This window comes from Ambystoma mexicanum, chromosome 4q (assembly GCF_040938575.1).
Source record: "Ambystoma mexicanum isolate Mex_15411 chromosome 4q, UKY_AmexF1_1, whole genome shotgun sequence".
Taxonomy (NCBI): domain Eukaryota; kingdom Metazoa; phylum Chordata; class Amphibia; order Caudata; family Ambystomatidae; genus Ambystoma; species Ambystoma mexicanum.
This window is the reverse complement of record NC_090928.1, coordinates 290,827,671-290,971,849: the sequence shown is the minus strand read 5'-3', so window position 1 is coordinate 290,971,849 and position 144,179 is coordinate 290,827,671.

Sequence of the window (144,179 nt, the reverse complement as noted above, 5' to 3'; positions counted from 1 at the left end):
TATATGAGCCGAGAAATGGACTAAACGTGCAACAACAAGGTGTCATGCGTGGGTAGGTAATAGATTACCATTAGTGATAGTGAAAGTTTTGCAATAGCGACTATAAAAGGTTCAATGCTCAGTATTGAAAGAAGTAAAGGCGTAGATGGATTAGGGGCGTCAATAATCCGTTTGCTACATTTCATTCGGAATAGCCTGATGGTGACCTAGGGACTAGTGGGTGCATGTGGGCCGTGCTAGGCACTCGAGATGTCTCACCTTACGTGAACTGTAGGGAATTTGTTGTGCAGTCCAGCATGTATATTACTGGATTTCTGGTACTGGTCAGAGTTTCTGCGAGTGTTCTGCCGATAGAGCGCCCACGGAGGGTGAGTCGCTCATTACTCTAACAGCTCGGTCAGCTCAGTCAGATGCCTTGGTGCAATGCCTTAGTGGAAGGCCGGCTTGCGCCTAACGTTGGCGCTTGATTGGTTAAGAAGGCAACCAATCCGGGTCCAGGGACTCTTCCCTGTACTGGAGGAAATAGATTCAGGACGAGGCGGCCATTTTAGCAAGTGCAAGCCTCGTGGTTTGCAAGGGGCAAATCAGCAAAAATGCTGTGATAAAGTTAAATGAAATATGTTGCCTTTGCAGACGTGCAGAATCGTCGAACCCTAATAAAATATAGGGCACGCAGAGTGGAAACGGACGATTCTCGTTGTTGATGTCAGGCAGCTGCAGTAACAGCTGATCCTCACGCTGTCATGCCTCGATGGTGCTGCGGGGAAGAGAGAGTCTTGTGAGCTGCTCCAGCAGCTCCTGGGCTATTCTGTTACCTAGAATAATAATCTGCTGGAAAGAGTGGTTTCAAGTGAAAGGTATCCTTGGAGTAGTAATGGAACGCTAATTTTTAACATTGATCTGATTGTATCTAATGATGTTTATTTTCAGAACAGTGCCTGTACTTTTGCCTCTGTCAGACAATATCCGCTCGAGAAGGTCCAATGAAATACCACAGGACTGTGAAATGTGAAAATATGTCAGGGGTAGAAGGACAGACTCGCTGAATAGTGGGTTGTATAGGAAGTTGACAGATGAAACATGTTTTGTATGTTTTCTGGGGGGGATTTCTATTGCTTTTTTGGATGGTATAGGGATGGGATGTGTGCTATATTTATGCTCACTTGGTTGGCATTGGTTGAACTTTTGCAAAAATTATGTAATTGTATTTAAACTTCCATTTTCTCTTTTGGCGCGTGGCCCTGAATTTGCAAGATATGTATAAACACATTGAAAAATTAATAGAATAAACACAGAAATATAGGAACACGTCAAGTGTTGCCTCACAACTGGCTGACTTCCATTGAGCCCACTCATTGAAGTATAGGTGTTTCGATGTTCAATTTTAATTTCAGTTTCCTGACATGTTCCACCTCAATGAACCGGGTGTCCTTCACTATATTTCGTATTGTTGTTGTATTCCCTGACAGATTGTGTTCCTCTGTTTACAGAAAGAAAACACAAATAAAGCTATTTATTATGTGTTGTCTCACTGAAGAAAGTGAAGTAATATTCGAGTAATAATGAGAGTTCAACTGCAATGTATGATGTGTTATAATGATGCTTCAAAATGAAGCAAGTGTCATGTGTAAAAACGAATAAAGTGGAATATAGAGAGTTTGGTGGGAATAGGGCATGTAGTTTCCTTGACTGAAGAGAACGTGGGGTATTGGCCTGAAAAGATAAATCCTTCAGTTCTCAATGGTCCCATCCTGTTTCCACCTTTTTGCCCATCTATAAGGGTATCTATAGCTGCGTTTGCCTTGAAGTAGAGCACTAACAGCATCCTCTTGGTGATGCTCCTTCTATTGGTTGACAAGCTCAACAATGCCATGTATTAACTATGGTCCCAAAAGCATGGTGAATGATGAGGAATATATGAAAATGTGCAAAAAATCGACAACTGTCCTTATCTTACATTTATGTACATGTTAATGTTTAGTGTTATCTTTTAACCATGTTAAACAAGGGCACACTTTATGCAAATCACCAAATTCTTGCTAGATGTCACTTTGTGTTGGTACGCCATTATTCATTCGAAGATTATGATTCCTGATGTCTAGTGTGTGTAAATGTGTATGTATATTAAAAGATAAGTATACCACTTTGCCTTTTAAAGCTTGTGTTTATTAATTTGCTGGTCTGTTTGGAAATTACATTTAGTTGGGTAGTTAATTTTGTGATATAAGTTTATATATTGTAATATTTTTTAAATGAGTTGTGGTTAATGCTACTTGCAATTGAACACATTTTTTTGCTATCCAAAAATGTGCAATAAAAATGCATTTTTACTTTGGCTTCATGTGAGATTTTCTTTTCAAGAAATGAATAAATTATAAGTCTAAGCCACATTTTATTCTTTTATTGTTTATGCTACTAGCCTTTTGTCTGCGTAAACACATTCGAGAGACTTTTTATAGTATGTGTTTCTGCAACACTCACATACATGTGAGGGCTATTGACACATTTCAACATTTTTTTTCTAATGTTGTATTCTGAAAAGGTTTGTTTATTGCAGTTCTGATGTGGTGTACTTTCCAATAGGTTAGCTTTATTCATGGCTTCGAAATGTTCTACTCTATATCATCAGTCTTGTATAACCTTTCAAATGTCTTTAGATTTTTGCAAACTTTCCGATTGCATACTTACTTTTAACTGTAAAATTATTTCTGTAATAGTTTAGCGATAAACATTTTCTAAACAAAGAGCCTCATAATGGGCTTGGTCGTATTCCGGCTGTAAATCCATGGGAACACTGCAAAATGGAATAACTGTTACCACTACTTGGTCCTGTGGGTTCCATGTAAATCCCAATTTTATGGGCTCCATTGGTGATGTTTGGCAGAATAACTGCCAGCAGAATATCAGAGTGTGCTCTATAAAGCGCTTTGGATTAAGGCGCTATATAAATAACACATCATTATCATTATCATTAATTCTGCTTATTTGTGGAAGAAAAACTGAAGATGTACCACCAGATTTATGGGAAAAGAGGTGGTAACAGAATGACCACAACCTTTTTCCCACACCGCCAACCTTATATTGACACCTTAAATGTGTATGTGGAGTGCCATGTGCTACTGAAATAAACTATTGCAGTGATTTCCAGAAGAACAAAAAGCATGATGTCCTTGTAAGCCTGTATACTGCCTCAAATAACAGGTGTCAAGTTTTTGTAAAATGTGTATTTTGCCACTGTTTTATTTCTGTTTGCAATGCTTATTTGCAAATTACTAAAGGGAATGAAAGTGTGATTGAAGTATTAAACAGGTTTGTGTACACGCCCAGTGTTTTGCAAGTTTTAATTTAACTTGTGGATTTGGATAAGTGCTTTCAGTTAGATGGTTTGGAACTTCGGGTAAATAATGGATTTGTTTTTTAATACATTTAATGCATTTAAAAGCATTAACTTGTTTAGTGAAAGCATACATCATATTATTGTTTACTTGTTAAGTTTTGTTTGCAAAGTAACTTTCTAAGAGGAAGTGTGTATCATATTTTCTTCAGTGTAGCAACAAACATTTATGACAGTAGTTTTGCACTTATGTAAAAACATTGGCAATTCCCTTTGAGCATAGACAAAGTATTTAATTGACTTCTTTTGAATTAAAAAAAGCTTTGTCAACAACATTTTGAATGTGTTTTTGGGCATGTATCTCTTTGTGACTGTGAATGTTACATTGTTTCATTAATCTGTTGACATTTGTTTCAGTTTTCTTGAAAACACGTTATTTGTTGTGGTTGTTTTTGGGAAGCTGTCTGTATTCCATTTTGGAATTGTAGCTTACTGCTATTCACCTGGTGTGTAAGTGTACAATACTATTATGCCATTTTTACAATGTGTAGGTTTTGTTGAACAATGCTAAAAATTCTCTTTTTTTTTTAACTTTCACATGTTATATTTTTAACTTGTTTACTTGTGGATTGTACATTTTCATTGTTATGTGTTGTATTCTTTGGTGTCTGTACATTTCTATTGTGGATTTCATTCTTAGTACTTTCATGCATTTTCTTGAGATTTCTGTGTTTTACTGATTCGGAAAACAATATTTTTGTCTTTGAATGAAAAATAAAAAGATCTGATTTAAAAAAAGACAATGTACTTTGTCATCATCATATAGCTTTATTTCGGTTAGCATTGAACCATAAAAGCAAGGGACATTATAAAAGAATCCAAATATCTTACACATGTTGATAAATACAGAAAAAAAGCACAGCGGCAAACAATTTTACAAGAAATGATCTCCATACATAATTCAACTAAACGGTCAATAATCAAAGATCTTTTAAAATCAAAATAATCAAAGATCTTTTTAGCCAGCTCGAGGTAAATCAGGTGTCCCGCCGGCATACTTATATTTTGCCGGTACAGAAACGTGCCGGTATATGGTAATACCGGAATGTTAATTCTGCACTGGCAAGGTTATAATAAGCCCTGATGTCTTTTGATGAGTTTCAAGAGTGGAGTAATGGAAGTGTTGTAAAGTAGTGGTGAGAAGGATGAGCCTTGTGGAACCCTACAGGTGAGGTTGTGAACCGAAGGGAGGTAGCCAAGTGTTTTTTGTTCTGGGCATTGTTCTGCAATGTCCAGATTTGGTTGCTGTTTATTATCTAGTAAGTGCTGCCACTCGTTCGACTTGTGTAGGAGTGGACAAACAGCACACAGGCTGGGTTCATATGGCAATGATGGCGCTGGTGGTGGTGCTTATGTTGTTCTGGATGCCATGTAATGATTGTATGTGCTTACTAATCAGTCATGGGTCCGCTTTATTGTTGCTTTCCAACAGGCAGCACAGCAATTCTTGTTCTTGTCTGGACTATGATGGAGTACAGTCTTTGTAATGATCCTCATTAATTTCATCATCATTAATGTCTGACCCAGTGAATGGAGGCAGTGGAGATAGAGACCTGGGATTTCCAGTCTCATCCTGAAGAAGTATTCTGTTGTTGTAACCCGATCCTCTTTAGATATGTTCTGCACACCAACCACTTTCTCCACTGTGATCATCAGGGGACCTGAAGGTGAAACCTCTGCTGTTCCGTGCTGGTCAATGGGCAGGCTCTTGCCGGGTCTCAGATCCAGCATCAAATGTCTCCCAGGATATTGGTCCCAGCCTGACTCAGCCCAAATGAGGCTTTACTGAGCCCCCAGCTTTGCCAATGGAGGGACTCGCTTGTTAACACATGGAATGAGGCGTCAATGTCCCTCAGCGAAGCTGGGGGCTTGATGATCTCGTTGGTGGATTCCAACCTAATTCTCCTCTGCGTGTCCCTATTCCCATGGTGGCAGAGGCACAATGTGCGAGAAAGGGTGTAGGGAGTTTGGGATTAGAGCAGAGCAATTCAGTAATAAAGAACCACTGCGACATCCGCCCATCGCCTTTTTCACATCTCTTGTATTGGAGGCTGCCATTGGTATTCAGGTGCTGTTCCCATGTTGCGTCCTCTCCCTGGGATCTCCCCATAACCTGGATGTGAAGTTCACTATCTACACTGGTTGAGTCATTGCACTTGCCTGTGTCTGCCTTTAATATTCCTTCAAATATCATCTGGAGCATGACTCTTCTTTTCATGGTGAAAACTGTCCAATCAGGAAGGAAGAAAGAAGCCGTGTGAGTTAAATTCCAGTGCAGACTCTTTCCATACGCCAATCTGATTTGTTCAAAGAATCTGTGCTTTGAGATGAAAATTCCCATGGAAGATTCCAGCATCACAATTCTTGTTGCCTTTTGCTGAATTGGAGCCTGGTATTTGCAGTCTCACAGTCAAGATGGAGGGGCATAATGGCACAATTGTACAACCTATTTCTATAAGGATTTATGTATTTCTGGGAGCACCTTACTATGGTTTGTGTACTTTTCAAGCTATTTTTAGAAAGTAGAATATTGTTAAAAGCCAAACAGGGGGGATAAGAAGGGGAGATGATGAGAGTGCAAGTGAGTCGTGAATATTTTCCTCGGATGTGGAAAGAGAGTTTGCAATCCTGGAGAGTGGAGTGGTTATTTTTCCCTGATTGTGGCCATGTGCTGCTTTTCAGGGCACAAGGAATGGATACATGTGGGAGGACAGTGACCCTTTTTTCAGAGGGTAGACGCAACGCCCCTGGGGTGTTTTTGAGGGCAGCAAGCTTGCTCAACTGTTTGGCTACCAGAATTTCATCCAGGTTGTCACATTCCCAGTGTTGACACTTACCCACCAGACCACATAAAATTGTCATCAAAACACGTCTCATATTTGGATTTTGTTTTCCAGGAAAAATTGCACTATATACTTTGCTGGGTTTAAAAGGTGAGCACCTTGTATACCTTGCCGGCGGAGTTATTGGAAATTCTCATCAATGGGGTTATTTTTCTGGTGATGGGTTCCCAAAGCGATTTTAAAGTGGAAATGATAACATATGTTGGGTACACCACTGCCATGGAAGTGATTTAAAGTTGAATTGATGTACAGAGCCCCATTCATGGATATATCTGTGCCCAAAATAGGGACTTTGCACGCTAAACCGTGCATGAAATCCCATTTGTCAATTCATGGAATCGACAGCGCAATACTTTTTTGGACTTTGCGGGGACTTCACCCAAGCTTGCCACCTCACTGCGAGAGGCTGAGGGCCTTGCACGAGACACCACACAAAGCATGGTGATGGCTTGCGCAGAGGGTATGAGAGTGGGCAGAACTCAGAAAATGAGGAAGACAAGGGACAATGTGGGAATTATGAGGGACAGTCAGCAGGCAGTCCATCGCATGCCCACTATTTCATGGAACGATACATATTTTATAAATGCCATATCTTATCATATCATTCATGGATCCAAGCGCAACCTCTCAGCTGGGAAATGGCCATGCAAAGCCCTCATACTATCTGCCACCCAAAGGCAGGCGTAGAGAGACTTATCACAGGAGTCACCAGATCGAGTGTTGGATTCATGGGTGCGCGTACGCAGTGTAGCGGGGTGCAGGGACGGTTTACGGGGGTTTGCACTGAGATTTTTCAAGTTTTACCTCAGTCACGATAAATCTAACAGATGTTGACGGGGTGCAGTAACAAGTATGTGGGACACTGCGCAGGCTCCCTGCGATGCAGGCCTGCTTGCGGGGTCCCCATGCACTGTTTGAACGGTGTATGTCATCCCACCAGGCGGAGTATGCACAGGTAGTAGTTCTGGCTGTTTTTACTTTGCGTGGGGGCGTGTTGGGGTTGTTCGTGACGTGAGTTGCATACACTGTTACTTTGCGCAAACAATTCCATTAATACGCTGAGCGTGCATAATAAATTCAGCGCACAGGCTCAGGCAAAGTAGTTCTTGGTGTAGAGAAGGAGCCAAAATCCTCCACCGGAGGTCCCACCCCTACTTTGCCTATCTGTTGGGAACCAGAACTAGTGAGAATGGTGACACCTGTAATGATGCCTAAACCATGAGCAGCCTTTGACACAAAGTATCCACTAAGGAAATCATTCTTTACGTATCCACAAAAAGCTGACCGTCTATTGGGAAGGATCCCTGAAGAGCATGTGAAGATGGATGAAAGAAGAGACTGGTGATGTCACATGAAGAAAGTTACACACCTCAGAAGAGATGACAAGAGAGAAGGTGGATAGACCATATAGAATCTGATGAAGAAGTTAAGAATTGAGTAAACGTTCATATGAAGAATGAAAATTGGACGTGTAAAGCACAGAAGAAAATGAAAACCATTTTATAATTGTACAGACGCAGTAAAAAGTAATCATAATGCTGGCTATACGTAGTGAATAGTGCAGGCGGCGCCACCAAGGTATATATATGCATAGGAATCTGGAAGTTTCACATCGTACTTTAGCAAAGTGAAAACCCTGTGAATAGAGGGATTTGAAGTGTGGCGCAGCAGAATAAACCTGGCTGGAGATGGAAGGAGAATCGAGAAGGTAGCCTGGCCCAGTGTCAAGGGTTGGGGCAGTCAAGAAACTGGTTATCTATCATGGAAAGATACAATGAACGAGAAGGTGAGAGCTGAGCTCCTATTAAGGTGTGGCAGAAGGACAATGAGTGCCATATTTTCTTTATTAAATGGTATTAAATTCTACGGAGGAGCTCAAAAAGTGGTCTCCAGTCACATGGTCAGATAAGAATAGACGTTGGGCAAGCTACACTGAGACCAGAAGATAAAGTCATGTTCACACTCCTTTTTATTCCCAGGAGCAGTGATACTTGCAAAACCAAGCTCAAAAGACTATTCGCATGGCGTACAGCTTGAGTGATGATAGATGATGGGCTAATTGGGTGGGGAGACATGGTCAAGCCCGACCCACTGGCACCTGGGGTACCAGCTTGCATCCTGCTAACGAGTGGAATATTCCAGAAGGGTACAAGCGTGTCTACCAATTATAAAGGGCCATGTACCAAACAGCCCTATAGTTTAGAGATCCAATGAGACGTTGTGTATTTGATGACGCTCACAATGAGACCAAATCACACCAAGCCCCATAGAAAGTATACCTAGATGTTCCCCGTTATCCAATCAAAGTGCCACATATGTTTTCTTAGTTTGCCACGTAGTGTGATGTCAATGATGACAAGTTTTTAGTATATAAGTGTTTTTTTTCTGAAATATTCTGAGATCTTACTGCCAGACATCTGATGATGTCTGTTGTACTCCCTGTTTTAGATAATTGTTATTAAAATAGACAAAGTATTTTCCAACTTCCTGAGTCAGTTTTATTATTGATGTTTCAGTAATTTCTCCATCCCCATCCACCCTGTTGAGTGTTACCTCATCTTAAAGAAGCTACGGGTTCACTTGGTAGCAGAAAAGGGATGGTTTGAAAGGCCCACTGATAAGTAAGTCTTTGGATAGTCAGAACATCAGACACCCTCCACCATCCAGCCAGATGATGGCAAAGCTTCCTGTGGAGAATGGCCGATATAGACAAATTGCAAGTAATGGAGATACAGGTGGCATGGGCCCCTCTTTGACAACATCCCTCCTGGATTACACAGGCGCTGAGCGGACAAAAGGTGACCGTGGCCGATTGGAGGAGGAGGCGATCCTGAGAGTACGGAGCCGAAAGGCGAATGGTGAGTAGATTAAGGAAACTGGCAAACTTTGAAAACAGGGTTGTGGTACCACATAAATAAGTAACGTTGGGTTGGTTGAAATTAGACAAAGAGCTTCTGGGGGAAAAATAAATGTTTTGGACGAGTAGCGCTCCATAAGAAGCCCAGAGTCATAATTCATGGAATTTTAGAAGGAGTTGTCTGAAAACCCACATGGGTAAACTAGGCGGTTTGATGTCCTTTCATCGCGGGATGTTTTTTCACTGTGTTTTTCCCGCAAATTTTATTTCTGAAAAAAACATAAATATTTTAGAAAATGGGGGGGCTTGGGCCCCCCCAAAAAATTATAATACATTTGGTGGGTTTTTCTGAGAAAAAAATCGTGGTAAAAAACCCAGCGAAAAAACATCCCACGATGAAATGACATAGAACCAACTAGGCTGCTCACAGACAGATCTGTGAGAGGAGACAATTCAGACTCCTATTTTATGTATTACGAAAGTGCCTAAGAATTACAAAGATAGGTTGTGTTATGAAAAATGTTAATATTTATCCTAGTTCATTGTCAACGCCGACCATAGGGTAGATTGAGATAATTGAGAAGTAGGAGCGGCAATTGTTGGTGCACACTCATATTTGTTATTTTTCTGAAAACTTATTTTGTGTAAAATCACTGGTAAGTATAGACAGTCAATTTAGGCTTGTCATAATGGGAGAAGTTACGCCACTGATGCACATGTGCAAAACTACCGAAACATATGCTCAAGATCAAACAGTACAGTGCAGAATGGGTAAAAGGCAGAGCAGAAAAGATGTTCATGCCGTGGTCACAAGGGAGATAACTAGCAAAAGCAGTGTTACAACACATGACCACATACTTGCACACAGCGTTTACGGGAAATAAATTGGAGAAAAGGTTAGCTATTTTAGAGCTCTGGAAAAGGTACTACGAGGAGTGGGAAGATCCGCTCCATGAGGAATGGATGCTTAACCAGAGCAGGTAGGAAGGTGTTGAGCTTTTTACTCCCCTTACTCTGCCAGAAGTAAATGGCGATAGTACAGAAGATGCAGGACTGTATCCGTTAAAGGAACTGAAGGCGGCAACAGGGTATAGTAATCTTATATATTAACCGCCCGCTTATGGTAGTGCTGATAGTCAAGAAGAAACTAAAAGAAAGGAAGAAATCTTTAAGGTCTTGCAGGAAAAGGAAGAGAAAAGTGAACGATCGAACCTAAAGTCAGATAAAGAACGGGAGATTAAAAGATGGAAAGGAGAAAAGGACAAAGATGGCGAGATCACGCTTGCGCGCAGAACAAATGGATGGGTGGAGAGATATTGCTTAAGTTTGATGGGAACATTATCGAAGAAATAAGGCAAGGGGAAGACCAAGATGAGCAAAATAAGAAAGACAGAGAACGAGAAAGGAGACTGAAAGAGGATGAGAACTAGAGAAAGAATAGACAAAGACGAGAGCAAATGTATCAGGAGGAACAACAAAGAAAGGAAGAAAGGGCAGAAGAGCAACGAAAGTTCGACAACAGGCAGAGAGCAGTTGAAGAACAAGGCAGACTAGAAAAGAAGAGAGAAGAGGAAGAAGCTCAGACATTACGGGATAAAAGAATACAAAGACGAAAAGAAGAGGAAGTGTATAGAGAATACGAACAAAGGGAAGAAAAAAAGACAAGAAGAAGAAAGGGTTAGATGGGAAGCAAAGAAACAAAGGGAATTAGATGAAGAAATGGCATGAAAAGGGGACAAAGGGAACGCAACATGACTATTTAAAGGGGGTTATTGGAACCACGACCAGCGATATCATGGGCGACATAGAGGAGTTTCTCCCGTTTCAAGGAGCGATGCCAGGACCATCTAGGGTAAACCTAGATGAGAATTTTGAGATAGGAAGCATCAGAGATAGGATCGATAAAGCTTATCAAGAAATGAGTGCAAAAGGTGAATCGGGAAGCAGGGGAAAAGAAGATCAATCTTTAATTGACCGGTCACAAGGCAAAGACGCAAGCCCTTTTAGTCTCGCGCATAGAGCCTTATCTTTGGACAGGCTGACTTTGAACACAGATAAAAAGAATGATAGTCACACTAGTTGGGGAGTAGATATGTCAGACGAAGACAGAGAAACCTTCCGTGGGAAGGAGGGAGAAAGTACGTGTGGTCCTGAAGGATGCATGCTGTCAGACAAGGAAGTGAGATGGTCTGATCTGGAACAACCTAAGGAGAGGATGCCAGATCCCATAGCATATCCCGAGCACCCTAAAGGACGATCATATAGTGATAAAGGTGAATCGCCACCATATTTGAGCAAGTTAAGTTCATTGCCAGGTAATGATGAGGATAATGATGTATTATTTATATAGTGCCTTAATCCCAAGCACTTTACAGAGCATATATTTACATACAATATCACCCAACTGAAACTGGTACTCGTTTATCGACCTCGGAAGGATGAAAGGCTGAGTTGGCCTTGCCGGGATTCAAAACTGCGACCTGCAGATCACGCTCAGATCGCAGCAGCAAGCGCTCAACCCGCTGAGCTATCTTACCAGCCAGGTAGAAGGCGATGCAGAACCATTGTCCCTGCTATGGATAGGCAGACAATGGGAGCTGATTGCGAATTTGGGTTCACACAGTTGCCGTTATTAGAGAAGGGAGGATCCAGGCCACAGTATATCCCATGGCCACAGATGGATAAGGATAATTTAAGATGTAAACTCCCTAATTTAACGGCGGATGTGGAAACATTGATTTATGAACTAGAAGAAATGACAGGACGAAACACCTTAGCCATAAGGGTCCCCTAGAAGCCATTCTTGGGGAAAGGACAGATGACATTTGGACACGAGCAGGCTACTCAAGTGTCATGGCGCAGAATGCTACTCATGATGGAGCGTCATTTAAAAATTGTCAAGCAGACGTGTGGAGAGCTCTTAGGGTACAGTGTCCCGACACATCAGATATGGGTGCAATTATGGCATGTAAGATGCAAGAAGGCGAAGATACACCTGCTTACATTAAAAATATTCAGGAACAGTGGACTTTGTAAACTCGCGAGCCGTGGGGAAAATCAGTGGCAGTATTTTACCACATTTTATGTCAGCGACTACCAGAGCAAGTACAGAGACAGCTCAAGAAATTAGTGAGAATGGAGGTAAGGGCTTGGCCGGAGATACCGTTGACCATAGTGCACCACTGTCGACTACTGGAAGAGAAAAATAAGAAGAAGGAAGAGGCTAGGAAGCTAGAGTTAGTTCAAAGGAAATTGTCGAAATACGCCATAGAGGGTGCGTTATTGACAAGCGAAGAAGGGCTGGGAATGCAGCAATAAGCAATGGGTGCATCACGGGCAAATAATCAACGCCAGATGGACCAAGGAGGAAATGGGTTAATGCTGAGATGCCGAGGGATGGGCTCAGAGGGAAAGGTAATTTTCAAAATAATCAAGGTGGCTTTCCAAATATGCAGAATGGTAATCAGAATATGCAAGGTGGGTTTAATCAAGGAGGGTAAGTTAGAAGAGCACCTCCTATATGCTGGATATGTGGTATGATAGGACACGTTGCACGCACGTGTGGAAGCCAAAGGTTTGCACAGAATGGCTAATTTTCAAGATGGGGGACAGCTTATTCTCCTGCATATAGCCCACAGGCTAGGAATGGGTTTGCACAAGAGCAGATGTATGTATCAAGCACAAGCGCCGCAAATGCAGCAAGCACAACAGCCACAACAAGCACCATTGAATCCACTGCAAAGGCAGTCACAGCATGCACCCATGCAGATACAACAGAATGCAAACACAGGGCCGTTATTGAATCCTAGAATGGGGGGAGCTTCTGTGGTGGGAGGAAGTCCTTTCACAGGTACAAGGATGAGCATTTATCCACAATAGGACAGCTCACAGGGTGACTTGATGTGTTGAATACTATCAGTAACACCAGACCCCCAAGAGGAACCAAGGGTTGATGTGACGATAGGAGGCAAATCTTTTTTCTTTTTTAGTAGACACTGGGGCAACTCCCTCGTGTATACAGGAGGGAACATTTCCGTTATAGTGAAATGCCATGAATGTTCAGAGCTTCTCTGGTGCTACAAGTAGAGTTCCTTTAACTAATGAATTACCAGTCTCAATAGGAGAATGTGAAATGTGTGTTCAATTATTGTATTCACGGCAGACACAAGTTACAATTCTGGGGTGACATTTAATGACAAAGCTTAATATGACGATTTATTTCACTGATGATGGTATAGTGTGGTCTACTCCAGGGATACACTATTTAAACGTGGGCAAATTTATTATGGCATTTACAGGACACATGGCCGTACGAGGAAGGCCAATGGAACCTAAAGTCTTCCTTTATGGGATACTCATTTTGTTAACATGGCTACCCGGCTTAGTGGGAAAGACTATGAGAATACCTGATGAGTTTTTATTCAGGCCACAGGTACCTATGGATGAAGAGACGGGACAGATTATTCCCTTAGAACTAGTAGCAACCATAGTGTGAGGGGAATTGGCCATGCTCAAAGGATTTGACAAGGGCAGACCATGGAGAACAGTGATTGCCATTGGGGAAGGGTATAGACTGACTGATGTCACAGATGAGGATCTGTTTAAAGATGCGCCAGCAGACAATGAAGCAGTTTTTGAAATGAATAGCACATATTGGATAAGAATAGAGAAAAGAGAGGTCCCGCAGGAAATGGTGATCGGACAGAAGTGACCAGTATATTTTGACAAGGACTTAGAAAAGCGGCCAGCCTCGTTATGCACAACAGGCCCCTATGACATAGGCCTACTGAAGGGGGTCAGAAAAGTTAAGATTAAACTGAAGCCAGGAGCAATTTTACCTTGAGCAAGACAATATCCCATGTCTCGAGAGGTGGATGAGGGTATTTTTAAAACTATTTCTGCATTAATGGAACAGGGTATCTAGTGACATCAGAGTCACTGTGCAATATCACTGTGTACCCTGTGAAAAAAAGCAAAGGGAGGGTCATAGCATTTAATCCAGGACATGCAACCAATTAACCAGATTGTAGGGAGAGAATTTCCTATAGTTCAGAATCCTGCGCGGATACTATGTAGTATCCCAGTCGAGGCATGATATTTCACGATGATTGACTTGAAAAATGCCCTTTTCTCAATCCCGTTGCATAAAGACTCACAATATTTGACATAATTTACTTTTAACCAAACTAAGTTGAAAAGCACGTGTTTACCTCAAGGGTACTGTGAGTCTCCATCACAGTGTCCATCACATCACATCCATCACAGATTAATAGGGTCCTTCAGATGTACCTGGGCAATATTGATTTAAAAAGTGCTGTGCTGCAGTACATAGATGATATTTTGGTTTGTAGCATGACAGAAGATGAGTGCATGCAAGACTCAATTCAGTTAATGATCATCCAAGCAGATAAGGGATATAAAGTGGACAAAGAGATGTTACAGTATTGGCAAGAAGAGGTGCTAGACATAGGCCAGTTGATTTCACAGGAAGGAAACACGTTCACACAAAATTAAGCATCTGGGATAGGCAACTATGTTAGAGCATGGGTATTTGATTATAGTTCATGCACGAGACCACTTTTGCAGGCTCTAAAAAAGGCACAGGAAAACAAAGACAAAATAGAATCAACTGAGGAAATGGAGGAGGGGTTTGAAGAATTAAAGAAAGAAATGAGTACAGAACCAGTTTTAGGAATCCCCAATTATTCAGAGGAGTTCTACCTGTTTTCGCACATGAATTGGACAGTTATGACTGCAGTGCTTACACAGAGGACCACATTAGGTACAAACCTCTGGCATATTACAGTGGGATTTTAGATCCAGTTGTGAGAGGACACTTTCCTTACGAACAATTTCTGGCAGCAGACACGTTTGACATTGAGAAATCTATGAGCATTGTAATGGGGTGTTCCATGACATTATTGGTTGAGCATGCTTTGTGTGCCATTTTGGATAAACATAAGGGTACATTGACATCCCAGAGAGCATCTGCATATGAAGTTGTTATATGTAATCCTGCAATTAACATAGTCAGGTAAAGAATAGTGAACCGTTTCACATTCGTAGCTGAGCCAGAGGCAGAGGGTGAGCATGTGCATCATTGCGCAAGTTATGAAGAGTCGTATGACGACATATCGCATGTAAAAGAAAACACGCTGTAAGGAGAGGAGATTCTCTTTATTGATGGGTCATCAAAAATCAATCAAATTAAGGGAGAAAGACTGGGTCAGCTGTAGTGAGGCATACAGAACATGTGGTATTTGAAATTGTGGCAAGCATTAGGATGCCATCTCAATTTTCGGCACAGGAAGCAGAATTGTTGGCGTTTATTATTGCGCTTGAGAAATATGAAGGGGAGGAAGTGACGGTGTACAGTGACTCCACCTATGTGACATCAACTGTGCATGCAGGGCTAGCACGTTGGAAAAGGAGGGGCTACCTCAGAGCAGACGGCACTCCTGTGTAACACACAGCATTATTGGATAGATTTAATAAGGTACTACAGCTCACAGCAGCCATTGCAATAGGTAAATGTGCAGCACATACTAAGAGAGCTGATTTCATTTCAGAGGGAAACTAAGCCACAGACGAAGTAGCCAAAAGGTTTGCAGCTTCTCCAGACATCTCAAGCTTTGATACTCCTTACATAAGAAAGGGGGAAATGATGGCTGTGATAATGCAAGACAGTTTTAATCATTTGCCGAAAACACAGTTAATGGAACTTCAAGGCAGTGTACCGCAGGAAGTGCAAGAATTGTGGAAAAGGAGGGGTTGCTCCTTATCCCCTCCTGAAGCATTATGCCGCCAAGAAAGCACTGGGAAGCACGGATGGCGCTTGAACAGCTGCACTACCCTGCGCATATAACTAGGGAAAGCCTTGCAGCAGCTATTACGGAGGATTGGTTTGTAGTAAATCTGTTAGAACACGTTGCTTTTTATGTAGTAAATTGCATCATATGTCAAAGGTTTACTGCTGGGCACAGCTTGCGAACAATCAGGGGAGTAATCCCTCGACCAAATGGTCCTTTTCAGCATTTACATATTGATTATTTTGACATGCTGCAAGTATGTACTGGATACAGGTATATGATAGTGGTGTTATGTGCCTTTTTGAGATGGATTGAAGCAGGTCCATGTTCACACCCTGACGCCACTTGCGTTGCAAAGTTTTTAGTATGAGAAGCATTTCCAAGATGGCTAGTATGTGAGGTGCTAAGATCCGACAATGGCCCACATTTTGTTAATGAATAATTTGAATAGTTTAGCTTGTTATTGAAAATAAAACACAAGTTTTCTTCTGCTTATCACCCACAACCGTAATGGGATATGTGAGAGACTCAACGGTCTTCTCAAAGAGAGAATTGCTAAATACAAATTGTCACTGAAAAAGGGATGGCTCTATTGCCTGCCCATACCATTATATGCATTAAGGAATCAGGCAGGGTCAGACTACCACCTCACACCCCATGAACTAACAACAGAGAGGCAAATGAGAATGCCTCTGACTCCTACATCGAGGATTAGAAGTGATGCACAGAAGACAGCAGAAATGTAGGAAATTAATTACTTCCATATTTTACATGTATGACCGCTAGTATTTCTGTCAATTGAGATCAATTCAAGCTTTTGCAGTGTCGTTCTCAGGACACAGATGAAGACCATTCAGAAACCAGACCTGAAAAACTTTTATCAGTACCTAAACTTTGTGACAGAGATGCTGTGTTAGTATGAAACTTCACTAGGAAGTGGCACGAGATGGGTTTCAGTGGACCCTATATAACGGAAAATATCACTCCCTCAACTGTAAAAGTCCAAGAATGACGCGCATGGATTCACCTTGGTGACGTCAAGCCGTATGCTGGTGAGACCGGAACACCACCACCCGATTCGGAAGCAAGTCAACACAAATTAGTTCAGCATGTACAGACTCAATCGATGACGAGGAAGAAACTTCTGGTTGAATAAATGCACATGTGCATTTGGACTGTGGCTCCCATGGGACACTCCTTATAGATATTATAGCAGGAGTGTGAAAGCAATCGTTCCTGAGCCACAGGAATCTTTTGAAATGAACGTTAGAAAGTTGTGGATGTAACACGATTATGCCGGAATGCCAACATTTGGTTAAAATTTGGAAGAGGGAGCAGTTTCTCGACTCATTTCTTACTGAATTTCTCTTTAGACACCCAAATGGTCCAATCTGATGTCGACATTCACCGTCTCTTGCTTAATGCCTTTATTTTTATTCTTCGGGCATATCCTTCACTTGTGGGGAGAAGTACTGACATTCGTGTTGTCTTGCATAATCCTAAAAATTGGCCAATTATAAGAAGATTGCTCTCAGCTATTATTTGGCAAATTTTACAATTGCTGGAGCACTTAAGGAATTTGCCTGATTATAAAAGTTTTTTCCTTCCTTAAAAAAAAAGTACACAGGCATAATGTGGAGTTCTGAAAGTGATACAGTGGCAGAGAACGAGCAAGCTCAGCGACGTATGGGAAATCGTTGATGGTGGTGACTAATGTAATGGTACCTAATATATATTTGCACAGCATCTATTATTGTTTTCCTGGTTTTACTAATGCATGCTGCCTATCTTGCTGGTCCGAAGAAAGCAACAGTCCCCTTGATTCTTCCCACACCAGTGACCTATGCAGAGCTAGATGTTACATGAAGGCCAAGACCATATGTGATGATCCCTACACCAATGACACGTGCAAGGTCACCAATTTCTCTTACATGTGTCCCTATGAGTCCCCCTGTAGGAAGGATGATGTCTGATGTGCCTCATGAGCATTTTGTAAATATTATTTTGGATAGAAAGAGACCCAAGAGAAGTGCCAGAGAAGATGATTATGAGTTCAATAATTATCCTGACAGTACAGCACACTTGGGGAACAACATGTGGCATCAACACATGAAAGAAGTGGGAAAGATAACCTCTGATGTTTGTGCTCACCTACCCTATGCATCAGGGAATTCTAAGATAGTCATAGCTATAGAAATAGATGTCCAGACAGCTCATTGTCTGACACATCTTGCACTCTGCCATACGACAGGTTAATTCCAGGGTCAAACAGCATCCTTGGTATGGGTGACAGAATGGTCAGCACTAGAAGAAGATGACTGCATTCAAGATTTGAAATCAAGAGTAAGACCACACACCAGAGATCATGTGATAAGATACAAACAGCCTGGAATGAAAGGAGCAGGAATCAGATGGGAGATAAACAGAAAGCTTAATTGCCAAGGAAAGACTGAAAGAGAAATAAGAAGATGCAAGGAGAGAGGCCATATGGCTGGGAAGAAGGCCTAGGTGTATGCAGAGCAGTGGCAGTAACTGGACATCTTAAACCAGTTATTGATTGTGTGGAGAAGGGATGGAGACCTCTCTGGCTGAAGCTTGCCAAGCTGCTAACATGGGTTGAATATAGAGGAGGCCCAGTGCAGGTACTGCCTCTGGCAAGTGCAGAGCTATGCTTCAGAAACAATGGCACAAGAAAAGTTGGAGAAAACCAACAATGTGGATGAATCTTTGATGTGCCAGGAATGAAGGATAGGACAGTAGTGACAATGGACCACTAATGGGCTTGTGGATCCAGAGCTTACAGATCTTACTGTCAGACATCCGGTTTTACTCCCTGTTTTAGATAATTGTTATTAAAACAGACAAAGTCTGCCAACTTTCTGAGTCAGTTTTAATATTGATGTTTGAGTAATTTCTCCATCCCAATCCACCCTGTAGAGTCCTACCTTGTCTTTAAAGACCTACAGGTTCATCGGTGCACAGTCTTTGCAGGATCTCTGCACACTTTTCTATGAATTTGGCCCATAGTGTGGAGTTTGGAAAGAAGCAGCATGATAGAAATTGCAACATTTTTAAACTATATTTTAAAAATTCCCTTCGAGTGGAGCTCAACTGCCAGCTCTGCCCCCTCTGAACTCTGCCTCCTTGGAACTCTGCCTCTGCTCCAAGCTCCATCCCCACCTTAGCCTATGATCTCCCTTCAAATGTTTCCCATTTCCACCACTTCTAGTCCCTGTCTTGGGGGATGCTCATTGTTGTGGTGAAATACTTTAGATGCTGGTGCACGCACCTCTGAGTAACGTGGGAAGGGAGTGTGTTAAGAGGGATTTGATGATACCTTCAGTTGACCATGCGCAATTCTGGTGTCCATAGTTCTCATATCAAGTGCAGCTGCAGGAGTGAAAAGACCACAAGCTTCATGTCTTCGCCTTCTGGCCCCTTTGGGTGCTGACATGGTCAAAATTTGCCAGCATGTGTGTCACCCGCCACCACTTCAAATCTCTGCTGCTCCCATCCAGAAAAATCAGGAGAATGTGACACTCCCACAAAGTTGTATAGGTATTACCACCTCCTCTAACTCCTCATCCTTGGTTTTACCCAAAGGCATAGATCACTTCAAGAAACAGACACTGACCTGTGTGTCTCCCACTGCCACACTGATTCTTAGCTTCTCACTCCCAGAAAACGTAGGTGAGTGTGCCTCACCCAGAAGCTGCTATCAGGGCTTCCTTTCTCCTCCATGTCCCCAATCGAAGTGTCACTGATGGCACATTTTTCATCCACTCACTCCAACAGACGTAAACTGCCTGGAGTGGCACCCTCCTTTGCAAATATCTTGCGATGGCACTTGTGCTGTTCACCCACTGCATTTCAATGAAAGTGTCAAACAGCACTTTATAAGCTAACGCAACCCTGAAGCACACCTTCTGACTTGATCTCAGTCACTCACTACCCCTAGATACACTTCCTCCTACAACTGCTCCAAGTATCCCTAAAATTCCCTAAAAACTGTAAGCCTGTCCCGAGCAATAAACACCTGCATTTATGAAATCTGCCTGAGGCTGAATGGGAGCTCCAGCCACATGTACCCCTTTATATCTCCACACGTTTTTCAGGGGTTCGGTCTTGCGAATCAGCCAAAATTCGGGTGATTTGGGTTTGTTGCAGGAAAGTATGCCCAGACAAACATTTACAGACTATTTTATCTCCATGGTGTTGTACCCTACGTTGTAAATATCTAGTACCTTTATTGATAATCCTAAATTTTAAGCAGTCTAGGATATTATAGTTGTACTTAATGTGTGTGCAAGACTATGGGCTTCATTATAAGTTCTGTGGTGTGGTAATACCGTTACTACCATGCTAGCGCAACGCCAAACTACCAGCTTGTGGGTAGGGTGGGGGAAAAACCTCCAGCAAAAAGCTGGAGGTAATTTTGCCACCTTACCACCCAAAATCAGCCAATTCGGCATTATTACCACTTGCAGTAATATGGCCGAAAACCCCCATGGAGTCCTGTGGCTCCAATTATTGGGGACTAACACCTACCACCATTTGTAATCTGGATTTACCACTGAGATACCACCAAACCTATAATGAGGCCCTATGACGTGTGATGAAGCCTCGAGAAATATCGAATGGCTGCTTTTGATATTAGAGAGGCTAGAATGGTAAACTTGAATTCTATAAAAGGGAAACCGAGGTGGGCACCAACAATTTCTGAATTCAAAATTCAAGTCACTATTAATAGAGAATATATCTTAAATAATAAATTGGCATTCATGGAGCTGGTTGCTAAAATAATTAGGCAGCAGGATTTCAACAATAACCAATAGAAGTTCACAGAAACCTATAAACATGCCAAGCACTCTCTAATGCCCCCTGTTCATGGGGTAAGAAAAAGGTTTATATGCATATTTCTATATACTTTTGATAAAACCTATTCAATAATCCATTCTATTTGTTGTATCACAGCTCATCTATTTATTTGTTACAAAAGGCAGTGGATTATGCCCAAGTGTTTTCATAGATGATGCAGTTCGGATTAATATCCATCCTCAGGGCCAAACACTGATATATTAATCAAACACATTGGTACATTTGCAATATGCACACATCCCAACCAGATTGCACAGTAATAGCAAGGAAGACAAAACAACACAAACAAGAAAAGGAAAAAGAAGTGGCATCCATTAGATCTCTTATTCACATAGTGGGTGAGCAAAATATTCTATCTATTGGGGTTTCATGATAAAATAGGTTTACCTTAATACATGAAAACGTTCTGTGCACAACTGCAATACATAACATAAAAAAACATGTAACACCATCATGTACAATGTATGCTTTCCTATTAAGATAAAGGTGCATGTGCCAGTAAAAAGATGTACCTGAGCCTTCTTTAGAAACCTCATAGAGGTTGAAATACCGGGTTCAACTGAGAAAAGAAAAGAGAAAATGGGAGAAACCGCTTAGGAATTGCGTTCTATTTCTGCTCTTGAAAATGTTATATTCCCCAAAGGTGTTCTGCTCTTACCGGCATATGCACGTAGAATCCTTACTGGGATGCAGCGCCATGTGGCATGCATGGCTGCTGCCTTTGTCCATACTTGCCAACCCTACCGATTTGGACAGTAGGCTACTACTTTTTACACAGCCCTACCACCTACAGATTTTGTTATTACAACTTACCAATTTCCAGGCCTGGCTGCCTGGCCAGCCAGCCCTGTCCGTCGTGAGCAAGGAGAGCAGCATATGGGATTCATGAAGGTGGGCACACTAAATGGCCCATTATTCCCATTAATTTGATGAATGGATGGTGCGTGGCCAAAGATTACATTAAACAGACACTCTGCCCAGGGCCTGTGCACCGTGAGGTCCAGGCAAATGCCAAAGTGTCATAGCGTGACACCACACAAATGATCCTTGCCTCCCAGGGCTGCCTGCCTGAGCTCATTGTGCCATGCGAGCGGGGGCTCTGTCTCTCACTGCAGAATAGGAACTTCCCAGGGTCTGTGCCGTATACACACAGCTGCAAACGTATATTCTCTGAGGAAGGTAAATTCATTACTTTTTTAAATATTGAATGTGTCAAGGGCAGGACGGCATCAGGGCCTTTCAACCTTTTCATGTGAAAGGGACCATGAGCCTCAGAGAGGACCTCAGCAACTGCCTCACATTGCCAGTCAGCAGTTATAATACAGCAATATATTTCTCGCTATATTACTTTTGTTCTGGGGCCTCCCTTACAAGCAGCATTTGAAGTATGCTTTGCAGCTATCACGTCCCTTGGGGTATACAGACGTGTTATCAACTTGTTTGCTTTTAACACCGGTTCTTCCACAGCAGGCACTTGCTGACATAAAAGTATGTATAGCTATTTAGTGGGTATTTCCTGTTTCAGCTCCCTGTTAGTTGGTCGTCTCGTAACAATCAGCAACTGTAAACCTCCAGCTGTATTTCTTTGTCTCCCTTGTAATGTATGAACCTCACAGGTGCCTTTGACTGTTTTCCGCTATATGCAAGGGGGGGTCCACAATCACTATGTTGCACTTTCCTGTGATCTCTTCAAGGCCATATGTCACTTGAGCTCCTTTCCTGTGATGTCATAAGGTCAAATTTTGCATGACATTTCTTATGATGTCATAATTATGCTAATTACTATTTTTGAAACTTTAAGATTCGTACAGATTTTTGTTCACAGAATGTTACCATGTATGCCTTACCTGTCTTTGAACCGCTGCCAATGAGGGTGGCATGACATCATGCGTGTGTGCATGCAATGATGTGACATCCGGCCATGTCCCGTTTGTAAAAAATGTGAAAAACGGCAGCAGGATGCTATCACTACATCCTTTCATCTTGTTGAACATCCGTGTGCGATACTGTCTGCAGTGATGGAACAATTACTGGACCCAGAATGAGTACATTTTTACTAATAATTTATAAGTAATGTTTAAAGATGTCAACCATATATTAACTCTCACAGCTCTTACTACGGCTAACAAGAGTGACCAGGAGGTGAAAATAGCCATGATCCTGTATAGTAGCATATGCCAACCTATAGAACATAAGTCAACCCTTTCTACATACATAATTTTATCAGTTGATCCAAGATGGTCACAAAAATCCAGCAGGGCATCCAATGCCAGAGAGTCTGGAGTGCTGTGAATGCCTGGGACCACTATGGTCCGTGATTGGTCCACGTATGGTATGCCTGAATGTGAGCAGATATCCCATTGAGTCCTCTTCTTTTTGGCACAAAGGAGATTCTGGATAAGAGAAGCCCCCAAACAGCCATACCATGTCGATCTCTGGAGATCTCACTGAACGAAGGAAATAATCCAAGTATCCTGAAGCTAAGAAGCTGAGTCGAGGAACTGCTGGTGACCCGCTGGAAGGTTTGGCACCCTGGGCCTGCTGTCGTCCCGTGGGGCCCCTCTGCATCTGGTCATCCTAGAAGGTCTGCGAAGATGCTTCAACCCATTGGAATAGTGGGACCAACTATTCTCGGCACCTTCACAAAAACCTGCAAGTAAGCCTTCTCGGAAGTGTCCCTGGGCCACACAGTGGGATGACCAGCTTACGCAGGACCATTGATCTGTCTCTGCCTCCGTTTAGAGGAGGCCTTAGAAACTTAGTATACTGCTAGCTCTGTGTTCACGGCGCCCTCCTACCGAATTTCATACACTTGGTCACAGGTCTGAAGTGAGACGAGTGCGCCAGAACCGGAGCATACATGGTTACAATGTCGCCCAGCCGTGGTGACGATCTTTTCAGCTGCAATGCATTTGTGCCCCTCTTGCCCCTGAAGCCTACTGCAGTGAAACTGGCCTGAGCTATCCATCAGGAGCGGAGAAATTTCCACTGTGTCGTTTGGGAGTCATCACTGTATCTTCGTCGCTGAAAGCCGCAGAGCCGCAAAATTGCTGCACATGAACCTGCCACCAAAGTGGACTCGACTGCCGAAGTTTGGTCTGGATTGCACTGGTAGTCAACCCTAAACGGTGGCCCCTAGAGCCTCCATCCATTTTTATGCACAAGTCGCTCCTGGGGGCCCCTCTCCTTTCCACTGCTAATGTGAACTAGAGAACTATTCCCAACTCTTGGAATCGACTCTGCCCTCAAGTGGAGACCCTCCTCAAATAGTGGAAACCTATTCATCACCTCACCCACCTACCTGAGCTGCTAGACACACCTGAATAGACCATGTTTTGCCCATTGGAACTACCGTGTGCGCTTGCATTTCCTGTACATTTGAGCATTAGGCTCCTCCCTTCTTAGGGATCGCACTGCCTCTTAGTTAGGAGTGTGTTGGATGTAGAAGGGGCTAAAGACTATTTGCACTGCCTGTTTCCTTCCCCTTTAGGTTGTGGGCCCATTTTGTGCTTTAATCCTTTAGACCCCATGCGTCTTGTATACATGTATTTTGATAGTATTGTGTTGGTCTAAATTGTATTACTGTGATTTGATTGTGTGTTTGAAATGCAATGGCCTTGAAATACACATATATGTATTTTTAATATATCTACACCTGACTGGGAGTGATTTGTAAGTGTCCTTTGTTCTGTGTGCTCATTGAGATCTTTGAGTCACCCTCACCGCTCCTGAGACCTAGTCCTGACCACCGCCAAGCTACCTTGATTGGTCTGGCTAGTCCAGAAGGTTACCCTGTTCCAAGAAACTAGATTGGCCTCCTGAACCTCTGCCCACAGGTCAGAGTTAAGAAATCTATCTTAACAAATACCAGCTCCAATTGTGCACCCTTGATCCTCTGCTGTATCAGTGAATGGCCTCCGTATTTTGTTTGTGTGGCCTTGAAAGCCTGTGTTGGCCAATGCTTGGAGCTTAAATGTGAGTCCTGGCTGCCCAACAGTAAGGAACAAACAAAGAGCTGTTCCAATGTGATGTTCCTCTTTGGCAGGGACAACCCTTTCATGAACTGAAAAACCTGAGGGCGGCAGGTCCTCAGGTTTTTCAATTCATGAAAGTGTGCTAATGTCAGATATACAGTTTCTAAACACGCGCGGTGCGTTGGAAAACTGATCAGGGAATCCTGGCCTCTTAAAGTTTCATCATAAAACATTAAGAGGCCAGGATTCCTATTACTTTTGCAACGCATCGCACGTGTTTGGAAACTGTATATCTGACGTTGGCAGTGACAAATTCCCTTTGATAAATCTCCCCATGCCGCCCTGCACCTGGGATAGGGGGGGCCACGCCACTTGACTTACCTTACGGTAGCTGAGGTCTTAGGTGGAGGTCGAGTTGCAGTCGTACTCAGAGTCTGTCTCACTCTGTCTCCCTCGATACCACATGCTGTCCCAGAGTCACTGGAGCATGGGTCGCTGCCTGGCTTCTCCTTTGTTCTGGAAAAATGAAGGCTTAGGCTGCACAGCAGGGCACTGCGGAGGCAGGGCATTTGCAGTTTGTACCTCATCCTGGGCACGTTCATTATGCGCAGGCGCGGGGCACCGCAGCAGAAGTTGCAGACAGTCTACTTTTAACTTTAGCAAGCTGACATCGTATTTTACACGCTGCAGATACTTGCTTGGTGTTCCAGGGCCAGCTAAACCACCTGTCCCTTCAAAATGGCCGAATTCAGATGTTGGTAGTGGTGATCCCATTAAAAGCAAATTAGATCACATGTATTCTGGCGGTAATGAGGGATTACTAGTCCGCCCACCCCTTTCTAGATTATGAAAAAGCTTTGGCTTTTCATGAGGGTGAAGCTGATCCCAAGGAGGGTGCCGGTGGCACCCCTCAAATGAGGTTGATGTGAGAGGTGTGGTGCTTACATTTTGCACTTTGGGTAAACACATTTTGGAGCCTGCACATGTTAATCTTCCCCATTTCAATGTCTCTCATTTTACTGTTCTAAGCTAGTTGAAGGGCTCCGTTGGGCACATGTGACATGTGATTGACTCATCTTCTCTACTGGTCTTTATAGGGACCTGTGTCTAATAATGGCCTCCTGGGTGCATCGCCTATGTACAGGGGCTGCTTTCCACATAGGTTTATGCTTTATAAAAGAAGGTTATGTAGGCACACCCAACGTGTATCGGCCCCAGCCCTAACACAGTCTCGGAAGTACCAGCATCTATAATACTTCTGGAATATTATAAATCAGTTTTTCTTTTACTGCTCGCAGAAAGATACATGGACTCACAAAAGCGCACCCTGGCATTGACCGGCCGAGGGAGTGGGGGCATCCATGGCAGTGGCACCTGCAGATCTCCATGCAGAGGGAATGGAATGCCCGGGGAGGGGCAAGGGTGGCACCAGTGCAGTGGAATGGAGGTGGAGGGCGCACGGGTGCTGCTGTGGCACTGCATACAGCGGGGAGCGGTGGGTGAGGCACCTTGTGTGGCAGTGCATACATTGTGGCCAAGGGGTGAAGGGAGGAGGCAGGTTCGGCAATGGGGCATTGCCACATTAGGGTGAAAGGAGTCGGAGGGGTGTGTGTTCTGGCATTACATGCCCTTGATGGGGGAGAGAAAAGGTGTGTCTTCACAAAGTGCGTGTAGTGGGGGGTGCAGTGAAATAGATGGGCTGTGTTTCGACATGCATTCAAGTTTTAAAGGGAGCTAGGGTGTTTGTTTTCTGGGGGTGCTTTCCTTCGGCGTTGCATGCATTATGTTGGGGAGTGAGGGTGATCTAACAATGCATGCATTGGGGGAAAAAACGTTATATGGTGTGTTGCTGGCACTGCATGCATTGTGGAAAGAAAGGTGGGTTTTGTTGGGACACTGAATGCAGTGGTAGAAATATGGTGTGGTCTGCTACTGCATGTGAGCAAGGAAGATAGAGTGATTGTGAACGGGGGCAGCCAGCAATGCACCCCCTTTCCTCACCACAGCCCTTAACCCAGGACTACAGCGACAGACACCGGATGAAAAGGTGTGCTTTCTCTTGCACTGTTTGTACTGGGCAGCAGGGAGAAAACACGGCGTACACTGTCACTGCGGGCGAGGAGTGGGGGAGTTCTGGTCCTGGACCCAGTGAGGTGTTTTATGGCACCGCAGGACAGAGTCGGACTGGGATAAGAAATAGGCCCAGACACCCAAAAAAAGTGGCCCACTCTTCACCTCAAAAAAGTGTTCCAGCCCTCGCCTCACGACCCTTGACCTCTGATGACATCTCCAGAAGTGATGTGATTTGACCCCACCCCAAAGTCATATTCTGGGAAGCAATGAAACACGACCTTTCACCTCTTGAAACCCCTTAACAAAACAGGAAGTGGCATCAAATAGCATTGTTCTTAAGTACACTACGAAAAATATGGTTACGATTTACATGGTTGTGATATACATTTCATACAAGAACAGATCACCATATGTATTATTAATATCTGTGTGTATAGATCTATATTGTCAAATTACTGTGAATGCAAGCAGACGTCCAAGGCCAAATGATAATATGCTATATATAGCACTTACGCTTAAGCTCTTTTTATAGAACAAATATGCATACAATATCACCCAACCTGTGTTGGTACTCATTTACCGACCTAAGAAGGATGAAAGGCTGAGATGGCCTTAATGGGGTTCGAACCTGCAGATCACACATACATCTCAGTAGCGAGTGCTCAACCCACTGAGCTATCATATTGGCTATAGTAAAATGAGCAATTATTCTGTAGTGGATACCATTAAACTGGTAACTGAGATTTAACAATAATCGTTTTTTTCAAATGTTTTTATTTTTTTATTTTCTTTCTTCAAACATGCCCAGGCATGGCCAGAAACCGGCCCCCACTCCCCAGGGATGATTTTGGCCCAGCCACGGGCCGAGAGGCAAATCCAACCCTGCCGCAGGAATGAAACACACACACGTGGCATTGAGGTTAAGGCGATAGAGACACACATTCTGGGGGGGATAAAAAGCTATTATATCCCCCCACTTAAAATTGTGGAGGGGATTTGTTCCCCCATTCCCCTCATGTCCTACGCCCATGATATTGCCCTATGTTACATACCCGCAGTTTGTGCAGATAGGGAAACATACCTGTCCGTCGTGGTTTTCTGGCTTTTCTAGTTTTGGCTAGTTGGTCTCCCAAGTTAGTGCTTCTCTTGTATATAAACGTTGGTTGTTCCCGAAAAAGATGTTCTACTCTGGTATCGCATGTATGGATTTCACAATTTTTCTCTCTCTGAATGGAATACTTAGACACACAAACCAATGATGGTGGTTCCTTTTTAGCACGTGTCTCTTTGAGTAGATCAGTTTGTTTAACCATAGTGAGCCTGAATTCTATAACATCACAGATTTGTATATTTTCGGAAGCTGTTCCAAAATGGAGTATCCCATGGAGGGCTTCCAGAATATGTATTGCTGCGAGAGCAAGTCATTTGGACGGCCACAGATAGGGATGGCCAAGGTCCTGATTCTCTTTATGGTGTGGAATACCAAAGCTGTCCTTTAGAGTAAGCAGTGGTCGAATTGTTGGCAGGAGTGTTTGGGGGCATTGCTCCTCTGCAGCACTCATGAAGTTTTACCGTTCCTATACTTTTATTTTATGCTATCTTGAATGTGTTTATCACCTAATGCCATAGTTCAGGTTTTTAGTGTTTTTTAATGTTTATAGTTTTTAGTTTTTTTTTTTAAAAAAACATTCTGGAATGGATTCATTTTAAAATAAAAGTGTTAGAGTATGTTGAAACTTGTACTACGTGTGGTCCCTTAAACAGCACGTTTGTTTTGTGTTTGTTTTTTGCGTTCGCCTGTCTGGGGATTTGTACATGGGACCTGAGAGACAAGCTCCAATCTCATATCACAGTGAGCTATGTTAATAATAAAATGATAATTTAGCATTTATATAGCGCTACAAACCCTCAGGTATCCGAGCGCTGCTTATTATTACCCACGATGTGGGGTGCTCATTTATTGACCTCGGAAGGATGAAAGGCTGAGTTTGGCCCTGCCAGGATTCGAACCTGTGTCAGCTGGCTCTGCACAGATGTCAAAACGAGCGCTCTACTCTATGAACTGCTGGGATGCTGCTATTGTTTTCAGTGGCCTGCTTAAGACAAAACCCATTTCAAAGCCTCATCATATACCTACTCCAATAGTAATCTGAACTTTTCTTCTGCATTTAAGCAACTTAACGTGAAAATGCTGAAAGCACAGCTGTACGTGCCATGCAATTTAATGGGTAGCTGGCAGGGGTGGCTTTAATCTTTAGCATGCTCCTAAAAGTTGTGAATGGTGGGTGATTAGAAAGGGGGTGGTGTGTAAAGCTGCATGCTGTGGGGAACAACGAATAAAGGTAAGGGATCGTTCTAGATGCATTTTGCATTTTCTTTCACTGTGTTTCTTTCGGCCTTTACACAGTGTTGGGGGTGGAATGGAGGAAAGGTTGGACCCATGTTTGAGGTTTGTATTGCCCATTGGAGGAGGGTGTGCTGATGGGGTTTGTGGGGGTGTGGGGGTGTGGGGGTGGGAGCGGGTCATCAGGAAACATAGTTCCACTACATCTTTTCGTACACTGTGACCACTGAGAGTAATTGTTGCCACATCACAACTCTTCTGGTCCTTACCGAAAGTGGCCGTTCATTGAAACATACATCACTTTCAGTTTTGTTGTAATGGCGGTTTCCTTTAAAGCAGGAGTGTTGCTAGGACTGGAAAAGACCAGGGGGTAAGCTACTGTCGGGATTGGCGGGATTCGGGGCTAGCTATAGCCTTTTGATTGTAGTCCCTGAACTTCTATACAGGGCTATAACCAAAAGACCTGGGGCTATAGCTCCCTCAGCCCCTGCCCCTAGCAACGCCTCGGATTTAAAGCCTGAACACCGTCATGCCGACTGGCAGATTTTTTAATATGTTGTCCATATTCTTATGCAGTTGCGACTCATTTACGAGATCTTGCAAGAGATGTAGGCATTCCTCACCTCAGAGAGTGGGGGTGACATGCAGAGCAATGACGCATTACATGAAGCCTATGGGCCTGATTCACAGAGCGTTTTCCAATGGGTTTGCACCATTATGAAAGGCTTCTGCGAATCAGGTCCATGATGTCTCAACATTTTCAGAGGATGTTTTCACACCTAAAATCCTTAAATAGACCCATCAACACTGTCCACCTTCAAAAAACATCACAGAGCACGTCAGCACCATTTTCAGTATTTTTCTAATTTGGGGCAAAACATATCGATTTGGAGTACGAAATGAAAGCAATGTTGGCAAATTACAACACATTCACATTAAAATCGCAAAGTATGTTAGGAAACATTTCGCACCGTTTGAAGCATGACATCTTGCGCTGACTACAATGCAATTATCACAGTCGAGGTACAAACAAACTAATGCATTATTCAGGCACGTGAATGAATACAAAGACCATTTTAGGACAACATGCGATTTGGGCCCTGAAAGGGAGAAGCTAAAAAAAGGTCAAACACATGCATTTTTTAAGTGAGTCCAATAATATGTAAGAATGTAATTGAGTGATGTATTTTATTGAATTATTTGATCAAATTGTGGTGCTTGGTTAACAGTTTGATGTGAATTTAATTGGGATGCAAATGGAAAATGACCCGGATCTGGTGTAACTAATTTATAGACTTGAGGAATTACCCATATGAGAAATCAAATCGGAGGAGATAAAAATAGAGAAATGTGTATTCCACAAGGGACGCTTGGAAATGTAACAATGAAGGTTGCAGGAACAATAAAGTAAAACGTTGAATGTTATTTTAATGTCAATGAAATACAATTTCTCCCCTGTGTATTGAGATCAAGTGACAGGCTTATCTAACGATATAACGAAAATCGTACAAAGTCCCTCGCGCCGAAAACGATGTTGAATGCACCAGCGCGCAAATATTTGCTTGCCCGCTCTGCATATTCATGGAGTCGAGAGGCAAAGTAACCCGATGCGGAAAGAAATCCGAGTTGCCCCTGGAACGCCTACACAAGATGCACCACGCAAAGCAGATCCAGCCACACAGACCAACCCTGCCATCAAGGTGCGCACGGTCCCCCGTAACTACTAACTTCACCCCGACAAAATGTGTTACAAATCTCGTAACTGAAGTAGGCCTCCAGTAAATATGTGTGCGTAGGTACCCCCATAAATGTCGGTTGCACCCTGCTAATCTGCATACAAGCACCCCTAACTTCAATCGGCACCTCAACTGCATGCCAGCGCCCCTAAATCCTGTTTGTACCTTACTTCTGTACTTGTGCTAGCAAACAATGGCAAAAGAAGGAGAACGCAAAGAGTGTACCACAACCCGGCCAAAATATTCGGAATGGAAGGTGTAGAGGTGTATGGCATGTACAGATTTCCCCTTCATGTAATCCAGTACATGGGGATATAGAGGCTGAGTTAACACCACCTCACTATGCGCTCACATGATGTACCCCACATGTAAAGGTGTTAGTAGTCATTCACTTTTTTGGCATAGGGTCATTCCAGCACACCACATCAATCATAGGGGGCATGCCACAACCCACACAATCCCAGTGCCTGAATCAAGTGTTGCAGTGCATCATCACATGCCGCATTCGATCTGGTCAACCATCAGATCCTGTGCGAGCACCTCCATTCAGCTGCCAACTTCTCTTCCTCGGCTGCGGCTTGGATCAAATCTTTCCTGAGCAACAGATCCATGAGAGTCTTTGCCCCATCCGCAGCCGCGGACCCTTCCCCGATTCACTGTGGCGTTCCTCAGGGATCTTGTGTGTCACCTACACTCTATAACATTTTCACGAAACCACTCTTTGATGTGCTTGACTATCTGGGTGTCTCCTATACTAACTATGCGGACGACACCCAGATACTCATCCCCATCACTGGTGATTATCTAGGTGACACCAAGGCCCTTAACGACGTCTACTTGGTCATCCAAGCCTGGATGGCCCAACATCAGTTGTGCTTGAATGATGACAAGACGGAGCTCCTGATCTTGGGCACTGCACAACGCCTGAACAGACTAGAGCCGTCCTATCAGTCATTCAACATAGATGGTAATATCATTCGTGTCTCAAAAGATACCAAAACGTTAGGTTTCTTCCTTGATGCCACACTCTCATTAACCCGACAAACTAATGCTGTCAGATCTGCGTCTGCATACACATGCAAACTTATCGCAGCTTGCAGACCATTCCTCACTACGTCTAACAGCGTTACGCTAACGAGAACCCTTATTATGGCTAAAATTGATTACTGCAGTGCTCTTTATCTTGGCACCAGCCAAGAGAACCTGAACAGACTTCAAACGACACAAAACAACGCCATTCGTGCCGCTTTAAACATTCCCCGACACCACCACATCACAGAAACCAGAAGTAAGTTAAATTGGCTACCTGTCAAACAGAGAATTTCACTCAAAACACTCGCCCTTACGCACAAATGCCTAGCCAACAAAGCCCCGATCTACCTTGGTAGTCGACTGTCGCGCCACTCTACCTCCCGACCTCTAAGAACAGCCCAATCCCACTGTCTAGCGATCCCCAGATTTAAATTGCAAAAAGCAGGGGGCTCAAGTTTCCCCGTCTTAGCTTCCAAGTTATGGAACTCCCTCCCTGTTTCAATTAGAGCGGAAGACTCTTTCAATACCTTCAAAGCCAATACTAGATCTTGGCTTTTCAACCAGCTTTAAGGCCGGCTTCGCGTTTCTTCCTGACCTACCCTGACTTGCCGACCGCTACTATCACCTATCGGCACTGAAACTACTGTACATATGTATATAAGATCCTCTTGTAAATGTATATAATGATTCTTTGTTATACCTGAATATCGGATCCCATGTGTAAATGTTTATGATTCTCTGTTATACCTGCATATCTGTAACCTTTTACAAATTGCGCCCTGATGCCTCCGGGCCTGCTGGTTTGCGCGTTATAAATAAATAAATACAAATACAAATACATGCCTTAACAACCACAACAACATGCCCTGCATGGTGCAGACATGGCACACATTTGCCCAGTACACTTTTATGTCATTGCACATTTTCAGAGTCCCGGAAGCCATCGACTGCACACATGTCACACTACAACACCCCCACCCCATAAAAACAGCACATCTACAGAAACAAAAACAAATGCCATCCTATCAATGTACAAGTAATCTGCGCTGAAAATGGCACCATCATGCACGTGAATGCTAATTATCCGGGATGTACCCATAATTGCTACATCCTCTTCCATTCACCTCTGCATCCGGTATTTTCTTCTGGAACCTCTGTCCACATGTGGCTGCTTGGTGAGTATAACTCATACACATCTAACCACATACACAAACAAGCACATGTAAGCATGCATCACAGGATGGAAGCTAAAAGGTTTTGCACTGCTCCCTCTTTCTTCCCCTCACTCTGGCCATCTTCTGTGGACTCTCCCCCTTCTCCTTCATCCAAAGCCAGAAACCTTGGAGTTTACTTTTGACTCCTCCCTCTCCTTCCTCCCTCACATCCAGGACATTGCTAAGAAGTCCAACTTTCAACTCTTCCTTCTCAAAGGAATTCTCGTTTTTCTCACTTTTCCCCAGAAGCTCAATGTTACCAGAGCTATGGTTCTCTCTAGGCTTGACTACTATAATAGACTTCTCTTGAATCTACCGTCATCCTCACTACGACCCTTCCAGCTAATCCAGAATAGGGCAGCAAAATTTATCCTTGGCCTCAAGCCCAGGGACCAAATCTCTCCTGCCCTAAAAACTCTTCACTGGCTCTGGTTGCTGCATAGATTAAATTCAAATCCCTCTGCATCATCCACAAGGCTGTCTGGGGCCAGGGACCACGCTATCTGTAACTTGCTATTGCTAAATATTCTCCCGCTAGACCTCTATGTTCCTCTGGTACTAACTCTCTGTGTGTGAAGCATTTCGCTAAACAGAGGGCTGGAGGCCGATCTCTTGCTTCAGCTGGCTCCTTCTTGTGTGACAACCTCCCTCTTCCCCTTCGTCTTGAGCCGGACCTCCTCAAATTCCAGAAGCTCCTCAAGACTTTCCTTTTTGTTAGGGAGAATTCTACAGAATAGCTAATTCCCCTTACTGACTGAGTGCCTCAGCAGCTTTGCTGGATTTCTAGGATTTATTTTTTCACCTGGTAAGAGTGTGAGCCTTTTCTTTGCACTCTTACGTGTGTTTTTGCTGTGTGTGTTTAATATTTTTTGTGTTCATAGACTGTGGAGCCTCACCTACTCCACAGGCATCATCTTCTTACTGTGTGTTACACAGCACCTTCAGTGCAGTGACACAGGGTTGTCTTTCAGGCTTCCCAACTCAGACTCCATTTTCTGGGACTGACTACTGTCTCCCAGAACACATAAAGTAGCCATTAACTTTATTAGCCTCTGTAAAACCACAGACCCAGTACAAACCATCTTACATGGAGTACTGGAAAGGGTTAATACTTATCCCTTTTTGTCTGTTTCTCTTGGAGCATTGTTTTGCTCCCTTTTCATCAAGACTTGGCTGGTGGCAGCGGTAACTACCCTATTTTTTCTACCGCGGTTATCTTAAATAACCTTGGTATTGTTTTAGGCTATCTTGGTAGCCTCGAACTTAAAGCCGCTAGACCAGATATGTTTTATAAGGTTCCGGATGGATTTATTCGCAATTTCTTTTTGTAAAAGTCTTTCTCTTGTTTTACTCTGCGCGCCAAACCAGGTTTGATTCCTTTGTTCACTGTCTTTTCGTGGGCTTCAATGCAGAAGCCCTCCTTAGGCGCCTGTATGTCTGGGGGGGACAGGATGTGAGGGAGGGGTTTAGGACTCCCTGCACAGGTTCTCCTTGGATTGGCTGTGTGAATGGGGGAAAACTGCATAAAAAGCAGGTCTATGGGTCTGGAAAGGCAGAGTCGCCACTGGAACGATAGAACTGACGAGGAGCTGATGGAAGAGGACCCCTACCACGACTGAACTGCCCAGTGAAGCCCTGCTGCAGGTCCGAATCCTCAAACTTCAATGACAGAGAAGATCCTCCAGGAATCTTCTTCCCCTGAGCTGGTGGGAACAAACAGCAAGCCAGGACTCCCTCATCTGGTCGAATTTGCTGTACACAGCTACAGTGGGCCAGATAGCCAGGAAGGTCGGAACCTGCTTGGGTATTAAGGAGTGCACCTTTTATTTGTTGCTTTGCGCTGCTGCTGGTTTCTTCCCTGGGTAGTGCAGGACCCTCCAGTCTTCCTACTTCGTGTCAGTCCGACAGTCGCTTCAGGAACCGTGAGCCTGCAGGAACTACCAGGAACGTCCGCCTCAGCTACAGCTTCTTGTCCATTTAAAGGTACTGTGCAAATCCGGTTGTGTGTTTCGTTCAGCTGCGGTGAAGGTGTGTGAAACCTTTCGCCAACTCGAGGGCTTGTCCTTCTCTTCTCTTTAAACTACATTTTCTGCTGACCAACTACATCCAGAACTTAAGACTTAACCGCGAACTACCCTGAGCTGTGTGATCTTGAGCAAAAGACTTGTGTCCTATTGACTTTGGCCCTAAGCCTATTTGATTTGGTTCCATCACTGTAGTTCCTCTTTCTAGATCGCCCTGCTTACTTACCTGTTGGTGCTGCTCAATTTCTGCCTAACTTTGTTTTTCCCTCCCTTTTAGTGCCATTTTGCTCCAACTTCATTTTGTGAGCTTAACTTGTCTGGAAACTATTGGGAGTGGTGTGGTGTATTAGTAACGTGATTTTTCAACTGCTTTACTTTAGTGAAATGTTATACAACTGATGTGTAAATAAATGTATATTCTTTTACTCAGAAACCTTGAGTCAGTGTTTCTTTGAATCATAGTAATTGCTGTCCTTTGTGTAACTATTTGATACGGCTCACTTACTCTTGAGATAAGACTGGCTGCTCAGCCATCGCTACCACTTTTACTGTGTAGTACAGGCTTGTACCAAATGTGAATTTGTACTGTCACTTGTAGTCTTAATTGTGTGTGGTGTTCCCAAAGGGTACTGCATATATTTCTGCCTAACAATTTTCACTTCCTCCTTCCCTTCTTCCCTCCTCTGCTAACCTCACAGTCGCTGGGATTGGTGACCATGGCCCTTATGTGTCCTTAGGGGATCTGGCCTCCCACATCCAATTGCCTCAGCTTCTGCCTTCACACAGCACTTGCCTCGGCACCCAGTGGCCTACTCACCCATGGGCATGGACACTCCAGCACTTACCCCCACCCCCCCTTCCCCTCTTCTCTCTCTGCATTTGCACGTTCTGAATACTCACAAGGCCTAGCAGATTTGTCTTTTATCCTCAAACGTATATATTGTTTTTCAAGCCCATGTTCGCTCCCAGTTGCCACGTGGGCACTTTGAAACACAATTTACTTGTTGTATAAGCGCCTAATAAATGCACACTAAATAAATTAATACATTGATGGGGAAAGTGCATACCCACTCATCATTCCTGCTGACACCCTTCAGTAATCCATCATCCCCTGGGGAGAACAAATGCAATGCAGCATGCATTGCCACAAAAGCCATAGTTCAGCACACCTCTGCCTAGATCACTGTGGAGGTGGCTTGCTCTACACACCACCAGTGGTACATGTTTGGAAAGATTTCTCTTTACAGCAACTTCCCCCAATTTTTATGGACACCCAAACCTTTTGATTTGATATTTGAATTTGATATGTTCTTTTTGCAGTACCTTGAAGCCTTCAGCTTCACTACACTGGCTTTTGCTAATTTGCCTTGGGTAAACTGACATGTCCTTCAGGCAGTCAGCACTGGGAAACATTGTTTTCCTTAGTCTTGTTACTTTGTTGCCACTTTTGGTAACTTCTAATCACTTTTGTAAACTTTTTATCATTGTACAATGCATCGTACAATGCATTACAATGTGGTACACATTCTGTTTTGCCCAAGGCTAACTTTCAATGGATTTTTGGTAACTTTAAGCATGCCTATGGGAACAGCTGGTGGCAGCAGTAACTTGTTGCTATTTTTTGGTGTAATTCACTTTAGCCTTACTGTGTTTACCGCATTTGGCTACCTAATGTGACTAGTGTCCAAACATGGCCATACCACAAGGTTTTATGTTTGTCCCTTGGCCATTTTTCTTTATATGGACTTCCAGTGCCCCGGAATGCTGAGGTTTATCGCGGGCATCTGCAGGGCCATGTGTGTTTGCTGCCAGTAAGTGGTTTGGGAGTGTATGGTCCCATTCCACAAACTGTTTTCAGTGTATCTGAATGGTACTCATGAGCTCTGCCACCAGTGGTCATAATAGGACCACTGTTGCGGGGGGGGGGGTGTGTGTGTGTGTGCGTGTGTGTGTGTGCGTGTGTGTGTGTGTGTGTGTGTGTGTGTGTGTGTGTGTGCGTGCGTGCGTGCGTGCGTGCGTGTGTGTGTGTGTGTGTGTGTGTGTGTGTGTGTGTGTGTGTGTGTGTGTGTGTGTGTGTGTGTGTGTGTGTGTGTGTGTGTGTGTGTGTGTTGGCTAGATCTTAGATGTGCTAGTGGGATTTCCGGCTCTTATCTGGTGTTTGAATTGCATTGTGGCCTGGAACATTTGTGATAGATATTGTATACTACAAGACTCAAATTTCATGGTTCCAGCATCAAGGAGATCCGAGATTCGAGGTTAAATCGGACAGCGACCAGTGTTTCCCCCTGCATTGCAGTGCATTAGTGTCCGTCACCCAAAACAGCTTTCCTGCATCCAGTCCTGTGCTGAGAGGGGCCCATCATTGAGTACTTCTGCATTCTCCAACCTGAAGGCCTTTCACTAGCATTTGTTGCCGACCAGAGGAATGCTTGAACCTGCAACACCAGGGCACCAAGGGCCATAGCTGAAGGTGGGATAAATGACCTATGTCCTTCTTCTTGGGAGTCCTACAGAGTATTGGTGTGTGGGGGGTAAGTTGTAACAGCACTTACTTAAACTCCTATCTCGCCTTTAAAAGTTTGGTAACTTTTAGAAACTTTTGTAACAGTTTGGCTTTGCCAGTGTTTGCTTGCGGAAGCATTCTGAAAGTGGAGAACACTTTGATTACCTGGGATACCTTACTTTAATTTATTTTTTATGTGCACAAGTGACCCAGCGGCTTAAGGGCACATCAAAAACAAGTAGCAGGTGCAAAACATAATAGAACAGGCAACAAAAACAATACAATAGTCAGAACCAGTACAATAGGTGCCAGAGATATCACAATCTTCAAACAATATAACCAAAAGCATTATCTAAACAATAGGGTCTTCAGTTTCTTTCTAAACTTTGCAGTAGATGTTGTGCTCTCAGGTCAGGTGACAGCGTGTTGCATGCCTTTGGTGTGTCCAGAAACAAAAGCAACTTTAATGAACTGGGTCAGTTTACAGGCTGTTATTTCAAGCTGGTTGGTATTATTGGACCTAAGGGTTCTGACACATAGTTTAGGAAGCACTACTTCACTCAGGTACAAAGGGCTAGAGCTAATCAAGCATTTTTGGGTCATCAATAATAAGCAAAATGGTAGCCTAGCTTCTTTAGGCAACCAATGCAGACTATGTCTAGCATCAGAGACATGATCTCTCATTTAATGCCAGTGATAACTCTAACTACACTGTTGATTTGGCTATGCCCACCATTTTGCTACTGCAGCGATCCATTTTAGAATCCATGATGGCCCTACCCACCGTCCTCTACCCCTTGGAACTCTTCATTGGACCCCAAAATCTTTGTGATTACCTTCTTAAGTTAGTGTTGTTTATCTGTGGACCTGTAGTGCTGCATGCTAATACTTACCTTCCTTTGCAAAGGTTTATGTATTTTCCCTACTCCATTGATCGTACATATGTGTCTTTTATTTAGTATTGTGTGACAATATGACATGCTAGTAGTCATTTTTCATAGTGTTATATGGCCATAAATAAATAAGTATTTTTATAATTGTGTCTAAGTGTGTTCCTTGACTTTTCACTGTGCGTGTTCATTGAGGACCCCATACCAAGCTTACCCCTCCTGGGACTTAGCCGTGACCACCCGCCTTGCTATCTTTGACTGGTTTGGCTACAGCTCACAGAGTTGTCCCTGTCACTAAACTAGGTTGGCCTTCTATACATCTGTCCACCAGGCCAGATTATAGAAAATCAGTCCTAACAGTTTGCAGGATCACACTGTCATGTTGTGTATTGCACAACATTGCATCAATATTTGGACTATCTGTGGAAATACAGGAAGGTTTCTGACAAGTTCACGTGCTCTACCCATCCCCCTAGCAGGTCAAAAGTTATTGGGAGCACCACACACAACCATGTTGTCTGTACATTCTTTGCATGAACAACACCCTGTGTTGTGAACACACTCCAAAGCCCCCTCCATGGCAGGTTTTAATAGTGAGAGAGGGAAATAACTGTCTGCCTAAAATAAACACCCTGAGAAAGCCTGTCCAGGAGGTACAATGTATGTGCACAATGAGAGAAGGAACACATTGCAAAGCCTTTGGCTTCTGCATCTCACAAACATACCCAAAGAAACACATGGTTTCTATGCTACATAGTAGTCTCCATCGCTAATCATCCACAACATAGAGACCACATGTACTGCCGTCATCACATCATCCAACTTGGCAACAAAAACAGCAAGATCAACCTCCTTGCACACATCTAAGAAATACGCAAATATTAATAAACAATACACTGTAACCAACATTTGAAAGTACTTAGCCACCAGTTCACCATACCACACTCGCAATGTACTAGGATCAGATTTCTTATAACCACACATCACACTGACATAAGAGTTTATTGTTGAATGTGAGAAGGCTATAGCCCAGACAGACGTTGCAAAATGATATCATGTAAACCCCTATGAGTGGCATTGTTGTACACTCTTACTAGCACTTCCATGGAGCTCCATAAGTGCATGACCGATATTTGCAAACAGAACCAATGCAGACCAAATTCCATACCCACCTCCAAAAGTAAAAGAGTAGTGCTAAAGGAAAACAGAGAGACAGGGTACCCCCAAATAAATATCACATTGGCGGACATGCGGGTCCCCGCCATCAAAGTTATCACCAAAACCAGGCAGGGCCCAACTAGATGTATCAATTTCACATGTAAGGAAATCAAGGAGAGGCATCATCTATCCAGTCAGTGACCCACATCCTCGTGTGCAGCATGCTGGCTGGGGAGCCCAATCAAACCAGGTAGTGCCAAAGCTTGATCTTCCATTGCCACAACAATATGTGAGAGAGAGGTATGACAAACATTGCCAATGGCAACCATGTCCAAGTGCATATCCACCCTCAATGGCACCATGTCCTGGTGCATGTCCTTCCTCAATACATGCGTCTCCTAGCAGAGAATCCCAAAGGCATCTACCAACCAATGGCACATCTGAGTGATATTCCCAGACAACTCCTCCAGGATCTGTTCTTGTCTGCTGCTTGCATGTAGTAACTACTTCTCCCAGTCGGATTAGAAGCCAGCAAAGCGACCCCCATATATGTGTGGTCTATGCTGGCATGATGACGATGGTCTGCACTGTTGTAATGAGCCAACATTCTTTGGATTATTCTCTGTGCCTGATCTAGCGGGACCTCTCAACATGGAGATCTCCAGTGATGTTGGTACCAATGTTGCTGACCCTAATCCAACTCCTGCAGATGTTGACACACCAGAGCAGGGCAAATGTGTGCCTCGTCTCACATGTGGTTCACATGGCTCGTCCTCTGATGACTCTTCGTTTGTAAAGTTCACATAACACATATCATCAAACTCTCCCTTCAGGCACATAGGGTCCAATGCATCTTCAATGCATTTCAATAATTCAGCACTAAATGCATCCAAACTGGCTAATGGATCCCTATGCCCCTCCAGTATGACCTTCCCACAGAGTGCTTCACATGCCAGAAAAGCAACCAAACCTGCTACATGCAAAGCTTTGTCCATGCACATTTTATTCAAACAGTCAGACATGGCTGCCAGCATTGAGAATGGCTGCTATTACCATAGCACAATCATCACACAAAAATGCAAGCAATCATTACAAATCCCCTAACCAATCTTCGACTGTCTCTACCATGCAAACCCGGTTTCATGGGCGATAAGTGCTACGTTCAGTGGACATGTGGAAGTCAGGTCGAGATCCTGCCATGACACATCAAAATCACACATGCCAAGTACACTGCCAATAATCCCTCAGCCACTGCGTGTATGACTCCTCATTTCCACATTATCACTCTACATTGTTCCAGTCAAAAACCCATTTCATGCTCATACTTTAACTGACACGTAGCCTCCCATTTCCTTGCCCAAATTGTCAGCACGTTTACATATGCCATACTGTGCTCATCACCCAGAAGCAGAGGGTAGAAGGGTCACTCTACACAATCTACATCCCTTTCCCTAACAGCACTCCTCCCCCCAAACCCATGGCCCATTTTGACAAAAATAGTTGGAAGTACAGTGCTTGCTCTTTTGCCTGTAAGGCCCTCTCCCTCCAATTAGCACAGGCTTTCCCAGGTGACCGGAGCATGGTCTCAACACACCCATGTCAGACGCCCTGCTTTTCAGGATCCTTTCTTCACTAGGCCTCTCGTGTCCCCTGCCAACGTGTTCACAAATAGCAGGAGCAATGATTACCAGGCTGAGGCTGGGAGAAGAGCATGCACTTGTGCCCTTTTCCCCACTCTCCTGGGGATAACATGTTTAATATCAGGTAAGGAGTTTGGCACATGGCAGCATGTACAGGGCATTAATTGTCATACACCAACTGAATGTACAAAGGGCGGTACACATCCACACATATGAAAGTACACAGGTCATGGTTGTGCATGCATTGTAGTGGTTTGATACAAGGCAGTTCGAGGATTTGTCTTTCACCATACCCTCATACATGTGATTGTCCATTGTGGTAAAGCCCTGTGCCTGGGTCAGCCTTGAAATAGGTTCCATATATGCATACAAGGTCAACCCAGGTACTTCCCCTGAACCATGTCATTGCTTACCACGCCAAATTGGATATGAAGTCATGTGGAACTTACATCCTCTCTATCACCTTGTCCTTCATAGCTTATATGCAGAGGTCGAAGTGGGCGGGAACGGTCGGGAGAGGTGCTCCTATACTTTTTATTTTTAAGTTTCACTGTTCCTATACTTTTATTTTAAAAAGAAAACGTTCTGGATTTTTTTTTTACTTTTAAAATAAAAGTGTAGGAAGAAGTTGAAGCTTACACTTCATAGCATGTGGGTTTGGGGGTTTGGATTGTGTGTGGGAGGGGGCGCAGCGATGGTGTTTGTGAAGAGCGTGGGCAGGCCAGGAGGGAACATAGTTCCATTACTTCTTTTCATACACTTCAATGCTTATATGAATTAACTGGTGTCCCTGCCCATCCTCCTCTGCAACAGCTACAGGTATGTTGGGAGTCAAAGCTGTGCTTGGGCAGAATGTATTCCACTAGGCAGTTTGTGGTTGTCATTCACGGTATGCTCAGTGCATGATGATTGCAATTCCATTTCTGCAATCCCTGCCCTGGTGGGTGAGTACAAAACACCAGATGGCATTTGAAATGTGGTTTTGACCCCTTCCTCAGCCAGTGGCTGCATAGGCACTGGAGACATGCCACCTACATGGGCAGCATTAAAGTGTATCCCATATTAAGTCATTTGTAGCACCGCCACATGCCTTCCCCTGACACTTGTATTGTTCACAGTAACATGCAGAGTGAAAGGAAAGCTATGCAACACTGGCCCTGGGATGATGCCTTGTCTCATGTTTGCCAGAACCGATTAGGGCAGGTTCACGTGACATGAGGAATGTGGAGAGGAAGCAAACGACCCAGAGTAATGGCCTGCCCATTCTGGAATCACAGCCTTTAGAGGTGAAAGACCTCATGCAGTTGTGCACATCCCAGAACCACATATCCAGAAATGAAAACACTCAAAAGGCTCTCACAATTGGGTATGTAGCCCATAAATAAGCATGACAGTTTAGACACGCAAGTATGTGATATATATCAAGTAACAGAGAGTTTGTATGGAACAATTAAGCATTGCACACTTTACCCTTTCACACCAGAAGGCAGTGCCCATCCTTTGGCACGCAAACATGAAACAGGCCACCAGATCCATCTACCATGTATTACGCAGGACACTGTAGAATTGCTGAAATGGCAGGACACTGTAGAATTGCTGAAATGAAAGCAAATGGTCAACAACAAAGTCATCTAACCCAACCCTCAATCTTCTCCATACTTAAACCCACGCAAAATCACACAACCATCTCTCTCCCAGCAATCCGACACGCACTTTACCACACCGCACCAACAACACATAAAACTTCACCCACAGCACTCGAGGCCTTCATCCGGTCCGATACTAGCACCAAAGCCCAGCACTCGGTGTATACCGAGCTGAAGCTGCATACAGCACACCACTTCTCCCACTTTTCTTCTCCCCTCCTCCCGACTAACCCTACCCCACCCTTTCTGTTTACAGATCCGCCAGAGCGCCTGGGGACCAATTCCGTTTGCGACGGTGCGCTATACAAGTACCGCTAACATAACATAACATAACATCACACACTGGGTAATAATAAGCAGCGCTCAGATACCTGAGGTTTCTTAGCGCTTTATAAATGCTAAATTGTTATTATTATTATTATTAGTATTATCATTATTATTATTATTATTATTATTATTATTATTATTATTATTGTTATTATTATTATTATTATTATCATGCAGACATGTCAGTCAGTCAATCGGTTTATTCAAATTCTGAGATCCATCAAACAACACAGAAAAACAAATAGTGCATGAGATGATGACCAACTCCACTTCTGCGAAGCTTATTTTCCTTGGTGTTACATTCTCTTTTTGTATCTGTCCCTTCTCGCTCATGTTACTTCTTGCAGTCAAAGGGGCCTGCATGACCTCTGTGATTAAGCCAAACAGGCGTGATCCCTGAGTTCACCTCCTTTTCATATCTGAACAGTGTGTGAACAATGAACATGCATAGCACATGAAGCATGTCTTTTGGACTTATGTGCTAAGGATCTTTCCTCTGTCTGATGCTTTTTAGCATGCTCCTTGATGCCACTTATTTTTTCCCAGTCCTCTTAACTTTCCACATCTGTTGCTTCTGCCTGCCTTCTCTGCAAGACACCTCCTGCTGCCTGGTTGTCTGCATTTAGTGGCTGACCATTAGCACTGTCGGTTCCATGTGATAATGTCACTGGTGAAACGTTGGTAGGTGACTTTTTTTCCCATCCCTAAAATTCTTTATTCTAGGAGGGGTACAATTATATATTTTTACCTCCAATCCTAGAATATTTGGGAAAAAGTGTTTGATTTTCTGGAGGGTGCATTGTTAGAGAAATGTCAACACCTGGCGGTCATTTCCCCAGCAACATTATCACTGGATGCTGCACTGCCCTGGAGTGACAGTTTGACCACTGCAGCCTACTAGCTCCTGCTGGAGCACTCTAAACCAGTATACCATCTACTCCCCCAGCACACCTATCTGCCTCATCTGGTCAGCAACACCTCCATCTGACCATCAAAGTTCTTCAGTCGAGGAACACTCAGGACACACTGTCATCTCTACCAGTGTCACCCCTCCAATGGTTGGAACATCATCTAACCCCATCAAGATAGTGAGGCTGAGAGCTACCAACTTCTCTGACACTGGTCCCTCTTCAGCACTGAGAATCAGGTTTGGGCCAAATCATGAAGTAGGACCTGGTAGAGCATTTTGGCTTTAATCAAATGGGTGGCAGTCCTTACCGTGGACAATGTGAACAAACTTTGGGATGACATGAGGATCCAAAGCCAGAAGATGGTGAGGGCAGCCACTGTGGATGCACACAGACTCAAGGTCCATTCTCATGGCCGCCACTGCGTGTCCCCACTACAGGTCTGGATCCCAGAGAAGGTCAACCCAGCGCTTCATGCCTAGGTACTTGACCTGCAGGTCCAGATCCAAACTGCCATTAGGTAGACAAAGGGAACAAGATTATAAAATGTCAATATGCCTCAATGAGATGGCACGACTAGGGAAGGTAAGAGAGTACGGCAACCAACAACATGGATGTTCCAAACAAGTATGCGGTATGGTGCCTCATTGGCACATTACAACAAATGGAGGAGAAAAAAAGGCCTAGTGAGGTCACACAGGGATTACACACATCTGGCCAAGTGTTGTATGCAGTCTCTGCTAGCTGTTAGATGTACATGTGTATGTCATTATTAACATCTGTGTGCATGTCTTGTTCATCAGAGACGTTCACATGAGGCTGTGTACTGTTTACACAAGTGAAGGGTGCAAGGACATGTCGTCTCCTCATCTGCACAGAATGCATTGCTCTTGTGCTGCCTGATGGCTGCATGTGAGCTATGCAGGCCATGGGGGGAGGGTGGGGAATGTGACTGGATTGTTCATTAATCAACACATAGATACAATATAGTGTTGCCCATCTGTTGTTTGACATGCTTATGTCAGCAAAGCATTTAATTCTCCCTTGCTCTGGCCATGCATTTGCCTTAAGGTTGTTGTCGCAACTGTGCCACTGGCACACCAATTGGCACCCATTGTGGACTATTTGGGACTCATTCATCTCCATAATACTCCCCGGACAATACCTATTCATATGTTTGTATTTACTTTCCGTTTGCAAGACTTTGGAACTTTCGTATTTAATTTCACAAACTACAGGTCCCATAATGCACCTTGTGGCAGTTCCCATTCCTTAGCTAATCCTATGCAGCAGTCTTAGAAATTCAATCCTCAGAAGCCTTAGAGATCAGTGCAGCTTTCACTTCCCCAAGACCAGAGAGGGAGGAGGCCAATTACCTTCAGGTGTGCTGCTCCAGGTGCTGCTAATTAACCTACTTCAGCACAGGGCAGGTCAGTATTTAAGCAGCTGTCCACAGGAGCACAGGTCTCTTGCAATGAGCTCGCTTCCAGCCCTTTGTTGCGTTGATCGCTGGATCTCTGCTGTGTCCTGTTGTTTCCTGAACATGCTCCTGTTCCAGAGCACTGTGCTCCCTGCCTTGCAGCCCTACTACTCTGCCTTCATACCCCTGCCTTTTGCCCTGCCCCTCTGTGCTTCCTATACTGCAGCCCAGCTCCCCTGCTTGCAGTCCTATGTTCACAGTCTACAGCCCCTTGCTCTCTAACACTAATTACCTTGTTCCTACCTGCAGTTACTTGTTCTGAGCCCATTGCCGTGCTATCTCTCTTCAGTCCTGCCCTTGTTATCCCACTTCAGAGCTACAGTTTCCTTGTTATCTGTCCTCAGTTATGCCCTTGTTATCCCCCTTCAGACCTACTGTTTCCTTGTTATCTGTCTTCAGCTCTGCCCTTGTTGTCCCACTTCAGAGCTACAGTTTCCTTGTTATCAGTCTTTAGTCCTGCCCTTGTTATCCCACTCCAGAGTTACTGTTCCTTGTTATCAGTCTGCAGTCTCCTGTCTTCTTAGCCCTGTACTCAGATTCTAGTGTCCTTGCTGTTCCTCTTTCTTCAAGTTCTCTGTCTTGAACCTTGCTCACTTTGACTTCCTTTTTCCCCCTGGATATTTCTATTACATTTTTTCTCTTTACTTGTGCCTTGTGTATTTCCTTTGTTTAGAGTGTGGCTGCTGGGTTTCCAGCAGGCAATCTCTGCCCCTTTCCTTTGTCGTATTTCAATATTATACCTTTTGCCATTGTAAACAGTGTAATGGTTCCTGTTTCAGGGGGCAGTCATTGTTCAGTTCCTGCTGGACCCGTACAGGCATCCGTCTTGTGAGTACTGTTTCCTTGTTTGTGCCTTAGGTTCCAGACAAAGACACTCACTGCTGTTGCTCCTTTCCATGAGCATTCAGAGGCTCTGTACTAGTAACTAGTTTAGAAGGCTGGAGTTACCCTGGTTCTGTGGGCAACTCTTCCCCCATTCTGCGTACACCCCAAGAGGGAACCTAACATGTTGGTTTTACTTGCAGTCCCTGCCCCTTTCTGTTCACTTCCTCTGATGAATATCCTTTCTTGTCTGCAGGACTCCTTGTACTCCTGCTTCTTGTTTACTTTTCTCCCTTTGGCTTTGTGGGCTCGTCGCTACCCACAAGCCCCTCTGACAGAATGCAAGAACAACATTATTCTGCTTTCCCAGTAAGGGTGGGCACACTTAAGCCTAAGGAGTCTTTATACCTGAAAAATAACCCCACGCGTAAGACTACAGGTTCACGCACCTTTGCCAAGAAAACTGCTAGTCTTAGAGAGACATATATACAAGAGAATTAATTGTTGTGTGTTGCTTAGTGATCCAACAATGTTAGATTACAATGGCATATGCGATTACAACCCTTAGATACTATCTAAAGAGGAACTGCAAGATGAGAACCACGTTTTACAAACATTACTAGCACAGCCCATGGAAAATCCCCATAATATTTTAGTGCTGCCAACGCACACATCAATTCAGACCCTCATGCCAGTAATGTACTTACCTCTAAGAACCTGCATTCCACAGTGCCTCTCTCAGAGCACACTACTCCCCATTTGAATCTACTTGATGCTCTTTTTCCAGGCACTTCTTATACCTCAGATGACATGCCACAGGAATACATTAATGGGATCCTTGTTGCAAAAGCTATTTGCTCAAGATCAGCGTGGCTAGCTACACAACCTCCCCAGACTGCTAATAACACTCATTTAACAGGATAAGGCATTCAGTGTCCTGCGGTTAGTGCAGCGGTTCCTGTGTACAAAAGACCAATAAAGACTGTAGGTTTTCTTAATGCATCCCCAATAACTACTAACAACGATAACACAAAAGTCAGTCTTCCCATTTCAAAACCTTGCTCTTCTTCTACACCGGAGTCTGACATTGAAGGTCTGGAAAATATCAAAGGAACATACCAGTTACAGAAACAGCTATTGTGCCTTAAAAGACAAACTGAAGACCTCAATGATGAGTTTGTCTACTTGCATTATAAGAATCTAGCAAAGGGCCACAATTTACCAGACCATTTGGCACTATGCCAAACACCTGACATTCTGTCTTTAAATCAACATGATAAGGCCTGAAGTGGTAACACAGAAAAAGATACAGACCTATACAGAGCAGGTGGAAGACCTGAACTTGGCATATGTATACCAGCTAAAGCTTAGCGCAGCTCATTCACTTACCAGCCAAAGTAACTCAGACTGCTGTACAGCTAGTGAAAAATTCTTCACTTGTGCCTTGTGTATTTCCTTTGTTCAGAGATTGGCTGCTGGGCTTCCATCTTCTGAGTACTGTTTCCTTGTTGGTGCCTTAGGGTCCAGACACAGACTCTCACTGCTGTTGCTCCATTCCATGAGCATTCAGAGGGGGGCCCTGTAATAGTAACCAGCTTAGAAGGCTGGAGTTTCCCTGGTTCTTTTGGGAACTCTTCCCCCATTCTGCATGCACCCAAAGAGGGAACCTAACATGTTTGTTTTACTTGTAATCCCTGCTGCTCTCGGTTCACTGCCTCTGTTGCCTAACCTTTCTTGTCTGCAGGACTCCTGCTTCCTATGTACTTTTCTCCCTTTGGCTATGTGGGCTTATTTCTAATCGCAAGCCCCTCTGACAGTTGTAGGAGAATTACACATTTGCATGGTGTCTGGTGACATTTAGTGGATATGTGATGGAGGGTCCACAAAACCGGACTCTGGCAGTCACTCTTGGCAAAACATGTGTATTGCATCCAGTTCTTACAGACTCTATGAGATGCTCATTGAAGAATGGACAAAGATGAGTCTGGAATTTGGAGGTCAAGTATCCATGTGGCCATGTTCCCTTCTGATTACACTGTCTCTACAGTCATGCATGCAAGGCATTCATCTGTTCGCCAAATTTGTACACCTGTTTTTTCACTGATGTCTGCATGGCCACACGTCACAGTTGTCTATAAACACGTGTATAAACATTCTTACAGTGATGGTTTTCCTTGTCATTCTGTTAGGGTCCTTCTCCTAAGGAGGAGCTGCATGCTATGGACAAGGCTTTTAGATGGCAATCCTCCAAGGCCCACTCCAAAGGCCCCTGTTTGTTCCCTTTAATTCTCCCTTTTTACCACTGCTACTCTGGACACCAACTGGCTCACTCTTACTCGCTCGGCACCCTGCGAGATGCCACAATATGAGGATTTCTTTGGATCCAACACATAAGCCTAGCAGGGCTTTGACTTTAAATAAACCAGAGCACACCTTACCCGCACGTTGCTCGTGCCATCAGCTGTGTCCACCTCCTTCCAGGAACACATGGTGGGTGTATTGTGGGCGTGTGCTCCATGTTGCATCTTGTCTGTTATTTTTTGTTGCATGGGGCGTTGTGTGTGGTCTCTGCTTGTCGGCCTTCGGCCTACCTTCATGACCACCGCCGGCACCATTGATCTGTGGTCACTTGAGCGCTCTATGCTCACCGGGCTGGCGGCGTTATTGATTGGCCCATTCCAAATATACTTGAGCAATCATCAAGCCAGCAGGCTGCAAGCTGGCCCCTTCCTCCTAAGGCCCTCTCCAAAGGCCCCTGTCTGTTCCCTGTCCATTGCCTAGATGGTCATGGATGTAACACTGCATTAGCTGTGTCACCCTGCTATATTATTTGCCTATATCCCTGAATCTTGTATTTAGCTGTTCCCCCTCCTGCTCTATATTTGTGCCTGTTTGCCTGAATCTTGTATTTAGCTATCCCCCCTGCTGCATGTATGTGCCTGTATGCCTGAATCTTGTATTTAGCTGTCCCCCCAGCTGTATATATCTGCCTGTATGCCCAAACAAGGTATTTAGCTGCCCCCTGCTGTATGTTAGTGCCTGTGTGCCTGAATCTTGAATTTAGCTGTCACCCCCGTTTAGGGCATTCCAAAGTTGCAATGCCCCCTCTGCTTCAACAAACCCGCCCTGCCCGAAACCAGAGTCTGATTGACACTTTATGGAAATACCATCAACGCTTTGTTGCTTATGCTTTGGATTGACTTTTTGGACTCATGTTGGTTCACCCATCTTGAATCTTGTCACTCTCATGCTGGACTCTTGAATCATTTTGTAATCATGGTTGCCCTGAATCATGTTGTGCCCATCAACGTCTTTGAAACTTGGCATGCACATGCTGGTCTCTTGGAACATAAGGTGTTCAGTATTGACCTTTGCTTTTTGGCTGGTGCATTCCATCTGTTGTTTGCTCCTTAATCACTGTATTTCCCCGGCGTTGCTTCTTTTCACCTCACTCACTGTGTCACAGTCTTCTTCTCCCTGCCTGTACCTTCTCTCCTCTCCCCTCTCCCCTGATCATATTCAAAGCATTTGCACTATTTGAAATGTCACCAGGCCTAGTACGATAATTAACTACCCATTCTTAATGTCTCAAGGCCCTGTAAGAATGTTATTGTGTTTTCCCTTGCTGCCTCCCCTGCCTTGAAGCGCTTTGAAACAGATGTGTATTGGTGCTATACAAATAAACCATCAATATCAATGTAGAGCCCAGGCACTCTCCATGACATTTGGAGGGTCATGTACCTGGGGTTGTGGACTCCTCTTTGGAACGTCATTCTTGTGAACACCTCAGCAGTAGAGGGTCACAGACCCGGGTTTATCATCTTCAGGGCTGCGTATGTTCTTGGATCCCACCACCAAAACAAATCCCACTTCCCTGACAGAACTATCTAGGCCACAGTGATGCCACTGCTGGTGTGTGGATTGCATAGGACAAAAACAAACTCTCCATGATGCAGTCCTTGCCTGTCAACAGCAGGCTGCATCACATGACATAATGTTGTTCACTTATCTTCACCCACCTGGTGGCAGCACTGAGCCGGGCTGCCTTCTTTGGATAGACCCTCCTACACATCTTTGCCCCAGACTACCTTATGAGGGGGCTCCATATCTAACATCAGCTATGACTCCCACTTTGGGAGTGCCTTTGTCCCTGGAGGAGTCAGAGTTCCATACAGAGGCAGACAAGGTGGCATCCCACAATGGAATTGAGGTGGGGTGCAGGGCTCTGGCCCTGCCATAGTGTCAACTGGATTGCAGGCTGTGCTGGATGGCAGACAGATCAGGACTGTGTCATGATGGGTCTATCGCGCCATAGATGATCATCATTGCAGAGGGAGAACCAGCAGCTATGAAGGATTGCCAGGGAGCAATACTTCTACAATCAGAAAAGGTGTGAAATCTAGTTGGGTAGAAGAGCAAAGCAGATTCACCCCATCAGCAAGGAAAGGCAGGAAGTCAGGGAGACCCTGGTGATAGTTGTATGTGCAGAGATGTGTTGGCAGGAGGAGAGGCATGCAGCCCCGGCTGCAGCATGTGTTGCGGCTACTACATGGACACAGGCCGAGGAAGAGATAGACTATGCTTAGGCTTCCATCATGGAGGACTCTCTTTTGGCTGCCAAAGACATTGAGGCAAGAAGGAGGCAGGATTTAGAGAACCATCACATGGAGAGAGAAACCTGATTAAGGTAGGTCAAGCTGTGCTTATTTTGTTATTGCTAAGGGCTCTTTCATGTTTGGTTGTGCAGGTTTTGTTAATGTTTCCAGACATATGTAGATACCATTTCTCATATGATGTTCTATTTTGGATTACATGTTTAAATTGGCCATGCCAATTAAGGCTATTCTGTTCTTTCTACACCATGTGGTAAATGTGTTTGCATGCCGTGGAATGTGTCTGAGTGGGTTACTGGCCATGCATCAATGTGTTTAGGCCATCCTCTTTATGTTCCATGCTCTGTGGTAAGGTTGAATGCAATACTCTTTTGGTCAATCAGGTAATTGATATGGTCCTGCATGCCATGTGCTCATGGTTCATAGTACAGTGCAGGTGTGATCAAGGTAGCATGGTCAATGTACATAGATGGAGACTGAGTAGTGTTAGCAGGTGACATATTCAAAGCTATCCGTGCTGTGACTGGCAAAGACTATTTGTGCGAGGTGCACAGGTTTTTCTGTATTGTCCTATGACATCTTGAGGTGCTTTTGCTATGCACACAGCACAGTGATTGAAATCTCTATATATAAAAGTGAAAATGTGTTTGTTTGTTTATAGTGGGTTTTGTGACGAAGCATTGTTCCTCATACAATTCCACATCGTTTCACCAATCTGCATCAAATGTTGCATAGTTGCCTGTTAGAACCTGCTGGACATGACATTTGGACACCCCAACCCTTTTCCTGGATTTCTGCAAAAGTCAAAATTTGTTTGTGGGTTTGTGGCTTGGCGAAACGTTGTTCCGTATACAATTCTACACCGTTTCACCAAGCTACACCAAATTTTGCATAGTTACCTGTTAGGACTCTCTGGAAATTACTAGCTACATGACATTTGGACACCCCGTCCTTTTCCCCAGATTTCAGCACCTTCATGCATGAGACGGTTGCCTGAAATCTGCGAAACATCAATGTGATCGTTGATAGACCCGTCCCGACATGAGGAACAAAACTCGAGGTCCAGGCTGAATGCACGGTTTCCAAGCTATTTGCACCACAATGCACCAAAATGAACTGGATCATGCCAGCGTGAGGGGACAGGTGGGACCAGTGTGCAGCAGTTTACCAACTCTCGCCTCCCCCTAACATTTGCTCTGGGGTATGTCAGCCAGCCAGACGCACCCATTCTCACTGGTGCAAAGCACATCTAGCGATACATTAATCGGAACAGCGACCTACAGAATTAGTGTTATCTTGTCTGTCTACAGAACCCGTTTGGAGAACTGGTACTTCTGTAAGTGCTTGGTATGTTTATTGTTGCGGTGCCAGCATGGTTGCATGGCATGTGCATTTGGTCCAGCTGCTCTACACCCAGTGATTGCAACAGTCTGGACTCTGAGAAGCCCATAATCCTCCTCCACTCATTTGTTCTATGTGTTTTCTGTGAGGTGCAGGGGTTGATACCCTTCACATTTGCTGCTCACTGTCCATGAGACACATATCACATCATGTGCCCCATGCTCTGTTCGTAGCAATACAGACCTCTGTGTGGAGTAAGAACCCTGTGTCTCTGACCAATCCACTTCTGTCATAACACTTCCGTCATCTATGTTCAAGTGACAGGCGTACATGTCAAACAGGGCCGGGGTAGTAAAGGTTTTAGGGTTCACAGTACACATGACTCACATGGGCATTGTGGAAGAGGGCTATCATTGATTGTGCTATCATGCACATTTGAATGCACGGGAGCCTAGATTTTCTGCAACATATTGGTACCGATTGCATTTTGTTTGGGATAGCTCCACGTTTGTGATGTCATTGCTTTGTCCCAACCTGAGTGTGTGAATATTTGCTATACCTTGTGAGACAACCTTGACTTTGTCCTGTGCATTCAGTATTTAGCTCTTTGTTATGGTGCCCACTGATGTTCACGTCTAGCACTGATAGACCGCTTACATGTGGGAGATTCATGTATGCTCGGCAAACTCATAGGACTGTCATGGGGTTCTCTTTTGTGTGCTTACGTATATGTTTGGGCCACAATTGATCTATGGTGCAGTTATTGGATCTTCCCTACAAGTGTGTTTGCATCTTCATAAATAACGTTTTGCATGACTTTGAACTAATGTAAAGTTTTTGTTTATTACACATCAACGTTGGTGGCTGCACACCTGGGATGCAGGTCACAATCTTTGGTTCATGGCATACATCCTGTGGTCCAGCCACTCTGCGTTGTGATCTGTATTTCTGTCTTTCTATTAAGTTGCAATGACTCAGGTGTGATGACATGAGTTGAGGGTTGTGGGCTGAGTCACATGCATTGTTTAATTTGTGTGGTTGTCCTTGCATAAATGACGTACCTGTGCAGCTGTTGGTCTGCAGATCTTACACTCTGATAATCCATGTTGTGCTGGTTGGATGCACATGTTTTTGTTAGTGGTGCATTTGGGAAAACATGGTAGATGGCGTAGATGATATGTGGAGGAGTGCCTCGGGCAGTGCGGGCACGTCACATGTTTGGTCTGGATTGTCTTCCAAATTGTGGCATTTTTCATGGGATGTCTTTGTATGTAGTTTACAAAGCATTTGTAGTTATTCATGCAAATCCTCTTCTGTGTTGTTTTAGTTTTTTCTTGCTGGTGTGGCATTGACTCCCTCTTGTATATTCCCTGCTGGTCTGTGTCTGGGACACTGTTTGTGTTCATTCCTATCGGAATGTGTCTATGCTGGTTCTTTTCTGTGGCATTACTGTGTGATTTTGACAGGTGGTTTTTGACTTTCTTCCAGCACATTGGGAATGTTATGATGCTGTGTACGATGTGGATGTATGTTCAGTGTGTCAATGTTTCAGCAGGGTGCATGGATCGCATTTTCGTGTCTTCCCATCTTGGTGTGTGTTGTCCTGGCACAGCTTGTGTGCAGTGTTTGCCTAACATGAAGGCAGTTTATTCATGCAAATATGTTGTTTGGTGGGTGTTTGTGAAGGTAATGTGGGCAGTGACAAGTTTTGCATTTTTGTATGAATCATATTTATGTATTTGTTTATTTATCGATGATGGACATTGTTTCTGGAAGCAAGGGGGCACTTTCTAAGTTATAGGAGGATGTACATGTACATGGAAGGAGATAGCAAGGGATCAACATAAGGCAAAGGGTAACTAACAATGGGGGGTGCAGCCCATTAGGCATCAAGGGATCTACAAGCAACAAAGGGATGAAACTGAAAGTATGAAGTAACCCAAACTCAGGTTCTGTTGGGATTGGAGGATGTGTGGAAGTAGGTGTTGGGGAGGAGACATCCCTTAAAAAGTAGAGTCTTGAAGTCACTGCTGAGAGTTCGGGTGAGATTGCGAGCAGATGTTGAGCGGTAGAAGTCTGGTGACATAGGAAGAGAAGGGACCTCTTCTTCTTGTTTCCTTAATGGCCCTGCAGAGTGGAAGCCATCACATGTCCTGATGTTATATGTCAAATAGCTTGGGGACATGAGGGAGGCAGCCTTATAGATATGCAGGTGATAATTATTTTAGGTAGAAACAGAAGTGGTTCAGTGAGGGGTGATGATGTGGTATGATTTGCAAGGTCCTTCGAAGTCAAATGCTGCACCACGTTCATTTCAGGGGTGCCAGGGTTGTCACCAGAAGGCCTTCTAGGTAGACACTGGCACCATTCAGGTGAGAAAGGACCACGGTTAGAATAAGGAACTTCCCTGCATTGGCTGCCTCATGTTACCTGTTATCTCAAGAATCAGGAACCCCTGCCAACCAAGGAGGGAGGGTCGACTACCTTTCGGCTTTCATGATCAGGAAGGAGTTGTGAGATACTCATAGGGCTTGACAACAAAGAATTGCTCGCCTCCACTCTGTGCAGATTGGCTGAGGCATCATATTTATTTCTCCAGCTCAGGGAGCTGGCCGGCGAACCTGCCCCCTCTAAGGGCCCCGTTTATAAAGTACTAGATACCCGAGGGTTTTGTGCACTGTAACTAATGCAAAAATGAATTAAAAAAAGGGTCTGGTTGCAGCTCGTGTCTGGGACTGTCCATGCGCGGACTGTCTCTGGCCATACCTTTGCATAAGTATGTAAGGAGTCCTCACTGTGGCTTCGACCGCCTGTGTGAATACTGTTTCGGAGAGAGATTTTCCAAAAGTCCCGCTACGTTTCTGATAATATTATTCCCTATCTGCTTTGTATACAATACCATCACTGCACCAGCCATGCCGACACAAACCTGGTAGTTCGTGTTGCATGTGCTGGCTGCTCACCCCTTTTCTCGCAGCCTTATTGTTTGCTGCAATCCTCCCTGTCGTTTCTGCCTCTCAACACATAGAGCAGAGTGAGGCTTCACTGACCTGCGCCTGCCCAACTTCTCCATTTTCGCCGTCCCCGTTGATTGTTGCATTCCCTATCGGCTACCATATTTAATGGGACCCCCCAACAGTTGGTGAATGTAAGCCCCTTTATATACCTCTTTTCAAATCTTGCATTTGTGATCCCACAACAGACTACCATAGCTTGCTTACATGCTGACTACCCACTTATCTCACGTCAGCCTCGGGCGGCACCTTGCATTCCTACTTGCCTGCAACTTCTGACTTTGACATTTTCTTCAGCCCTGTGACACCTTTGCATTGTATCTTTCTGTAGCACCAGGCCTTGTCCTGCCTCTCGTTTTATCTGCCTGTAACTCTCAGACTTGTGCTGCCTCACATTTTGTCTGCCTGTAACATTTAGCCTTGTGCTGCCTTTGCATTTTTTCTGCCTGTAACTACTGATATTGACTTCATTCAGCCCCATGCTGCCTCTGTGTTGTATCATACTGCACCTCTTACCTACTTTGTCTCATTTTTTGTCTGCATAACTGATGTAGCCCCCTTACCATGAGGCAAGGCTTTTCCAGTCTGCATTCAATTAATTATACCTACTTTGTCCCATTTGCTTGTCTGCATGCCTGATGTTACCCCCCCCCCCCCGCCCTCGTGCCATTAGCCGAGGTTTAGCCAGGCTGCCTTCACTCGCGTATGAATTCCTACTTGTACCTGCATACTTGATCTAGCCCCCTGCACCATGAGGTGAGGTTTCACCAAATTGTGCACCCACTCCAATGTTGTTCCTGACTGGCACTTGCCCCCACAGCCCCCATCCCCTTGCACTTCTTGTTACTGCACTTGCATGATTCAAATGTCACAAGGCGTAGTAGGACCGTTTTTTGTTATTCTTCATCCCCCCCCCCAACCCCTCTTTAGTCGTGTTGCGCCTTGAAACACCATGTGCTGTATGGGCATATTATAAATACTGAATAAATAAAATAAAATGTGAAGTTAGCCTGGCAGCATTAATGTTCTGTGCAGCGTAAAACATGTGCAAAGCAGGGGAGGTCACAAATTATACGCTGACCCTACATTTTTTCTTGAGATTCTGAAACATCAATTAAGAGAGCTGCAGGAGAAGCGAGGACTTACTTTTCCACATACCTGTATTATTAATGTCCTCTGGCTAATCTTGACGCTTCTCAAATGAGAAAGAAAAGTATAATTAGAATCTAAGCTGTATTAAAAGGCCAATTTAGGTCACTTTAGTCTGAGTAAAACTTTTAATCATTTTGTTCTCTTACTGCAGACACGCTAAGTCTTCAAATGTGCAATAACAGAGATTATTCATCTCTTTTGTGTAGTTAATCCCTGTCTCCCGTGCATGATTTGAACGGTTTAAGAAAGGAGACATGCATTGATGTTGATGAAATAACAATCATTGATACTTACATTGCTAATTGAAGCTAGCAAACAGGAACAAATGTAAAGATTTCTCAAGGTGGTTAAGTGATGAATAGAGTTAGGAAACATATACAACAACACAAACACAATGCTGTACACCCAAATTAAGTTATTTAACTTTTAAATATGCCTTTGGACATTGTGGGTCCCTGTAAAAAAGAGTAATATAACACTATGTGCACCTACAGCTTTGAGGAGGATGTTGGTCACGTGACCAGGCCCTGCACTGAGTTACTCCACCCACCATCAGTTTTCAAACCTTCCAAGCAGCTACTTAAGGATTGCAGGCACACCACATTGAGGCGGCCTCTGGTCACGTAACCATGGCCTGCAACTCAGATGCTCCGCCCACCACAACTCTCTGCACCTTCCAGGCAGCTACTTAAGGATTCCAGGCAGACTGCGTTGAGGAGGCTTCTGGTCACGTGACCATGGCCTGCAACTCAGATGCTCCACCCACCACAACTCTCTGCACCTTCCAGGCAGCTACCTAAGGACTTCAGGCAGAAAGCATTGAGAAGGCTGCTGGCCACGTGACCAGGCCCTGCCACTCAGTTCCTACGTCTACCACCAATTTTTGCACCTTCCAGCAGCTACTTAAGGACTTCAGGCCAGCTCCAGGCAGACCGCATTGAGGAGTCTGCTGGTCACAAGACCTACGCCCCACCCGCCGCTTTGGCTTGCTCCTTCCTTGTTTCCTAACTCTTCGATCAAGGACATCCCTGATCTGGGTGTCCAAAGATTAGACAAAGAAAAGGGCAATTCTTGTTTGGATCTGTTCAGACCAGACGGACCTGGAACCCCTGCTCCTCTAACATCTGGTAAGCTCTCACAAATATATATTTCACATCTCTCTCCACACAGCGCATCCCTACCATCACCACTCCTCGCCAACCATGCAGCTCACCAGCAACATCATGGACATCACAATGTAGCAATCTCAATCGTGTCACCATATATCCCAGCAACACTCCTTCATCTACATCTAAAAGAAAACGGATGCTTGTCAATGTCCGTTCAGCAACCAACCATGCAGCAGACATCACCAACCCCATCACCACATGTGACTTGGATGCCATTTTCATTACCAATCCTAGATGTCCTGATCCCCAAAGGCTACAGAATTCTACAACAAAACCATCCAAATAAGATCAGCAAAGGCCTCACCATCATTCAGAAAGCATCATGGCCATGCACCCAAATGAACGTTGTGACTATTGGCTCTTTCAAAAACCTTTTCTGCCACTTCCCGCCTTCCCACGGCCAAAGATGGTCACTAAGCCTTTTTCAATGTATTCAATTTAGTGTCTATTTTTCACATGTCTCCCATATTGTGACTGTGCTCAATCTATCAAAAGTGTGTTCTTTATTCACCATTATTGTATGACTAGGCAGTTGCTCAACATTAGACATGAGGGGCACCTAAAGATAACCCAAGCCCAACAAATCCTTCATGGAAGACTTCACAGACTTAAGTCATCTCCATGTCTCCCACACATGCCTTCCTCAGTGACTTCATCATCCCTGGCAACCCAGCAACCAAGTAAACCAAGCAACCAAGTAAATGAAAGAAGATCTCCACTGCATACTCACCACTCTGAACAGAATGCAGTCATTATCTAAAAAAAAAGAAAAGAGTGAAATAATACAGAAAAAATAACACAAAATGAATATAGTGGGGTGGAGGTAAGGGGTTCTAAAATGCGGGGTTGGTTCGGTGGGGTCAAAAGCATGGGTAATGGAGGTTTTAGGCAGGCATACCCCCAATTAAAAAAGAAAATCGATATTTTATTTGTTTCTGTATTATTTCATTCACTATTTTTTGATTTGTTATAATCACATGTAACCCTCTGAGCCTCACACAGCACACAAAAGTCCCGACTCACAGGAAAGGTAATATCCTCAACCTCATCATCACAGCCCTCCTCACCCTCCATCACCACTCTCAATCCCACTCAACTGGTTAGACCATCTGGCAATCCTCTTAGACATCAATCATACCACTCCAGTCAAGCAAACACATCTGAAACCCTGCAAACAAGCCTTCAGATCATTGAAAAACTTCCCAGTGGATGCTCTCATGCAAGACATGGTCAAACTTCACTTCATAAGGGCTGATTTAGATCTTACAAACCAGGACTGTGACTCACTTCTTCTACAACTCAACACCACCCATGCCAACAACAGCCAATGCCGTGCCCCAGTGAAACAACATTACCAAAAAGCCTAAAGCTTACACACCCTGGTACACACAAGAACTACACACCTTGGTACACACAAGAACTAAACTTCAACAAACAAACCATCAGAAAACAAGAGAGGTTTTGAAAAAAATCATGCAGTGCATCCAGCCTCACCCTGCTCAAGGAACTCTAGGCTACATGCAGACGACTGATAATCACTGCCAAGGCCAACTACTACCAAAACACGATAGCGAAGGCCAACAAATGAAAGCAGAGCATTCTTCAAAGCCTTCAAGGACTGTATTAACCCTCTGCCTGACTCACCTATACTACACTCCATCGAGAAATCCACCTCCATAAACTCTGTCTTCATCAGTAAGATCAGCATGATCTGTCAACACATAGACACTAACGCTACAAATGACAGCACACTACACATCTCATGTTGCAAAACCACAAAGACCTGGGCAACTTTCTAAGCACACACATTAGAAGTCCTCACTGCCATTCATGCATCCCTAAAGGCCACATCATATGTGGATGACATCCTCCCTGCCTCCATACTCAAGACACTTTTGATTAAAGCACTGCTCCCTTACTTGCCAATCATCAACAGTTCCGTAACTCAAGGCACATTCCCCATGATCCTCAAGACTGGACAAATCCTCCCACTTCTGAAGAAACCAACCCTGACAACCTCATCAACTACCGCCCCAACACCCTTCTTCCCATCCTAGGTAAGACTCTTGAGATATCAGTAGCCATGCAACGCCTCCAACACAGCAAAAAACAGAAACTTCCTTCAGTCCTATCATTCTGGCTTCAGACTCAGATGCAGCACAGGAACAGCTATCATCAAGGTGATCGATGATGCCCTTAAAATCCTTGATAATGGCCATCCTTGCCTCATGGTTCTCCTTGACCTCTCAGCAGCATCTGTCACAGCAGTCCACAAGACACTCACTGACAATTACATCACTCCATGGTTCAAATCGTACCCTGCTAATTGCTTTCGACAAATGGATTCCTCCAGCTCACCAACTCTACTCATCTCCTGTCGAATGCCACAGGGATCCATCCTTTGCCCAGTGATCTTCAATCTGTAAATGGAACCGCTTGGAACCTTCCTTGCTCCACACAACATCCACATCCACCAATACGCATATGATGCACACCTTTACCTCAAGATATCCTCCATCAAAGACATACACAGGTTTAAAGCGTTCCTCTCATTGATCCAGGCATGGATGTCGAGTGCTTACCTGAAGCTCAACCCCTCCAAGACTAAATTCCTACTGTGGACCAACAACACTGAACTCCTGGAAATCCAGACCTGGTCCTCTGATATGCCCTTGGAGGGCTTCACATACCAGCTGGCCACCTGTGCCAAGTCCCTTGTGTTCACCATTGACATGCACCTCTCCTTCAAACAGCACAAAGCAAACAAGACACAAACAGCTTGGTACTAACTCTCCTTTGCTTCTACAGTTCAGTAAGGAGATCAAGACCCTCCCCTTCAATTAATGGTACCTCCCTAACACCTAGGAACACACACATTCCACTCCCCACCCCAACTGAGACTGGGAGAGCCTAAGGATTAGGGCAACTCATAGAGAAAGGACACAACAGGAATGGACAATTATTACATAATTTGACTCAAAATCAACAACCCACAAGTTTAAGTTTAGGTTTTTCACCTAAGTTGAATCTGGATAGGAGGGATCATTTGAAATTCCACCTGCCTTTCTTTTTAACTAGATTTGGAAAAATATGTTGGGTGACATTTCACATCTTATTTGAGTCTGGGTGGCAGGTTGCTGTGTAATCCATATACTGATATAATTCTGAAAATGCCCCCCTTTTACTCTACAATGTTTCACAAGTGAAGGTGAATACTCCAACAGAAAGTGGAAAAGACTTCAGTCAATTATTGTAATGCATATTCGTGGGGGGCCTAAGTGGCAGTGCCGCCTGTTCAAATCAACTGCTTATCCACAGCCCCTGATTGGAACCGCTGGATTATCACTCAATGCTTCTAATCAGCAGTTCAACAAATGACTCTACCTGGAACTGCTGCCTCGTGAAACCGCACAGTGGAGCATCAAGATCACCACTTTGAACCAATGCTGACCATCAACTCGAACTATGGGAATCGCACTCTCCACCCCTAGCCAGAGGTTACAAGCCCCAATCGAACTGGCACAACCCCAAACCGATCCTGGTTAGCGCTCCAACCTGCATCTCTTGAATGCCGCCTTTAAACTGCTCTGAGCACCATGTTCACCCCAGCTCAACACCAGCTCAATGCTTGGTTCAACATAACTAGCTGCACCCAAACGTGGGTCAAATCGCTAGCACAACAGCATGAAGCATGGTTCAAAGTTGTCGATCCGCCAAGAACTGCAAAAAAGTACTATTGACTGCTAACTGCCCTCATGGTCCATATTTGGGCTCTAAAGACTAGTTAGGTCACTTCTATCCCATTAGCACCTAAGAACATACCCTTTTAAAGAACATTGTGGTTTTCACTTGCCTTTCATGTCTGATTCATTTTTCAGAGTGTTGCATCTTGTTATATTTGTTTATTCTGTATTCTTTCTTCCGGGGTGTGTTGTGTGTAGTGTTTCTTTTAATTTTTGTATTATGGTGTGTTTGTTTGATTAAAGTATATATTTTTTATAAAACCTTGATCGGACATTCCTTCACTTTGGACTGTTTTACTTTGCTCTTTGGGTTGCTACTGAATCACATTCTCACGCCTATTGAGAGTATAGCCTTCCCTTGGCCCATGTTACTACAATAGGCAAAGGAGGTATAGCTCTTGAAGCTCTTAACTGTGCTTGTTTTACCGTTATGATTGTGTTGGCTTTTGGTTTGTAAAAGTGTGAGGGCTCAGTATGTGCTTTTGACTCTAGTCACCCTTGTACTCCTGCAGGACAGATGTCGAGAAAAAAAAACAAAATGTGCATATAATTGTTGGAAAGGACTGTTTTATTTGGCATTTTCATCGTGCTGCCATTTTTTGAGCTTTTTAATACCTGAAGCTGCTTGCTATTTTGAAAGCCAATTTTTTCCCACTATTGCCTGATTATTTGACTGTTTTTTGGCCCTTCCAAGATGGCCACCGTGGTTTTCTTTGTTGGGTAGGCAGGCTGTGCTGAACCACCTCTTCCTGTGCTGCACTCCCATTGGTTGCTGAGTGTTTTCTTCCATCCAATCAGGGACCGGCAGGCTTCAGCCGGCCCTCTCAGCAAAGGCCCACTTCAAGGCCCCTGTCTGCTCCCTGTCCGCTTCCGGAACGCTAATTGGGGTCGTTCCTGCACCTTAACCCCATTGATGCTGCCACCTCACTCCTCTAAGAAATCCAGACTGCCTTGACTTTGCCTCCTCCAGAACTATGGGTTAGTTCCCTCCTTATGGACTCACTCCTGCCGCCTTTGACTATCACTGTTCTTTCTGCTTGTTATCCAATGTTGTCATCCTGATGCACAGTGCTTCCTAAAACCCTTTGCTAACATCTGATTCCAAGATTGAAAAGTCAAATCTTGCTGTTATTGCTTTTTTATAAAAAGTCAAATCTTGCTGTATTTTCTTTGTTCTTAAAAGTCAAAATCTTGTTGTTTTTCCTTTGTGCTAAAAAGTCAGATCGTGCTGCCCTTTGTGAAATTCTCTGTATTATGCTTGTATACTGTTTCTTCTCTGTAACTTGCCAGCCCAGTGACCTCACCACTCTCTTTTGTCCCACACCTACCTGCCTTAGCCCCCGCAGTATCTCCATCCTCTCCTCACTTCCACCCCAATGGCGCTTTCTGTTTCTCCTATCTTTTTCAACTGCTTCTCCATTGACTAGCCTTCCCTTCTCACTAAGTCTGGTAGGAAAAAGTTCAAAAAGGATATCTTGGCCTCTAACCCTGGTCTTCCTATCGCTGGCACTTACTCCAATGCTTCTGCCAGACAGACCCTCACAGACATCCTCTTTGTCGTTCCTTCGCCAGATCTATGGACTCCTCATATGGTCTCTGTGCTCTGCCCTATCTCCTCCTCTCCCATTAATGGAGGCACTCGCTGGGAAGTTCTCATGGCTTCCTTCGACTCCTCTAAAGTCATCATTAATGTCTAACTAAATGGCACTGTCATTGTGCAAGGCCCTCAGGCCAATCTCCTCCTCTTTGATAGGTGCTTCCCTCGCCTCATCAATTTCCTCTCATCTCCTGCTGTCCCCTCCTCTCCCCCCTTGGCTACCTTGCCCTCTTCTCCTCCCCCTCTGCCCCTCCTAGGGCTCTTTTGCCTCCGCAGGCCGCACCTCTGATCTGTACCCCTCCCCGGAAGGTCTTTAAGACTGGCAACTTTCTTCATATTGACATTCTCAACTCTCGCTCTCGAGTCAAACACTCCTCTGAAATCTGCCACCTCCTTGAACTAGACCTTGATGTTCTTGGTCTTACTGAGACATGGTTCACAGCCAGCTCTGTCGCAAGCTTTGACACTCTCCTCCCTGATGGCTACAAAATCCTCTCAGCACCCAGATCCTCCAGGTCCGGTGGGGGGTGGGGGGTAGTCCTGATCTTTCCTGAGTGGATTCCTGCCTCTATCATTCCCTCTCAGACCTACTCCTCTTTTGAATGCCTTATCTATAGGCTTTCTCTCTCGCCTAACCATTCTCTTACTGTGGTTACCATCTAACGGCCTCCTTGTCAAATCACCTAATTTCTCTCTGAGTAGGCAGACCTATCCTCCTCCCTCCTGTCGTCTACCACTCAACTCCTCCTCCTCAGTGACATCAATATACATTTAGATTCTCCTTGCTCCTCCTCTGTACTCTTCCGTGACCTCTGCGACTCCCTCTCCCTGTCCATCCTCCCCTGTGGCCTGACTCACTCTGCACGGCACACACTCAATGTCTTGATCTCCTCTGACCTCCCCCTCTCCATCCCTCTGACCACTCCTCTCTCCTGGAGCTATAACCCCCTCCTCTCCTCTTATCTCTCCCTCTCTTCCCCCCAAGCCAAGCCTACCCCAACACTGCCACCTACCTTCTCGGACATCCGGCCCATGAAGCGTGTGTCAGTTGAGGCTTTTGCCACCACTTTCTCCCCCACCCTCCACCTTTGGCTATCTCACATCCTGACACAACCCTGTCTCTGCTCTACTCTTCAATTTCTGATACGCTTGATGCTCTTGCCCCTGTCATGAGGATCCGTTTGAAGTCCAAAGCCAAGTGCAATTCCTGGTTTAACTCTGACCTTGCTACACTTAAACGTAAGTGTAGGGCGGCTGAGAGGAAATGGAGGACTTCCTGTTCATCCTCTGACAAACTGGCCTTTTGCTTGCTACAAAGGCAATACCAACTTTCTGTCCTGACCAAGAAGAGAGTCCACATTCAAGCGCATGTCTCTGTGGCATCTAACAACTCGGCCGAACTCTTTAAAATCTGCAATGAGCTGGCCAACCCTGCTGCAGTCTCTACTCCTCCTGTTGCCTCCCAGGCTCTTTGCAATGCCCATGCCTCTCACTTCATTTAAAAAAAACCCAGGACATCCTGTCCACCCTCTCCACCCACACCTTCCTCTCCCCTCTCCATCTGTGCTTGCTGACCCTCCTTTAGCTACCCCCCACCATCCTTCTCGTCCTTTCCTCTTTTCTCCCCTGACGAGGTCGCTAGACAAGTCTGATCTATGAAAGCCTCATCAAAACAGGTTCATCCCTGTTCCTCTAAAACCATCAAGGACCATATTGACACCCTTGCTCCGGCCCTTGCTGATTTTTGCAACCACTCCTTTGCCTCGGGATCCTTCCCCTCCACTCTGAGGCACTCCTTTGTGCATCCGCTTTTCAAGAAACCCACAGCTGATCCTTCTTGTCCAGCTAACTATCGCCCAATTTCCATTACTCCCTTTCTGGGCAAACTCCTGGAAAAGTTGGCCACATCTCAGCTTAACCTTCATTCCAATTCTGTTGGCTGTCTCATGACCACCAGTCTGGCTTCAGAGCTGCCAGAAGCATGGAAACTGCTCTCCTGAACATCCGTGAAAATCTGCTCTCCAACCTTGACTCTAACATTCCCTCTGTCCTCATCCTCCTCGATCTCTCTTCTGCCTTCGACAAAGTCAACCATACCATCCTGCTCAACCGTCATTGTGCAAACCTGGGTATCACTGATCAGGCTCTGGCCTGGCTGACCTCTTTCCTCTCAGATCGACCCTCCCAGGTCCAACTTGGGTCCTTCCTGTCATCTATCTTCCTCTCTACCTGTTGTGTTCCCCAGGGGTCTAGCCTCTCGCCCTGGCTTTTCAACCAATACCTGGCAACTCTCGGCCACTGCATTACCACTTTCTGCTCAAATTTCCAGTGCTACACTGATGACACTCAACTCATTTTCAGGCTGCCCTCTGCCACCTCCTCTCCCTCTCTCATCTCTGATTGCCTAACTGCCATTCAAGATTGGTGTGCCGCCAATGATCTTTGTATGAATGCCAGCAAGATGGAGATCCTCCTCATCGGCACACCTTCGCCATCCTTTCCCCTCACTCTCTGGCCGGCCTCCCTTGGCCATCCTCCTACCCCCTCCTGCGAGGCTAAGAACCTCGTGGTCATCTTTGACTCCACCCTTTCCTTCTCTGCCCACATCTCTGAGGTCTCTAAAAAGTAAAATTTCCTACTGCACGTCCTCAGAGGTACTCTGCCTTTCCTCTCCTTACCCTAGAAGCTCATGGTATCCCAAGCTCTGGTTCTCTTTAGCTTGTACTATTGTAACAGCCTCTTTCTAAATCTGCCTGCCTCTACTCTCTGCCCTCTGCAACCAATCCAGAACAGGACTCCGAGACTTGTCCTTGGCCTCAAGCCCTGGGATTGTATCTCTCCAGCTCGTAAATCTCTCCATTGGCTCCCCGTGGATACAAGGATTAAATACAAAACCCTCTGCTTTGTCCACAAGGCTTTCTGGGGCCTGGGTCAAAATACCTTCAGCTATCCTTTCGCAAATACCTCCCCTCTCGAGCTCTTTGCTCCTCTATCTCCAAAACCCTCAGGGTCAGTCGTTTTTCAAAGAAACAAGCTGGGGGTAGATCTTCGTCTTCGGCTGGGGCCTCCCTCTGGAGCAGCCTCCCTTCCACTCTTAAACTTGAGGAGAACCATCTCCGGTTCCGGAAGCACCTCAAGACCTTCCTCTTTTCTTCTGCCTTCGCTCCCCCTCTCCCCTGCTGATCTGTTCTCTCTTGACACCGTGCACCTGGCCACCCTCTGTCCTCCGGGCTCAGGTACCTGCTCACTCTGCCACCCTCCCACACTACCTCTGGGCCATCCCTTGCACTGGGGTCTGTATCTGTACCCATACAGCCCCCCTTTTTCTTTCTGCACTTATATGACCTACCCTGTCTGCTGCCTTAAACCTAGCACTTCCAAATTGCTGGCTGCACTACCACTGTTTGTTGCCTTTATTATTTATTTATTGTTATTTATCTGTTTCTCCTCTGCTTCACACTTTCCACTTCTCCCCCCTTCCATGCATTTTCCCCTCCCCCTCTCCCATGCACTTGCATGGTCAATGTCACTGGGCCTAGTAAGATCGCTGTTTTGTTCTCCCCTGTTCCCCTCCCTTGCCTTGTTGCGCTCTGAAACACTTGTGTACGAGCGCGATAGAAATAAAATATCAATATCAATATCAATTCATCAACATCAACTTATGCAGAAATCCTCTCTTTTCCTACCCCCAGATTAACTTATACACTGTGGCCAGCTAGTTTACGACACAGTAACATGCATTGTTTGCCCTTTAAGTAAAGCAGCTCTCGGGACTATCAACACACCTTCTAGGAACATCATGATTTGCAAGCCTATCTCAATATTCCTGCAAAATTCATCTTCTGAAACCCCAAACCTCTTCATGAGATTGTACAGCCATTCAGGTTTGTATATGTTTTTAGCTAGGTCACTTTCCTTGTTTGCACATTAATTGTGCATTTTCCCCTGTGGTCTTTTTGGTCGAAGTCTTTTGTTGTGTTTGTTTTTAATGTGGTGTTCCTCATTAACCCCCATCCAACCCATCCCCCAACCCATCCCCCACCATCCCCCACCATCCCCCACCGTCCCCCACCACCTCACCGTGCCACCCACCAACCACCAATCCTCTGCCCCCAAACACACAACCTATATATAAAAAAGAAACTCATTCAAAACACTGTATAGACTGTTCACAAATCCACTATGAATGGGGCACCCAGTGTCACCTGCAGATTTCATGGCAGAGGACCAGGGTTCACCTACATTTGAAATGCTGCACTTGAGGGAGTCACAGGACTCTTTGAAGTTTAAAGACATGTGGCTGGATAGTCTTCTTGTGGCATTAGGCTGATGGGTCGGGGGGTCTTGTTATACTGCAATTAAGCTAATCCAGATAGATGTTCTAGATACCTAAAATGAAAACGCACCAGTAAAGAAATGTACATTGATTGATTGATTTCGTTTTTCTAACATGCCAAACCACCCATGAGCCTGAGAGCGCAAAAGCAACGTGGACACAACAAACAACAGAAACTAGAGGGAAGTCCGAGAGGAAAGGTTATGCCTGGTCAGTGGAGAGAGGGCTAGGGTACCCCTTGTGTATTTGTTAATAAGCAGCTTTATCAGGGTCAAGGATAAACAGGTGGGTCTTGACTCCCTTCTTGAACTCTGCAATAGACTGAACCTGCCTCAGGTGAGTCGGAGGTTTAATCCGGCCTGACTGCCTTTTTTGAGAGTACACTATTATGAAAAAAGTCATCAACAACTTTTTTTGGTGTGGGGTTCCCCCCAAGCCACTCCTACCTCACCTATTTTTAACTATTACAGACCCTCACAAATCCTTATCTGCTCTTTCTGACCCCCCAAAATGTAGATGACTTTTTTCGTAATTGTGTACTCGTAAAAAAGGCAGTCGTAAAAATGACTGTCGATGAAACAACGGTATACTGTTTCACAGGGAGCCAATGAAGTTCCGTCTGGCTGCCGTGACATGATCTCTACAAGATAGACCGAATACGGCTCCCGCTGCGTTGTTTTGTGTAACCTGCAACGAGCTCAGGTTATCAATTGCGGTGCCTGCCAGGAGGCTATTGCCACAGTCAAGACGCAAATTGATAAGTGCTGTCGCAAGGATTGCCCTATTCTGAAGGGAGATATAGGGGTGGATGTGGTTTAAAAGTTTGGAAATGTAGCTGCATTAGGCCTTGACTTGGGCAACATGCGGCTTCATGGAAAGTTCAGCATCCAGTGTAATGCCCAGGGTCTTTATAGACCTTGTGTCTTTGATTTGAATGTCAGCGATGGTGAAAGCATTATAGTTGGGGCTGAGTGTTTTCATTTTAATGGCGGATGCCATAACTAACAATTCAGTTTTATCGGCATTCAGGGCCAGTGAGTTTGTGGCCATACAAACCTCAATTGATTTATAAATGCAGTTAATATTGTCGGTATCCTTAACATAGTCTCCAGATAGTTTGATGATGACCTGGGTGTTATCCATTTAATTGGTGAATTGAACACCCAGGTCGTATGGGAGAGAGAGAGAATGGGGGTAATACATATGTTGAATAAGGTACGGGAGATGCATGAACCCTGCGGCACTCCACATGTGATTGGTACCAGTTGGGAACTGACATCATTCACAGCCACCTTTGCATAGCTAGGGCCAAAGAAGGACACAATCCACTGGGTAGCCAAGAGAGAGCACACTGCCTGCCTATGCAGTCTACTGGCCAGCAATGAGTGTTAACTCAGTTGAAATGCACTGGACAAATTGAGAAGCATCAGGATCGCTAGTTTGCCCACATCTACAATGCCCATCACATTTAACCTAAGGTCGAGGAGTGCTGTATCTGTCCCATGTTTGGCCCGAAGGTCTGACTGCTTAACATTGAAAAGGTGATTACTGTCCAAGTGTTCTTTGAATTTAGCATATGCTACTCGATTGAGAATCTTAAGAGCAAACGGCACGTTAGTGATTGGCCGGGAGATTTTAGGGTTGTGAGGGTCAGGGTGCTCTTCTTTATCAGGGGGGCAACCCAGGATCCTTAATCAGCTGGAGAACACTGGCATCTTTGAAGGGCAAGTTTACCAAGTGCACAACCCATGGTGCCAGTGTTTCAATGGAATCCTTGAAGAGTCTTGAGGTTCAGAGATCACCCATACACAAGGTAGGTTTCATTTTCCCCACAATTTCACAAATCTGAGCCTCCGAAGTGGGCTTAAAGTAAAAGAGCCTCTGGGAAGGATCTTCATTTTTTTTATGTGAGGATGCATCTGATGTCTTGACAACCATTATGTAAACCATTATTGTGTTGGTTATTTTGTGGGTCAGCAATTCCTGCCCAAAATTTTACTTTTAAATAATCAGTTGTTGAGTAGCCAAGCGCAGTGATGAATAACTACATTCCAAGTCCCAAGCACTTTTGGAATTGGTAGAGGAGCACACAACCAATTTTTAAGTTAGTCAAACACCACCATGACTAACCAACCTCCAGCAAAGTAACATTATGTCTGTGTTCCAGTCTGGGTTGCACTGCTTACTCCCTCCTGATCAAGTTCCCAATGAGAAACCACTAGCTGACCCACATAAGTAGAATTTAGAGATGGGCCCCAATTCAAGTTTTGGGTAGCTGCTGTGTACCTTTGCAGTAAACCTCAGTCTTATTTCCTTGAGGGAATGTCTAGTGGCCCTTACCAGTGGCATTTGGCTTGACCGACACTGCTAAGAGCAGGATGCCGTGTGGCTCTACCTGACATGCCTATTGATGACCAAGTCTTCCAGAGTCTAGGGGCCCTGATGAGTTTCAGTGCATTAAGCCACCTGTACTTGTTAGGTGTGACAAATTGGGTGGGCTGTGTGATCAGGGAATGGTGATGGGGGTTCGGGATGAGACCTATTTATGACCAAAGAAAGTATTAGAAATATGGAATTGATCATGCTCCTTCTGTTGCACATTACATCTTGACCGGAATTATGCTCCTGTATCAGAGTTAAATTATGGAACATAGGCTACTTGTCTGATGCTTGTGGTGGTGTAAGATACGAGTTTGAAGGAAGAAAGGAATTGTGGGCACGAGAATTGGAAGGACAGAATAAGGTCTTTGATGGATAGAGGGTGAGACGTGGGGGGCGGGATCACCATGAGAAGACACGCACATTCTGTGCTGTAAAGTAAAAGAAGTAAAGCCTTAATGGAAAGTTATGAAATTGAGTCTAAATTGTTCAGGTTTGTTTTGGCCATGCATACTCTTCCTGTCTGGGATGTGAACAAGCCATTGTGGAGTACCTGTATTGGACCGCTTTCCCAGTGCGGAGATGCCTGCTTGGTAACATACTTTCTGCCTCTCCCATTAACAGAGAAGAACACAGTTTATTTAATCCCTTTGAATAGGGAATTACTGTTTTGCCTGGATGCTCTCTGTTTTCCCGAGGAAGCCATGCTGGGGATAACATAATTTCTTCATTAATTATTTTATTTGATTTTCTGCATTTATTTCAGTGCACAAAGCCCTCCAGCAACTAGGCGTTAGTTACAGCAAGTGCATAGTGTGTATAGAGAAGTTCAAGAACAGATTGGTTTATAGAATTAAATGGTGTGCCTCACCCCATGTTAAGGGGGGCTACTTCAGGCATGCAGGTTAACATGGGAGACAAAATAAGTATGCTAAGAGCACATTCTGACAAAGCCACAGCTCATGGTATGTGGCGGCTACTTCAGGCATGCAGGTTAACTTCAGAGACAAAATGGTTAGAGGCACAATAAGATAACAGTACAGAGGTGGTAGTAAGTGGACTGGTGAGCCGCAGAGGGAAGGTGGTGCTCAGATAGGTGATAAGTGGATCCAACCAATGCCGGCCTTAGTGGCAGCAGCGCCCCGGGCGGAACTAGAACAACCCCCCTCCCCCCCCCCCCCCCCGCTGCTCCACTGGTCAATTGGGGGCAGGGGGAGCCACATGTTTCTTTTTGTGGTGGGAGAAGTGTTATTTTAAAATTAAATGTGCTCGCGGTGGGAGGCTGCTCATTTAACAACAATTTAAGATGATAATCGCCCCACACCTGCACCAGAGCAGGCTGGTAATTATCTCAATAGGGTGCAAGCACCCTATTGTTGTTAAATGCGCTCGCTCCTGCGAGTGCATTTAATTTCTAAATTGCACTTCTCCGACCACGCCAGCTAGGGGTAAGTAGCCCTTGAAAGGCTCCCAGAGCTGGTGTCCTAGGGTACTATTGACGCCCTAGAGGACTATGGGGCACCGGGCGGTCGCCCGACCTGCCCTACCCTAAGGCCGGCTCTGGATCCAACCAGATTCAAAGATACAAGCAGGCAGTCTGTTTAGTTGATCGCCGATAGAAAGGCAATTATAGTCTGATGGTCTGGACAAGTAGGATGCAGGCACGATAGGAGCAACGTAGGGATATACTTTGGTGAGTGCAGACCGCCTGTGCATGCAGACCAAAGCACGAACACCTAGGATAGGTGAGAAGCACAGTTTACAATATGGTACTCATTTTAACAAGGTGCACCAAGCAGCTGAGTGCTTCGAAGAGACAAGTAGGAAGGTTACTGATGAAAACCGTATGCGGTAGGTAATGCCCAACCGAGGCAATCACGGCAAGTGTTGTATAACATCAAAATCGGTGGGTCATAAATTTGAGTGGTCAATAATGTAACAAGCGGGAACAATGCTTACCTGCGTGCAATGTACGTCGATGCAGCCTGACCAACGGGACAGGTGTGACTAGTCAGAAAGGCAGTGGGACTGCGCCAAAGGTGAACCATGGAGAGAGCCTTTGCCCATATGTACGCCGTGGGTAGGCTTCGCCTGGTGGCTTGGGGTGGGCAGGGCAAAAGAGGTAGGCAGCCAATCAGGTCACGAAAAATATGGTACAACCAGCCAATGAAGCTGGGTACCTGTAGTCGATGTCTTAGGACTGGTGGTGCAGTCCACCGTCCTGAAGTGCAGCTGAGCTCCAATTTCTGAATCAGCTGTGGGGTCTGCCGGCTGCTGAGGGGATATAGAATATTAGAAAGAGCTGTTAAGTGTCCCTTTCTAGTAAAAGGCAACACAGGGGCATTAAGGACGGGTGGCTGCTAGTTAGGTAGATATTTTCTACTAGGGCATCATTGGGTCGTTGCAACTGCATGAAGGCTTATCTACCAGCTAGACAGAGTGGCATGGTTTGAGTATGCTTAATGTGGGACTTAGACCAGGTTAGTAATTCTGCGTCCTTGTGTGTTACATGAAGTCAGGGTCAGATTGGCCCATCTGCCACTGGGCCCGTGGCCGGGCTGAAATCAGGTGTAGTCCCTGGCAGCCGGTCTCTGCCCACACCTGAGCCCGTTTGAGAAAAAAAAAGAAAAACAAAAACCTGTAACGGGTTCATTCATCAAAACAAGGTAACACATGTTACCTTGCTGTGATGATTGATTTGCATGCATGATTGGTGCATCATAATTTATGCATGCATCATTCTCATGCCGCTGCAGCATGCGGCCAACTTTGCACCAGACATGCAGATGAATTTAACTGGTCTGCAGTTAAATCTCAGTTTCCAGTTTAATGGTATCCACTACAGAGTAATTGCTCATTTTACTAGCCGATATGATAGCTCAGTGGGTTGAGCGCTTGCTGCTGCAATGAGTGTTTAATCTGCAGGTTGCAGGTTCGAATCACAACAAAGCAATCGCAGCCTTTCATCATTCTGAGGTTGATAAATGAGTACCTACACAGGTTGGGTGATATTGTGTGCGCATTGGTTCTATAAAAAAGAGCTTAAATGTAAGTTCTGTACAATAACATATTATCCTTTGGCCTTGAACGTCTGCTTGCATTCACAATATTGATCTATACACACAGCTATTAATGATGCATATGGTGATCCATTCTTGTATGAAATGTATATCACATTAGTGAAATTATAACCATAATTTTCGTAGTGTACTTAGGACCAATGCTATTTGATGCCACTTCCTGTTTTGTCAAGGGTGAAAGGTTGTGTTTCATTGCTTCCCGGGATTTCACTTTCGAAGATGTCATCAGAAGTCAAGGGTCGTGAGGTGAAGGGTGGGCAACTTTTTTGAGGCGAGGGGTCGGCCACTTTTTCTTGGGTGTCCGGTCCTATTTCTGGTCCCAGTCTGACCCTGCAGGAAGTGCCTTACATTCAGAGTTATGATCTTCAAAGCGTGTTCACTGAGTTTCCGCGAATTGGAGAGCATTACGCAAGGTTTTAATTGGGCAGACGCTGTTGTAGAATGGTTTGATTGGAAAATATATATTCTCAAACCTTGAACCTCCATACTTAGATAATTGTAGCCATCATCTACACGTGCTCTAACACATCTTTGCACCATCGTTCTGCCCGTTTGTGCTGTTCTTTTTTCTCATTGTGGCACTTAATTGAACACGTGATCGGCATGGAAGAGCTTGCACATAGTTTTTCGGAGGCCATTTTGCTGACACGGGTTTCACTGTTTCTCAGGGCGTATTCTATTCAAGCATGAGCGTATAGGTGCACCTGTCTGATACGCGCAGAAACATGAGGCTGCAAGATGCCAATGCTCTACGATGGAAGTTGAATGAGGCCATGCTGATGTAATTATCTATGCTGTATTATTTCGACATTTCTTTTTTAATGATGCTCATTTCTCTGGAGAGAAGGTCTGCGCACAGCTCGTTAATACTAGCTCCAGGTTTCTGTTTTAGGACACCACAGTTCCGGGGACCGCCGGGCTGTCCAAAACGAGTGCCAGTCGTACAAAAGCACAGTTGTGAAAACAAAGCAAAGGGCCGTTGGCAAAGTCTTGCCCTGTGTCTATTTTATTAATGCGGCCCATGGAAGACATGCTGCGTGCATTAAGGTGCTCAGTCATTAATGCACCTGGCTTACTTTGTGCCCCAAAATAAAGAAAGAGGCCTCAAAGGGACAACTTTGTTCATCCCCTCATTGGCCAGGTGAACGGCAATCATGAAGCGCTAACACGCTAGACTGCAAAAACCCATTTTGTGAAACTGTTGCCTGTTATATTAATAATTGCTCTTTTAAAATGTGCTTGATACTGCCGCAAAACCAGGATTTGAATCTGTGTTGTTGCTATTGTTGCATTGCTTTCAAGACAAATGTGTCGCTCCTGAGCTATCCTACCGCCCTGCACCTCAACCTGCTGGCAGTTGCACACATAGGACGGCTTCCCCTTTGCCACTGGGTTTCCCCTGCCCTGAGCAGTTGTTAACCATGGTATATGATATGTTATTTATAATGCGCATGTACACAAGTGTTTCTAGGCGTGACAAGACAAGGGAGGGAAGATAGAGGGGGGCAAGACAAACGATCTCACTAGGCTTTGCGACATTCCGATCATGCAAGTGCAACAACGCAAAGTGCAGGGGGAAGCAAGAGGGGGAGTGCAAGGGAGAGGGAAGGGGGAAGTGCAATTTGGGCAGTATGCTCTGAGTAAGTGCAGCAAGGGCAGCGTGGCTCTGGATAAGTGCAAGGAGGTAGGGGACTGCAGAGGTTACAGTTGCAGCCCCTAAGTGTGTGGTAGGCCAGAAGGCAGTGCAGGGGAGGCTGATCATGGAGGAGCGTGGTACCCAGTGAGACTCTGATGGTGGCCAAGCAACCTGTCGGCACAGCAGACAGGTAGGTCAGCAGGGGAGGGAGAGAGAGAAAGCAGAGGAGAAAAGGAAGGCCTTCAGCTGCTCCAGTGGGAGGCACCTGCAGAGGAGAGAGATCTACCCCCCACTCTCTGCATTCAGAAGCGTCTGACACTCAGAGAGTTGGAGGTAGCTGAGCGAAGGGCTCGAGAAGGAAGATATTTTGGAAGAGAGAGTTGAATATAGTGCGGGCCCCGGCCCCAGAAAGCTTTGCGGGTGATGCATAGGGTCTTGAACTTGATCCTTGCAGCCACCGGGAGCAGTGGAGAGATTTCACAGCTGGAGAGTTACAGTCCCTGGGCTTGACACCAAGGATAAGTCTTTCAGTCCTGTTCTAGATTGGTTACAGAGGGCGGAGAGTAGAGGAAGGCAGATTGATAAAGAGGCTGTTGCAGTAGTCCAGCCTAGAGAGAACCAGGGCTCTGGAGACAGTGACTTTCTGGGGGGAAGTGAGAAAAGGAAGAATACCTCTGAGGAGGTGCAGCTGGTAGTCGGTCTTCGTGGTATGGTCTGTGATGTGAGGAGAGAAGGAGAGAGTGGAGTCGAAGATGACACCAAGGTTTTATACCTTACAGGAAGGAGAAGCAAGAGGGCTGAAGCAGGGCGGCCAGAGAGAGAGAGGGAAAGTGGGAGCAGGGGTGCCAATGAGCAGGATCTCCATTTTATTGGCATTAAGGCAGAGATCGTTGGAGGCACATCAATCCTGAATTGTGGATAGACAGTCAGGAATGAGTGAGAGAGGAGAGCTGGCTAAGGGGAGCCTGAAAGAGAGCTGATTGTCATCCGCAAAAGACTGAAAGTTAGAGGAGAAGGTGGGCCAAAGCGGCCAAGTAGACATTGAAGAGCCAGGGTCAGAGTATAGAGCCCTGGAGAACACCACATGTGGAGAGAGAGGTGGTTTAGAGAAAGTACCAAAGTTGGACCAGGGGCGGTCGGTCCAGGAGAAAGGAGGTCAACCACTCCAGGGCTTGATCCATGATGCACATGTTCCCACAGAGTCAATTGATCAGGATGGTGTGTTTGACTGTGTCAAAAGCAGAGGAAAGGTGAAGGAGGATGAGGATAAAAGGAAAGCTGGAGTCAAGATTAGAGAGCAGATATTCACAGGTATTCAGGAGAGCAGTTTCCGTGCCTCTGGCTGTTCTGAAGCCAGACTGATGGTCATGGAGACAACCAACAGATTCAGTGTGGAAAGTAAGCTGGGAGATGGCCAGCTTTTCCAGGAGTTTGCCTAAGAAAGGAGTGATAGAGATCGGGCGATAGTTTGCCGGACAGCTAGGATCAGCGGAAGACTTTTTAAGGAGGGGGTGCACAAGGGAGTGCTCAATGAGAGAGGGGAAAGGTCTGGTAGCGAATGAGTGATTGCAGAAATCGGCCAAGGCTGTAGCAAGGGTATCAATATGGTCATTGATGGTTGTTAGGAGCAAGGAGCACCTGTTTGGATGGCACTTTCATAGATCGAACTTGTCTAGAAAAATTGCCAGGTGTTGTGAGAGAGAATGAGGAGAAAGGAGGAGGAGCGGGAGAGGCGGTTAGAGCGAGGCTGAGGGAGGGAGAGGGAGAGGAAGAGGGGAGCAAGGAAAGGATGTCCTGAGTTTTAGAGATGAAGTGAAATGCCAGAATCACGCAGAGGGCCTGGCAGGGAACAGGAGAGGTGGAGAGTGTAGAAGGATTGGCCAGCTCCTTGCAGATTTTGAAGTGTTTGGCCATGATGTTAGAGGCTGCAGAGACGTGGGCTTAGATGTGACCTCTCTTCTTGAACAGGACAGAGAGTCTGTATTGCCTTTGGAGCAGGCAGCAGGCCAGTTTGTCTGATGATGCGCCCAAAGCCCTCCACTTCCTCTCAGCCACGCTGCAATTGTGTTTCAGGGCGGTGAGGCCGGAGTCATACCAAGAGTTGCACTTGAACTATTACGTAAAAAATTTTGGATAAGGTTGCATATTTACAAATTCAGAAATTCCTAGAATTATACCACCTTCTAGGAGCTCGCCAATCAGGTTTCCGTCCCCGACACGGAACAGAAACCGCCCTCAGTGACCTGAAAGCCAAAGTCGATGAGCTCAGAGATAAAGGGAAATCAGCCCTCCTCCTACTCCTCGATCTCTCTGCTGTATTTGACCTTGTGGACCATAAGGTCTTATGCAGCCCTATAGCCTCGGCTGCACACATCTCCAAGGAGGCTATAGTCTGGATTGAATAATTCATAAGTTATAAAACCATGAGGGTCTTCTCCCCTTCAGCTGCCGCAGACCCTATCCCTATTACCTGTGGAGTGCCCCAGGGCCCCTGTGTCTCTCCTACTCTGTATAACATTTTCACTAAGCCCCTTTTCGATGATCTTGGACATCTCGGTATCACCTACACGAACTATGCAGATGATACTCAGATTCTCCTCCCACTTTCTGGGAGTTACGGAAAGGATTTGGCATTGGCGAATAGAGTTTACCTCATCAACCAGGCATGGATGGCACCACACGGTCTATGCCTGAATGATGACAAAACAGAGTTAATTATCTTTGGCACCCCCAACAACCTTAAAAAACTAGGCTCTGATTATACTTCCTTCTTAATCGATGGTAACCTTATCAAAGTCGCCACTGAGGTAAAAACCTTAGGCTTTTACCTCGACTCAACTCTCACCTTCACCAAAATGCCATGGCCTCTGCCAACATCTTAGACTTGTAAACTCATTAGAACAGGCAAACCATTTCTCTCTAACAACAGTTGCATCATCCTGCCAGAGCCCTCACCCTGTCCACGCTGGAATTTTGCAACGCTCTCTACATTGGTGCCAACAAACATATCATTCTGAGAATACAAACCCTCTAAAATAACGCCCTCAGAGCAGCCCTCTGCATAGCCAGGAGAGAACATATATCTGAGGTCAGGCGACAAAACAACTGGCTCTCAACCAATGACAAAATCCAGTTGAAAACCGCCTCGCTCACTCACAAATCTCTGAACAATGCTGCACCTATTTATCTCTCTGAGAGATTCCACAGAAGAACCTCGTCTAGACCTTCTAGAATAATTAATACTAACTGCCTCATTATTCCCAGATTTAAACTATCTAAGGTTGGGGTCAGCAGTTTCCCTGTTAAAGCGGTCCAGCTTTGGAATTCCATGCCACCCCCACTCCGAGCTGATCAATCTTACCAGAACTTTAGACATAACTATATAAACTGGCTTAAGACATCTGATTACCAAGGCCTACCACCTTCATGACACTGTACATAGAATTTCTGTAGACCATAGAAACAGCTTTTCTGCTTGTTCCCATCTCTGCTTTATCCAACATGTGTATGCCACCTTTGTATGAACCTGCTCCACATCAGTTTGCTGTATTTATTCCTGTAACTCGAGTAGCGAACTTGCTTGTGTCCGACTTGCAAAATGCCATTTTATGCTCAAACCTTCTCCATATTTTGCTATGTGCATTTATGCCTGTAATTTAAGATTTGAACTTCATGTATGTCATGGGCCACAATAATAAACATAGTATTCCAGTGTTGGGAAGGGCTCAGGAACTAATGACAATCAGCATCAAGAAGATTCAAGCCACTTAAAACAAAATACTATTGTACAAAATGCTGTTGTGTCCTTTCTGCAGGAGAAACAGCTCACGGACCACATCTCCCAAGCACCCCCAGGCCAAGAACTACATGTTGAAGCCCACATCGGGCGGGGCACGCCCGCACATGCGCACGCGTTTAACAAGAGCACGGGGCTTGTGCTCAGGACAGCAACCAGAGAAAACGTGTTCTTCGGAGCTCCGAGCAAGGGGAAGCTCATGAGGGGCCACGCCCCATTCAACCTCCACCCGGGCCCCTCAAGCCTTTCAGATAAGTACCGCAGACTATCGGCAGCGTAAGCAGATCTGGTGGAAGGCGCGCAGCACTCTGCTGAACCATAGAGAGTCAGAGGATACCACCAGCAACTGCGGTCAGGGGCACACGCAGGGGGGCTCTGCCCAACTTCCTCATGTCCCCCCTCGTGCTCCAGCAAGCTAAGTGAAAGCCTTGAATTGAATATTAACGCCATAGTGCCTGCAATTCAAACTATGCGCAACTATAGAAAAACACGCAGCGCATAGTCGAGCATGTTTTAACCCACTAACAGCCATTCTTGATTACGCCACGAGTTGTTGCTACGCAGAAGCCTTTGGGGCAATACAGTTTGGGCAATAACGGACGCGGAGCCACGCGCGGCTCTAATCCGCTCGTAAAGGGAAAAAGCCAGCAGAACTTTTGGGCAATAAAAGACGAGGAGCCACGCGCGGCTGTAATCCGCTCGTAAAGGGGCAACGTTAACAGCTGCATGTACTAAACTACTTGAGCACTGAAGGGTGCATGAACTTCTAGTGCAAGAGTGAGTGAATGTAAACATTCGGTGTGTGATGTAACACGCAGATGGTAATTCCCACTCTCTTTTCAGCATAACACTGCTCCAGATTCCGGACCTGAGAGTGCGCAGGCAGGAGGCCAGCACTCACCCCTTGAGATAAGTCCCTTTCTGGTTATAACCCTTGTTGTGGGGTTTGGGGGGGAAATGTGCATGTTGTGAATGTGTGTGAATACCAACTATTGCTTTGTGTTATCCTATGTCCCCTTCCCTGACCACCTCCCCTCTCCCAGTCCTCTCTCCGGTTACCCTAACTACTGAACCTATCCAACCATCGAGATCCTAACCCTCTTTCCCCGCCCGGGTCGCGGAAGCTTGTGTAAGTCTAAACTTGCAGGCACCAAGACCCTGGAGGGGTAGGTTGGTTCGTGCCACTCCTGAGCCTGGAAGCTGAAGCCGTGACAATTTAACTTGTATTTCTGCATGTAACTTAAGCTGTGAACTTCCTTGTAACCTCTGCTCCCTGATACCTCTGGGTCTGGTGTGCAATACAAATAATAAACAAACAAACAAACAAACAAACAAACAAACAAGGTAGACTTCAGATGGATTCTCATGACGAGGACAAGGATGTCCAGAGTGTTGATGATAGAGATGAAGGTTAGAGAGGGCAGTGTAAGAGTGTGAGTCAGCCGCAGGAGTCGGAGTATTAGGGAAAGTAGAGGCAAAGGCATCCACTGACGTCATGGGCCGAATGACAGCGAAAGTAGGGAACGGTGCTGGGGCACGCTTTGCCTGAGGCACAGAGAGTTTCAGGTGAGAGGAAAGCAGAAAGTGATCAGTCCAATGCTTGTGACTAAGTAACCATTTTAGCATTTCCTTGTGAGCCACAAGCAAAGTGGGCACATGTTGTTCTTGCCCTCTTTATAAAACATTACAATCCACATTACTAATGTCAATGATTTCTTGGAATAAATTGCACATATTGGTTTTGTTATTCATGGTGAACTCAAAATTAGGGCATTCAGTTCCTCCTTAAAGCCTGCGTTTTGATTTCAGGTGATTCAAAGTCATTCCCAGTTCTCTGTGATTTAGAAGGGGAAGAACCATCCCCACCATCATCGACAATTGTTGTTTACATTCTTTTTCTCCTGGGAATTGTGTTTCTTGATGCAATTTAAACTAGTCTTCCATAGAGCAACGTCTCCCATTGAAGTGGCGCCTTGGCACTAGGACCCACAAATAATGGTCCGGGAGACCTGAAGTGTTGAGTAGTAAAGACTAGAAGAACACTTTTTTGTGTGTGCTGGTTTGTTTTTAAGCGAGTAGTGGTGAGGGCACTTTGGGTATTTGTATTTAAAAGGGAGCCCCAGGTATGAGTATCCTGCTCAGTCTTTTACTAATGAGACCTTCCCAGAGAACCAGGATGGGCAGAGGTTTGCCGGAGCGCTCTGTGGACTAGCTGTCATGGGAGCTGTTGAGTTTGGATTGTATCAATGTGCGAGAGAGGTACTAGCTGGTGTTTGTCAGTGTGTGTAATATGTAGTGGAAAGTAGGATGGTACGCAGGTTAGTGAGAGGTGCCAACGCCCAATACATCACTTATTGCAAGGCGTAACATGGCATATCAAGACATGAAAGGGCGGGACAAACCATAAAAGTCAAAAACATGCATTAAAAAGAATTGTAAGTCACGTAAAGCCAACACAAGCCACAACATCGCCACCTCCCCGAACTTAAACCATGGCCAAAGCCTGTCTCTTCTCTCTCTCTCTCTCTCTCTCTCTCTCTCTCTCTCTCTCTCTCTCTCTCTCTCTCTCTCTCTCTCTCAGACACACAGACACACACATACACAAACAGAGACAAAGACACATAGAAACATTTTAACACGGTGTGCAATAACGATAGTGTAGTTGCAAATGAAAGGAGGGGGATGACTGTGGGACATGAATTACCATAATTGCTAATAGTTCTGGGAGGCATGAATAACTTGCTACATAGAAAAAACGGCCTGGGATATGAAAACCACAGGTGCTAATTTCACCTTATCCCGTATGTTGGTTTGCAGGCGCAATCCAAACCATTATTCCAAGCTGCCCAGATATTGTGTCAAGTGGCGAATTCTGGGACTTTTATCCATCAGAACTAAATGGCTGTTGTGCTAAGAACAGTGTGATCAGAGCAGGGGCCAGAAACTCTTGGTTGTTTCTCCCAGACATCTACTCGAGTTTCTCTGGCAGGCCTAAAACCTCGATCACAAGGCGCATCCAGCCAAGGTCAAAATAGACCCTCTACACAGCTGGAGTTGAGGCATTTCCAGAACAGAATCTTGCTCAAACCCTGAAGGAGATTTACAGAGAGCTGGATTAGATAAGGAGCTGCCATCATAATAGCTGTAAAAATGATTCCTCAATGTTTGCAATGAAGCAGATGGCACCATCCTTGGCCTAAAGGGGACACTGTGACTGCAGGGTGGTGAAGAGAAGCATGATGCTATGAAAAGAAAGGGGTTGAGAAAAAGCCAACAAGTTGAGTATAATGAACCATTAAAACAATATAACAATCAATACTTTTCCAGTGACTACTAGTTTCTGAACTCTGACTGATCACACTAATGCACAAGAATAGGACCAGTGGATCATTAGTTAACAAGATCATCGTTGCCCTGTTGCGTTCTGAAACCCTTTGTGTACGAGCAAGATAGAAATAAAATATCATATCATATCATTGTGTTTCCCTCCAGATCTCCCTGAAGGAATGTGAATTTTGCTCCTAGATTCATTAGATGGAACAGGCAGCCACTGCTGATGTGCTCTTTATTCTTGGTCCCTTAAGAGATGGTAGTGTGCCTCCTCTTGAGATGCACTCGTGGAGAACAATGCAGTCTCCATGTTTGACCTCTATGTCCTTGAAGGATTGGGTAGAAAAGAGCGTTCGAGATGGTCCTTCCACAGCAGTCGAGTCATTAACCTATTACCTTTTCTGAAATCTTCACATGAACAGTCATTTAGAGGGCACTGCACCTCCTCCCCCCTCAGCAATCCTCAGGATGGTCAAACATAGTCTAAATGTCCAACTAGATTTGGCCATCAAGACAAAAGCATCAAAATGTCCATGCACACAAGATAAATCACTGTGTGCCATAAATGTACGGTGCATGCTTAGCCAATGCATTTGAGCCTCTTGTATGGTGTAACAAGTAATGTGAACATCTGACACAAACGGGTTTCCAAATAGCGTGTGGAGCATCATTCAGCCTAAGCATGTATGCACATGCAATGATAGTGCACCCACTGGCTGATCAATTGGTACTGGCACATCAGGTGAGAGAAGTAGTGGTGGCTCTGGTGTCACCTAGCAGGGTGCTGCTACATCTGCCACAAACACCACCATTTTGCTACCACTTCTACCGCCTCTCATGCAGTTGCCACCACACCGTCTTCCACAATCTCTGGCACAATCACTTCCGCTACCACCACTGCCAGCAGTGTTGCAAAACCATACTTTTTTTTTTTATTATTATAGTTTATTATTAAACTTTTTGTAATAGACATCCCTCTACTCAATGGCAACGACCCTTAGCCCCACATTAGTTGTTATACATCGAGCACATCAATAAAGTTTATTACCGAGCACGTAAGGTGGACCGAGCTCCCACTCAGGATTCTATACCACCAGTCCTCCATGTTTTCATTTCTCGGTGCATATTTGCTCAAGTGTATAGATCTTATGGATCTAAGTTTGGGGCAAGCAACTACTAAGTGTCTCACAGTTTCAGTTTCGTTTTGACAAAATCTGCACCAGTTGTCACAAGTCTCTGGATCCTTTCTTCTTAGTAAAATTTCCTTTGTTCTTAACGCATTCATTCGTAATCGAAGAAAACGATCACGATGATGTCTTGATGGAAACTGTAGGAGATATTCCAGCATCTTGTTCATTTTGTTAATTGTCGGCCCAAGTTTAGGCGCCGATACCTGGCTTTCCAGAATGTCCATGTTTCGTGCCCATGCCCATTCTTTTAATTTTTTTCTTGCTATTTGTGGCCATTTTATCAGTGTTTCTTTGCTAATATTAGCTGCTAGCATGACTTCATGTAGCTTCGCAGACCAATTTGCGAGTATTCCCCCAGCAACTCGCTCGTCGTCCATCACCAGTATCGCGTAGGCAGGTTCTTTGTTCGTTATTAGCGTCTTTCTCAATAGTGCTAATGATTTCCAGATCACTGTTGTATGTAGGTCATCCAAAGCTAATTCATGCCTTATTACCGAGATAGGAAAGCAGTTCGGTAACCTTAGAACACGTCTCCAGAACTGACCTTCCAGTTTTGCCCACATTTTATAGTCAAGATTCCAACCCGATTCGGCTCCATAGGTGATGGATGGAATTACTTTTTGTAGATAGAATGAACGGATCGGAGTTAGAGAAAATTTGCCAAAGAGATTGTGAATTCTTGCTCCTTGGGTTGCCAGAATATTCATCCGATAACCCACATCATTGGTCCAGATCTTCTCACATATCGAGGCAGATATCATTATGCCCAGATATCTAATTTCCGTTACTTCTTCTATCATCGTGTTTCCAATTCTCCAAGTAAAACGATTTTTCTTTGAGCCTATCTGCGATCCGATTTTCATGATTTTTGTTTTCGATGTATTTATAGACAAATGGTTTAAGTTCATGTACTGATGTAATTTATATAGCAGACGCTGTAGGCCAATCTGCGTGGTGTCTACTAGAATTAAGTCGTCCGCATATATTAGACAGTTTATTTGGGATCCGTTTAATTTAGGTGGAAAGCAACGAACATCACTCAGGGCTACTGGAATGTCTGCGATGAAAAGCTTAAATAAGCAAGCTGCAATTGGGCATCCTTGCTTGACCCCTCTTTGGGTATTCATTTTCTCTGATAGTTGCCCTGCTTCGTTCAGCCTTATCTGGATGGGTGTGGCAGTGTGTAGTGCTATGATAGGGAACAAGATCTCACGAGGGCACTTCCAGTTTTTTAATTTCGCCCACAGCAATTCCCGGTCGATACAATCAAAGGCTTGATGAAGATCTATGAATGCTATAAACAGCTTCGTTATTTTTGCTAAAGCGTTCAGTTTTAGTATGTTAAGCAAAGTCAGGTTGTTTTCAGTACCAACGCCTTTAGTAAATCCAGTTTGTCTGCAATCTGTGATTCTACTTGTGTGGGCCCACTTGGTTAATTTTTTTTGCAGAAAATTTGCAAACACCTTGCCGATTGTATCCAGCAAGGCGATCGGGCGATAATTAGCTGGGTTTGCCCGGTCGCCTTTCTTGAAAATCGGCACTATGATCGCGGATGTCCAAGATGCTGGAATTTCTCTATACCTTGCGATCTTAGCAAATAGAATCTCAATGAATTTCGACCATTCCAATTTATCTTGTTTGATCATGACATTAGTAATGCCATCCGGGCCGGCTGCTCGTGAATTATTCAGTCTTTCAATTGCAAATAATATAGCATCAACAGATGCAGAGCAGTCCCACTTTACGGACCTTAAGTCATACTGTTTGACATCAACTTCTACATCTCCTAAGAAGACCTTGTTGAAATGTTGGTTCCACTCTGCTTCTGTCACCACGTTTGCCATTCTGATGCCTTGGTTGGCCGTACAGTTATTAAGTATTTGCCAAATGTCTCTGCATTTGTGAGATTTCAGCAAATTCAGCATCACTTCTCCCCGTTCTTGATCACGTTGATACTTGAATGCTTTGGACCAATTGCGGTACGATTGTCTCTGTTTTTTAATCAGGCTGATACTGTCGCTGCCGCCTTGTGCTTTCAAGTTGCATATATCACGTTTTAGTCTCTTTTTTTCTTCATTTACTCTCGTGCTCCATTCGTGGGTGTGCACTTTCTCAGAATTTTTCTTCCACAGAGTCCGGACATTTTTCCGAGGTAAAAGCAACACGTAATCTACATTACTGCCGATCAGACTATTCGCTGCATCTAGTTTCTCAGTGAGGCTATATATTTGGTCAGCAGACAGTCGTAGCCTATTTTTTCTATTGTTTATTTCGAGATCTTGTGTTGTTTTTTGTCCCGATGTTATCTTCAAGTATATTGCCAATAAATCATGGTCGCTGTTTTTAGATGGGATTACATTCATTTCTTTAATTGTATCCCAAGCGTGTTTCGATACCCAGATGTAATCTAGTACCTTTGCGTTGCCCATGTTATGCCAAGTGTTTTTCGGTGGCCTGTCACCATCAATTTGTCCATTCACCATGTCGCAGTCATAGGACTCCATAATGTTGTCCCAGACTTTCCTTCTATCCTGGATTGTAGAACCATGAGTTCGGCCATTGTTCATCCGGCCACCATTCTTGTCAAACCACGTCAAGTTCATATCGCCACATATAATGATCATGCTATTAGTCTTTTCTTGCATGTGTTTTTCTAGCGAGATTGCTACCGTGTCTGCGAACTTCTTAGTTGTGATCATCACCGGGTTCCAATACACATTTAATACTAGGAGGTGTTGCTGTGATTTCCGACCGCATCCTTTCCGCTGCAATAGCGTGCATTGCACAAACATGTTGGGATTTTCGCTTTTGAGCACCTCCCAGTTGCAGCCAATTCTCATCATGGTTATCAAACCAGAAAACGGTCATCCATGGGCATTTTTTCCTGCTGGATTTAATATAGTGACATAGCCATCTTTCACTGGCGGGCTCCTTAACCACGTTTCCTGAAAACATATTATAAGATTGTCTTCCAACTCGATTGGGAAGCTTTCATAAAGATGACGAAAGCCTCTCGTATTCCAAGAGACCAATGAAAGCGCTTTTTGTTCCTTTTCAACTGTCAGCTACTGAGTAATCTCCCCATGTTTGTTAGGTTCCGAAGAGTGCTGTGGATGGGGTTCTGTTCTCAATTGTTGTCTTAATTCGTATTTCCGTTGCTCTTGGTTCGGTACTCTGTGACTCACCCTGTTTGATGCTTTCCTCTCACCCAGGGATACATGTCTTAGTGGTTCAGTCATAGATTCGCTTATCTCAAAGCCAAGCTGCAATATTTAATCTTTTGCTGCCAAGATTACCTTACGCACTGCATAAGAAGATATGTGTAAATAAACTTGATCCGCGTGCTCTTCAGACATGTATTCAATGATCGCAATATCATCAGTGGTCACAGTTCTCAGTGCCGGCACCGAGTGTAGAAGACGCATTACATTTCTTCTGTTCAAATTCACATCAGGGTCGTCTTTAAGTATGTTCATAATTGCGATTCGTGGAAATCTCTCATTTCGAGGCTCATGGTCCCTTGAACTGTGATTCTTTGCCTCATTTAATCTCTGTCCAGCTGTTAATTTTGGGTTCAGACTTCTCAGGTTGTTTTTACCACCTCGTTTTCCTTGTGCAGGCAAGCCATCACTTGGCATTTTGATATTTGACCGCGCGTTACTAGTAACGGCCCTGGGCGCCTTTGTAATACCACGATCGTGCTTTCTCTGTGGCACGGCGCCCGTAGGGTCTGATTTTGCTTTTAAGATCCATGGATTTTCCAGCACTGACACCTCAGACTTGAGGGACTCATTTGTGTCAGAGCTGCTCACCGTGCTGTTCAACACTTTGAATTGGATGCTTCGCAATCATCCTCAATTGAGTATGTAAGTAGATTGCAAAGGTCAATAGATGGAGTTCCCATTAAGCTTACCAAATCATCTGATTCCAGTCTTTGTCGTTTTTTGGGATTTCCCTTTGCTTCCGCAGTTTATGCCGCATCTTTGCCAGTTCTTTTCAACCCTTTAGAGACCTGCGGTACATTACTTTTAATAGATCTTGCAAAAAGGTTTGGTTTGACTGGAGTCGTTAAGTTACGTATGAATTTCCTTGATTTACTAGCTTGTTGGCGAGGTTTGCAATTGTTCTTCTTTTCTTTCCGTTTTTTCGGAGTGTTGTTTATTGACTGCAAGTTTTTTTCTTTCGTGGTATATGCTTTTCCTTTATTTGAGTTGGTGTCTGACCCACTAAAGTTTTTGGCTGTCCCATTAAAGATCCCAAAAGTGAGGCTTGGGTTGGCGCATTTCTTGGCTTCTGGTTTTTTTTGCTCAGTTGCCACCACTACTTGCTTAGGTTTGAAAGACACTGTTGATGATTGCTTGCTCTAGCTCCAGTGGTCACGCCTTCTGATTCTACTAACATCTCCATCCTCGGCACTGTTATCTCGGATGATGTGGTTCCAACAATTTCTTTTTCTTTTGTGAGCGACTTTCGTGAGTCCTCGAGTGGCCTTGTCTTTAGGCATTCACTGGAGGACGCCTCCAAGGGGGCTTTAGTGACCAGTGATGTTCCCGAACTACAGACCTCTGTTGGGAACATCAATCTCATTGTTGTGGATATTTGATTTAGACAGGCCGTAATCGCTGTTAACAGTTCTTTCTTATCCTGGTTCTCTTTGACCATGCCTTCATTTATTTGCTTTTGCATTAGAATTAGTGAAGTTTTTTCGATTTCAAGATTATGTTGCAACTGTGAGATAAGTTGGTCTTGTTTGTCTAGTTTTTCCACAATATGGGAGAGCAGCCCTCCATTGGATTGAAAGGCGTCATGTACATTTTCATATACTTTGGTGAAGGGCATGAGGGCAACCGAAGACGCGGCTAGCACATTATTGTGTATTTGTAGTGCTGCTGCCGCCGACAAATTTGATTTAAGTGCTGCCGCCACATCTTTCGGCGATTCATTTTCATAATTTGGATTTTCCAGGTCCTTTTTCTTCTTTGCACAGGAACCCTCACTTTCAGCCCTCTTGTTGTTCGCGGTGTTGAAAGCTGCCTGTAACTTGGGGGTCGAGCATGTAGATGCAGTCTTCGTGTTCGAATTTTGATAGTCGCTGGGAAGAGTGACCCCACTCACGGCCTCATGCCAAGGGAGTCGACTTGTAGGGGGAATTACAAATTCATCTGCCTTCTCCGACACCTCCCTTGTTTCATGATATGACATTTGCGGGTCAAGATCCACTAAAGCGCTGTGTTGCCTTGCGGGGGGTAGCTTCATGATGTGTTTGTCGATAAGCTCCATTTCGGGATTTGAAAAGCTGACCGACAACCATTCCTTCATCCTCTCAAAGTCAGCTTTCAAGCGTTCAGCTAGTCGAGCTTCATGCCCGGCTAAGTCCAGCACATGTTTCGGGTTAGTATTGTTCACCTGATGAAAATCCATGCTATTGTTTTCGAGTGTACTACACGCAGAGTTGTTTAGCAGCTCTGCAGCGGCGCATCTCTCTTTCCGGATTGCCTTTGCTTTATTAAAGCTAATCGCAATGTCGGCACTTGTTCTCGCAGCGACTTTCGGCCTTTCTATAACAGCATGAGTCGGTAAACAACATGACATCGCTTTCCCATGGTCGATTAATTCTCTGCTCATTCTCACCCTAGTTTGTGGGGCTTCTCGCTTGTTCACAGGACTCTTAAGTTTGGACCTTATGAGTTCAATGGGTTCCAACACCGCCTCATGCTCTAGAAGTTCAAGGTCTGTCACATCACACGAGGACTGGAGCGTTGGCGTGTTTACTTCGGTCACAGGAAGAGAAACGTTCATATGGACGGCCGTTTCTTTACTCTCAAACTCGGTGTGAACGCTGGGTAGGAGGTTTGCACACTCCTCCTCATGTGGGCTTCTCCCAAAGCCAGCCGCTGGTTCGTACGTTCCTCTGACTGGACGTGCCTTCACTAGCTGTTAATACAGTGGACTCGGCTGAAACGAGTCGTCCGCTTCGAGTTCAGACTGTTGAGATACGGACTCACTCGCTATTAAGGAGGCCAATGGTGATACCTGTGGTAAGGGGGCGCTGGGAACATTGCTCAGTGATTGTCGTAGGGGGAGTGAAGCCAGGCGGGGACTGGCCGATTTTGCCAAGCATAAATCGTCCGAAGGCAGCGTTTCGCCTTCTGTATAATGCCTGCTCTGCATTTCCCATTCATAACCCTCTAGCACTCCCTCTTTAGGCTGACAGTCCCCTTGAGTGGAGATACTGTCGATTGAATCCATAGAAGCGGCTGCTTCGGCAAGCCCTCGCTCGTCCAATCCGAGCGGCTGGGCACGTTCTAAACAAAATGTGTCCGACTTCTCTTTGGAGTGGAGTGTTTGCCTGGCCATAGCACGTGTCAGAGGCCCCGGCTCAGCCATCGGGTTGAGATTTACAAGTTAAAATTCTTACCTTCCCCCGGGCAGTAAGCCCAGCACTCCTGGCTCAGCCTGCGTTCAGCCGCGGACTGCCGCAGACTGAACTCTGCCCGAACTCCGCGCGCGCTCCGCGCTCCAGGCAGGATTTTAAAGGAGGTTGAGCTTCTTTTCCTTAAAGGTGTAGACCAGTTCTCATGTAACACAGGGTCACGGTTGTCGCAGTAGCTGCAGCTCCTCACAACTGACTCCACCAGAGACTGCCGCAGACTGAACTCTGCCCGAACTCCGCGCGCGCTCCGCACTCCAGGCAGGTTTTTAAAGGAGGTTGAGCTTCTTTTCCTTAAGGTGTAGACCAGTTCTCATGTAACACAGGGTCACGGTCGTTGCAGTAGCTGCAGCTCCTCACAACTGACTCCACCAGAGACTGCCGCAGACTGAACTCTGCCCGAACTCCGCCACCATACTGCCATGTGTGGGGTCACCTGATTACAACACCACAGACTACCTCATAACGCCACCAAGGCAGTTGCCAGGAACAGCAGCACCCCTATCTGCCATCACCACCCTGCTTTCCTGATGTTACTGTCACTGCCAGGCTTCACATGGGCCCCCCTCAGCGCGATCTCTCAGCTGCTATGTTCTCCACAAGGTGCAGGCTTTCAGCAGACGACTCTGCTACTTATCACATGCTTTAGGTTCCCATTGTTAATAAAGAGCCACTGCATAGTATGGCTTCAAGGCACTGCATCCATGTTAGGCTGCGTTTCCACTCCAGCAGCAGGTCCACTACCTTACTAATTGCTGCAGCTATCATTTTATCACACATTATTTTATTTTTTATATTATAAAGTCCTAATTAACTCCCTTTGACTGCATACACCCAAAACAATAAAGGCGGGATAGACGTGTGGAGACAAAGGAAAGATGGATGTTGGTTGCCATGATTGAACTGGTGTGAGTACATGGGAAAGTGACCATTTAAAAAGAAAAACAGGAAGGAAAACAAGAAATCAAACAAAAACGTATTGATTAAGGGTCGACAGCCTTTTACAACAAATATGAAAACATAATTCTAGCATGAATTTCAAACATTGTTTAAATCATGTACAATACACGTCTTATAGGGTGTAGTAATCTGCTGGCAGGCTTACCTTGTGGTAATGAAACCTTTTTGTGTTTTCCTGGCCAGATGTGAAGGCAATCAGACTGAAGAAGGTTGATACGTTCTCAGAGTTTTGACAGTAATTTCACATACCCGACTCACACCAATTCTGAGAAATGATATTATCATAAAACAAACATTATTATAATGACATCAAGATCTTTCAGTCCACTTATTTCCCTTGGAGTGGCTTAAAAATGTTCGCAGATTGCACAAAACTGATTCTGATCCTAGGTGTCTGATTGCGGTACACGCTTTGCATTTATTTCAATGTTGTATAGTCCTTGCAATGCCTGATTTAGGAGGCGACTTTGAATGAGCGGTGCACAGCTCTAGCCGGCTTGTTAATTGTAGTAGAAACAATTAACGTTCAACATGATTCAAACTACTCCCCTGACTCCCCTGGTCTGCTCGTCAATACAGGTCCATGCATATATGAAAGATGGATGAAATGCACCCTAATCTACAAAGTTGACCACTCGTGGCTCTCCACAGATTTAAGGCAAATGCCAACGTTTGCATATTGGTTAAATAACAAAAGGATAGAGAAGGCAAGACCGAAGATTTCAATGTGTGTGTTAGTAAGTGCAAGGGATGCCTTCCTTGTGATTGTTTTGCAGCACTACATCACTTTTTGAACACTGGCACCACATGTTCTGAAAACCAACTAGACCATAATATGGTGAATGATGAAAACAGACAGCATTTGCAAGTAGCATATACGTTCACCTTCACAGCCACACTCAAAATGAGAGCATTAGAAGACAGTACATTTTAGGCAAAACGTGTTTTGGGAAATGAGTGCCCAGGGGTGCTTCTTTCCCTTTCTGAGCCCTAATGTTTTCCCAACATCTTACTGTGCAATGGCCCACTATACATACACATGCATACACATGTACATACATATACCAACATTAGCTTGACATGATTGATTTCCTGTGCGTTTTCTGATTGGCTTTGATGTTGCAAGTTTATTTTGACGCATGAAAGAAAGAAAAAATAAGCATAAAAAGACATGCTTATTTACTTGCCTATGAATAAAACAATGACCTTTTACATCTATAACAGAATGAAGACAGTAAAAACTAAACCTGTTTTGCACATGCACATTTTTAGGATTTTTTTAAGGAACATTGTATAGTTTTCTATCATTCTGAGTTCTTATTAATTCATTTTGTATCATGTTTTTTTCTTCTTGTTTTTTTCAACAGAAAAGAACACATTGCAGTCATACTATACTCCTTCCTCAAAGTGCAAAATTGCTAAGAGATACTCCAGGAGCCCCCGACAACTGCTGTTTCTGACAAACATCACTCTGGGTGACAACTAGATATCACATTAGCCCCCACTCCCTTCCTTAAAATGAAGGAACACGAAAAACCAAAAAGCAAGAGTGACAATCGAACCCCCTACAATCAATTTATTTATTTGTTTATTTTTGTTTTTAAGTAAGGCGCTACATGCCCTGAGACCTCAGAGCGCAGGGAGTAAGAGGAGAGCAGAACAGCAAAGTAAGTCAACTCAGGAAGATCATCGATTAGTGCACCCTATCGAAGAGAAGTGTTTTTACGCATCACTTAAAGATGACTATCGAATGAACAGTTTTCACAGCCGGTGGCAGGGAGTTCCATTCACGGTGTGAATTTTAGTCAAAGGTAGTTTCACTACATTTTTTCAAGCGAAACTGTGGTTCAGTTAACTGCATGGTGTTTGATTAGTGCAGATTCCTAATAGAGGTTTTGAACGATAACCTCTGGGAGGTTTTGAAGGATAACCTCCCGGATAAATAAGGGGGCACAACGACTTAAATTAATGGAATTAATTCAAGCAAAAACCTCACGTAGCATACAATCAATTCAGAAATAAAACTACCATACGTGTCTTACGGTTGACTCATTACTGTCTCTGAACTGTGGTAAACTAGGGTGTTTTTCTCCCCTCGCAGGATTCTCAAACTTAGGTGGCCCGGTACCTAATACGCATTACTGTTTGTTTGCTCTAATTGTGGTAACTTGTGCTTGCCGCTCACCTCCTGTCTGCGTGCTCTCGTTTCGTCTGTCTCCCCCCCCTCCCTCCTACTCCATGGTGCTCTCTGTCTCGCCTATCTTCTCTAACTGCTTCTCCATTGACTATCCTGCTCTCCTCACTAAATCTGGCAGGAAAAAGTTTAAAAAGGACATCCTGGTCTCCAACCCAGGCCTCCCTATCGCTGACACCTACACTAGTGCCTGCTCTAAGGAAACTCTCACTGACATCCTCTTTTTCGTGCCTTCGCCTGACCTATGGACCCTTCATATGGTCTCTGTGCTCTCTCCTTTCTCCTCCTCTCCCATTAATGATGGCACCCGTTGGTATGTCCTCTTGGCCCCCTTCCGCTCCTCTAAGGCCATCATTAATGTCTACGCTAATGGGACCATCTTGGTCCAAGGCCCTCAGGCCAACCTTCACCTCTTTGATAGACGCTTCCCACACCTCATCAACTTCCTCTCCTCTCCTGCTGTCCCACCTCCTCTATCCTTGGCTACCTTGCCTCTACCCTCCCTCCCTGCCCCCTCTCATGCTCCTTCCTCACCTCCTTCTTTAACACCATCGCAGGGCGTACCTCTGATCTGTACCCCTCCCCGGAAGTTCTTCAAGGATGGCAACCTTCTCCACATTGCCACTCTAAATTCTCGCTCTGCCATCAAGTACTCCTCTGATATCTGTCACCTTCTTGAGGAACTGGACCTCGACGTCCTCTGTCTCACTGAGACATGGTTCACAGCCAGCTCTGCCACCAGCTTTGACACACTCCTACCTGACGGTTACAAGATCCTCTCCATGCCCAGGCCTAACCGTGCAGGGGGTGGTGTTGCCCTTATCTTCCCTGAGTGGATTCCTGCCACTGTCACTCCTACGCAGACCTACTCCTCTTTTGAATGTCTTGTCTGCCGACTCTCTCTCTCTCCTAGCCATTCCCTTACCGTGGCTACTATCTATCGGCCACCTGGTCAAATTTCCTCCTTCCTCTCTGAGTGGGCTGACCTCTCCTCCTCACTCCTGTCCTCAACCACTCAACTCCTCTTACTTGGCGACTTCAACATCCACCTGGATGCCTCCAGTCCCCCCACTGGTCTCTTTCGTGACCTCTGCGACTCTCTCTCACTCTCTATTCTCCCGTCTGGGCCTACTCATTCTGCTGGGCACACTCTTGATGCTCTGATCTCTTCTGACCTTCCCCTCTCCGTCCCTCTCTCCACTCCTCTCTCCTGGAGTGATCACTTTCTCCTATCCTCCCACCTCACCCTCCCTACTCCACAGGCAAAGCCACCCTCTTCACTGCCACCCACCTTCTCGGTCATCCGACCCATGAAGCGTGTGTCAGTTGAGGCTTTCACTGCTACCTTCTCGCCCCCCCCTGCCCCTTCGGCTGACTCCCATCCTGACACAGCCCTCTCCATGCTCCACTCTGCTATATCTGTTACTCTTGATATCCTTGCCCCCGTCATGAGAATCCGCCTGAAGTCCAAAGCCAAATGTAACTCCTGGTATGACTCGGATCTCGTCACCCTAAAACGCAAGTGCAGGGTTGCAGAGAGGAAATGGCGTGCTTCATGTTCATCCTCTGACAAACTGGCCTGCCGCCTGCTCCAAAGGCAGTACCGGCTCTCCGTTCTCACCAAGAAGAGAGCCCTTATCCAAGCCCGCATCTCTGCGGCATCGAACAACTCCGCCGAACTCTTTTAAATCTGCAATGAGCTGGCCAACCCTGTTGCAGTCTCTACCTCTCCTGTCCCCTCCCAGGCCCTCTGCACTGCACTGGCCTCGCACTTCATCTCTAAAACTCAGGACATCCTGTCCTCGCTCTCCTCCTTTCACCTCCCTCCCTCCCTTCCCGCCTCTTCCTCTGGCCCTTCTGCAGTCACCCCTCCTCCCTCTTTCTCTGCCTTTCCACTTTTCTCTGCTGACGAGGTTTCCAGACAAGTCCGATCTATGAAAGTCTCGTCTAAACAGGTTCACCCCTGTTCCTCCAAAACTATCAAGGACCACATCGACTCCCTAGCTCCTGCCCTGGCTGACTTTTGCAACCACTCATTCACCTCTGGAGTCTTCCCTTCCCCCCTCAAGCACTCCCTTGTGCACCCTCTTCTCAAGAAACCCTCTTCCGACCCCTCCTGCCCGGCTAACTATCGCCTTATCTCCATCACTCCCTTCCTGGGCAAGCTCCTGGAGAAACTGGCCATCTCCCAGCTTAACCTCCATGCTGAATCTGTTGGTAGTCTTCATGACCATCAATCTGGCTTCAGAGCTGCCAGAAGCACGGAAACTGCTCTCCTGAACATCCGTGAAGACCTGCTCTTGAACCTCGATTCCAACACTCCGTGTGTTCTCATTCTGCTCGATCTCTCCTCTGCCTTTGACACTGTCAAACATGCCATCCTGCTGAACCGTCTCCGTGAAAACCTGGGTATCACTGGTCAGGCTCTGGCGTGGCTAACCTCTTTCATTTCAAATCGACCCTCCCAGGTCCAACTGGGGCCCTTCCTCTCCGACATCTTTTTCTCCACCTGTGGTGTCCCCCAGGGATCTAATCTCTCTCCCTGGCTGTTCAACCAGTATCTGGCACTCCTTGCCCACCGCATCGCAGCTCTCTGCCCTAATTTCCAGTGCTATGCGGACGATACCCAGCTCATTTTCAGGCTACCCTCAGCCTCCCCCTCTCCTTCCCTCATCTCTGACTGTCTGTCTGCTATCCAGGAATGGTGTGCCGCCAATGACCTCTGCCTTAATGCCAGTAAGACTGAGATTCTACTCATCGGTACACCCACTCCCTCCTTCCCTGCAGCTCTCTGGCCTGCCTCCCTTGGCCCCCTCCCTGCTCCTACCTGCAAGGCAAAAAACCTTGGGGTCATCTTCGACTCCACACTCTCCTTCTCTCCTCATATTTCTGACGTCGCTAAGAAGTCACACTACCAGCTGCACCTCCTCAGAGGTATTCTTCCCTTCCTCTCCTTCCCCCAGAAGCTCACTGTCTCCCGAGCCCTGGTTCTCTCGAAGCTGGATTACTGTAACAGCCTCTATCTTAATCTGCCTGCCTCCACTCTCCGCCCTCTGCAACTCATCCAGAATAGAACTGCGAGACTTGTCCTTGGCCTCAAGCCCAGGGACCGTATCTCTCCAGGACTGAAATCTCTACACTGGCTCCCAGTGGCTGCGAGGATAAAGTTCAAAACCCTCTGCATTGTCCACAAGGCCTTCTGGGGCCTGGGTCCTAAATACCTTCAACTCTCTCTTCCCAAATATCTTCCTTCCCGAGCTCATCCACCTCCAACTCCCTCAGGGTCAGCCGCTTCTCGAAGCAACAAGCTGGGGGTAGATCTCTCTCCGCGGCAGGGGCCTCCCTCTGGAACAGCCTTCCTGCCTCCCTGAAACTCGAGGAGAACCATCTCCGGTTCCGGAAGCACCTCAAAACCTTCCTCTTTGCTTCTGCTTTCTCTCTCCCGCTCCCCTGCTGAACAGCTAATATTCTTCACTGAAACTGCACTGATTCTGCAACTGGACCACTCTTAACTGCCTCGGTCCTGGGCCCAGCCACTCTCCACTTGCACTGATGCCCTGGAACCCCTCTGCACTGCGGGACTGTCTCTGTATCCCTACAGCCCCCCCCCCTTTCCCAGCACTTGTTCTGCACTTACCTTGCACTTGCCACCAGCTGGCCCTATTTATTTATTACTTTACGCCACTTACCTTGTACTGCACTTCCCCCCCTCCCCTTCCCCTTGTACTTTTCCCCCTCCCCCACCCCTGCACTTGCGCGATCTGAATGACACCTGGCCTAGTAGGATCGTTGTCTGTCTCCCCTTGTTCCTCCCTCCCCGCCTCGTCGCGCCTTAAAACACCTGTGTATAGGCGCGTTACAAATGCCATATATCATATCATATCATATCTCAGCCTCATTTGGTTAAAAATGTAAATTGCATGCAGGGTAGTACCAACGTTAGCACTTATGTGCTGTTGGGTCCCACACATGCAATGTTAAATCATCAAAGGCAGAGTGCAGATGAAAAGAGTAAAAGAGAAGCAAACTCGCTTTTACTTCTTTCATATTTATTTCGGTCTCGTGAAAAAGTAAACACTGCATGCAAATACACTTTGCAGGCAGTGCTTACTAGTTTATTCCTATGAAATCTGTCTGGTTTTGGTCTGGCACAAAACTGAAGCAGATTCCATAGGAATCCGTTCTTTTTACACCTGCATGAAAATGACAGAAGGAGATGGAAAGCACGGCAGAGATCTTATTACTGCTTGTTGCCCCTCCACCGCCTTGTGTCAGCATGAACATGGGGTAGAGTGGGAGAGGGAGGTATAAATGCATTTCGCCTTACATTTACATCGCTATCTCCCTCCCCACTCCATTTAAAATTAGGGTGTCTGTCTTCTTCAAACACCTCTCTTTCATGTCAATACAATCTTGTATTTTTCCACTCTAGACAAGCACACAAAGGAAGTCCCTGGGCTATGTATATTTCCCTCAATGAAACTCAGTCGAACAATCCAGATATTACTTCCAAATGCTTATCAGTGCAACAGAAAGATGCAGTGCTTCAGCTTCTGCATTGCCCACACATCCGTGTAAGCTTCTGTTTCAATGATGGCCCAGTTCCATTCCCTTTTTGTCAGTCACCTGCTAATGTAGGCAACAGATTGCTCTACCCCTTGAGAGTTCAGCTGCACTAACACTGCTTCAATCCCAAAATCACAGGTGTCTGTCTGGATATTGAACTCCTGACCGCAGTCTGGCACTTTCAGGACTGGGGCCCTGCAAAATGTATCTTTCAAATCCTAAAAGGAGGTTTCACAGACAGGTGTCCAAGTCACTTTCTTTGGCATCTTTCTGGAAGTTATATCATTCAGGGGCATGGGAAATGGTCCCGTACCCCTTGATGAACGACCGGTAGTACCCAGTGAGACCTACTTAATCTCTGACCTGTGTCTGTATGGTGGAGATGTTCGAATCCTTCACAGCCTGTACTTTAGCTTCCAGAGGGTGTTTCTTGCCTCCACCAACCAGGTGGCCTAGGTAAGTCGCTGTGCCCTGCGCTATCTGGCAATTTGTGGCCTTGATAGTCAGACCAGTGTTCTGCAGCACTTGAGGCACTTGTTTCAGGTGGGATAAATGATGCTACCAGGTGTTTCTGAACACAGCAATATTGTCTAAATAGGCAACCGTGAAGTTTTCCAGTCCAGACAAAACCTGGTTAACCATAATTTGAAAAGTAGTAAGGGCCTTCTTCAATCTGAAGTGCATCACAGTGAACTGATAATGTCTTTCTGGGGTTAAAAATGCTGACCTCCCTCTCGCTCTCTCTGTCAAGCTGACCTGCCAGTACCCTGCCATGAGGTCAAAAGTGTTCATGTACTTGGCAACGACAAGCTTGTCAATGGGCTCATCTGCCTGAGGAATGGGGTGCTCTCATGACAGAATTGTGCCCCCTGTAGTCCACACAAAAGCAGACTTCAGCCTTCCCACCACTGGTCTTTATTAAGGAACCAGTACCACTGGGCTAGCCCAGGGGTTGTGGGATGGCTCTATCACTTCTACGGCCAAGATTTTAGAAACTTCTTCCTTGATGGTGTCTCTGACCTTATCGGACATCCGATGAATTTGGCTCTTTACCGGCTTACTGTCGCCAGTGTCCGCATCATTGTTGCACCAATCTGCGCAACCTCTAGTCAGTGACAACAGACTGGTAAATGTTCCCAATGAATGGTGAGAGTCTGTCAGTTGCTTTTCTGACAGGTCAGTTGCAAGGTTGACACCTTCAACTGACCACACAGCCTTTATAAACGCTGCTATGAAGTTGTTCCCCTGTCAGAAATTACTTTCTTGGGGAAATCAACAGGGGAGAGTATCCCAATCAGAGCCTTCATAACCACAGTGCTTTGATGTTCCTCAGAACAACATCGTCAGGGTATCTAATAGAGTGGTTTACCACCACCAAGATGTACCTGTTCACTGAGCTGGTTTGGTGATCCAAGGACCCAAAATGTCCATGGAATTAAGGAGGCCTTCGTGGCACTGCTTGACTTGCCAGAAGCTGGACAAGTCAAGCAGAACCGGGCAAATTCCTTACCTTTTACGCACGACTGGAGCCAGAAAAAGGGTGCAGACAACTGGTCTGATGTCTTATCCACTTGCAAGTGACCCACTAAAGGAATCTGGTGAGGCAAATCCAAAAGGAACTTTGTGGCTTTGGGGAATCACCAAACTTCTTGTGTCCTCACCCTCAGAATCTTTTGGCTCAATGTTCAGGGGTCCATTCTCCCCCTACACTTTGAACAGTCCAGGGGCCTTGCCATTAGCCTGCTCCTCCATCAGCTTCCACAGGCCCTCCAGGGTGTGACACTCTTACTGGCCTTTAAAGAAGTCATTCAGATCTGGGCGGGCCCCCAGCTGATGTAAACTAATCCAGCTTAGACAGGCCCTTCGGATCTGAACTTACCTGGTCCACCACCTCGGGTTCCTGCACTGCACCAGGCAACTCTGAATTCACTGAGTCCCCTGCTACCAAAGTAGGGTCTTGAGTGGCTACTGGCCCACTCAAGCAGTAGTAGGCGACCCAGCAGTCTCTGGAACTGGACCAGGAGCAACTGACCATGCCAGTCATTCACAAAAGCCCTCTGGAAGCACTCCAGGCCCTAAGACTCGGAGAGTCTTCAATCTGTTGACCTCTTTGGCCTTCAATCTGGTAGTTACTGCGACTATCTCTGGGTCCGGAAGATCATTACCCAACAGAAATATGGCAGGGATTGAGTCTTTTACCACTACAACAGCGTTGGTTCATTTCACCTCACCAACTGAACTCTACTATCGCCAAAGGGCGCTTACTCTGTCCGTCAAACTCACAAACTGTACAATCAGGCCCAGTAATATACTGTCCTGGCTGCACCCACTGCCATGTGACCACAGTGCGGCTAGCCGCGGTGTCTCTAACCTCAGGAGTTTTGTGTCCATTGATGTACACAAGTTCTAAGAACAGCTGAGTATTATTCGGAACTGGGACCTCTTCTGGAGATTTGATATCATTCCCACTCAGTGTAACCAGTCCACATCAAGCCACTCCTTGTCCTAGTGGGAATTCCTCCACTAGGAGGCCCACACTTATCATGGCCTCCTAAATGAGTCCAACATTCCCTATGTCTTACTTGGGTAAGCCCTTACAGGCGGGATACCCATTCCTATGGCCCAGAGCCTTACACACTAAACAATCTTTGGGTGGTGAGAACGCAGGGGTCCCAGTGTTAAGGGTGCCTGGACTCTTCTTTTCGGTGTGTACGGCTGAACAAATATTTTGGGATTTGCTGAACAAAGATTTTGGGATTTCCCTTCATTCTTTTGGGGACCTGACTTAGAAGACGAGTGGGTTGGACCTTTGTCCTTCCCATCCATGTTACTTTTCTGCAGATTTCTCTCCAGGTTTGAGTGTGCTCGCCTGAGCCTTTTTCTGAACATGAGTGCTTACAGACCTTTTGACAGCTTTGGCAAGCTCCCTAGGGTCTGTGATAGTCATGTCCACAAGATACTGGTGTAGGTTAACCTCACAGTTCTTCAAGACATGCTCACATGCAATCAAATTGTGCATCCCTTTAAATGTGTCAACTTTGTTATCAGACACCCACTCAATCAGATACTTCAACGACAAGTGTGTGAACGCTTCTAATGTTTGCCCACTTTTCTTTCTGAGCTCTCGGAAGCTCTTAAGATACAGTTTATGGGTCTTACAGAACTTCCTTAAGTGCCTTCATGCTCTCATAAACCGGCCTTTACTCAGGAGTTAACTGAAGAAATGCATCAGTCCCCTGGGTCGGTAAGTGACTCATCCGGCCTGCACCCCACAGTACCTCCTCCACTCCTGTAGCTGAAAGGCAAGCTTAAGTGCTTCAAACCAATCAAAAATATCCTTCTCCACTTTATAAGCACTTACTAAATATTTGGGGATTTGGTGCCGGGGCTTATCCCGGGCACCTTGGTTTAAGCCACTACTACTGCTTTCGCCACAGGTGGATCTGTTGGCCACCTTCTCTTTGAGTGCCAGCTTTTGCAGCTCTATGGTGACCTTGTTCTGCTCTTTTTGCTCCTACAGAGCAAATCTCCTCTCCTCCAACAGGAGCTTGCTAGCTGCAACATTGCTTACCACCAGAACAATTACTGGGCCATTTAGAGGCTGTGTTGAGGCCAGAGACCTGTGGGATGCCGCACTAGCCCTTGACCTCCCTGACGCTCTGGAGTGTTGGGAATCCACACTTGACCTCCTAAGGTTTGGCTGGTGAGAATCACAACTCATGCTGTCTTCGTCGCCATCTTCCACCGCCCTTTCTGGAAGGCCTTCTTCATTTGTGTACACAGGGCCTAGCCTGTCTACTGGGTCTCTACCCCAGCCACCCTTGCTTCTTCCAAGCTTTGAGGCCGGTCAACAACTCAGGTTTATTAATCCTGGTGCTGTGGGGAAGTTCTAAAAAGTCAAAAGGTTGTCGATCATTGTCTAGTTGCAGCACTGCAAAAATACGATTATTACCTAACAATAAAAGGGGTGTCCAATCATGGTTGTATTAGAAATATCTACTTTATTAATCACAACAAACAGTCTAGCAAGACTATAAAATACAACCCACCTCGTAAAGGAATGCAGAGGACAGACTGTTTCGAAGAAGCAAAAGGGATGCACTCTAGGTACTGACAGCAGGGTAGTCGGTATGGTTAATAACAACCACAGTTTGCTAAGGTTTCTTGGCTTTAGCACCAATTGGTCTTAAAAGGTCTATAGGGGCCTTCTGGGCAGGACCAGGGGGACAGAACCACAATATACCTTGTGCTGTAGATGTTCTTGGTGCTCGACAGAGTCGAGTCGGCTTCAGGGTGTTTTGCAGGCTTGTGTGGCAGAGTTTGAGACCGGAGTCGCTGTGGGTATCAGGCGGCACAACGGTTAAGCGAGGAAAGCTGGACGAATGGCTGCAGGCTGCCCTACATGGTTGTTCAGTGTCAGGAATTGTCTCAGTGCTGATCGGCGCTTCTGAAGCACTGGTCGAGATGTCTCGGGTGTCTTTAAGCAATGGGGGTTTGACCACGGTCAGCATTGCCGTTGGTTGTGGTTCGAGGATTTCAGCTGGCTCGAAAATGTCCTCCAAGGGGGATAGAGGTAGGTGCTTGTCGAGGCACTTCTCCGAGCTTTATTCAAGGGTTTGTGTCATCCTTTAAGCCAAAGCTAAGGAGTGTGTTGCAGGCAGCTGCCTTGTCCTTGGTTGTAGGTTCATATACCTTCTGGCACTTCCTATCCTGGAAGCTTGCTGCAGAGCCCAGCAGGGCATGCTGTGTGTTGGCTCGGTACCAGTTCTGGAGTGACTGGAGGGTCCTCTGAGTTTTATTTCACCCTCTTTTCCCTGTGAGAAATTTAGGGGAGGGTTCTTGTTTTCCTCTTTGGATATCCTTCCCTTCCTTCACTGATGGACAATGAAAGGCAGATTGTGCCTTCAGCCAGGGTCCAAGGTTGAGATCTTCTTTGTTACTTCAAGTGACATCTTCAGATAATCTTCTTAAAGAGGGGCTCCAGCCCTCTTTTAAAGCCATGTGGGCCACAATGATTGGTGCAGGCTAAGCCTTCTTTAGTGGACATATCCTGGGGTCCATACCAACAATTTTCTATATGTGTGAGGTCATAACCAGAGTGATTTGCAACAGGAAAAGATAACGGGGTGAAAACAGGAACCAGGGGTCTCCCAGAATCAATATGTCAGAAACCTTCTCTCAACAGATGGTGCTCTGGGCACGCTTCCTTGTGAAACTAAGTTCCACCCATCATCCTGTCTGTTGTTGATCAAAGAGTCTCTCTGGTTAATTGATCTCTCTGTTCTGCATCCTGTAGGCTGTGTCCATGCCAGAGTACACAGGTATATGCTTTTGTTGTGGTGTGAGCATAGGAAAATGTGTGTAGATTAGCCCCACACATCTTCCTCAGGTTGGTCTACCATCATTCCATTTAATTACACATTTTTAAAAGAAGCCCAGGTAAGCACACGCCCGCCATGCGGATGGTCGAATTCCTCACAGCCATGCTATAACCCTCCCACTCCTTCACGCCCTCTATACATAATTTTATCAAACAACCAAAATTGGGTCAACCAGAGTTATCACTCTTTTGCTTCCATGAAACAGCCATATACCGTATAGTATGTATGTTTAGCGGCAAGTGTATGTATAAGTATATGTACTTGTTTCCTTTCCATTTGAAGAATGGGCAGGATCTGTGAAGACAATTCCTTTTCTCTTTGAAAAGATGGCAGTTGTGTTGCAATGCTTGCATTTCCCAGCTCGTGCAATATTAACTTGCTCATGTAAATGATGATACAGGTTAATTGGAACTGGCAACATTGGGGTCAAACGTGATGACCATCATTGAATTAGGGCAGTAGTTCTCTGGCTTCTTAGTCATATTAGAGATCATTATCTTGTCTATAGCAATTATCAAAACATTTGTATTGATTGCACATACTCAACAAGAAACGATGCTGTGCTGTACATTTTCAAACGGTAATTTTTGAATTCCGAGATCTGGAAGGAGAAATAGGCATTTCAGATGTAAATAAGAAAACATAGACTGATTCTCTAGAAAATAGGGGTGCTCATGACACTCATTGTTATAGTTTTATTTATTTTAGGGGTAGTTGCTTTTTATAGTCGTTTTTATATAGTGTAGCCATAGTTCCATGGAACAGGGCGGGATTTTACAGAGAAAATGTGTTACTGTGTGGGTAGCATCTTCAGGTCCTGTAAATAACACAGAAGGTGGTGTGGAGCCCAGTTCATGGAATCCTGAACCCAAAGTGGACACCGGTGGTAAGGGGATGGTGAGGTAGTTTAGACACCGGAAGGTGGAACTTACCCACTAGACCCCAGTGTCTCCAACCGAGTGAACTTTTGCAAAAAGTTGTTCCATTCATAACAGATATTCCTTGCCAATAATGGATCTTTCCGCTCATGAGTTTCGGACTTGATCATGCATGCACACTTGCAGCAATATTTGCTTAATCCGGTGGCAGAACCCTGCATGCCCAGGCTCAGTACAGTATGCAGTTAAGAGAACCAGCATATTTGTTTTTATTTTTGCCTCTTGCTAATGCAGAAAGTAAATGTTCTGTTATCTGAGTGGCCTCCCATTGCTTTCACTTTTATGTAAACTAGATTTGGGAACCCGTCTCCACTTCACCAGACCTGTCACAACGTTGGGGTAAATCTGGAGGCTCAGTTAGGCCACAGCTGGTTCCCTGTTGGGGTCCTAATTAGTTGTATCACAATGAGACTAAATCCAGAGTCTTATGATGAACCTCACAACTCTCACACATTTTGCATGTGTTGGCACTTTCTAAGGTACACCCCTGGGCAGCCCATAAAGCACCCAAACTGTGGGGGCACCCCTCATTGCCCCATCAGCATTACAGGGAGACCTTTCTACCCAGATAGGTGGAAGTAGAAAAGGGCTGGTGGCAGAGGGGTTTCTCTAACCACCTTGTGTAAAATGGCTACCCAGCCATCTAACTGCAAAGGGGGTTTTGCGAACACCCTTCACGGGAACATATAGGGCCTGATTCACAGAAGTGTTTAATAATCGTGCAATCCCATAGGAAAACGCTCTGGGAATCAGGCTAATTGTGTTTTGTTCCCTTCCTATTTCCCCTCGAAGTCCTGGGGGACTTCCACCTCCCCGCTTATAGTCATTGCACTGAGGAGAGGATGTGGCCATATATGGGCATGGGCTACGTGCATCACTAGCTTGGAGGGGCACAATAGCCCATGACCAGTATGTACTGGTTTGTACCGGGTATGTTTATTTATTTATTTATTTATTGCGTGCCGGAGCCCGCAAGCTTCAGGTCGCGGAACATAACGACGAGGACATTTTCTATTCACAGTTAAAAACACATCCAGGCTGTCTGGTGGGGGTTGGCCTGTGAATGATTGAATGTGGGATGTTTCCCACTGGTTGGAAAGCAGTCCCAAACAATATGGGTGCATGGTGTGTGATTGTGGGGCAGGGAGAGCACGTCCTGCAGCAGGGTGAGGTGGGCGGACTTGTCTTATTTATATGAAAATGCAGTACCCACACTATTGCCTGGTCGACAGTCTAAATTTCGTCCTACTGCTGTTGCCGAGAAGCGGAATCCCCGAAGAAATCATGAATGCTCTGCATACTCGCGTCATCTCCTGTTCCGGGTTCCTGCTTCCTCTTTGACCAGAGGGAGCCTGTCTAGGTGCACCCTTCCTCGCCTGGCAGGGACAGTCAGGCACCTCATCCTCTCCACTTCAAGACACCCCTTGGGCACCCTGCTGCAGCCGCTGACATCACTAGAGGGAGTGCTGGCAGAAGACACGGGCCCTGCTCCACTGTTGGAGAATTTATTTTGCAACTGCTGACTCTATCTCCTTCTCCTCTTAACTCGGTAACCTATTTACGTAACAATAGGAGAATTACTCACTGTTAAGGATGACTTGTGGAACATAACTACATCATGTGTAACCTTTTCCCTTGCTCTCCTGTGGGGACTTGAAACAATCAATCATGTGTCTTTTTAAAGCATCTCACTTACTATTCCTGAACTAGTCTGAACCTAGTGCTTTCCAATGTCCCATTTGGGTGTTACCCTAAAAGGTATGTTCTATATGCTGCTAACTTGTACATAAATGTGTATAGGTTTCCCTGCATACTGGGTGAGCACTGTTTTGATGTTATGTGCTAGTGCTGGTGAAGTAATTACACATGATACATTATTTTGATTTTATATACCTATGTTGCTCAGTCTTTATATAGAATAAACCACTAGTTTGATAACTGGCAGTGTGGACATTCTCTGCTTTGTACTTATGATTCTTAACAGGTGAAGGTCCACCCAACTTCCCCTCCTGAGAGAAAATCCTATACTGCTCGGCCACGCTACCAATTGGAGAGTATGGCCTAGCTTGATGTATGTAGACTGCTGTGGGGTTTCCTCTTGAAGGACTCACCAAAGTCCCTCTGGGAAACATCCTTCTAACACCTTTGAAAGGCTTAGAGAGGCAGTTGCAGCAGACTTGCTAACTCAGGGTGAAGGAATGCTTGGAATGTGGTATATATTGTTAGTTATAGACTGCAATGCAAGCATTCTGATTGGGTGGGACAGGAGCTGAAACAGTCCATGTGCGCTAATAGACCTTAGCTGAGCCATCGAAAAGTTCAAATGTTTTACCAAAATTACATGAGTATTGGCAACATTCACTCGTGCAGTTATACGACATAGAAAGACAAACATTAGATGGGTCAGGGTAGGAAATTGGCCGGAATAAGACAGAGTTCCACTCCCACAAAGAGTGTCTTGCTGCTGCCCCTGGGTCCAAGGCCAGACCAGGAAACTCCCAAATACGTCCTCAAGCCGAGCTCTTGGCATGCATGTCACATAAAGTGTGGCTTGTGAAATTCATGCATGGCTTTGATGTCCTACACAACTGATGCAACAGCCACTGACATCATGCAAAAAAACGCGAGTACCACGGGATATTTTTAAGATGCAGCACAGCATGACATTATCAGCACGCTCTTTAAATGTTCAGCTAGGCCTCTCTACATATTCAGCTCTGCATAACATTCCAACAATTTGCAAAGATTCAAGAGCAATAACAAGGTTTTATGACTGCCCCCTGCCTTTTTTTCTCATGGTCGGAGGCAGATTGTTGGCCTCGGGGTGGACATGCATCAACAATGCGTCTTCCGGTTCCGCTATAATTTTATAAACGACCTTGTATCCGAAAAGGGAGTTAAGTGTATAATCTATGACGCAGTCGCTCTTGCTCCAAGCAATGCGCAAGTAATGGGCAAACAGCTTGGCCGTTCTCGGGGTGGGCTCTGTTTCCCCCGAAGCTGGGCGGAGAGAGAGAGAGAGCAGTAGACACGCTGCACTGGGGTTAATGGGCTTTGTCGTTGAACGCGTCCCCCAAAGGTACGGTAATTTCTGTGGTTTTAGCATAAGCATCTAAGGCAAGCCCGAGAGCGTGCTATTCATCACATCATATGCGAGGTGGGGCGGCGGGAACAGCTGTAAAGCAAGTCGAAAACATTGATTTTTCATTTATGAGATAACTACTGTATGCCAAACAGCCTTCAGTCTGCAGTTCACTCCTCTTCAGTCGATGCTATGATTACCGCCGGCGCTCGACACCGTCAAAATGCCAGTAATCAGCTGCAGTGAGAGAGCAATTACAAGGAATTCAAACGGTAAATATCTCTATTATGTGTAGAAAAAGGTTTTGAATAATTATTGCGAATCAGTGGTTTCAAACAGCGGGCCTTTTTGCGAAGAGAAGAAGATGGTGTCTGACACCGACGTTTCTGTATAAAGTTTCCCTAAGCGTGATACCTCTTTATTGCATGACCTATCACTGCCTGTAGGACGAATGCATTCACCAGAGTCCTGCAGCTGGTGCAACACAAGCAACACCCAGGGAGCTGCACTCTTAAGATATGCTAATATGCCCTATGCAGTGCCACAGCACTTCTGTAGTAGTTTGAGAGCACCTAGTCTTCAGAGTGGTGTAACTGTGTCCCTGGGGAAAGAGAATCACACCGAGGGGAAGCACTCAACCAAAACTTATTTCAATCTCACAGAGCAAAAGAGTACAAGAACCGACTGGAATTCGAACACGGGACAGGGAAGAATTACTGGGAAATGCCAAGCGACAGAGAAAGGACCACTGTCCCTAATAGATACCACCTACTTCTACTAGAGGGATGGTAATGTGCCATCTGTCTAAATACCGTATAGAACAAGACATTTTAGCACAATTACATTTGCTTCATCATCGTTTTTTGAAAAACGAAAACTCCCAGTCGGAGAATGTACAAGAAAGATAAAGGTTATTTAAAGCGTTTTGCATGGTGCTAGAAACATGAGTAAAGAGCATACAGCACATTTGTGCAATCAAGAAAATAAAACATTGAAAAAATAGGGACATTTAAAAAGGGAAAGCACTATTTCGGACAACTACAATTTTATTTATCCCAGATGTGTCCCTAACAGAAATTAAAAACTAAATCAAGGCGTAGTAGATCAAATGGCAAAAGCTCAAATGATCATCACACTGCCCAGCAATAACAATGTTCTTGTGGATTCCTGGTCTGGGTCTATCGGTTTCAGCGATCCACCAAGGTTCCTATCACATTCTTGAGGGCCTTCTTCACAGAGACTGGTAATACAGGCAATGCATGTTGAAAACCAGTCTGCGGCTGGGAATGGAATACATTAGAGGCATCCTACTTCAGTGACAGATTTAAGGCAAAGGGCCCCGTGGGCAGCACCTGACTCAGGGCCCTCGGTGGGTGGGTCATGGAGGCGGAGCTGTGGGTGGGCGGAGTTAATTGTGGTCACAGTGCACAATGGCAAACTTTAGGGACAAAAGCAATTTTTTATTAAATTGTCATCATTGGTTACCTAGGGGTCTGACTAACTGGAAACAGCTGGGCCTCCTCAGCAGGCTTTACTGTCAATGCTAAATATTGTAAACCTAGAGAAATACGCGTCCTTGTAGCAGAAAAGTGATGTCATTCTGTTTGTGCCGGCGTTGCTGCAGCCATGCATTGCAAAACGGCATAACTGCTGAACCCATACGCATGCATTAGTAATGGCCGAACCCCGAACACTCACCCGTAAGGATAGGCTCACAACTTGTTACAAGTGTTGGCAATAAAAGGCCATAGGATTTTATTGTACAGTTATGGGTTATGACAATAACAATATCACATATCATGATGGTATCATACTTTTGGGCACCGGGTCCTGAGGTTACCCCCTTGGACCCGTGCCACCTTCTTGTGTCCCACGACTTGTTGTGGGTACCGTACAGTGCCTTGTACTTCTTTTTGTTCTCCTCCCTTTTTGTAGGGTGGGTGGGTTCTGTGGTAAAGAAGCAAGAAGATTTGGAAGACACTGAGTAAACAGTGAACCTCCTGTTTGCTTGGGTCCTGGTTCAGGGTCCACAAACAGATTGTGTTTACTCTGAGCATGCTGCTCTCATTTATAGGACCCAGGGAGGCCCTGGGTCTTTGTTGTGTATGTGGTGGGGGCCGCTGTTGTCGCAGCCCCCAGCCGGATAGCCGACTGTCTGACCCCCCGGTGGGGGCAGATCTTTGAACCTGGGCCCTGCCTGATGGTTGTTTCCTTATGGCGCTTAGCGCCTTGCTGTTTGGAGGAAGGGTGCGATGACTGTTCGCACCTTACCCTTCCGTGGCTTTTGTGCCGCCGAGACTGCGTGTCTCCGTAGCTGGGGGGGAAGGAGAGGAGCAGGCGCGGGGGGTTGGGGCTGCCCCTCTGCCAGCTGCCGATGGTAACAGCAGTTACCCTGCCTCGCTTGTGGGATGCCTATGCAGCATTGCCCATAACTGCTGAACCCATATGCATGCATTAGTAATGGCCGAACCCCGAACCCTCACCCTTAATGATAGGCTCACAACTTGTTATAAGTGTTGGCAATAACAGGCCGTAGGATTTTATTGTACAGATATGGGTTATGACAATAACAATATCACATATCATGATGTATCATACTTTTGGGCACCGGGTCTTGAGTTTACCCCCTGGGACCCGTGCCGCCACACACGGGCAGGTTCCCGGCTGGCCGTGTTCTCCCAAGAGTATGCCCTAGTGACAGCCCCTGTGAGCAAGAGTTGTATTGATTTCCCGGTAAAAATGCTCCATGCCCTGGCTAGACAGATGGGTGCCGTCGTCGAGAAAAAGGTCTGGGTTGCCTAGTGTAATGGCTGGGTGTTTTATGAAACCCAGTCCTCTGGTCATATAGAATCTCTCTATGGGCCTGTTCAGTTTTCTTCTGGATATGTCTATAGATTTGTAGCAGTTGGCCCCTAGCCAATACTTTCTTGGTAAGATGGCTGAGAAATATATTTCGCTACCCCTCCAGTTGTGCGCAATGCCTGCTAGGGAGGAGCACATTTCTTTGCATAGGGTGCGTCTAGCTGTGTTGACTAGGTTGTTGCCCCCTAGATGTATGACCAGGAATTCTGGTGGGTCCCTGTATGCCACCAGTTCCGCTAATGTTTCGTGGACATCCGCCCAACGTAGGCCTCTGTATCCCCACCATGACATAATGGTATTTCTGAAAGGTGGCCCATCTTTAGTTTCTTCTGCCCATCTGCCTGTCCTGAAAACGAATGAGTGGCCAACTATCCATGCTGATCAGAGTGTGGTCCTCAATTCGCCTGTTGTTTCTCTGGTGGTGGGAGGGAGGGAAAACGAAGACAATATTATACGGGCGGATGGCTATATCGGTTGCGATCTGATATATCTTTTATAACAGTTTGACTTCCATCCCCCTATGTTTTTTAGTAGTTGCGGTGCTAAACCTCCTTGCCATGCAGCAGTGGCGGCACCTATCCTGAAGGAATGAGTGCCGAAATGTTTGGGATCCCACCCTGCTCTGCTGATTGCTTTCATCAGCACTCCTTTAAATTGGTAGCGGCTTAGGGCTGATGCATGCTTGTGGATTAAAAAACTCCCTCCCCACTTTAGGTCGTTGTGCGTAATAGAGGTTGGTGATGCACACCGGGCAGTTTGTTGCCTCGTCGATGCAACAAATATTGATGGTTCTTTTTGCACCCGTTTTCGACTGCTGCATTTCTATATTAACACTCTGCTGTCTCACCCTGATTTCCATGACGCCCAGGCCATTTGTGCCCTTGGTGCTGGAAGCGATGAGTTCTCCTACCCGAAAAGCCCCGAAGTAGGCTAGGAAAAAGGCTGTTTTAAATAACATTATCTCGTAAGGGTGCCAACATATGGCTTCCAAATTGCTTGCTATCTGTACCAGTTTGGTGAAATCAAGGGGTTGACGGGTGTCCACTTGCGACCCCTCCAATCTGCCCCATCCCTTCATTGCATAAGAAATTAGTGTGTTCTGGTTGGGGTCTGAATCGCCCCGGATTTTCGTAAAGTATGAGATTGCCATCAGGTGTCTTTTGGCCCAATCCCTTTTGAAACCTTGTTCCCGGGCCCATTTTAAAAATACTTCTATATCTTTAATCGTTATTAGTTCTACGTGGTTTAAACCTGTGGCTTTGAATACTGTTTGCAAAGACTTACTGTACTGTGTTGCTGTGGTGCTTGCCACCGCCCTCTCTGCCATCTCTGTTAGGAAGCCTGTGAGGTTTTTGGCACCCGTTGTTGTTGTGCCTGATTCTTGTTGGGCATCCCGGCCTGGGCTCTCTGGCGCTGGCGTTGATGCCAATGTGTTGCTGGCACCCCTTTTTGAGGTGCCTGCTTTGTATTGGTCATCCCGGCCTGCACTCTCTGGTGCTGGCGTTGATGCCAATGTGTTGTTGGCACCCGTTTTAGAGGTGTCTGGTTTTCGTTGGGCATCCCGGCCTGTGCTCTCTGGCGTTGGCGTTGATGACGTTACTCTTGTCTTCCCATTGTTGCCCAGCATTCTGCTGGTATTGGCGTCATCTGTTCTTGGACGTGCGGCGCTAGCTCTCGGAATCTTGTCCACTGGAAGCGAGATAAGGCATCAGCAATGTTATTATCTGCCCCTGAAATGTGCTTCGCTTTGAGTACAATGTTTACTTGTAGTGTGACTGTTGTAATGGCTCGTAATTCTTTTAGTACTAAAGGACATTTCGTAGACCTTCTGTTTATGGAGCCCACTACAGCCATGTTGTCGCACCAAATCAAAAGTTCCGTATTCGCTAGTCGCCTGCCCCAGATGTGTAATGTTAGCCAGATGGGGAATAGTTCTAGTAAACTGATGTTTCTTGTCCACCGTGCTGTTTGCCATGAATTGGGCCAGTGTCCTGCCACCCATTCGGAGTCTAGTATGACTCCAAACCCCTTGCTCCCAGCTACGTCGGTGTATAGGGCCCTGTTAGACCGAGTGTTTAAAGGCGTTCGCCAAAGTAAAGACCCGTTGAAATCTCTGAGGAATTTTCCCCATGTTTCCAGGTACTGTTTCACCTCTCTGCCTAGCCGGATATGCAAGTGTGGTTGAGTGAGTGATTTGATTTTGAACTCCAGGCTTCCGGAAAATATCCTCCCTTGAGGTATTATTTTGGATGCGAAATTGAGGCTGGCTACTAAGGATTGTATTTCCTTTACAGTCCCCTTATCTCTCATTATCAGGTTTTGTATTTTAGCCTGGAGTTCTGTTATTTTTGTTTTTGGGATTCTGCAGAGCCCCTTTGCTGAGTCTATTTCGATGCCCAGGAAGATTATGTTTGTGTCTGGTTTGGTGGTTTTATCCCTCGCTAGGGGAATTCCCCACTGTGCGGCCATGTGCTCCAGGTTTGCTAAAGCCTGGCCGCATTCCTCGGATTTTGGTGGCCCTATGACCATGAAATCATCTAGGTAATGTACTATTTTTGTCCCTGGTCTCTGCTTTAGGAAAGCCCATTGAAAAAAGGAACTGAATTGCTCAAATAGTGCACAGGATACTGCGCACCCCATGGGAAGGCATCTATCTACATAGAATTTGTTGTTAAAAGTGAAACCGAGCCACTGCTGTGACTCTGGGTGGACTGGCAAAAGTCTGAAAGCAGATTCGATGTCCAGCTTCACCATCAAGGCGTTTCTGCCGCACTCTTGTATGAGCCTTACCGCTTCTTGGAAATGCGTGTAGGTTACAGCGGATTCTGTGTGTGGGATGCCATCGTTTAAAGACTGGCCTTTGGGGTAGGATATGTGATGGATTAGTCTCATTTTTCTGGGTTCTTTTTTGGGAACCAGGCCTAGTGGAGCTATTAAATAGTCCTTTAGAGGCATGGCATCCCAAGGACCTGCTACCCTGCCCAGTTGCAGTTCTTTCTTGATTTTGGTTTCTACTATCTGGGGGTTGTCCCTGGCTGACTTTAGATTCATCGGGATGTATTGTGACCCAGAGCCCTTAAATGGGATAAAAAACCCTTTGGTGAAACCCTGCGATATTATCCTGCTGCTTTCTGTGTCTGGGTAGCTGTTTAGGGCGTCCCTTAAATTGCCCGGGTTGATGGGCGTTCGTCCTGGTTCTAAAATTGGGCTATTATTCTTTCTTGGCTGGGAGTCTGGTGCAGTTGCTTGTTGCATGGTCGCCGTTGCAGTTTGTGCAGGCGTGTTTGTACCAGCATTCTTTGCCCCATGTACACTAGTTTTTCCCAAAATTTCTGCATGGGATGTTGGATTTGCCATCCTGCTGTTTGTTCTGTCTGTGGGCATTATTTTTCGCCGCCCACGGCTGGTTCCTCCGAAAGGACTGCTCCCCTTTTTTGGATTTATCATTGTCATGGGATTTGCTTACTTGCAAATTGTTGCTATTTTTGGAAGAAGAATGCATGGTATCTTCTTCCTGGGGTGGTTCGGCGTTGAGGGTGTATAAATCGTTCTGGACTTCATCCCACTCAATGGGCGGTCTTTCTGACATGCTCCTCCTAAATCTGATGTCGTATGCAAGCTATGTCTTCCCCTTCTGTGTTACTTTTACTTCCCTTATTTTATCAACATATGCCCAGATCTTCCTACCATCCATGGGAAATTTTTCTTCATATATTGTTGCTAGTATGGCAAAGGCCTGTAACCAGTTGTCCCAGTTTTGCTTGACCTGGGCGTCCCTGGCAATGGCTTTCTCTTCTATATTTTTGGGATCTCTAAAAGCGTCTTACCCTTTGCACTGTGCTTCTATTAGGGAAAAGATTTCTATAAACTATTTGGCCCATATGGCTTCTTTGATTGTGGTATCAATGTTCCATGCTAGGCATCTTTTATATCTATTTAATATCTCTGTCTGGAAAGATTTCATTGTTTGTTCTACTTGAGCATTACAGATTGATATAATGTCAGTTGTATTGCTGCCGGGTGTCCCTGTCGCGCTTGGGCTGTCTGCGCCTGGCATTGTCCATGCTTTTAGGGCACCTGTTGGATCAGTTGCTGGAGTTGTGGAGGCTGTTGCATTTATAGCTGTGGCCGCTATTGGCAACTGCTGTACTTGTTGTGGCAGAGTTGCTATAGGTGGTGTTACGGGTGGGTTGACAACCGTTATAGGAGGTTCTATTGTGATGGGGGGGTTTGAGGCCCCAGGTTCCCTTGCGGGCGGCATCTGTTTCCCCCTTATTTCTACCATTAGTTGCTGCAATTTCACCATATTCTCCATTCATTTTGACAATTTGTTTGGTACCTTTTCTAGCGTCTTTGGATATTTTTCTCTTTTTCAATGGTGCAGGAACCTCCTCCTGGCTGGACGGGGTGGTAATTCCTTCCCTGGGTAGTCCGTACATATTTTCTCTAACCCATGCCCATCCGTAGTGCTCTGCCGCTTCAATGGCTGCTAGCAATTGTGGTGATTTGGGCTTCTGCGCCGATGTTGGGGGTGGTGGTGTTTTCCGTTTGGGACCCATGTTTTTCTATGCCTGCTATAAGAAAAAGAAAAAAAAGGTTTTATCACAGAGTTAAAACCGTTGTTATCAGTGAGTTCTTTGCGCTTGTTCTATTTGTTGCCCGTGCTGGGTAACTGTTTTTCTATGCCTGCTATAGGAAAAAGAAAAAAAGGGTTTTATCACAGAGTTAAAACCGTTGTCCATGTTAGATCACCATGAGCTAATTAAGTAGGCCCACGCCATAGACATATTTACAACAAGGCCGACTAGGGCCAGGCCTAGGGTGGCAGATGCCAGAAGACCAGCATTTTATTGAAGTTTTAATTCCATTGTCATTGTAATTTCTTTAATATAAAGCCAATTTTGTTTCTCTGGTTCTGGCTGATCCACAAAACTGCGAGGAATTTTGAGCTGTTAGCAGACATTCCACTCTGACAGTTAAATTCTTTGATGGCCAACCTTGTATACATGCAAAAGTTTTGTTAGGGTGACTTGTTAAAATAAAATAAAAATGCCTACTAAACCCAGCGTGCTTTAGTTATTTAGCGATTCAGTCATACAACTCTCACAAATATAAATGACAGATATAGAGCTCTTGGGTCATTCTTATCTTCACAAAATGCTCTTTCATAATGCAAAATCGTATTGGATTTTATTGGTGCCACTTCACATTATCTTTGGAGTTCTTTCTAATCAATACACATACACTGTGTCAAGCAAAATTTCAAAAACTAGGGTTTTGCCTTCAGAAAAGTAAAGGTTAAAAATGATGCTTCATTTTACAATATTAAACACATGCCTATGCTTAAGTTAAGCACAGAGTTCCCACAGGTGGCCCTAAAATGATGTTCAAGTGAGCACTTATTTTTCCATTTCAGAGGTCTCTGTCCACCCAAAAGGTGAAAGCACGAAATGAATGAGAGAAGCTAAAATGGCCAAGAGTAAATCTGAAGACGCAAGTGCATCAAGAAACCTGTGAAAGGATACCTAAAGCCATAGAAGGGTGAAAACAAAAACAGCAGGAAAGGTGCCCTGTAAAGATATCCATTCAGCCATCTTTACAGAAGCGGTTCAGTGCTCAGCAGGTAAATGGCATCCCTGCTGGGTTCATCATGTGTCTTTGATGACATTCTGCTGCAAGCTCAGTGCTACCAGGAGAACCAAATGCAAAGTATGTCACACAATGCATAACTGTGATGCTTATAAGTAATCTTTATATTAATTATATTTTAAAACAGCAGGGCATCTATACCCACAGATCTCAAACTGTTCCTATGATTTGTGGGGTAAAATATAGCCCCTGAATGTCAGAAATAAAGAGGCCATGCCAGGCCTGGACTTAAGAGTGAAGCTGGCTGGTGATATCCATTGGAAAATGTAGGCCAGTCCAAAACACTTCTTTTTCTGACTTAAGGCCTAGTGTCATGCAAATAAATGAGCCTAGTTAAATTCTACTAAAATGGACAATTGCACAAGTGGAGATAGACACTTATTTGTCACAAATGAACTGACATTTAAATGGAAAGGCCTACTTGGAGTATTAAAGGGGACATCGGTTTCCCAAGGTAAATAATGGCCTATGCATGGACAACACTGAAGGAATACTCATGTTGTTTCAACAGTTATATTAAAGAAATACATCCAACATGTTACAGAGACCAGGATGCGAAAGTGCACATGGAAGGAAACAAATACATTCGGAAACACTGGACAGTTAAAAGATAGAAACTAGGATTGATACCTGACATTTAAGAAATAAAGATGAAGGACAGAATGCATTCATCAGAAATAAAGAGACTTAATTTAATTATATGAAATGACAGCATGGACAAGAAGGGCCTATTTTGTTTGGTGTAGATTAGAATGCTGCTTCCTTATGTAACTATGGCCTATCTTTGTGGATAGAGTGAACTTATTGTATTAATGAACAGGAGGCCTAAATGTAATTCAAAATACAACATGTTAAACATACAATGCCAATGGAAAATGTTATTCCTTTAGAACCATGCAGGTAACTGCCTGCTGTTGTTTTTCTCCACTGAGCTGCTGGGTATCTTGAATAGTGACACCAACCTTTGGTGACTGGATCTTCCAAGGCAACCAGACTGTTAATTCAGCAAAAATATAAAGAAATACAAAGCAATAGATCTAAACTGTGGGTGATGTAGATAAAGCCAACCAGCAGAAGCGACCTTAATTTCAAATATCCCCATAAAAAGTGCATTAGCTATGAACAAAGACCCTTTGGCTAAGGACCCCAGGAGAAAGGTTGTCAAGTTAAATGCTAAGATATACACAGAAGAAGATTGAAGAAGATTGAAATTATGGGAAGTACAGATAACATGACCAACAGAAATGACCTTTAAGGACAGGCTCCACATAAAATGTGCATTAGTTCGGAGCAAAGACCCTTTTTAAGGGCAGGGGGAAAGGGTATGATAATGATGGATAAACCAGATGGCTGGTTACATGTTTTATGACAAATGGAAATTGTTTGGATCTGATCTGAATCTGAAATTCGGGGAAAATGTTATGCCTTGCCATTGATTAGACATTGAACACATTTTTCCTAAATAAAAAGAGCATTGTGTGTCCTATGGAGTCCACCCCAGGATCATTTTAAAGGGGATGAAAAGCCCAATGGGACCCTGTAACAATGAAATGTGTGTGATGTACACAAACTCAGTTATGGGAAAAATGCTGATTCTGTCTTTTTCATACACCTGACAAATGGGAAAGTTGGCAAAGTGTTAGACCATGAAAGTAAGGTTTAATTTGGAAATGGTTCCATATTTAGCTATTTTGGTGCAGCAGCAAACAGCGAAAAATGATAGCTATGCCCAGGCAGGGTGTGCCGAAATATTACACGGCCATGGCAGTGGCCGTGTAGTTATGGTTAAGTTGCTGTTTCCATAGGAAGAACACTTTTTGGGCGGCCTATAACTCCACTCCCCGTGGACGGATCCTCACCAAACTTTGCAAAAAAAGTATATGGGCCACCCTGAATATTTTTGAAAAGTTTGGTGATGTTTGGGCCGGGGGGGGGGAAAGTTATAGGGGGGGTCCCAAAACATCTTTTTTTCCCATAGACTGAATGGGGGAAAAACTTTGCGCACGGCTACAGGCCAAATCGCTGGACGGACTTTCACCAGATTTGTGGCAGGGGCTTGGTCCCAAAAGCATGCTTTTGTAAATTTGGTGACAATCCATGCAGTACTTTTCTTTAAAACAACCAAAAAGTAGGTCTAAAAAAATTTGTGATATCTATGTCCGCTCTGCTGTCACACTTCCCTGTTCGCTTGGCGGACAAGATAACGATTGAATAAGGGGCTGCCGTCGTGACCGCAGACACCCGACGTCTCTGTCGATTGGCTGCAGTGAGACGTGTTGTGCGTCAGATTGTTTGGATGCGCCCAACATCTTGGATCCGCCGACAGCACAGCGGCGACCAGCGTCAACATGCTATTTCAAAACCTATTTTGCTGTGTCATAGTGCTTGTGGTGGTTCACACAGTAAGTGATGGGTGAAAAAATGTATTTGTTCAGGCGATAGGTGTCAATATTGTATTCTCTATGCATGCCTTGTTCGGAATGTTTGTGCGTACAGAAAATTAGGGTTTTAATAGCGGTATTATTTAAGTCTGTGCTGTGCACAGGCACCTTGAAACTGTTGTAAGGACACGCATGGTGTTAGCGAACATTGCAATTGCGTACATGTCATCATTACATTGTTTGTTCCTATGGGTGTGCTATTGATTAGTATGCCGCCATGGGTGTGACATGCTGCGGTGGTTGTGGCCAGGGCCTAGAGTCTTGTATGCATGCCCATAGGCCGAAGGCCGAAGGCCATACTTTCATGACTTCATGGCCATACTTTCATGACTGCACAACCACCGCTGCATGTCACATCCATGGATACACCTGTAGTATTGATTATCGATTAGATGGTTGTGGGGAGTGTGTGCAGTCTTGGCTGCATGGCCGCAGGCCCTGCACCTAAGAACAAAGTTATAAGCACTGGAGGTATAAGCCACTGTACACCCATAAATTGTAATATCTATGGATATACGGGTAGAAGTCTAGCCTCTGGCCAGAACCACTGAACCATACCACAACTATCGCTGCACCCCTACTACCGCCCATCACTCAGGTGGTTGTGGGGAGGATCTGCAGTCTTTGGTGCATGGCCGAAGGCCATGCATCTGAGAACACACTTGTCAACTCTAAAGTTATAAGCCAACATAGATTTTACATAGTGCGGTCATTGTGGGCAGGACGTTCAGTTTTGGGTGCATGGGTGCATGGCTGCAGGCTGTAGGCCATACACAGAAGAGTGCAGACCCTGCCCACAAGCAGTGGAGGATATCTCATTTATACATCACACCCACATATTCGATTATGTATCTGGTAGGTGTGGGCAGGGCCTAGAGTCATGGGTGCAAAATGAGTGCATGCTATGGTTATAATCTTTCATTGCATGCGTGTGCAACTCATTTATAAGTGACCATGGGTGTAATATGCGTCAGTGGTTGTGGCCAGGGCTTGGAGTCTTGGGAGCATGGCCGTAGGCCGTAGGCCATACTTCAAAGACTCTAGGCCCTGGACACAACCACCACAGCATATTACAGAAATTGATAGAACTGTTGCTTTTGGGTCAAATGGTTGTGGACAGTGTGTAGAGACTTGGCTGCATGGCCGAAGGCCATGCACCCAAGAACAAAGTTTTACGCTCTGGAGCTATAAGCCACTTCATACCCATACATTGAAATATGTATGGACATACACCTAAGACTTTAGGCCCTGGCCACAACCACTGCTGCATATCACAGCTATAGATACGCCTATAGCATTGCACATCACTCACAGAAAATTAGGGTTTTAATACGGGTACTATTTCAGTCCATGCTGCTCACAGGCACCTTGAAACTGTTCTAAGGACACGCGTGGTGTTAGCAAACATTGAAATTGAGTACATGTCGTTCTTACATTATTTTTTCCTATGGGTGTGCTATTGATTCGTACGCCGCTATGGGTGTGACATGCTACGGTGGTTGTGGCCAGGGCCTAAAGTCTTGGCTGCATGGCCGTAGGCCGTAGGCCGAAGGCCATACTTCCAAGACTGTAGGCCCTGGCCACACCCACCTCAGCATGTCACACCCACGGATACACCTGTAGTATTGATTATCAATTAGATGGTTGTGGGGAGTGTGTACAGTGTTGGGTGCATGACCATGCACCCAAGAACAAAGTTATAAGCACTGGAGGTATAAGCACTGCACACCCATACATTGCAATATCTATGGCTATACAGGTAATAGTCTAGCCTCTGCCTAGAACCACTGAAACATACCACAACTATCGATACACCCCTACTACCGCCCATCACTCAGGTGGTTGTGGGGAGGATCTGCAGTCTTTGGTGCATGGCCGAAGGCCATGCATCTGAGAACACACTTGTCAACTCTAAAGTTATAAGCCAACATAGATTTTACATAGTGTGGTCATTGTGGGCAGGACGTTCAGTTTTGGGTGCATGGCTGCAGGCTGTAGGCCATACACAGAAGAGTGCAGACCCTGCCCACAAGCAGTGGAGGATATCTCATTTATACATCACACCCACATATTCGATTATGTATCTGGTAGGTGTGGGCAGGGCCTAGAGTCCTGGGTGCAAAATGAGTGCATGCTATGGTTATAATCTTTCATTGCATGCGTGTGCAACTCATTTATAAGCGACCATGGGTGTAATATGCGTCAGTGGTTGTGGCCAGGGCTTGGAGTCTTGGGAGCATGGCCATAGGCCGTAGGCCATACTTCAAAGACTCTAGGCCCTGGACACAACCACCACAGCATATTACAGAAATTGATAGAACTGTAGTATTGCTTATGGGTCAAATGGTTGTGGACAGTGTGTAGAGACTTGACTGCATGGCCGAAGGCCATGCACCCAAGTTTTACGCTCTGGAGCTATAAGCCACTTCAAACCCATACATTGAAATATGTATGGACATACACCTAAGACTTTAGGCCCTGGCCACAACCACTGCTGCATATCACAGCTATAGATACGCCTATAGAATTGCACATCACTCACAGAAAATTAGGGTTTTAATACGGGTACTATTTCAGTCCATGCTGCTCACAGGCACCTTGAAACTGTTCTAAGGACACGCGTGGTGTTAGCAAACATTGAAATTGAGTACATGTCGTTCTTACATTATTTTTTCCTATGGGTGTGCTATTGATTAGTACGCCGCTATGGGTGTGACATGCTACGGTGGTTGTGGCCAGGGCCTAGAGTCTTGGCTGCATGGCCGTAGGCCGTAGGCCGAAGGCCATACTTCCAAGACTGTAGGCCCTGGCCACACCCACCACAGCATGTCACACCCATGGATACACCTGTAGTATTGATTATCAATTAGATGGTTGTGGGGAGTGTGTACAGTGTTGGGTGCATGACCATGCACCCAAGAACAAAGTTATAAGCACTGGAGGTATAAGCACTGCACACCCATACATTGTAATATCTATGGCTATACAGGTAATAGTCTAGCCTCTGCCTAGAACCAATGAAACATACCACAACTATCGATACACCTGTACTACTGCACATCACTCAGGTGGTTGTGGGGAGGATCTGCAGTTTTCAGTGCATGGCTGAAGGCCATGCAGCTGAGAACACACTTGTCAACTCTAAAGTTATAAGCCAACATGGATTTTACATAGTGTGGTGCTTGCTGGCAGGATGTACAGTTTTGGATGCATGGCTGCAGGCTGTAGGCCATACACCGAAGAGTGTAGACCCTGCCCACAAGCAGTGCAGGATATCACAATCATACATCTCAGCCACACATTTGATTATGTATCTGGTAGGTGTGGGCAGGGCCTAGAGTCCTGGGTACAAATTGAATACATGCTACAGTTATAATGTTTCATTGTATGGGTGTGTCACTCATGTGTAAGCCACCATGGGTGTAATATGCTGCAGTGATGATTGTGGCCAGGGTGTAGAGTCTTGGATGCATGGCCGTAGGCCGTAGGCCCTAGAACAGACTTCCAAGGCTCTAGGCCCTGGCCACAACCACCACAGCATATTACAGAAATTGATACAATTGTAGTATTGCTTATGGGTCAAATAGTTGTGGAGAGTGTGTAGAGACTTGGCTGCATGGCCGAAGTGTTGTTACAAGCCACAAAGGGTTTGATATGGTGTGGTAGTTGTGGCGAGGACTTAGAGTGTTTGGTGCATGCCCAAAGGCCATGCACCCAAGAACATAAGTAGTGAAATTAGAAGCCACAATGGTAGCTAAATGGTTTGCTGTTTCTGGCCAGGACCCAGAGTCTGAAGTGATAAGGAGTGAGGTTATAAGTGAACATGGGCGTGGTGTGGTGCTGTGTTTGTGCGCATGTTCTAGTGTCTTGGTAGCATGGCTGCGGACCACGCACGCAAAAGTAACCTTAAAAGTAGTAAAATTAGAAGCACCATGGTTTTGATATGTAGCAATGTTTGTGGGTAGGACCTATAGTGTGGGTTGCTTGCCTGTAGGGCGTAGGTGGTGGGTTATACATCAAAGATGCTAGGTCCAGCCTATAGTCACTGTACCATATTACTGCTATAGATTAGCCGTGTCGATTCGCATATGTATGAAATGACTGTAATTATACTTACTGTTTAATTTGTGCAGAATCCAAATATGTTTTACATGACTGGAGTACTTGGCGCACCTAGCCTTTTTAGTGTTTCTATTTTATGAAGACCTCTTACATTGTATAATAGACAGTTTAGCTTTTTTTTTACCCTCATACTTAGTTTACAAACCAGCGTACTGTGCATTGTGCTCAGTTTCTGTGTTTGTTTTTGAAATCCTTGGGTCTGGGAGAAAACAATCCTTGTCGGATTAAAAAAAAAAAACTTCATTTGCTATGCTACAAACAATTTATTTGCTTTCTTTGAGTGTTTCCTTTTTGTTTCTGATTTATGTTATGCTTGTAGCCTTGTTGCTATTTTTAAAAGCAGTTAGATACCTGTTGGCGCATTCTAACTGTGCGTTTGTTGTTATACTTCTGTGGTATTCATTTATCTGTTTTGTTGTTATGCACTCTTGGGCAGTTAGATACCTGTTGGCGTATTCTAACTGTATGTAGGCTTTCACTTCATTTTTTGGTAATGTTGGAGTACACATTAGTTATTAAATTTTGGCTTTAAGAAGATTAAATACGCATTTGTAAGATTAGCTGGCAATCTCTGCTTCAGAGTAATGGTGCTATCATTACATTCCACCCATCCAAATTTCTTTTTAATGTATGCAGTGTAGTGAACTGCGTTGGTTGTAGCTCCTGCATGGTAGATTATACCTACTGTTGTAAAGGTTTTCTTTCCCAGTGACACTTGACCGTGTGTGAATCCGGTCAGTTTGCAGTTGTTTTTCGTACCATCTGCATTATAACGTAGCAGCATAAGTATTATGTACTTACTATGAGTTTGTATCAGTAAGGTGGAGCGATTGTCTGAATTGCACATAGTACATAATCTGGCATGGTTTGCATTCTGTACAAGTTGCTGAAATGGAATGGATTCACAATTAGGTATGGATACATACACAAATCGCTCATTTGGGATTTGTTCCTGTATGACATTGCTACAGAGAGTGCATGTATTTTTCCAAATGTATGAAATCTGGAAGATTTCATTTATAGGTATGCTTTTGTTTTCCAGTACTTGTAGTAAGTACATTAGAAATTCTTGTGTATCTTCTTCTGAGTTTATAGTGAACCTCACCATTCCAGCACAGTAGTCCAATTCTTGTCTTATTCCATGAACACTGTACGTGTTGTCAGGATTGTTTGTTGCGTTTCTATGAAGGACTAACATTTGCAAACACAATTGGTCTTTACTGTGTAAGTAAATATTGTTAATCATTGGTGGCAATTGAAATAGGATATCCATTGCTACATTTGCATAGCAACCTACACCACTTTCATTTGAAAATTTGAATGGACCAGCTAGTTCCGTATCAGAGTGCTTTTTTCTGAGTTTCTCTTCCTACTTTGAAGAAGTACCTGGTTTACGTTCCCTAATTGCTGGTGGTAATTGATGAACCTTTTCCTTCTTTTGTTTTCTTTGAAGGATTTGCTGTCAGATTCTGTTGAATTTCTGATTGAATTACTTTTCTTTTACCACGTTTTAATTTTTCTGGAACAGGATATTGTTTCAGATGGGGGGTGTACAGTGAACGCAGTCTATTGTACTCCAAGATGCAAGGAATATCAGCGGTCACTTTATTTGGATCAAAGTTGATTAGATATAGACCGCCAATTGCACATAAGCGTGTTAGTGCTACGTCGCTCATGCCTTCTTTAAAGACTGTGTTTCCTGTATCTATTAATGCTTTGTCTAGGGTAAGACCTTGGGATTTATGAATGGTGACTGCATATGCAAGAGTTAGAGAAAATTGTTCTCTACGTACATACATGTCGTTGAACAGAAGGAATCGGGCAGTTGAGCGCCCTATCCTTTTCACTTCTGAAAGTTTGTCAAAGCGAATATTGACAAACTGAATGTTGCTGTCATGTGGGTATGATTGAAAGCCAACAACTGTACCCAGTGCCCCATTAACTAGCCCTTGCTCCATGTCAAGGTTACGTTTCAGCATTACTCTACAATGTAAGGATAATTTTAATAAATTTTCCAACCCAGCTGTGTTGGATATTGAATTTTCTAGCTATTTAGGGGGTAATTCATAGAATTCAGCGCACAAGTGGTGCACGCGGCTGGCGCACAGTGTGCGCGTGCGAATCCCTGCGCCAGCCGCGTGCGCTAAAATACATTTCCGCGCACAGCATATTCATGGATTCCAGCCACCAAAACCAGCCGTGGCGCACAGTGGCGCAGCGACCCTGCAGCAGCGCCAGTTACGCCCCCAAGAACGCCCCTTGTGCAGGGAAAAGCCATCAAAATCCCCAATCCAGCGCAAAGGGCTGCGCTAACCCTGTACCAGCACGGCAAGCGGGGTACGTCTATCACTGGGGTGCGCGGGAAGTTTCTCACGTGATTTCAGCTGGGTACGTGTATTACTGGGGTGCGCGGGAAGCTTCACACGCGATTTGCCCTGTGCGAGCGGGGTACGTGTATTACTGGGGTGCGCGGGAAGTTTCACACACGGATTCAGCAGGGTACTGTATTTCAGGGGTGCGCGGGAAGTTTCACACGCGATTTCAGCAGGGTACGTGTATTTCAGGGGTGCGCAGGAAGTTTCACACGCAATTCCATCAGGGTACGTGTATTTCAGGGGTGCGCGGGAATTTCCACACGCGATTGGCCCCGTGCGAGCGGGGTATGTGTATTACTGGGGTGCGCGGGAAGTTTCACATGCAAATTTAGCAGGGTACGTGTATTTCAGGGTTGCGCGGGAAGTTCCACATGCGATTTCAGCAGTGTACGTGTATTTCATGGGTGCGCGGGAAGTTTCACACGTGATTCCATCAGGGTACGTGTATTTCAGGGGTGCGCAGGAAGTTCCACACGCGATTGGCCCCGTGCGAGCGGGGTACATGTATTACTAGGGTGCACGGGAAGTTTCACACGCAAATTCAGCAGGGTACGTGTATTTCAGGGGTGCGTGGGAAGTTCCACATGTGAATTCAGCAGGGTACGTGTATTTCAGGGGTGCGCGGGATGTTTCACACGTGATTCCATCAGGGTACGTGTATTTCAGGGGTGTGCGGGAAGTTACACACGCAAATTCAGCAGGGTATGTGTATTTCAGGGGTGCGCGGGAAGTTCCACACATGATTCCATCAGGGTACGTGTATTTCAGGGGTGCGCGGGAAGTTCCACAGGCGAATGTCCTGGGTACGTGTATTCCTGGGGTGTGCGGGAAGTTTCACAAGCAAATTCAGCAGGGTATGTGTATTTCAGGGGTGTGCGGGAAGTTCCACAAGCGAATGTCCTGGGTACGTGTATTCCTGGGGTGTGCGGGAAGTTTCACAAGCGAATTCAGCAGGGTACATGTATTTCAGGGGTGCGCGGGAAGTCTCACAAGCGAATGTCCTGGGCACGTGTATTTCGGGGTGCGCGGGAAGTCTCACATGCGATTTCAGCAGGGTACGTGTATTTCAGGGGTTCCGGGGAGTACTACACGTGAATTGGCCGTGTGGGTCCTCCCAGGTGTTTGCTCTACAACCTCCACGGCCCCTGCAGGCAGCCCACACCACGGGGGACTACCCTGCACCCACGCTCATGTCCCGTAGGCAGCCCATCCACCATGGGCATGCCCCCCAGCCAAGTCACATGTCACCTTGCACTACTGATCAACAATGCATGTCTCCCAGCACCCCCACCCCCCAGCAGTGCAGGGAACACTCCACCAGGCCCCCACTCCTGTCTCCCTGCACTGCCACCCCCCACCAGTCAGGGGCACCCTCCACCAGGCCCCCACACATGTCTCCCAGCACCCCCACCTCCCACCAGTCAGGGGCACCCTCCACCAGGCCCCCACTCCTGTCTGCCTGCACCCCCACCCCCCACCAGTCAGGGGCACCCTCCACCAGGCCCCCACACATGTCTCCCAGCACCCCCACCCCCCAGCATTGCGAGGCACCTGCCAGCAGGCCCCCACTCATGTCCCACTCATGTCCCCCTGCACCCCCACCCCCCAGCATTGCGAGGCACCTGCCACCAGGCCCCCACTCATGTCCTAATCAGGTCTCCCTGCACCCCCACCCCCCAGCATTGCGAGGCACCTGCCAGCAGGCCCCCACTCATGTCCCACTCATGTCCCCCTGCACCCCCCCAGCATTGGAGGCACCTGCCAGCAGGCCCTGACACTTGTCCCCCAGCCAACACGTCATCACAATCTAGATCCCTGGCCCTTATGGGCAGCCTCCACATGCCAAACACCCACCCAAGTATTGCATCCACACACTCAGAATTGCCAATTACATAATGCAACCCCAATGGCAAGTATGTAAATGAACACATGTCCCTCACATACACACAATGGGTGTAAGTGAATGTCAAAACCCATATAATGACATGCATGAAACCAATGATATGATACTGCACATTGAAGTTTGATGAAAAAAATGTATTAAAAGAAACATAAATGGGATTAAAAATAAACAAACGACAATGGGAATTAAAATCAAAAAAGCAGCATGTCCGTAAAATAATGATAAACCACAAATCATAATCAAAAGGAAAGGTGTCCAAAGTCACAGTTCAAAAAAGTACATCCAAGGGAAAAACAAAACCAAAAACCATTGCTCCATGGGTAAATCCAAAAAAATAAACATAATCCAACAGTCAACTATATACATATAAACAATCCAGGGTCCATGATCCCAACTGAAGAAATGAAACCTATCTAAAAATACTACGTAATAAAAAAACTATATACAAAAATGTTGGCCATTGTCCAAAAGGTCCAAAATCAAGAAAAAAGCAAAGGAAACCTAACACTAACTACATAACTATTTACAAGGGCAGCGGGCTAGTCCAACGGCTCACTGGATGTTGTCATGGGCCAGGGCATCATCGAACTCCTGTGCAATGGCTTGGAGGCTGGCATGTTCCCTGGCCCCGAGGTCTCGCAGGGATAAAGCAGTGTCCAGCTCCAACTCCCTGCGAAGACCCTCGAGGCTCTCAGCCCGCCTCAGCGCCCTCCGCATGGAGTTCTCTGCCCTGACCATTGTGAGCCGTTCCTCCTCTGCCCGCTGCCGCCCCGCACCTATCTGCGGGCCCAACCGCTCCCACACGGAAGCCACTCCCATTCCAGGGTTCTCCTGCCCTCCGGCCGATGCCTGCACCCCTGATGTTGATGCCCCCGAGCCATGATGCCTCCCACGTCGAGCCTGCCGCTGCCTCCGACGCAACTGCCTGTGCCAGCACGACGGCATCCAGGCTGATGGAATCCACCGACGCCGTCGTGCACGTGCCCTGCCCGATGATGCCGTCACATCCTCAATCTGCTGGGGTCCAGTTGCTGGTGTGTCCACCCCTGCTGGACCTCCGACTCCCGACTGTGGCAGGGATGGGATCCCCACCGAGTTTGCTGCATTGGTCGGGGCAGGTCCACTGGGGACCCTGTTGGCATCTGGGCCAGAAGACGGCATGGAGAACGACTGGCGCATAGCCTCCACAGAGGAGGAGAGGGTCGCCAAAGTGCCCGACACATGTATGAGACCCCCGACCACGACCGCTCCCAACTGGGCCACGTTGGCACGGTGCTCTTCGTGATGACGTGCGTGCTCCCCCCGGGAAGCATGCACCTCATCACGAATTACACCCATGCGCAACGCGACACCAATCAGGACCTTCTCCATACGGCCAGGGGTCCCCTCGTCCGCAGGTGGAGGGGAGTCAGATGACATGGACATCCCCCCTACCTGCGGACGGGCCTGGGATGGGGCATCCCTGCTGGTGCATGGTGGTGCAGTCACAGTGTCAGGGACAGTGACATGCACAGGCACCTCCACGGCGACCTGTGCTGCCTCCTGCCCCTGCCCCTGGACTGCACCACTTGCACCAGCAAGGATGCCCCCACCAGGCCCCATGTGTGGCTCAGTAGCGGCCTCCTCCTCCTCTGTGGAAACCACCAACCTGGATGGCACCACACCGTCTTCCGCTGCTGCAAGCCCCTGTGGGGGCTCACCCACCCCTTCCGCTGCAGCCGTGGGGGCATCCCCACCGCTTTGCTCCACAGCGCCGTCTCCGCCCTCTTCTTCACTTTGCGCTGCGTAGAGGGAGACATAGAACACAAGCATCAGGGTACTGTACAATGGTCCCCTAGACAGGAAGCAATAGCAGATGAGTGGCACTGTCAAAGATCACTTCCATCATGTCCCTCCACAACACATGGGTCAGTGCAGGCAAAACACATGCAGTAACAGGCATGGCGCATGCTATGGACATAAGCAAACATGTCCAAGGGACTCTTGAAACATACAATGCTGTTTTTGAACTCACATGCATCATGGGTCATGCCTATCACATTCACACACTTCACCGCACTTTCATCCATCTGGACTCGTACACCCCAGACACAGTGGATGCAAGGATCGCTAGGCTGCATCAGTGGATCTGAACATTGACACAGACATGTGTCATGCATCCATGGCATTCACAAGTCACAGACACGCAGGTCAGACACACAGACATGGAAACCATACATGTACATGGCATCATCACCCATCCCTCACCCCCACCCATGTCCAGGAACAGAGACTGGCATGCTCTCATGTGTCCATTCCGCATAGGGCTCCCCATGTAGCATTTAAACACATACACCAACCGTGTGCTTCACACATTACTGGTCTCACATGCATGACCATGATGTCCCTGCACACACACACGCGTACATGGCCTATGTCACATATACAGGCAAGTATCAGACAACCAGCACACTACAACATGCCCTGTCTCAAACAGCAATGCCTGGCCACTTACCGCTCGACTCCAGACTGGTCTGCCTCTCAAGGACCTGGACGTGGAGCGCTGGGGATATGCGTTCCAGGACCCTCATCTGATCTTCCGACAAGTGGCCCCGGCGCCCATTAGCATCCGCTGCCTTCAAGAGGCGCCGGGCCTTGTTGAGAGTCCTGGACCTGAAGTCCTCCCAGCGCTTCTTGACATGTTGGAAGTCGCGGACTGGCACCCCCTCCGCGTTGATGGCAGTCACGATGTCTGTCCAGATCCTGTCCCGTCCATCCTTGTCGGCGCGTGATGATCCGAAGAGGGCATCATAATACCCCAGGACATGCTCCACCAGGACATCAACTTCCTTCTGACTGAAGCTGGTGGCCCTCTGCCCCTCTGGCTGGGGGTCGCCCGTGGTCTCGGATGGTGTTTGCCCCGATATGGCGAACCCCGAGGCAGGCGTGGGTGGGCAACTGAGTCCTGGGGCTGGGCTGTGGAGCGATGGTATCCCAGTCGGGAGTCTTCTGTTCCAGCCGGGGTGGACACAGCAACTGGACCCCTGCAGATGGCTGATTTGCAGGCACCAAATGGCAGGGCACGGTGGCAGCAGGCAGGCAGGCAGGCAGCAGCAGATGGCTCGTGGGAGGCTGCTCGGGGCTCTGGGGGGCAGTAATTCAGCCTTTTGGGCAGGAGCGTGGTCTTCCAGGTGCTTACGCATGGCAAGCTTGATACTGAGCGATTTGGCACGTGAAAATTCTGCACGTCAGCGTGTAATTCGGGAAAAGGCCCTTAGCGTGTAAGCGCGTCTGCACGCATACGCAATTTCATTGGACAGAAGGCCCTTCAAGCGCAAGCGCCTCTGTGACGTGATGCGCGCAGGCGTGCATGGGCGTTTCAGCGCACGTGAAAAACTGCACATCTGCGTGGGAATGCGTGTAATCCGAGGAAAGGGCCCATGCGCGTAAGTGACGTGATGCGCGCAAGCGTTTCCCTCAGCACGGGTTAAAGGTGAGCAGGGGCAGCAGTTCGCTGTACGTGCCTTTCGTGGAGACCGACATGTGTTGTTGCTTCCTGTTGTTTCGCTCGCCATCACAACTTCACAGCTATCAAGGACGTATCTCTTCTTTTGGCGGGGGCATTGGCTACGTGTGTTTTTCTGCATCGCGCTAGTCAGACGGTGAGTCGCACACGCTATTTTTCCCGCTGCGGGTGCCCCTGTGCATCGCACCCATTTTCGATGTCATAGTAGCCTGCGTGTCCCACGCGTACGCGTTATTCGTGTTACTGGGTGCCACCGCGTACTGCGCGAGGTTGATTCCACGCACGTAGGCTGCAGGGTTGCGTGCACGGGTTTACTGCAGTTTTGGGGTGCCTGAGCGTTGCGTGACCCGTCACTACATCACCGGGGTCACATACAGCCTTGCAGGTGCAGGGGGGGCTGTTACCATCTTGCTTCTCACCCCCTTCACCCCAATTGCCCAGGTCAATTGTGGTGTACACCTCCCATTGGCACTACTCCATCTGTGCCGGCACTACTACATCTGTGCCATGGTTGGGAGGTCACCAAAGGTGAGGGGCGCCTCAGCTGGGCGTACTCCTCATGGCGGGCGTGGTCGGGGACATGGCCGTGTTGACCAGGGAGTAGGGGAACTCCAGGGTGTCCAGGGCGGCCACAGAGGGGGAAGAGGCAGGGGTGCGCCACTTGAGCACAATGTTGTGCCATGTGTCAGTGCAGTCATGCCACCACCCCCTGTGGTTCCGGGGGATGCAGCTTCTGCATCTGGCACTGGCGCCCGTGTGACCCAGCAGTCCGTTCCATCGACTGCCACGGGCTCAAGGGTAGTGGTAGCTGCAGGTGCAGCTGTAGACACCGCCACCCAGGCTCAGGGTCTGCCAACGCAGGCTGCGTTGGCACTTGAGGAGCCCTTGGTAGATTTCCAACAGGCCAGGAGGGAAACCATAGGGGCAGGCAGGGCTGCTCAGACCAAGACACGTGTCCCTGGGGCAGTTATGTCATCTGATGCCCCGAACAGCCGGGTGTTGGCAAGTGCAGGGGCAGATGCACCCAACAACACCCCGGTTGTGAGTCTGCCAAACAGGACCGCTGCGGTCAATGACCCTGCCACAGCTGATGTTGCTGCGCAGCGTCCATTAGAGGGCACCCAAATGCCACTGACACAAGTCAGGCCTTTGGTCGTCTCCCCAGCTGCCACTCCCTTGGCTCAATCCACCGAACCCACTGGCCATACTGGTCAGGGTGGCATTAGCCAGCCAGGGTCTGCGCCACAGTCCAAGAGGAGGAAGGTTGCACCTGCAGCACAGGCTGGGACCCCACACACAGCCACGACCTCCTGCACGTCGAGGAAGAAGCCTTTCTGCAAGCAGGAACTGGACTTCCTCGTGGGCTACGTGCGGGGCCACAGCCGTGACATGCTAGTGGGTGCCAATAGTCAGACTATGCCTGCCCAACGTGACACCCACTGGAATCATGTTGCGGAACATGTCAGTTAATTCGGCCATGAGGTGCGCACGGCGCAAGAGTGCAAAAAGCGTTGGAATGACACCAAACGCAGCACTAAGGCTAAGCGTGCCTCTAATTACAACTTGACTCTGGTGGCTGGCGGTGGGCCTGCACCAGAGGAGGAAGAGCTCACTCCGCATGAGGCAATCGTTGCAGAGTTCATACCACCTGAATTGGTCGAAGGAGTGGGAGAGATGCTGGACTTTGATGCCCAGTCTAGTGAGTGTTGATGCGTGTTTGTTGAGGACGTGTGTGTTTCACTTGTGGGATGTGTTGTGCATGATTGCCACTACATGTGACGTGTACATGGTTCAGATGTGTAAGTAATGCAATGCTTCCGTGATGCATGTCTGCTCTGCTGGATGGTGGACATGTGGAGCATACGGGGACTGTCCGCATCACCACTATTGCACCCTACTGACATGCTGGTTACAAGTATGCCCCTCCGGTCCATGTTCCAGCTCACTGGCCCTTCTGCATGTGGCGTGGGGTGACCTTCCTCGCAGCCCAGGCAAAATGTCATTGCATGACAGACGTGCATGTCTCCTCTGCCTGCATGCGGGGACTCCATGTAGGCATTCTCCCTTGCCCCTCCTCCGCCACTCTGCACCCCAGTTCCACCTTTGCACTGGTCTGCTTCAATCTTGCCAATGTGTACTTTCCTGTTCATGCGTCCTGTGTAGATGCTAACTTTCAGCGTACAATCTCCCAGACATATGCCTTGTGGTACAGCCTTAGTACTTGATGCAGGGTATCTCACTTGTACTGTGCATAGGTCAGATGTCCCACAGGGACATGAGTGCCCATTCATGCTCCATGTGCATTGCACGCATGCCCCTTTGTGTCCTTGACTGGATGATCACTGTAATACAAGTCCTGGGTGACATACATTGCATGGCATCTCATCAGCCTTCCCATGTCAACTGTGGGTCAGTACTTTGTTGCACACATGTTTAGGGTCTGACAATCTGTCTGGCTCACAGGCCTCAGCCTGTTTAGTGGCCAATGACTCTGTCCAACTGTTGTAGTGTCTTCTTCACACGTGGGCGGCCTCCAGAGTTTTCATCATGTGTCCTGCTTACTGTCCCATCATCATTTGCAGTGTTGTCACTTGAATCACATTAAGCTGTTGATGCCAGTCAACATTGCTTGTCAATACACAGGTCTATGGTCAGCCTTTTGATACCATGCTAGGCATCCCTGCTTTTGTACTTGGGTGGAGGGGTGCTTGGCTTCTAGATATGGTACATATTGAATGCAAAATGCACGTGATGCCTGAATTTGACCTTGCACTGCCTTCACATTTCCTGACACACACCATGGAGTCCTTGTACATGTAGGTAGTGAGTGGCGTACACATTTTCTGCACTGCATAGACCCACTTCCATGGAAACTGCCACCTTTCAACAGGTCTGATCACAGAAGCAATTCAAAGTTGACCCAGCATGCATGCCAGGTTATATGTTGTGTGTCACATGTCTGCCTGATGCGTTTGTTGTCGTTGTGTGTGTGTGTGTTGTGTGCTTCTGACATGTGTAGTGACCTTTTTTCTCTCTATTTTTCAGGTGATGATGCAATGGAGGCGGAGGTTGGTGTTGTCATGCCAGACACAGGGTTGTTACCACTACATCAACCCGGCACAAGTGGGGGTTGTGGGGTGGTAGGCCACGAAAACCCCCAAGTGCTACAGTCCATCTTGTCTCTGGCTGCCTATGAGTCCAGCCTTGATGACGACACTGACGTCCATGTTGAGTTGGATGAGCATCAAGTCCATGTGTCAGGGGTGAGTGATTCTGATGTGGACACTCCTCTGTCCACGACACCTGCACTGAGGGATCAGACAGTCTTGGTTCCTCCGCCCGTGGTGGATCGGGACGCAGGGTCACCCTCCACACCAGTCACTGATGTGCCTGGGACATCACGTCGTCGGGGGCATGTAGTCGTGCAGCCGCGGGCGGTGCCAACACAGCGAGGACACCTGGTCCTTGGGTCCAGCAGGGGTCAAGCCCAGCAACGCGGTCGCCGCGCGCAACCGCAGTATACTGAGTGGGACCAAGACATGACTGCCAATTCAGAACGGCAGGGGGCAGCAATGGAGAACATCGCTGAGAGCATGGAGCGTGTGGCCCGATCTGTGCTCCCCCCTGCTAGGCAGGTGCTTCTCCAGCAGCAGGCGGCACGGTCCACGGCCCGCTCGCTCAGGCTGGGCATGGCGGCCTCAGACAGGTTACACCAGGCTGAAATGTCGTCTCTGCGTCAAGCAATTGCTGCTCATGCAGAGGCACACATGGATGCCCTGAGGGAGGAGTATGCTTCCCTCAAATCCACTCTGGGTGTCCTTATGATGTCCCAGAGGCAGCGGGCAGAGGAGAGGTTTGCACAGCTTGAGCGTACCATCTCGGCTGAGCTACAGGCTTGCCAGGAGATGCAGCGGTTGTCCAGCCAGGCCTTGCAGGAGGAACTCCGTGTTACACGTGCTACCTTGCAAGAGGAAGCACGTGTATCACGTGAGGTTCTGCATGCAGACCTATGTCACATCGCCACACAGAACCAGGCTCACTCGTCCGGCAGACTTGCTGCCGACAAGGGGCAAGCTGCGGCTAGGCATGGCCAGGCTACTGTGCCACGTCCTCCTTTCCAGGATGAGCCAGACTCGGACGATCATCTATCTCCCACATAGGTCGGGCTGTGCAGGTGTTGAGCCCACGGAGGTTTTTTTTTTGGCTCAGCATCATCGCATGTGGGTGTTGAGCAGCACCCTGTACCTCCCCCCTCCTGGGGGCCTCCACTCCCCCCCGGGTCGCATGTGGCCATTTTTGATTTTTCTTTTAGTTAGTTAAGTTTCTGTTTGATAGTTAGTTTAATTAGGTAATGTAGGTTTTCATAGTTAGTGTAATTAGTTAATATAGTTTAAAATTGCTTGTCTATTGTGCTTTCATGTGACGGTGCGGTGCTTTGTGGCTTTTGAAGGCATCCACTGTCTGTTCCAGCTGGGCCCTTCAGGCTTGTCTTGTGTATGTGTTTGCTGCTTGGGGTCCTTGACTCACATATGCCACTCCTGCCTCCCTTATCCATGGGCTCGCAAGGATGGTTCGGTGTGATAGCCTATTACACAAGGGCTTTGGACTGTCATATCTGTGGCATGTCTGGTGCTGTGTAACTTGTGTTGACACCCCTAGTGGGGACGATTGCAGTGTTATTGTCCACTGTTCAGCTTTTGCTAGATGGGGTGTTTCATGATTAATGTGTACATTCATTGCTATGCATTGTGTAGTATGTTTCTTATCTTTACTGTACATGTGCTTGTTGCAATTCATGCCGTAGATAGTGTGTTCCACACTTTGGATGTGAAAGACGGACTGATGGTGTGATATCTGATGTAAGTTTCTGACATGGTCCAGTAATGAGATGCCTGAAGAGACACACACTGATGACTTTAAAGCATTAATCATGTGTTTCATGCCCTTTCTGCAGGGGGATGAGCCTCCAGACCACCTTTGCCAGCAGACATGGCCCATTGGACATCTGAATTCTGGACACTTTTGTTGGTGCCCACATGCACATGTGTGCACAAGCAGAGGCACAGGGATTGCAGACCTACATCCTAGAACTGCTGACGTGTTCCAAGGAACTCCAGGCAAGGTGAGCAGCACAGGGGGGCCACAACACAGCAAAGCGAGTTGCACATGCAGGCTTAGTAACAGCACTGAGGGTGAGCTTGGACGAATATTGGTGTTGAAGCACACAATGCAGCTCAGATGTGTTGGTGGACTGATGGCTGTTGATTGTAAGGTTGTCTGGGGCACCTGCAGGGGCAGTGGCACATACCCTCCGGTACACCAAGGTCCATCGAGGCACTTGTATCAACCATGTAGCCTTCTGAGACATGGAAAGGGGCAGCTCACAGGGACATACAGCAAGGGATATACTCCATGTACATTTTGAAACATGCACTGCCTACTTTGTTTCGGTCATGGTGGAACACGACTTGTTCTGAAGTCATGCCTTGCTATATGGGTCTGTCTGCTTACCCAGGGAACATTGCATGTTGTGTGAATTGTGACACATTGGTGTTCCATTTGCCACGCACCCACCGGCGGCTGACTTACTGCATTGACTGTGTATGACCCATCACAGGCGTAATGTTACATATGGGTACGAAGCATCTACATCAGATTGTCTGTTTGTAGAGTAGTTTGTTGCTATGGGGCATGTTTGGTGGTGTGTTTTTGTGTTATGGGCAGGGACAGATTGTTAACTGTGGCTCTCTTTGCAGCATTGAAATGCTCCTGTAACCGGACCTGAGAGTGCGCAGGCAGGAGGCCAGCACTCAAAACCAGAGCTAAGTGTCTTGTTGTTTTTCTTTCAAACTGCTCTGCATAGGCTTGCTGGGGGGTGCACTAATGCATGGATGAATGTGTAATTCAATTTGGTATGTTTGTTTTCCCCTAATCACCCGGAGTCCTATCCAATTTTAAACCCTGTACTCTCTACCTGGTGTTCCTGCTTCCCGTACCTATCCAAGTAACGTCCCTTACCCTCTTTCCCCGCTGGGGTTGCGGATGCCTATGTAAGCCCCAAACCTGTAGGCACCAAAACCCTAGAGGGGGTGGTTGGTTTGTGCCACTCCTAAGCCTGGACTACAGAAGGCCATGACAATGATGTCCAAGTTTGTTCGGATTGTGTATGTGTTCATGCAGGTAGTACATTTTCGTGCATTCCCTACTTTCATGTGTCATTCCTCCTCCCCTCTCCTGCCACTCATTCCAGTTATCCAGTGTGCCAACACCTGTCCTGACTGCATATCCCTGACCATCCTTCCCCACCAGGGTCTCAGAGGCCTGTGTGAGTTTGACCTTGCAGGCACCCGGGCCACGGGGCTGGTGGTTGTTTCGTGTCACTCCTGCGCCTGTACACGGGACCTGTGACAGTACACATCCGTTCATGGTGCATCATTCTATGTTATGTACCACACATGGTTCACATCCTGTTGTGACATTGTTTTACTGTGCTACCTTGGTTGTTACATCATTGTGGTAGTACTTGGCCTTTGTGAGGTACTGCTATGTCAAGTCATCTACTGGAGGGTGTTCTGGTTCGTTTTTCTGGCTTGGATTTTGTGATTTTGCAAATGAGGGTGGACTCTGAGGGTGCAGGCACCTTTTTACACACAAGGTGGGAGATGGTGACGAAGGGGAAGGGTGATCCTGTGGCCAGTTGAAATTGAGGGTTGAAGGCTCCATGACCCAGGTGCAGTTGTTCAGTGGGTCATGGTAATTTGTGAGGGGGGGGGATTTGTTGTTGATAGTTGCCTTGCCCTGCAGTGTGATGGGAACCCTGACATTGTAATTGTGGTATCCTATGTACATGTTGTGTTCTGCTGATCAATGCCTGTTCATGTGTTGTGTTTACCTTTCAGGTGTGAGGGGATCATTGTGGTTTGACATGCTGCGGTGTACACATGGTGAATGTTCACATGTGATGTGTAGAGGACACTGATGGTCACTTGATTGCACATGCATATGTTGAGTGCATGTCCTTACTGACCCTCACACTTGCTCTATGATGCACTACATGTACAACCACCCTTGGATATCCACGTGTACACTCTGTTTGCCCTCTCGTGCCCACTGTGTCCCTGCAGCACATGTTCTGTGACCAATTATGGATCCTGTACATGCCTAATTTGCTTTTTGATGTAGTTTGTCGCTTAGATGTGATGCTCAGGGTGTGCATCACACACAATAGCTGTTCACTGTTCTGTGCGCTGAGCAGTGTGTTGCAGGAGTTGGACACAGTACACAGAAGCTGCAGTGTTGATTTTGCAATGCACAATGTGCATGTAGACAGGCATTCATTGTTATGTTACATCTACAACTTTTGTAATGCATTTGGGAATGACTTATTTTGGGTGGAAGGTTGCTGGTCAGTCATTTCATCTGATTCCATGTCAGGCATCATTGTCTGATGCCACTGTACATTTTTGACATGGCAATGTGTACCTTATTGGTACTGTGTTGGTGTATGGCTATTGCTTGCCATGTCATGTTGTGGTTTGGGAGGGTTTGAGTGACATAACAGTGATGGTCATGGCCTGTTTTGCAGGTGTGTGTGTTTCACATCTTGCATGTCAGGGTTATCCGCTTCTCAAAGCAACTAGCTGGGGGTAGATCTCTCTCCGCGGCAGGGGCCTCCCTCTGGAACAGCCTTCCTGCCTCACTGGAACTTGAGGAGAACCATCTCTGGTTCCGGAAGCACCTCAAGACCTTCCTCTTTGCTTCTGATTTCTCTCTCCCTCTCCCTTGCTAAATTCTTCACTGGAACTGCACTGGATCTGCAACTGGGCCACTCTCACCGACCTTGGTCCCTTGCCCAGCCACTCTCCACTTGCACTGCCTCTCTGGCAACCCCTGCACTGCGGGACTGTCTCTCTATCCCTACAGCCCCCCCTTCCCAGCACTTGTCTGCACTTACCACCAGCTGGCCTATTTATTTGTTTTTTAGTCTACTTACCCTGTACTGCACTCCCCCCTCCCCTTCCCCTTGCACTTTTCCCTTCCCCCTACCCCTGCACTTGCGCAATCTAAATGACACCTGGCCTAGTAGTATTGTTGTCTGTCGTCCCTTGTTCCCCCCTCCCTGCCTCGTCGCACCTTGAAACACTTGTGTATAGGCACGTTACAAATGCCATATCATGTCATGTCATATGTGTGCCTTTTGGTCACACAGGATAGCTTGTGTTTAAGTAGCTAGGGATGCAGACAATGTGGCACTTCCATGGCAACTATCTCAGGGTGGTAGGGTTGTGACAGTTCACTGTCTCTTTGTCATCATCGATTGTCACCTGGTATGTGCCAGGCCTGTGTGCACTCTGCAGGGGTGGGAGTTTAGGTGAAAAATGTGGCCACAAGCTGGGTCCGGGCTTCCTCGCAACGTGCCCTGCCCCCGCCCATGGGCAGCCTCTGTGCCTGTGGTTGGGGATGTGGGGGCACCACCATGTCCACCGGTACGCCCTGCCGTGTTGCAACATTGTGCAGGACACATGCTGCCACAATGATCCTGCACACTACTGGGGGTGCATAGAGTAGCTGCCCGCCAGAACGGTCAAGGGAGCGGAAACGTGACTTGAGCACTCCGAATGTGCGCTCCACTATGGCCCTGGTTGCAATATGGGCGGCGTTGTATCTTACCTGAGGTGGTGTGGTGGGGTTCCGGATTGGCGTCATCATGTGGTTGCTCAGAGGGTAGGCACTGTCCCCTGGGGAGGTGTAAATGGTTGTGATTATTGGGGTTTGTGTATTTGCATGTGTGTGTGTGACATGCATGCATGTGCAAGGGCATTTGTACTCACCTAGGAGCCAGGTGTTGCCATGCTGCCCAGCTTCCAGGGCCCCGCTCAGGGCGGACATTCTGTATATGAAACTGTCATGGGTGGAGCCAGGGTAGTTTGTATAGACAGAGGTGATGATTCCCTTTGCATCGCATACCACCTGTACATTGATGGAATGCCAGTGCTTGCGGTTTCGGTAGATGTGCTCAGTGGCCCTAGGTGGACGTAGGGCCACATGGGTGCAATCTATGGCACCAAGCACTTTGGGGAAGTGTGCCACCCTGAAAAAATCAAGGACAACGGCCTGCCTTTCTGCAGGTGTTCTGGGCATGTATATGTGCTTGCGGACTGAGGGGCGCACTGTCATGATTGCCAGTACCTGGTGTAGGCAGCGTGACTGCCGTAGACCTAGTCATCAGGCATCCCAAAAAGGCTTGTCCGTGATGCGAAAATGCGTGCCCTGGCTATTCTCCTCCTCCTGCGGTGTCCCACGATCAGTGCTGCGACAAATGGGGCATTCATCGTAGCTGTATATACGTGTTTGTTGTTTGCGCGCACTTTTATACTGTGCGCGGGGATGCTTCCGCCTGTCTTTGTGTAGTGGACGCGTTGACGCCTGTGTGCGTCTTTTGGCGTGGGCGGGTTTCCCGTATTCGAATCCATGAATACGGGTTGTTCGCATGCGTGTGGGTGTTCCGTGTAGTTCCCTGCAGTACTTCCCTAGTTACGCCTTCTTTTTCACGCGTTATTCCCCATTCCGTGTGTTACGCCCACTGTTCCGCCCACTTTGGTTGTGTGCGCCGCGCTATTTGCGTGTGTGCCCGCATGCGCCATGGCAAGATTTGGCGCACGGACAGCGGGAAACACGCGCAGCGTCTTCCTTGAATCGCACGCATGCACATGCGCTGGGTTTCTCACGCTTGCGCCAACTTGCGCATGCTTGCGCTGGGATTTTCGGCGCACGTTTGCTCCATGAATCGACCCCTGAGTCTTGTTGTGGCTTGGTCACACATGGGTAGTGTCATACCATGTACGTCTAGTTTGGCTGTGGCACGAATTTCAATTATTGGTTGCATTTCTTTGTTTAACATTGTTTCATTGAATTTTACGCAGCTTGCAAGAGTTGGCATTAATGCCATACAATTTACATTTTTGTGCGCTAATTGTTCCATAACATCAGTAGCACATGCATTATCATCGTAAAGTGCATGAATGTGCCGGTTTTTCAATATTGCTTGGGTTTCCTGAGATAGTACACCGACTCTAATACTTTTTAGGATGTTGGCATAAGTGAAATCTGCAGATTGCCACATGTTTTCTGTTAATTCTCTGTATTGGAAATGTTGCCAAAGGTTGACAGTGCCTATGCTGCCAAGAGTTTGTGTCCTACGGTTTTAAAAATAGGTTCACCTTTCACTGGTGTCAATTGTAGAAGATCTCCGAAAACGATAATGTGTTTCCCTGCAAAGAGTTCTTCCTAGTTTGTTTTAAGTACTTCTTGCAATCTGAGGTGAATCAAAGCCAACATTAGGTTGGAGACCATGCTCACTTCATCTATTAGTAGCATTTTCATTTGCTTTAATACTGTGCGTAGTTCCATTGCAGCTTCTGCAGAAAGTTTGTAGTAGTCTAATTTGTTTTGGTGTTCTACTGGAAGAAGTAGTAATCGGTGTAAAGTGACACCGCCTATATTGTAGGCAGCTAAACCTGTGGGGGCAGTTATAACAGCTGATTGTTTTTTGTCAATTGCTGAAAGAACTTGCTGATGATTTTGATTAAGAATGTTTTTCCTGACCCAGCTTCACCACTGACGTACAGCAGTATTGGTTTGTAATTTTGGCAGGTGCATTCTTTATTTTTGTGTTGTAAACCATGTGCAATTTGTTTTTTTATGTCTTCAAAAATGGTGCGCTGATCTTTGTTAAGTTTTGCTTGTTGTACAGTTAAGTCTTCTGTATATTCTTGATAGTGACACATGGGGCCTCATCACGACTTTGGCGGTAACCCTTAAATCCGGCGGTCGCGCTATTACCGCCGATTTAAGGGTCCGCCAAATCAGGGCTTCAGCGGATTTCGCCCCAGCTCTGAGCTGGGGGGAAATCCGCCGAAAAATCACGATATTACCGCCGACGGGAAATCTGCCGGCGGTAAGAGCGTGAAAATTGGGGCATTCCCGAATGGGCTCAATGGGGAATGGGGATTAACATTACCGCCAAACTCGTGATCCGGCACTATTAGCTCCGGGGAGTTTGGCGGTAGGGCTAATACCGCCAGCGGTAATACCGCCGGCGGTAACGCCCAAGTCGTGATGAGGCCCATGGTGTTTTCCACTTCTGTCATAGCTAATTATGCCTTATTTGCTATTAGTGGCTGTCCTAGTGGTTCTTGACTTCCTGTTACAGAAGGTTGACTACTGTCGGAAGAGTCATTATCTATTTGGGCCTCAAGTTCTTTTTCGTGTTGCTGTTCATTGTGCAACATTGCTTTGTACTGCGTGAAGTTCACATCGGTGATAGTGCTTTCATTTGCTTTGAAAGCATCTTCATAGCAGTCATAGTTATCTAGTATCTCTTCCTCGTTTCTCCATGGTTTAAAAAGTTGTAGTAGAGACATGTAATATAGTTCTTTCTGTTGAGGAGTTTATAATGACAATTTAACATGATTAATTAAGGTTCTTTTTGTAAGTTTGACTAAGCTGCCTTCACAATCTGTGACTGTATATCTGCCTTTGCTTTCATCGGGTTTTATATTATTTTTGTATGCAAAGTTTTGAGCTATGTGGTATAGACACATGCTTTCCAAAGTGCTACTCCTGTTCGGATAGTATGTGTCCAGTAAATTGTTTTTTAAAATGTCTTGGCTGTTGGGATCATTTCTGGCAATTGTTTCTATGCCCTCATATAATTTCAGAACTCTTTTTCTAGATTTAGCAGGACCAAGACTTAGCCATACTATGTTGTCTGATTTTCCGTACAAAGCAGTACCAGTTAAACGATCTGTCGCTTCATAGGCACCACATTCTCTATGCGAGAGCATTTTTATGCCTAGGCTGTACAATTTCTGAGATAGTGTTTTGTCTGATGATAAGTCATCCCAGAGGTCTTTAAGTTCTGTTTTTTCAGCTTTTGTTAAGTAGGCTGTAACATATCGTGCAACAGCAGTGGAATTGTCTGCAATGTACTGCACATCTATGTTTGCATTCCTTAAGAGGGCAATGATTGCATTGTAATCATTGATATATTTACATTCTTTGGTTCATTTTATGTAGTACGTGTTCTTAGGTGATTTACCTTTCACACTATGTCGAACTGAAGACATGAAGTTGTTCACTTCTCCTGTTTCTGTAACTAGGGAAACCAAACCGGCATTTGGTGTAGTATTTGCCACATTTATTTCTTTGAAATTGTAAAATCTGCCCGTGCAGGTCACTATGGGCCTCATTACGACCCAGGCGGTAAGGGGTTTACGGCAGCGTAAACAGCGCCGACCCTTACCGCCTGAGTACGAGGTCCCTTAGCGCCATGGCGGATTTAACACCTGCTTTTAGCAGGTGTTAAAATCCATGGCGCTAAGGGACCATGGAGTTAATTACGCCACCGTAATTTACAGTGGCGTAATTAACGCCTTCCCCACTCCCATTATGCCCTATGGGGCAAAAATGGGAATGGGGAAGGGTAAATGGGGATTGGGGACTTACCGCCCCGCCAAGGTCGGAATGGGGCGGTAAGTCCGCCAACCACCATGGCGTAAACATAGTTTACGCCATGGTGGTAAAGTCACGGCCCAGGCGGTAACTTACCGCCTGGGTCGTAATGAGGCCCTATGTGTCCGTTGTGAAGGGATTTCACAAGTAACATATTTTTTGATGAACAGCAAAACAGTGGCATCAGTGTCATGCCCAAATTTAGGTGCACCTTTCATCCATAAAAGCATGTGAATATGTGGTGCTCCTCTCGCTTGGTATTCTTTTCTCCTAAAGATGTGCTGCACTTCTCCGATGGGAGGAACAGTTTTATTGCAAATAAAGTGTAGCATAGCAATGAAACGATGATGGAAATATCTTAACACATAAACTTCTGGATCTACAGAGCAAAGTTCTCCAGGTGTTAATAAATGTATGTTGGTTTTGTTGTTGTTTGATATGCGTAGGAACTCATGTGAATCTTCCCATGCATATTCTGCACAACTTAGTGTAACAGTCGGTGGTCCAAGGTTTCTGATCATACAACGTACATCTCTGTGCTGTCGGAACCAGTATTCTTTTGTACCACGCATGTTTGCAAACAAATTTGTTATACTTGACTGTAAACCTTCATCTTTTTGTTGTACTTTTTGTATTAATTGCATAGCTGAAATATTTTGAAAGTGGGTTCCAGATTCCAAAATGTGTGCAACTCTGTAACATAGGGTTGATAGTTCACTTTCAAAGAGTTGGTGGAATATGTATTCCACATTTTGTCTAAACCTGGGATCTTGTGAATACATTCGTAATGAGCGGTATTCTGATGCCGTAATCTGAGTGGGTCTGTCATTGTACCTTCCACCTTTGCCAGTAGGAAATAGCAGTGGAAAAGCATGTGCTTCTATACTTTTTTCCCATATGCTCATTGGTGAACCTTTAGTTTGTTGTATTTGGTAAGTTTCTAGTGCATCATCGATGCTTTCATTGGAATGCAATGGATGAATTGTGTACTGGTCCAAAAGAGTGAACACTGCAGCAGGATCCAGAAGTTCAAATTGTCCACTTTCGGATGACTGTTCAATTATTTCAGTTGTTTCCCTTAAGCTTTCTTCAATATTTATTTCCTTGTAGTATTTGTTATTGTCTTTTAGATATTGCAAGGCTTGTCTAAATTTATGTAAGTCCACCAGTTGTTGCCAAATTATTTGGTCTTTGGTTGGTACACCATTTACCAACACAATTAAATAATGCTCTATTGAACGTTGCACTCCTAGAGTGTGTACATTTTCTGTAAGATCTAATGGCAAATAAACTACTTTGCCACAAATGCCTTTCACCAATTCAGAGGGAGGTAATTTTGCTGTTTTTGGGTGAAGGCATATAATTGCTTGAAATGGATGAACTGTTTGAATTATGATGCTCTCATACAAATTGAGTTGTTGCAAGGTTTTTGGTAGTGGGACAATTCCAAATGATTTGTGATAGCACGTGAGGGACTTTGGTTGTTGTCTAGTTTTGTAGTGCAGTACCTACAACATATTAGGGGTTCACTTAATTCATATTTGTTTTCGGCGAAAAGGTAGAGAGCTAATTCAAACCATTTGGAATCTTCATTGTCTTCTATTTTGTATGCTATGTCTACATTTTTTGTGTTCCTTTTGTAAAACGTTCTGCAGCAACACACACACACACATGGTTTGGTATTTCAACCGATGCACTTTTAAATTTTAGTATTTCTTTTTTGTATGTGTGTAATAGAAGGTTGCTATGTGCAGAAATGTTGGTAGTCTGTTCTAAAACTATTGCATTTTGTAATTGACTTTCACTTCCAAAATGTTTTCCCTGGTTACGGTCAATTTCTTCTTGTAGATACTTGGTTGTACCATGCAGAAGAGTGTTATTTAAATTGGCTAATTCTGAAGCTGGACCTTTAGCATAGTATATTTTATACACTAGATTTCTTACATTTGAATGATGTATTGATATCCTTTTGTTATCATGGAAGGTGCTTTTGCAAATAGGTCCAGAAATGCAGGCTAATGAATGTCCTTGTAGTCCTGTGTATTTACGCACTGGACAGGTATCCATATTTTGCAGTACTTTCATTTTAATTTTGTCTTCACCTTTCACATACTGATTGAGGAACTGACGTAAAGATTTGAAAGATGGCTATTTGTATACTGGATGGTCTGGTTCAGTCGAATCGAGAGGTAATGCCGAGTTTTCAGGGGATACTTTTCTAAGCAGAGTTTCTTGTTCCATGATGGTATTATAGATTTTTTCATATCCTCGTCCTCTGCTATGGATGGCAGTTGTATTTGTTTGATTTTGTTTGTATGCTTCTTCATTAA